This window comes from Rhineura floridana, chromosome 5 (assembly GCF_030035675.1).
Source record: "Rhineura floridana isolate rRhiFlo1 chromosome 5, rRhiFlo1.hap2, whole genome shotgun sequence".
Taxonomy (NCBI): domain Eukaryota; kingdom Metazoa; phylum Chordata; class Lepidosauria; order Squamata; family Rhineuridae; genus Rhineura; species Rhineura floridana.
The window spans coordinates 186750248-186881091 of record NC_084484.1 but is presented as its reverse complement, the minus strand read 5'-3'; the positions used below and the strand labels follow the sequence as shown (position 1 = coordinate 186881091).

The 130844-nt window shown below is 46.9% G+C and overlaps 3 protein-coding genes and 1 pseudogene across 5 annotated transcripts; 1 reads left to right on the top strand and 3 right to left on the bottom strand.

Annotated features, from left to right (window-relative positions):
- Window positions 1-31387: 31387 nt before the first annotated feature.
- XNDC1N (XRCC1 N-terminal domain containing 1, N-terminal like) lies at window positions 31388-89629 on the bottom strand. Its single transcript, XM_061629741.1, has 24 exons — window positions 89541-89629; window positions 86999-87122; window positions 86285-86423; window positions 85715-85870; window positions 85380-85543; window positions 84361-84437; window positions 82959-83188; window positions 71184-71262; window positions 70466-70641; window positions 67773-67999; window positions 66797-66849; window positions 62054-62138; window positions 58372-59064; window positions 56183-56395; window positions 54035-54199; window positions 45179-45353; window positions 44539-44742; window positions 43392-43554; window positions 42242-42334; window positions 39282-39474; window positions 38435-38562; window positions 36785-36854; window positions 36166-36298; window positions 31388-32514 (listed from the first exon to the last, which is right to left on the bottom strand). The coding sequence occupies exons 2-24, from the start codon at window positions 87041-87043 to the stop codon at window positions 32015-32017; spliced, it is 4161 nt and encodes a 1386-aa protein (XP_061485725.1). The 5' UTR covers window positions 87044-87122; window positions 89541-89629; the 3' UTR covers window positions 31388-32014.
- Window positions 42524-42642, bottom strand: LOC133386360 (5S ribosomal RNA; annotated as a pseudogene).
- Window positions 89630-90364: 735 nt separating the features above from the next.
- Window positions 90365-121158, top strand: RNF121 (ring finger protein 121). Of its 3 annotated transcripts, none has more exons than XM_061629210.1 (9): window positions 90365-90455; window positions 99819-99856; window positions 101296-101437; window positions 103382-103536; window positions 105164-105271; window positions 106866-106986; window positions 110948-111081; window positions 113913-114014; window positions 117215-121158. In XM_061629210.1, the coding sequence occupies exons 1-9, from the start codon at window positions 90396-90398 to the stop codon at window positions 117333-117335; spliced, it is 981 nt and encodes a 326-aa protein (XP_061485194.1). In that variant the 5' UTR covers window positions 90365-90395; the 3' UTR covers window positions 117336-121158. The 3 variants fall into 3 exon arrangements, with proteins under 3 accessions (XP_061485194.1, XP_061485195.1, XP_061485196.1); XM_061629211.1 differs by lacking the exon at window positions 90365-90455 and adding an exon at window positions 96920-96949; XM_061629212.1 differs by lacking the exons at window positions 90365-90455; window positions 99819-99856 and adding an exon at window positions 100357-100586.
- On the bottom strand, window positions 107847-108722 carry LOC133385747 (serum response factor-like). Its single transcript, XM_061629332.1, has one exon. The coding sequence runs from the start codon at window positions 108720-108722 to the stop codon at window positions 107847-107849; it is 876 nt and encodes a 291-aa protein (XP_061485316.1).
- Window positions 121159-130844: the final 9686 nt, after the last annotated feature.

The following is a 130844-nucleotide window of genomic DNA, read 5'->3' as shown; positions in this document are numbered from 1 at the left end:
CAGAAAAAAAGTTCTCTCTTTTAAGGAGAAAGATCCCCGTTCTCTCAGCCTCACTTTGTAAAAGCCCAGGCTTCCTGAATATTCCGCAGCCACCAATTCACTCACACCGCCTCCAACACTCTCCTAGTAGCTGGTGCGTGCGATGGAGACCAGCACTAGAGGCAGGGTGGGCTTTTAACTAAGGGAGCTGCTTTATTAAGAGGGATATCTCACGCCAAAGGGAATACGGACACTTGTTCTGGGGTCTTGGCAGCTTCTGGACACTCAGGAGACAGCACCGCTGCTGACACCAGCCTCAAGCAGCTTTTACCTGAGGCCAAATTACCAGCCTCAACCCTGCCAAAGACGCCCACAGCCCAGTCCATGACTGGGGACAAGCGGTTTCTGGACCCCAAAGCTCCCCTGGCTGCCCAGATGCTTAGCTAGCTTTTAGCACCCGCTTGGTGCCCCCTTCCTCCAGAAAGACCCTTACACAGGGCAGCCTCTCGGGGCCACTGGCTCCCTTCCCCAGACAAGTATGAAGAATCCGCCGGGCATTCATATCTGGGCCTCAGCTTTCCCCTCATGCTCTGGCCTTATTCCTCAGGGTGCCCTCACCAAGCGGCACCCTCTCTCCTCTGCCCTCCCAACTGACAGGAAACTCCGCACCAATTGGAACCTCCAGCCAATCCAAGCCTGTGGTCAGTCCCCCAGACCAATCAGAATTAACTCAGTTGATCCAGGCCCTGCTTAATAAATCCTCCAAGCCAGCCCCTCTCCTCGCAGAACTTGTCACCACCACCAAGCAGCTACTGCCAAACAGGCCTGCAACATCCAAACACTACAAGGCCTCGAACTTTGACAATCACAGAAATCACCGAATGTGTTTTCCTTCAAAACACAGACAGACATAGACAGGTTTACAGCATTTCTTCACACCCTCCCAATACAGAACACTATTCCTGGGTCTGCTGCATCACATCTAGTTTTGCCCACAATTTAAGCTACCATACAGGGTTGTTGCAAGGATGAAAACAGAGGGCTTATCTACACAGTGTTTTACTGTGTGTTTCCTGCTAATTGCATCTCCTCTTAATTTGCATTGTTGACATAATGTTACAGGCAAACAGAAGCTATCACAGTTTTCCCCTGTAAATGCATATTGACCCAATCTGCTTACAAAAAGTGGTGAACAACGTGGCTCCATTCCACCCAACTAGTGGTTGCAGACACTTTGCTTTGATGTTTTTGGGTGGGTGTGTCAACTGTAACTTTTTCATACACCCACTATATCCTCCTTTTTTTCATTTTGTATCCTGTGGGTTGACAAGCAACTTCCGGTTGCTCTCCTCAGTTCTACTGACCTTTTTTATGCTGCTGCAGACAGCCACAGGGGCAGACTACTGACAGTGTTCTACAGCTATTTACTACAACAAGCAGCCCCTCTTCTTTTTTCTTTCCCCCCGAACTTGTACAGTATAATACTGTTCAAAGGTTTGTACTTTCAGCTGTATCCTAGCAACTATAGGCAGTGAAAATACAGATAATAGCCAGAAGACACAGAGAAGGAAATGGCAATTCCTTTTTTTTTTTTTTTTTTTTCAATAATTTTTATTCAAATTTTCATAAAACATACAAGACGAAATCATAAAACATTCAAAGACAAAAAACAAAATCAAAAATAGTTAAACAAAAAAAAAAGAAAAGAAAAAAAAAACAAAAATAAAAAATAAAGAGTAAAATATTGACTTCCCATTTGTCAAAGATCAAATCAGTTATAAGTCTATAATATATAACAATCCTGTCTCTTAAGTCATATTATAAAATCACTTTCCTCCAGTAGTTATCTTACTTAATCATCAAATCTCATAAACATTACTTTATTCTTTCCACAAAAAGTCAAAGAGAGGTTTCAATTCTTTAAGAAATATATCTATCAATTTTTTTTCCAGATAAGCATATCGATTAATCCATCTCATTACTAATTATGATAATCTTATTGTCATAACCATAGTCAAAATAAACATTTCAATTAATCCATCACATCAGAATCTGTTAGGTTCAGTAATTTCAGTAGCCATTGTTCTATTATCCCTATTAGTTCCATTTTCCATCTTCCATCTTCAGTAGTCTTGTTAAGTCCAGTAATTTCAGTATCCAATCTTCCATTATCAGTATTCCATAATAATCTTGCTGTCAAAACCATAGTCATATAGTAAGAGTCTGATGGGAATTACCTCTATCCCAAATATTTTCTTGCCATCCATTCTGAATAGGTTGCTGAAATACTGCTGTAAAATCATATCTCTGTTCTTTTTTTCAAAATACACTGGGTCATCTCTTGAAAGTTTTTCCATTGTCACATGGCTGCAGTTAATTCCATAGATTTTCTCTATATTGGGCTCCATCACATCAATCCAGTCCAGAAGATTATCCATGCCGTTGATAACTTTATCTCTAGAATCTTCATTAATTTCTTCAGAGATAACATTGAGTTCCAAACAATAGATTTTATTTCTAAAGTCCATAGACTCCAAATCTTGTTCCTGTTCCACGTTTGTTCCAATCTCCGGGATCTCCTCTCTCACAGGGACCCCTGTTCCAGTCTCCAGGGTCTCCTCTCTCACAGGGACCCCTGTTCCAGTCTCCAGGGTCTCCTCTCTCACAAGGACCCCTATGTCTTTAATCTCCTGTGTCTCCAAACAATAGATTTTGTTTCTAAAGTCCATAGACTCCAAATCTTTTTCCTGTTCCACGTTTGTTCCAATCTCCGGGGTCTCCTCTCTCACAGGGACCCCTTCCAGGGTCACCTCTCTCACAGGGACCCCTATATCTTTAATCTCCTGCTTCATTTTACTCAATTCAATTTTCAGCTCCTTACAACCCTGTCGCAGGTTTTGTTTCGTTATCTCAATCTCATCCATTATTTTCTGAAACATAGTTATTTCCAGATTCTCAGCCACTTTCTTAATTGCCATTTTAAAAGAAAAATATAGGAAAACCACTTCTTATTTCAGCAACAATTGGGTTAATACTCCAAACTTGGTGACATCACAGTATAAACAGAGCAGACAGCCTTATCTCTCCATGCTTAAGTAAACAAAATGCAGTTCCCAGGATCGAAACAATTAATGGCGGTCGTCAGGAAACAGATTCGTCAAAATAAAATAGACCAAAAAGAGAGTAGTCTCAGACAATATAATATTCTTCAAAATAAAAATCTGGAATAGAAATCCCTCTTCTGTGTATATCTTTAGAATGCAAATCCAGGACAGCTTTTTGCAACAAAAACAGAGATAAGCTATTAATTAGTGAGTAGCAGAGAGAAGTTATGGCTCCCCAGTGAGATGTCAAAAACCGATCAATCTGGCAAATCTCTTTTAAACAGCAACAATTTAAGTCAAGTAAAAGAAAAATATAGAAAGAAGGGTGCTTGCCTGTTAGTGCGTTCTCTCTTAGAAGATAAGATGAACGTTCGCTTTATCAGATAGAGCTTGTTGTTGAAAATCCGTCCCACCTTCGTCGGCTGGACCTCGTCCCATAAATTAATGAGATCTGGTCGTCCCAACAAAAATAGGCTTTGAGGTTAATCTCTTCGTTTCTCCCTACCCGGGAGAAGTTTAATCAGTCAAAAAAAAAAAAAAATCTGACTGATATATCTGAATAAGCTTCTTTTGAGGCAGGAGCCCGTCTCAAAAGCAGGCACAGGCTAAGTCACCCTTCCCGGAAGTCCGGAAATGGCAATTCCCAGTGCTGCAAGAAGTGAAATAAAAATAGTCCCGATGTTGAATAATCACCCCAGCAGAGAAAAGCAATCAATCAACCATCTGACAGATCTATTATATACACAACACATCTTGTTATAAGTACATCTTCTAATATATTGCAGGGTGATAAAACCATGATACATAAAAGACAGAGCTGGGGGCAGGATAGTTATATAGCGCACATAGAATTGATCTGTCACAATGGTTATTTTAATTTTTTTTTTTTCCCCATTTGGGAGATTTCTGAAAATCAGAACCAGGGCCTGTTTTCCAAGACACAGGAGGCAAGCCAGAAAAAGAACAAGGGAATAAACATAAATGGGCCAGAAAACACCAAGCTAAAGCTATATGGAAGTTGGGCACAGCAATTTAAGGAACCCTTGCACCCAGCAGAGGACGTTGGGGAGATATCTGGTATGGTGCAGTAATTAGACCCAGGGGCAAATTGCCCGGCAATGTAGCTGTCCCCATCTCTTGCTCTAACCTACCTCACAGGGTTGTTGTGAAGGTAAGATGGGAGGGGGGAGACTCATATATGTGATATATCTTAAGGACCACTTGATTCCTTATGTCACTGCTAGGTTGCCAGGTCCATGGCCTGAGACTGATCCTGTATCTTTAGGAGAAGAGAAAGTCAGCCAAGTGCAGGTGTTCTTGCAACCCTGTAATGGGAAAAACCACAAGGTGGAATTCTCCCTTCCTTCTGCACAACTTTTAAAGATACAGAAGACCTCTTGGAGGCCGGGCCTGGCAATTCGGAGGACCATGGAACCCCCAAAACTTTTCAAATAGGTGGTATAAGTTGCAGCAGAAGCACACAGTGATTGGGGATCAGACAGAAATTCAGTTTGGTTCAAATGCAAACCTATCTAATTCACACTTTGCAAAGCACTACGCGGGCTGAAAAGTAGGTATCCCTTGAAATTCATGGTTCTTCACATTTTACACGGCAATTCTCTGCAAAGCAAATTATGTGCACAGACATGCACACTAGGGGAAAGTGTGCCTAAAAAGTCACAGACCAGTGACAATAGCAGAAGTAATTGCATTGCATCAGGAAAACAAAATCTTGCAAATTGTGTACATTAGAAGAAATGCTCACTAAAATTATTATTATTATTATTTATTTATTAAATTTATATACCGCCCGACTAGCGATAGCTCTCTGGGCGGTGAACATAAAATAGTATAAAAATACAATGAATAACAAAATAATATTAAAATACAATCAACAATACAATAAACATTATTAAAATTAGATCAATGTAACTTAAAATGCTTCAGAGAATAGGAAGGTTTTGACCTGGCGCCGGAAGGAAAGCAGAGTCGGCGCCAGGCGTACTTCCTCCGGGAGCCTGTTCCATAGTTCGGGGGCCACCACTGAGAAGGCCCTAGATCTTGTCATCACCCTCCGGGCCTCCCTGTGAGTTGGAACCCGGAGGAGGGCCTTCGTAGCAGAACGTAGTGCACGGGCCGGTTCATATCGGAAGAGGCGTTCCGCAAGGTATCGTGGTCCCGCACCATATAAGGCTTTATAGGTTAATACCAACACTTTGAATCTAGCCCGGAAACATATTGGCAACCAGTGCAAGCTGGCCAGAACAGGTGTTATATGCTCGGACCGCTTGGTCCTTGTTAGCAGTCTGGCTGCCGTGTTTTGCACTAGTTGTAGCTTCCGAACTGTCTTCAGAGGTAGCCCTACGTAGAGCGCATTGCAGTAATCCAAACGTGAGGTTACCAGAGCATGTACCACTGATGTAAGGTCCTCTTTACTCAAATAGGGACGTAGCTGGGCTACCAACCGAAGTTGGTAAAACGCATTCCTAACCACCGAGGCTACTTGAGCCTCAAGTGAGAGGGAAGAGTCTAAAAAGACTCCCAGACTACGAACCCAGTCCTTTAGGGGGAGTGTAACCCCATCCAGGACAGGGTATATATCCACCATCCGATCAGAGAACCCGTCCACCAACAGCATCTCAGTCTTGTCTGGATTGAGCTTCAGTTTGTTAACTCTCATCCAGTCCATTGTCGAGGCCAGGCAACGGTTCAGCAAATCGACAGCCTCACCTGAAGAAGATGAAAAGGAGAAGTAGAGCTGCGTGTCATCAGCATACTGATGACAACGCACTCCAAAACTCCTGATGACCTCTCCCAACGGCTTCATGTAGATATTAAAAAGCAGGGGGGACAAAACTGACCCCTGCGGGACCCCATATTGGAGAGCCCGCGGTGTCGAGCAATGTTCCCCAAGCACTACCTTCTGGAGACGACCCGCCAAGTAGGAGCGGAACCACTGCCAAGCAGTACCTCCAACTCCCAACTCCGCGAGCCTCTCCAGAAGGATACCATGGTCGATGGTATCAAAAGCCGCTGAGAGATCAAGGAGAATCAACAGAGTTACACTCCCTCTGTCTCTTTCCCGACATAGGTCATCGTACAGGGCGACCAAGGCTGTCTCAGTGCCAAAACCGGGCCTAAAACCCGATTGAAATGGATCTAGATAATCAGTTTCATCCAATAGCGCCTGGAGCTGGCCAGCAACCACCCGTTCCAAGACCTTGCCCAGGAATGGAACATTCGCCACTGGCCTGTAGCTGTTAAAATTGTCTGGGTCCAAGGAAGGCTTTTTCAGGAGTGGTCTCACCACTGCCTCTTGCAGACAGCCCGGGACCACTCCCTCTCGTAAAGAGGCATTTATCACTTCCTTGGCCCAGCTACCTGTTCCATTCCTGCTAGTTTTTATCAGCCAGGAGGGGCAAGGATCCAGTACCGAAGTGGTTGCACGTACCTGTCCAAGCACCTTGTCCACGTCCTCGAGTTGAACCAACTGAAGCTCATCCAACAAAACAGGACAAGACTGTGCTCCGGACACCTCACTAGGATCTACTGCTATAACTTGAGAGTCTAGGTCCCGGCGGATACATGAGATCTTATTCTGGAAGTGATCGGCAAACTGATTACAGCGGGCCTCCGATGATTCCACCCTGTCCGGAGGATTTGAATGGAGAAGCCCCCGGACAACTCGAAAGAGCTCCGCTGGGCGGCAAAGAGATGATTTAATAGTGGCAGCAAAATGATGTTTTTTAGCTGCCTTCACTGCTCCTACATAGAGCTTAGTCGAAGCACTAACCAGCGCATAATTGTATCCGTCGGGAGTTTGTCTCCATTTCCGCTCAAGCCTCCTCCTATCTTGCTTCATCGCTCTCAGCTCCGGAGTATACCATGGAGCTGTATGAGCTCTACACAGGAGAGGGCGTGCAGGAGCGATCGTGTTTACAGTTTAAAATAACATGGGAAGTCACTTTCACAGAGTCCTAAGGGATTTTCCTGCCTCCCTTTCCTCTGTCCTCTTCACCAGTCTGATGCCCTGGGTAATTACCAGTCTGATGCCCTCGGACTCCCCGCCCTGGAAGGAACCGGTGGCAGCGAAGCGACACCGGCGGTGGGGGTGCTGAAGCAGGGACAGGCCCAGCAGCCGCCTGCCTCGGTGGTGGCAGCCTCCGCCTCCACCTGCATTCAGACAGCCTTGACTCTTCAGCTCCTGAGTCCGATCTCCTGTTGGGCATTCTGGACAGTCTGGATCCAGACATGTGCCTGCACTATGGTGGCCCAGGACCAGCCTGCCTGGAGAAGTTGCACCAGAAAGGGTGTGGAGGAGAAGCAGATTCCGTACCAGCCTCCTCCTTTTCCACTCTGGGGCCCACATCACCCAAGCTGGAGATCATTAATGAACTGATCTGGTTTGACTATGAGTATACCAACGAATGTTTATGTGAATTTGTATACATTTGTATAATTTTCTTAATAATGTTATTTGCTATTTAGTTTAATTTTTGTAAAGTGTATTGCTTTCATTGATGTATTTTTATATTTGTGTGTGTGTGTGTGTATATATATATATAAGAACATAAGAACATAAGAAGAGCCTGCTGGATCAGGCCAGTGGCCCATCTAGTCCAGCATCCTGTTCTCACAGTGGCCAACCAGGTGCCTGGGGGAAGCCCGCAAGCAGGACCCGAGTGCAAGAACACTCTCCTCTCCTGAGGCTTCCGGCAACTGGTTTTCAGAAGCATGCTGCCTCTGACTAGGGTGGCAGAGCACAGCCATCATGGCTAGTAGCCATTGATAGCCCTGTCCTCCATGAATTTGTCTAATCTTCTTTTAAAGCCGTCCAAGCTGGTGGCCATTACTGCGTCTTGTGGGAGCAAATGCCATAGTTTAACTATGCGCTGAGTAAAGAAGTACTTCCTTTTGTCTGTCCTGAATCTTCCAACATTCAGCTTCTTTGAATGTCCCCGAGTTCTAGTATTATGAGAGAGGGAGAAGAACTTTTCTCTATCCACTTTCTCAATGCCATGCATAATTTTATACACTTCTATCATGTCTCCTCTGACCCGCCTTTTCTCTAAACTAAAAAGCCCCAAATGCTGCAACCTTTCCTCGTAAGGGAGTCGCTCCATCCCCTTGATCATTCTGGTTGCCCTCTTCTGAACCTTTTCCAACTCTATAATATCCTTTTTGAGATGAGGCGACCAGAACTGTACACAGTATTCCAAATGCGGCCGCACCATAGATTTATACAACGGCATTATGATATCGGCTGTTTTATTTTCAATACCTTTCCTAATTATTGCTAGCATGGAATTTGCCTTTTTCACAGCTGCCGCACACTGGGTCGACATTTTCATCGTGCTGTCCACTACAACCCCGAGGTCTCTCTCCTGGTCGGTCACCGCCAGTTCAGACCCCATGAGCGTATATGTGAAATTAAGATTTTTTGCTCCAATATGCATACTTTTACACTTGTTTATATTGAATTGCATTTGCCATTTTTCCGCCCATTCACTCAGTTTGGAGAGGTCTTTTTGGAGCTCTTCGGAATCCCTTTTTGTTTTAACAACCCTGAACAATTTAGTGTCATCAGCAAACTTGGCCACTTCACTGCTCACTCCTAATTCTAGGTCATTAATGAACAAGTTGAAAAGTACAGGTCCCAATACCGATCCTTGAGGGACTCCACTTTCTACAGCCCTCCATTGGGAGAACTGTCCGTTTATTCCTACTCTCTGCTTTCTGCTTCTTAACCAATTCCTTATCCACAAGAGGACCTCTCCTCTTATTCCATGACTGCTAAGCTTCCTCAGAAGCCTTTGGTGAGGTACCTTGTCAAACGCTTTTTGAAAGTCTAAGTACACTATGTCCACTGGATCACCTCTATCTATATGCTTGTTGACACTCTCAAAGAATTCTAATAGGTTACTGAGACAGGACTTTCCCTTGCAGAAGCCATGCTGGCTCTGCTTCAGCAAGGCTTGTTCTTCTATGTGCTTAGTTAATCTAGCTTTAATTATACTTTCTACCAGTTTTCCAGGGACAGAAGTTAAGCTAACTGGCCTGTAATTTCCGGGATCCCCTCTGGATCCCTTTTTGAAGATTGGCGTTACATTTGCCGCTTTCCAGTCCTCAGGCACGGAGGAGGACCCAAGGGACAAGTTACATATTTTAGTTAGCAGATCAGCAATTTCACCTTTGAGTTCTTTGAGAACACTCGGGTGGATGCCATCCGGGCCCGGTGATTTGTCAGTTTTTATATTGTCCATTAAGCTTAGAACTTCCTCTCTCGTTACCACTATTTGTCTCAGTTCCTCAGAATCCCTTCCTGCAAATGTTAGTTCAGGTTCAGGGATCTGCCCTATATCTTCCACTGTGAAGACAGATGCAAAGAATTCATTTAGCTTCTCTGCAATCTCCTTATCGTTCTTTAGTACACCTTTGACTCCCTTATCATCCAAGGGTCCAATTGTCTCCCTAGATGGTCTCCTGCTTTGAATGTATTTATAGAATTTTTTGTTGTTGGTTTTTATGTTCTTAGCAATGTGCTCCTCAAATTCTTTTTTAGCATCCCTTATTGTCTTCTTGCATTTCTTTTGCCAACGTAATTGTGATTAACCAAACAGAGGTGTTTATTGTATTAACAAAACGTCTCAGCTTCCGCCTTCATCAGCTGCCAACATCCAAATGCTGTTGCGAAGGTGGCAGTTATAGAGCTTTGAGGATGGAATGCTCAGAGGGGCTTCCTTGGCAGAAGCTAAGTAGTGGTGGTACTGTCCTCCAGGTTCAGGCCATGTGGGGCCAATGTGTCCAGAGAGTAAATCCAAAAGTTCTCCCTTTGGGTCAATGCTGCTGGATCTGCTGGCATCTCTATCGCTGTTATGGAAAAATCCAACAGGCTGTGACCCTCGATGTTAAAATGCTTTGCAACTGGTTGCTCCACTTTTTTTGTCAAGATTGCCGACTTGTGGTTCCTGAAGCGCGTGCGTAGGTCAGTTGTGGTCTTTCCTACGTATTGGATATGACATCTTATATATATTTGTAAGCCGCCTTGAGGGCCTTTGGCCAAAAGGCGGGGTATAAATAAATTTAATTAATAAATAAAATAAAATAAATTAGCATTCAGGGTGCAAAGGTCCATGGGAGATGCATTTAGTCTCCCTTCCCCTCCTAGTGCTGCTGCTCCAATTAAATCGGAACTCCATTCTCTGTGGTTGCTTTTAAGTGGGGGGAAATCTAGAAGATCCAATCACGGGCTTTCCTATCTCCAGGGCTGGCCCTGCCCTTAGCCAAAGTGAGGCAACCATCTCAAGTGGCAGATGTTGGGGTAGTGTTGGCAGCCACCTTCTAGCCCAGGGGTAGCCAGTGTGGTGCCCTGTAGGTGTTGTTGGACTCCAGCTCTCATCAGCCTCAGCCAGCTTGGCCAGTTTTCAGGGGTAATGAGAGCTGTAATTCAACATCATCTGGGGGAACCATCATGTTGACTTCCCAGGCTCTGGTCATTCCTCCTGAGATCAGCAACCATTCCTCTCTCTTGTGAGGACATTTATTTTTGTCACATGGTCTGTCCTGTACCCCCTAAGCAGGGGTGTAGTCATTCAGGGTCTTTGAGGGGTGTCTTAGACCCTTTACTTTTTTGGGAGCAGGTCCCAGCAGGGTTCCTACATCTCCAGCACCCTACGAGCCAATCAGCATGAAAGGGGAGTCAATTAGACACCGAGAATAGTCTTCTAACAAGCTTCCTTGTCCTTTTTTGCTGATTGGAGCCAATCAGAGTAAAAGAAGATGAGATATCCACTGAGAAGACTCTTTGTAGTAGGTAACATTCTCCCCTTTCATGCTGATTGGCTCTTAGGGATCTCTGCTGTTGTGGGAGAAGGCTAATCTGCTGCCCTCAAGTGAACTGGAGGATACTGCCCATTGTCAGTGTGGAAGTAAATCTCAGCTACCAGTACATTCAGTAATTCAAGAAATATCTTTGACAGTGAGAAAGGACAGTCAAATGGTGACAGTGGTAGAGAAGCAGAAATCAACAGTCAAGCCTAGCCAGATTATTCTATAAATTTAGGATGGATAATCTGAAAAGGGGGTGTGGCTATGCCTATCATGAAGGGACCCTGCACTTCTGAATTTGCCACTACACTACTGGGGACACAGGCTTCCCATCCCTGCTGTAGATAGTGTGGTCACTTGCGCATAAAGAGGCCAAAAGGAGAGACAGGTCTGCATAGAATTTGCATAGGCTAATAAGAGCATAAGAATCAGGCCAATAGCCCAACTAGTCCAGCATCCTGTTCTCAGAGTGGCCAACCAGAAGCCAATAGGAAGCCCACAAGCAGGATCTGAGTGAAACAACACTCTCCTTGCTTGTGATTCCCAGCAACTGGTATTCAGAGACAAAGTGCCTCTCACAATGGAGGCAGAACACAGCCATTGTGGCTCATAGTAGTTGTATCCCCCAGGAATTTGTCTAATACTCTTTTGAAGCCAAGTTGGTGGCCATCACTGTCTCCTGTAGGAGTGACTTCCATAGTTCGACTGGGCTGTGCATGAAAAAGAACTTCCTTTTCTCTGTCCTGAATCTTCTGACATTCAGCTTCATTGGATGTCCATGAGTTTTAGTCTTGTAAGAAAGAGAGAAGTTCTCCCTACCTGCTTTTCCATGCATAATCTTATACATTTTTATCATGTCCCCTCTCAGTTGCCTTTTTTCTAAACTGAAAAGCCTCAAATGCTATAGCCTTTTCTGAGAAGCAAATTGCTCCAACTGCTTGACCAACATGGTTATCCTTTTCCAATCCCTTTCCAACAATGCAATATTTTTTTTGAGGTGAGGCAGCCAGGACTGTGTACAGTATTCCAAGGGAGGGCTAGGGATGGGTGAGAAATTCAATTCAGATTGCATTTCTAACAAATTCACACTTTCTGAAACAATATGAGGACTGAAATACAGCCATCCTTCCAAGTTCATAAGAACATAAGAACATAAGAAGAGCCTGCTGGATCAGGCCAGTGGCCCATCTAGTCCAGCATCCTGTTCTCACAGTGGCCAACCAGGTGCCTGGGGAAAGCCCGCAAGCAGGACCCGAGTGCAAGAACACTCTCCCCTCCTGAGGCTTCCGGCAAATGGTTTTCAGAAGCATGCTGCCTCTGACTAGGGTGGCAGAGCACAGCCATCATGGCTAGTAGCCATTGATAGCCCTGTCCTCCATGAATTTGTCTAATCTTCTTTTAAAGCCGTCCAAGCTGGTGGCCATTACTGCATCTTGTGGGAGCAAATTCCATAGTTTAACTATGCGCTGAGTAAAGAAGTACTTCCTTTTGTCTGTCCTGAATCTTCCAACATTCAGCTTCTTTGAATGTCCACGAGTTCTAGTATTATGAGAGAGGGAGAAGAACTTTTCTCTATCCACTTTCTCAATGCCATGCATAATTTTATACACTTCTATCATGTCTCCTCTGACCCGCCTTTTCTCTAAACTAAAAAGCCCCAAATGCTGCAACCTTTCCTCGTAAGGGAGTCGCTCCATCCCCTTGATCATTCTGGTTGCCCTCTTCTGAACCTTTTCCAACTCTATAATATCCTTTTTGAGATGAGGCGACCAGAACTGTACACAGTATTCCAAATGCGGCCACACCATAGATTTATACAACGGCATTATGATATCGGCTGTTTTATTTTCAATACCTTTCCTAATTATTGCTAGCATGGAATTTGCCTTTTTCACAGCTGCCGCACACTGGGTCGACATTTTCATCGTGCTGTCCACTACAACCCCGAGGTCTCTCTCCTGGTCGGTCACCGCCAGTTCAGACCCCATGAGCGTATATGTGAAATTAAGATTTTTTGCTCCAATATGCATACTTTTACACTTGTTTATATTGAATTGCATTTGCCATTTTTCTGCCCATTCACTCAGTTTGGAGAGGTCTTTTTGGAGCTCTTCGGAATTCCTTTTTGTTTTAACAACCCTGAACAATTTAGTGTCATCAGCAAACTTGGCCACTTCACTGCTCACTCCTAATTCTAGGTCATTAATGAACAAGTTGAAAAGTACAGGTCCCAATACCGATCCTTGAGGGACTCCACTTTCTACAGCCCTCCATTGGGAGAACTGTCCGTTTATTCCTACTCTCTGCTTTCTGCTTCTTAACCAATTCCTTATCCACAAGAGGACCTCTCCTCTTATTCCATGACTGCTAAGCTTCCTCAGAAGCCTTTGGTGAGGTACCTTGTCAAACGCTTTTTGAAAGTCTAAGTACACTATGTCCACTGGATCACCTCTATCTATATGCTTGTTGACACTCTCAAAGAATTCTAATAGGTTATTGAGACAGGACTTTCCCTTGCAGAAGCCATGCTGGCTCTGCTTCAGCAAGGCTTGTTCTTCTATGTGCTTAGTTAATCTAGCTTTAATCATACTTTCTACCAGTTTTCCAGGGACAGAAGTTAAGCTAACTGGCCTGTAATTTCCGACAAGTTACATATTTTAGTTAGCAGATCAGCAATTTCACCTTTGAGTTCTTTGAGAACTCTCGGGTGGATGCCATCCGGGTCCAGTGATTTGTCAGTTTTTATATTGTCCATTAAGCTTAGAACTTCCTCTCTCGTTACCACTATTTGTCTCAGTTCCTCAGAATCCCTTCCTGCAAATGTTAGTTCAGGTTCAGGGATCTGCCCTATATCTTCCACTGTGAAGACAGATGCAAAGAATTCATTTAGCTTCTCTGCAATCTCCTTATCGTTCTTTAGTACACCTTTGACTCCCTTATCATCCAAGGGTCCAATTGTCTCCCTAGATGGTCTTCTGCTTTGAATGTATTTATAGAATTTTTTGTTGTTGGTTTTTATGTTCTTAGCAATGTGCTCCTCAAATTCTTTTTTAGCATCCCTTATTGTCTTCTTGCATTTCTTTTGCCAGAGTTTGTGTTCTTTTTTATTTTCTTCATTCGGACAAGACTTCCATTTTTTGAAGGAAGACTTTTTGCCTCTAAGAGCTTCCTTGACTTTGCTCGTTAACCATGCTGGCATCTTCTTGGCCCTGGCGGTTCCTTTTCTGATCTGCGGTATGCACTCCAGTTGAGCTTCTAATATAGTGTTTTTAAACAACTTCCAAGCATTTTCGAGTGATGTGACCCTCTGGACTTTGTTTTTCAGCTTTCTTTTTACCAATCCCCTCATTTTTGTGAAGTTTCCTCTTTTGAAGTCAAATGTGACCGTGTTGGATTTTCTTGGCAATTGGCCAGTTACATGTATGTTTAATTTAATAGCACTGTGGTCACTGCTCCCAATCGGTTCGACAACACTTACATCTCGCACCAGGTCCCGGTCCTCACTGAGGATTAAGTCCAGGGTTGCCATCCCTCTGGTCGGTTGCATGACCAACTGGTCTAGGGCATAGTCATTTAGAATATCTAGAAACTTTGCTTCTTTGTCATGACTGGAACACATATGCAGCCAGTCTGTGTCCGGGTAGTTGAAGTCACCCATTACTACCACATTTCCTAGTTTGGATGCTTCCTCAATTTCATATCTCATCTCAAGGTCTCCCTGAGCATGTTGATCAGGGGGACGATAGATCGTTCCCAGTATTAAGTCCCTCCTGGGGCATGGTATCACCACCCACAACGATTCTGTGGAGGAGTCTGCCTCTTTTGGGGTTTCGAGCTTGCTGGATTCAATGCCTTCTTTCACGTATAGAGCGACTCCGCCACCAATATGTCCTTCCCTGTCCTTCCGATATAGTTTATATCCAGGGATAACTATATCCCACTGGTTTTCTCCATTCCACCAGGTCTCCGTTATGCTCACTATATCAATGCTCTCCTCTAAGACCAAGCACTCCAGTTCTCCCATCTTGGTTCGGAGGCTCCTAGCATTAGCGTACAGGCACTTGTAAGCAGTGTCTCTCTTCAAGTGTCTTTGGCACTTGTGGTTAGGCCTGTGGTAATTTTGCTCTTCTGAATTTATATCCTGTGCCCCTGCTCTCACAATGCCTACTTCTAGGCCTACCCCTTTTAAAATTTCATCATTTCTTTGGTTTTTATCCCAGGGGGGAGGTTTATTCCGAACCGGACCTTTCTCAGCTCCTGTCGGGTTTCCCCCCTCAGTCAGTTTAAAAGCTGCTCTCCTACCTTTTTAATTTTAAGTGCCAGCAGTCTGGTTCCATTCTGGTTCAAGTGGAGCCCGTCCCTTTTGTACAGGCCCGGCTTGTCCCAAAATGTTCCCCAGTGCCTAACAAATCCGAACCCTTCCACCCGACACCATCGTCTCATCCACACATTGAGACTGCGAAGCTGGGCCTGTCTGGCTGGTCTTGCGCGTGGAACCGGTAGCATTTCAGAGAAAGCCACCTTGGAGGTCCTGGCTTTCAGCATCCTACCTAGCAACCTAAATTTTGCTTCCAGGACCTCACGGCTGCATTTCCCCATGTCGTTGGTGCCAACGTGCACCACGACCACTGACTCCTTCCCAGCACTGTCTACCAAACTATCTAAACGACGGGCAATATCCGCAACCTTCGCACCAGGCAGGCAAAACACCTTGCGGTCTACACGCCCATCACACACCCCACTGTCTATGTTCCTAATGATCGAATCACCCACTACAAGGATCCCTCCACCCCCTGGAGATATATCCTCGGCACGAGAGGATAGCTGCTCATCCCCCAAGGAATGGGTCCCTTCTAAGGGATCGTTTCCCTCTTCCTCAGCTGGATGCTCTCCTTCCCCGAGACCATCGTTCTCCATGATAGCAGGAGAGCTATCATCGTTGGAGTGGGACACAGCTATAACGTCCCTGAAGGCCTCCTCCACACACCTCTCTGCCTCTCTCAGCTTTTCCAGGTCAGCCACCTTGACCTCAAGGAAATGAAGTCATTCCCGGAGAGCCAGGCGCTCATTGCACCGAGAGCACACCCATGACTTCTGTCCAACAAGCAGATAGTCGTACATGCTGCAGGCAGTGCAAAACACTGGAAAGCCCCCACACCCCTGCTGGCTTCTTACTTGCATAGTTTTGTTTAAGGTTTATTACATCAATGGGTTGGAAACTGCGGTTTAGTTGAGGTCAGGGAACAGACGGGCAGAGTGGGGGGCCCTGGCCTCCTCGCCCTGCTGCCGAACTTACTCTGCTGCTTAACTCGCCTTGACGCTTTGTCAGCTGGGGCTCCCTCTAGCTCGCGGAGCAATACTTATTCAAATTTTGCATCACAGTTCACTAACCAAACAATGTTTACCAAAGGGCATATGTTAGGTGAAAGTGTGCATACAAATGAACACAGGAGTGAAAATAACATGCAAATATGCATTATATGACAAGAAACTGGTTGCAGAAATGTGTACATTGGTGAAAAATGCCTACAAAAATATATTTAGTAGGAGAAATTCTCACTAAACTGCTGGAGAATTTTCCTGAAGTTTTTAAAAAAAACAACCCTGCAAATTGCTGCAGAAATGTGGAGAACTGAATTTAAGATTGGGAAAATGAGAAATGGAGAGAACCGAAAATGACCGATCTTTCCATCCTTTGCGAGGGCTCACCATAGATTCGAATAATGGTATTATGATCCTGGCAGTTTTCTTTTCAGTCCTATTGCTAATGTTCCCTCATGTGGCATTTGTCCTTTTCACACCTGTCACACACTGGGTGGGCATTTTCATCAAGTTATCCACTATAATCCCAAAGTCTAGTTGCTAGTCAGTTGCCTCCAGTTCAGTTGCCATAAGCTCATACTGGAAATTGGGGGGTTTGCCCCGATATACATCATTTTACACTTGCTTACATTGAATGGCCTTTTCTATTTTACTTCCCATTCACCCAGTTTGGTGAAGAATCCTTTTGTGACTTTTCGCATTCCAATTTTGTTTTAAACACCTTGACCAATTTGCTGTCACCAGCAAAGAAAGAAACTTCACTGCTTGCCTCCAAACTTCAGGTGGTTTATGAACAAGTTTAAAAGTGCAGGTGCAGATTCTAATTCTTGGGGGAGGTGCTTTCTACATTCCTTCATTGGTGAGAATGGTGCCTTCTACCAACTCCGGTTGGTGGCCCAGCTATGCCCCTATCTGGACAGGGATAACCTGGCTTCAGTTGTCCATGCTCTGGTAACCTGCAAGTTAGATTACTGCAATGTGCTTTACGTGGGGCTGCCTTTGAAGACAGTTTGGAAACTGCAGCTTGTGCAAAATGCACTGGCCAGATTGATAACAGGGACCAGACAGTTGGAACATATAAAACCGATTCTGGCCCACTTGCATTGGCTGCCTGTATGTTTCCGAGCCCAATTCAAGGTGCTGGTTTTAACCAATAAAGCCTTACACGGCTTGGGACCACAATACCTGATGGAACGCCTCTCCTGACACGAACCCACCCGTACACTACGCTCCACATGAAATGTCCTCCTCCGGGTGCCTACTCTGAGGGAAGCTGGGAGTCTGGCAACAAGGGAGAGGGCCTTCTCAATGGTGGCCCCCAAATTATGGAATGATCTTTTTGATGAGGTGTTCCAGGCGCAGAAAAGATAACAGTGTTGGCGCCAGGTTAAGACTGTTCTCTTCTCCCAGGCATTTTTAACAGCATTTAAATAGCACGTTTTTAACTTGCCAATCGGTTTTTATGGGTTTTAATTTGGTATGGTATTAAATTTGTATACTTATTTTTAATGTTTTTAACTGTAAATCGCCCAGAGAGCTTCGGCTATGAGGCGGTATATAAATGCAATAAATAAATAAACCCAGACTTTGTACAGATCATATAATGAAAAAGGCAAAGGAGTCAAAAAGTATTTATCAATACATTTATTTCCTTTTCAGGTTAATTTAATCCTGGTTATTTTTATTAACATTTTTTGAGGAGATATTTGAGGAGACAGTGTGTGTGGCTTCTACCTCTTCTGGTTCTCTCTCTATCCTCCTTCTCCCTTCTCAAGAAACAGTAGACACTTAAGTAGTGCAATAGTTCAATTGCTTAGCATTTCTTTTCAAGGTTCCTTAAAGAGTCTTGCCTTGGTTCAGAAGGGGTCCCTGCTGCCACAGCTGCTTCTCTGCTGGGAGAAACTGTGTGTGGCCTCCACCTCCCCTTACAGCCACCCCTTTCCTCCAAGTTTTCCACTATTTGGAGCATTGGTGCAGAAGGTTTCCATGCTGTCGCACTTGGCTGTTTATTGATTGGTTTGTGGCCTCCACCACCCCTTACAGCCACCCCTATCCTCCAATTCTTCAGAAGATTTCTCATGATGTCATATATACAAAGTTTGCTCAGTCATTTCTCAACTGACAGCATTACCAAGGCTGTCATCTGAAACAGCGTTCCTCGAGAATGTCTTCATCCTGTTCAGAGCTTCATCCTCTTCAGAGCTTCATCCTCTTCATCCTCTTCAGAGCTTCATCGTCTTCATCCTCTTCAGAGCTTCATCCTCTTCTGCTTCTGCTGTTGTCATAGATATAGTCATGAGGATTCTGAGTAACGTTTGCTCCAATGCTGGCTCCAGATTGTTCTCCAAAAGAAGGTATAGGAGCATGGAAACATCCCTACATTTGTACATTTCTGTTGTCTGGTGTAGGAGGAAGAGCTTTGTCTTCAACCAATCTTTCTCCAGCAATAAATGCCTCCTGTGGAAATCTTTGGCTGTGTGTTGGAATCAAAGTCCCCTGTATCCCCTGAACTTGAAAGATGACTGGTGAATACAAATTGTTCATTGGCATGTGCGATGATGATATCACAGGTTTCCGATGCCACGCAATTGCAGGATCACCTTTGATTTGTTTCAGGGAAGGTGAGATTCCAAAGGTAATTCAGCAAACAAGCTTCAAATGGACTCTCTCACAATCTCAGTGGAATCCCCAGACTCTGACAGAGATGTCTTCACTGCTGCAGAATCCATGGCTGTTCTTTGGAATCTATGGTAGAGGACATTGGTGTGAGACCTTATTCTATGGAACAGAGATAGCAAGTACAGGAAGAGACCACAGGGCAGAATGAAGGAGACCGGAGTGCCTGGAAGCAAGATAAGCAACCCCAGGACAGGGGAGGAGGAGACCAGAAGAAGAGAAGAGAGCCCACAGTAGGGGTAAAGGAAGCCATTGGGCCTCAAGGTAAGGGAAGAGACACAAAGGTATGGGTGAAAGGAGGCAAGTGGGCCTGGAAGCAAGAGAAGAGACTTACCCGAAGGTGGGGATGAAGTAGGCTAGTAGGCCAGGAAGGAGATATGTGGGATGAATATATTGTCATTCCTACAGTGCTTTCTTTGAAATGCTACTTACCGGTGCAGAGTCCCGTCACCTCTTTTGTTGCTGCCCAAGGACACCATTTTATGGTGGCTCCCATGGCACATTTCTCAAGAGATGACTCCTGGCACCTCATTTCTTTCTCCGCTTTGACCCCACACTCGCGGAGGTCATTTGCTTCCGTGCCATTCCTTTAACCGCACACTGGGATGGGGATCTCTTCTTTTATTTCCTGGCCCACTGCCTTCTTTCACCTAAACTCTGTTGTATGTGTGTGTGTGGTTTGATGTGCTGGCCCAGCGCCTCGTTCACTGCAACTCTGGGCATGGTATCTCTCCTCTTCCTTCGAGGCCTGCTGGCCCAACTGTAAGAGTCATGCCATCCCCTAAGAGAAGAGACCTCAGGGAGTCAGGAAAGGAGGCCAGTGGAGTTGAAATTAAGAGACCAGGGGAAGAGGAGAGCAGCCAGCATGCATTAAAAGAATAGACCTCTAAGGAGGATTGGGGTAAAGGAGGCCAGAGGGCCAGGAAGTAAGGGAAGAGACCTCCCCAAGGTTAGGGTAAAGAAGGCCACTGGGTCAGCAGGTAAGAGAAGAGAGAGCCCCGAGGTTGGGGTAAAGAAGGCCAGTGGGTCAGAAGGTAAGAGAAGAGACAGCCCCGAGGTTGGGGTAAAGGAGGCCAGCGGGCCAGGAAGCAAGAGAAGAGAACCGGCAGGGGATCAGATAGAAGGAGCCCAAGAATTAAGAGAAGAGACCTCCTCGAGGGTGAGGGTAAAGGAAGCCCGTTGGCCAGGAAGTAAGAGAAGGGATGACTCTTAGGGTTGGGCTGAACATGGCCAGCAGGCCCCGAAGGAAGAGGAGATACCAAATATAACACCACCCCCAGAGTTGCAATGAAGGAGGCACCAGGCCAGGGCTTAAAAAAGAAACCACACACACACACAAGAGAGTGAAGGTGAAGGAAGGCAGTGGGCCAGCAAATAAGAGATCCCCATCCCAGTGTGCGGTTTGAGGGAGCCAGCAGGCATGGAAGCAAATGACCTCCCCCTGGCCAGAGCTTGGAAAAGTTACTTTGTTGAACTACAGCTCCCATCAGCCCAATCTAGTGGCCATGCTGGCTGGGGCTGATGGGAGTTGTAGTTCAAAAAAGTAACTTTTCCAAGCTCTGCCTGGTCGATGGTCAGAAGGCTACTGGGTCAGGAGAAGAAAATCCATCCATTCCCTGAAAAGAGAGATCCATCCTCTTTCTGCAACAATCTCTTCTTCCTCAGCAGGTGATCCTTTCAAGCCTGCCTGCTCCTTCCTCCTCCTTGCCCGATGGTCCTGGCTAATGGGCCAGGGAAGGATAGCACCTCACAGAAGAGACATCACTGGTGATTTAATAATTGCCATATTGCAGTTGGCAGTCGATGAGGTCGTTTGCCCCAGTTGGGAATGTTGAAATTAATGCACAATGCATGACCTGTGTGTAAAGGCAAAGTTGAGAGAGAAGGCACTGCAGGGACTCTGACACGAAATGACCGCTCCGAAGCCCAGCCCTTCTATGTGCAGCTGAGACTCCTGTGGCTGTTCAAAGTTTCTGTGGCAACCGCACAGGAGAACACAAAGTTCTGCTCTTTGAAGGTTCTGTGTGTTATTGTGGTAACTGCACATTTCTCCCCTGGAAGTGTGCTACCTAGCAAGCCAGCCCAGATAGCACCAGATGTTTAGGTCCCCAGGTGACTGGGCATTGCCTCATCTGGTCAGATGGATAGTCTGTAGCTACATCTATTGCCCCCTCTCATGTTTACCATTCATTCATTCATTCATTCATTCATACCCTGCCCTTCCTCCCAGTGGGAGCCCAGTCCCGATTGCACAGAATATCGTATTTCCAAAGACAATAAAGATGAATAAATTACAGAAAATCATCATGATGGGGGTGGTAGTGGTGATGATGGAATTACAGATCTATAGGGATCTGTAGATCTATAGGGACCTCTTAAAGTCTTCCAAAAATGAAAACTGGATCAATACAAATTCCAGAAAGCCTTCATTTGGAGTATAATTTGTGGGAGCTATTTTGCATCTCCACATTTATCTGAATTCCCCCTCCCTCCCGTGTGAGAAGTCCCCTCCTCAAATGTGTCAGAAAAAGATAATGTTTTGAGAAGTTTGTCCAAAGAGGTCAGTGGGCTACAAAAGAGAACCTAATGAGAGGTTTGAGGCCATCAGTAAGCCAGGAGAAGTGTGCCCTTTGAGAAGTTTGGGTCATTCTCAGCAAGATCCATACTTCTCCTCTGAGCAACATGTGGCTGTAAGGATACTGGCCATTCTCTCCCTTATAGCCCACCCCCTTAGCCTCACACCATCCACTTCCAACAGCAATGAAGGGCTACAAGAACACTGGGCTACACTGCAGGGTTGTTGTAACCCCCCTCTTTCTCAGCAGTTGAAGAGGGGGGCAGAAACCTGCCCACCAAGGACAGGAGGAGTGTGGAGGTCTCAGGGATCTTTTGCTGGAAACCCCAAAGAGCACAGAAAATGAGTGAAGTTCCACCTTCCACTGCCATGGGTTTAGCTATTTTTAATCAGACTTAGTGGCTGCAATTTCCCGGCTGCTTTTTGGTGCTTGACTGAAGATGGAAGGAGCCCTGAACACAACATGTAAAACCAGAAAGGGTTGGTTTGTTTATTAATTGAGTTTCAACCAATGAAGGGTTGAGCCGGAGTCTTGAAGTTGAGCTGAAGGTCTTAAGGAGAGTCATTGTGTACGCCCCACTCTGACCAAACTCAGACCTAAACGCTAAACATAGACGCCCCCCCCCCGATGTGCAATGTGGGGCTAAGATCACTAGACTACACGGCAGGATTTATTTTATCTAACAAGACTTATATACCAGTTAATAAAAGAATCAGTGGTTTACTTAAAACTGTTTAATATATCTGAAAAGATACCTCAAAGATTGTCTCACTCTTTAGATCTCCAAATGATCATGTTTTCCAATGGTTTAATTGCTTTATCGCTTCTGCCCTGGCTCCTGTGGGAGGAAGGGCTGCCCCGCTTGGGAGCTTCTGGCTGGGTCATCTGCTTGGCCACTGTGAAAACAGGGTGGGTCCCCTTTGGCCTGACCCAGCAACAGCCTGGCTCTTCTGAGGTGGGGTATATATTTAAGAAAGAAAGAAAGAAAGAAAGAAAGAAAGAAAGAAAGAAAGAAAGAAAGAAAGAAAGAAAGAAAGAAATATAATCAAAAGATTGATTTAAAAACAGAGACTAAAAGAGATATTAAAGGTAACAGACATAACTAATTTGTTTTGTTATTTTCAAATTGATTTTTAAAGTGGTGTAACCTTTTATTATGAATATCAATAATAATATTAATAACAATAATAACACCATTTTATCAGGAGGTCCGTTCTGCACAACATAGGAAGCAGACCTTTAGTGTGGTGGCACCGACCCTGTGGAATTCCCTCCCCTTAAATATTAGACAGGCGCTGTGATGACTGACGTGGGTCCTCCCCCCGCCCTTCACCGTCCCAGGAGCCAACTCCCCACCCTGGACAATTGATCCTGGCAAATATCCTTCCCTGCCAAGGCTGTGCACACTCACAACGGCCCTGCGGTGTATGTAGCTGCCACCACCCCTTATCTGATTAATCACCCTGAGCCAAGGGGAAGCTCAGAGCCCCGTAACTTGCCTGGGATCCCTAGAGTCAAGAGACAAGCAGACACTCCTTGCTCTGGGGCCCTAAACAAACATCCCCATTTACACAGTAGTCCTGGTCAATGGTCAAGGTACTGGGTTAGAACCAACCCTCTCCCCCAATTCCCTGCTACACAACCATCTTGGATGCAGGTTTTCATGACATGTTCCCCTTTTTTTAAAGACGACATTAGAGGTTCAACACCTCTTATTTCATCATTAGCTCTCAGCAGAGATGGCAGAAGAACCAGGCAAACAAACTTGACAACAAAGAAAAATCATTTACTTAATCCCTAAGCGTAACATGCTATTTCTGGCCCACTAAAAAAGGTAACTTCAACAAAAATTGAAAATCCTTACAAGAAAAAAAGGAAAAATCTCTTTACAGGACAAGTTGAATAAAAAGGTTCCTAAACCAGTGAGGTAAATGGGCATAAAAATGAATAAAAAGGAAAAGAATGGTGAAAAAGGACACTTCGAAAAACCCAGGATCATTTTCCTGCATAGGTCATAAAATCATCAAAATCCACATCACAAGGATCCTAAAACCAAGTTAAAATCACAAAGGCCTGTTGACAACTATCAGACCATCGCACCTGTTTAGGCTTGCATTTTTTACATAAATCAGTCAAGGGAGTGGCAATGGTACTGAAGTGGGGGGGCAAACCTCCTATAGTATCCTGCAAGCTCCCAAAAAGACTGGACTTGCTTCTTTGTGCAAGGCACAGGCCACTTTTGATTGGCCTCAATCTTGGCTTCAAGGGGTTTCATGTTCCCCCTCCCCAAGCGGTGTCCCAAATAAATGACTTCCCCCAGTCGAAATTAACATTTTTGAGCTTTGACAGTCAAACCAGAATTCTGCAGTCTTTGGAACACAGCTTGCAAGTGTTTAACATGAGATTCCCAATCCCTTTTTGTCTGGAGGTTTAACTTTCCCCCTTCCTCCCGTGAGATTAACTTTAGGAATGACAGGAACATTAAACAAAACAGGTTTGCTATCAGAATTACTAGTAACTTCAGCATTAAATAACACATCAGCAATAGCATTAGAGTAGAATGCAGTTTTTGAGGAACACAAGGTCTGTTACATGCATCAGACTGGAAAAAATACAGTCCCAAAGTCACACCAGGAACAGGCTGCAAAGATTCCTGCAAAAGCCCCTCAGCAGAAGTCTTTGTTAGTAAAACAGGGACACAACCAGCTGACACGAGGGGCAAATTCTCATTCCCAGCACAATCCAGGAGTTGAACTACAGACAACCCCTGCCTTGTGCTATGATAAACAATCCTGCATTAGAAGCTAAAATGATGAAACTTTGGACACATAATGAGAAGACACGATTCATTAGAAAAGATAATAATGCGGGGGGAAACAGAAGGGAGTTGAAAAAGAGGAAGGCCAAACAAGAGATGGATTGATTCCATAAAGGAAGCCACAGACCTGAACTTACAAGATCTGAACAGGGTGGTTCATGACAGATGCTGCTGGAGGTCGCTGATTCGTAGGGTCGCCAAATGTCTGAACGACTTGAAGGCACATAACAACAACAAACCTCTCCGCCACACTACCATTCAGGTAAACAAGTTGGCCCAAGCTGAGTGTCACAATCTTCGTTCCCTTGCTCATCCCCCCAGCGCCCAGCTTCTTGACCAAACGTGGGCAGGCATCCTTACGATGACCCAGGGCATGGCACAGAAAACATAAACCCTCCATAGCTGCTTTATTTGATGTTATAGCTGCTGCTGGAACCGAAGAGGATCCTTCTCCCTCTCTCTCGGCTTTCACGGGGGGGGGGGGCTGCCAGGTCTTCCTTCTCCAATCTGCTCCTTCCCCCACAGGTTGGCTACCTTTGAAGTTTCCGACTTCTGGACAAAAGCAAGCCTGGGGCTCTCTCTCGGTGGGAGGCCAATTCATCTGCAATTAACCCTGCTTCCCGCACCGACTTAGGCTTTTGATCTCTCACCAGCACTGCCAATTCTTTGGGCAGCATTGTGTCAAATTTCTCATGAGCACAGCTTGGAAGTAACTAGTTACAAGTAACGAATTACTTGTAATTCATTACTTTTTTGAGTAACGAGTGGGTAATTCCTTTCCATTTTGATTGTAATGGAACTAGGAGTAATTTTACTACTTTTGTGGAGTAATTGTAATGTTTCCAGAATTACTTTTGGGCATTACTTGTGGGGGGGGGAGCAGGGGAAGTCTTCTGCTCCTCTGATTTGTGGATGAAAATCATGTGCCTCAAACTGGGCTTCTGTGCAGTGTCGCTCTTTCCTCATGCTCTGTGGATGGGGAGGAGGCGACGAGGGAGGAGGCGGAGAGTGAGACGAGGTGGAGTGGAGAAAACAATTATTTTAAAATACAGATAGTGGTGGTGAAGAACGGAGTGGAGGGAAAAAGGATCCGGAGGTGAAGAACATGGCTAAAGGAGGAGAAGGAGGCATTAGCAGAATGGAGATAAAGAACTGTGGAGGTGAAAGATGGCAACATGTGTGTGTGTGTGTGTGTGTGTGTGTGTGTGTGTGTGTGTGTGTGTGTGTGTGAATACTGTGTTTGCACTTGGCACACAAAGTGGCCTCCATCACCCTCTCTGGCTACTGTGCTGCATTTGCAGTATTTTAACGTTTTTGCATCTCAGGGGAATATGTTTGCTTGAGTGAGTGTCCCTTAGTTGGTGGCAGGGCAGGGTCTGGGAGGTGGTTAAGTGAGAGAGATTATGTTTGCTGGCTGAGGGTGGGTTGCACTTGGTTTGATGTGCAACGATCTGAGTAGTGGCTCAGCCTCCCTCCCCACCACCCTTACCAGCAGAGAGACCACCATTGCTATCTTATGAATAAAAGTAATTATTCTACTACCTCTGTATGTGTGTGTTTATTTTTAATGTTGTTTTAGGCTACTTAGATGTACGGCAGCCAAGGCCAGCACCTTGTAGGCGTTTTTTAAAGTAACTGAAATGTAACTGTAGTGATTACTTTGGAGGAAAAGTAAAGTAATCAGTTACTTTCAGAGCAATTGCAATTGTAATGGTAATTACTACTTTTTGGGGCCATGTAACTGTAACTGTAATTTATTACTTTTTAAAAGTAATCTTCCAAGCTCAAGAGTATAAACGCTCTGGATCTGCTGAAGCGTCGTTGCTTCCGCAGCTGCAAGCCACATCTCCACAGTTCTTACAGTGCGTGCGCCTAACGCTGAAAAAGTCTCTTTGGGTTTTCTGTGTAAAGCTTCAGACCTCTGGCAGCATGCTTTAGCTGACAACGCAAAATGTTCCTTTACCAATTTCAGGAAATCCGGGTAGTCTGCGTGTTCCTGGGGTAAAATGCTCAGAAGTTCCTGTAGCTCTGCATTCCCTTGAGCGCGGAGAACATGCATCCAGTAGCGCTGTTCCAAATCCTGGTCTCGGCAAACCTGCTCAAACACCTGGAAATACGCGTGCATGTCTTCTCCCGCCTGAAAAAGTGGGAACGCTATTAGTCTCTGAACTGTTACCATCAGGCATTACAAACGTACAAGTTTCCAAGGTAAAGAGACACATGATAACTAGGACCTCCTGCCAGACCTGGTTTCAAATCCCTGCGCAGCCTTGAAACTCACTGGGTGACCTTGGGTCAGTAACTGTCATTAGACTAACCTACCTCACAGGGGTGTTGAGAGGATAAAATGGGGAGGGGAAGAACCAGAGAGCTATTGCTAGTCGGGTGGTTTATAAGCTTAATTAATAAATATATAATAAATAAATAAGAACCATCTTTGTGCTCCTTACATAAAAAGCAGAATATAAATGAAACTAATAACAGGAGCTTCCCAGCTACAACTGGGGTTGTGGGAAGGCGAGGGTGGACAGAGGGAATTCATGTACAAAAGCCCCAGGACAAGCCTGAACAACGGAAGCTTGCCTGTAAAAGGAGAGGAAAGGTCTTAACATGTATTCACACACACACCCTCACACACAGTCGCTATCAGATCAGTGGAGTGAACAGAGCAAAGGGGTGGGGAGGCAATAATTACTGTGTAATTAAAGCTGCAATCCAACGCAGTTACCTGGGAGTAAGCCTCATTGAATCCAATGGAGCTTACTTCTGAGTAGACATTATTGGATTGCAGCCTAAGAAAACCAGGAAAGCCTTCTCACCTCCCTTCCAAGCTCCACATCTCATTCTTAGGCTGCAGTCCAATACACAATTACCTGGGAGTAAACCCCTTTGAATCCAGTGGCGCTTACTTCTGAGTAGACACGTATTGGATTGCAACCTTAGGCTACATTTTCCTGGGAAGAAGTCCTTTTGAATTCAGCAGGGATGACATTAGAAGAGAGATGGTTTCTCAGCGGCTTCCTCCTTTCAGCATTGCCTCTCTTCTGCTGCTACAGGCCACTAAGCCCCGCCCCTCCTCCCATGCCTGAAACTCAGGACAGACCGGGGCAGCTCCTTAGCAACTCCTTATCTTTGCCCAGTAGCTGCGCAGCTGAGCAGGATAGACTTTGTTGCTGTGAAGCTTCCCCCTGCTGGCCTGCGCTTATCCCAGGAGGGCCTCCTGGGGCCCTGCGTGAGATCCTGGCCCTCAGGCCAGTGCCCAACCTAGCTGTGTGCTAGCGCCAGGCCTGACTAACAGTTTAATAGTACGGGCACTTCATAGGAATGCACTGCCTCCAGGGGAGGGCTTGTAGGTCAATGGTACGACACATTCTTTGCATTCTGGAAACACTGGTGCCCATTGGGATGGGTAGGGTGGAGAGCAGAGCTGATGATAGGAAGAGTTAGCTGGTTCTGTGACTCCATCCTTCCCCCTGCTGAGTTGTACAAGGGCAGCACTGAAACTAAGGAGGAGAAAGCTGACAGCTGTGGCCACCCCCTGCACTGGTCATAAGTAAGGCAAGCCGGTGGAGGCCGGCTGAGGCCAGACAAAAGTTGGTGGGACCACACCCCATTCTCCTTGATGGACCAGCTCCACTGCCTAGAGGCCTACGTTCAGGGCTGGCCCTGCCATTAGACAGAACAAGGTGGCTACCTAGGCGGAAGATGTTGGGGATGAGGAATGGCAGCAAAATGTTGGAGGTCAGATCTGGGCCTTCTAAGCCAACCTGATGCTCCCGGGTGTGGTGGAAGAAGGCGCTGTCCACTCACCAGTGCTGAAATAAGATTCAACCACTAATCTGGTCAGCATCCGTATATGATAGGGTAGTGGGCACTAACTTATCCTTGGGGTCAGGCAGCAGAATGTCTTGGGTGAGTCCTGCTCAGGTTTGATCCCTATCAAGCATTTCCAAAAGCATCTGCGAATGGCCTCTGTCTGAAGCCCTAGAGAACTGCTGCCAATCCAAGGAAACAATACCGAGGTAAATGGACAAATAGCATGATCTAGTATAAGGCAGCTGGTTATGTAGGTAGGGTGGAATAAGAGCACATCTGAATCCTAGATTGTTTTTTTAACATACCTGGTTTGTTAGGGAAGAACCACTAGTCAGTGGCAGAGACCAGCTTTGCATAGTGAAGGCTTAAGGTTCAATCCTTGGCATTTCCTGCTAAAAAGGAGGATCAGGCATAAGGTGGTGGGAAAGACCTCTGCCAGAGGCCCTGGAGAACTGCCAGTCAAAGGAGATAGTGCAGGGTTAAATGGACCAGTGGCCTTATTTACTGGAAAGGATCTGAATATGTGTTTCACTGATCGAGTGTAAAAACTTCTTATTAATTTTGGTCAGAGATGAGGGGAATGGTTAGTCTAACAACTTCAAGAGCAGGGGTTCCCAAAGTGTGGCCACAGACCACTAGTGGTCCATGAGACTCATGCAGGTGGTCTGCAATGGCAACTCTGCACAGCAGCATAGCTACATGTGTGTAAAGAACGGTGTGGATTTGTGTGTGGATGAAGATCAGTGGGCACAGTGGTTGTTCCATCATTCTTGGAACCTGGTGGTCCATCCAGAAAGTGAGTAGGATGAAGTGATGGGGTGGAAGGATTGCCTTCCTCAAAGGAATAAAGCTGTGGTTGGCAGCACAACGAGGGAAGGTCCCACGCGGGGAAAAGAGGCTGACAAGGCACTTGAGAATCAATACATACTTTAGTATCTAGCACAGTGCATTACAGTTGCTAAACAACAGTCAGGAAAATCATTACGTGGTCTGCCAAGACCCTCCGCAATTTTCAAGTGGTTGGGATCTTGGGAAGCACTGATCTAGAGGGTCACAGGTTCCCAATCCCTGGATTATTTGATTGGAGGGTTGTTCAGAAGCAAACTTGGCCTTCAGGCTGAAAAAGATTCATGTGTTTCCCATAGGAATCTGGTCGGTCACTGCGGGAAACAGGATGGTGGACTAGATAACCCTTTGGTCTCATTAGGCAGTGCTCTTCTTGGGTTGTCTCCAATGCTAGTCCTACACAGACGAGACCCACCAAAGTGAGTGACACTAAGCTCATCATGTTCATTAACTTCAACAGGTCTACTCTGAGTAGAGCTAGCATTGGGTACAACCCCTTTTGTTTACAGTGAATGTTTTCTGATGCTTCTTTTTATTTTAATTGATGATATTTTGTAGGTTTATTCTGTTTCAAAATAATTTGTTTTCAGGATTATTACTTATGTGTGTGTGATCCTTCCCATCTCTCTCTCGATTGTTTGCCACCAGTAGTGTAGCAGCAAATTCAGAAGTGCAGGGTCCCTTCAGGATAATCACAGCCACACCACACACACCCATTTTTGCTGCTGAGTTCAGAATGAGATCCTTGCTCATGCCTTCTCCCACAACAACAAATGTCCCTAGGAGCCGATAAGCATGAAAGGGAAGCGTGTTAGCTACTGGAAAGAGTCTTCTCAGTAGCTGACTCATCTCCTTCCACTCTGATTGGTTCTAATTAGCAGGAAAGGACAAGGAAGCATGTCAGGAGGCACTTTTCAGTGGCTAACACACTCCCCTTTCATGCAATTGGCTCATAGGATGCTGGAGATATAGGGACCCTGCTCCCAAAAGAATAAAGGGTCTTTGACCTCCTGAGACCCTGGATGACTACACCCCCGTTTGCCATCTTCAACCATTTGAAAAGGTGGTGGTTTAAATCAGCAAAATATAAATATTTTGGTGGAGGTTGTGGTTTGTTCAGTGCTGATTTCCATGAAATGACAACTAGACAAATGGAATATCCTGGACCAAAAAGCACTTGAAATCCCTATGCATTGTTCACCTTTGTAATTGTAATTAAAACCTTCTTCTCCAGCTGTTTGGCATCCGTGGGAGAAAGATCTTCAGGAGTGTAACTCCTTAAGATCTCAACGGGGGAGCGGGTCCCTGGCTGTCTCCTCGCCTTGCCCCCCCCACCACTGTGGAATAGGTAAAGGGAAGATATAGAAAACTGAAGTTTCTAAAGAGTCCAAAATCCTGACAACTAAAAATAGTTTTCCAAGGAAAGGGCTTGTGAAGGAATTCCACCTGTGACCCTCTGCAGGTCTGTCCAGGAGATTAATGAATAGCTCAGGATTACTGCCTCCGCCCACCCCACTCCCCGTCTCACCTCTGGCTACCTCTGTTCCAGCACTGCTTAAATGCTCATGAATTGTTGGGAAACACCCAAGGCCCTTTTAGAGATGGGCTCACCCTAACAAAATGCATGATTTCATTGCACAGGTGACAGCTCTCTCGCTCCTGAGCATCACAGATCAATCTTTTGCCATTTTTCGCTGGACTGGAATTCAGTGCACTTTGGAACTTGCAGTGGTGTTCAGTGCTAGACCCACGTATAGTAGGCCCACTGAAATTAATGAAATTGTCCATTAACTGTTCTGAGTAGGACTAGTGTTGAATGCCACCCTCGGTGTCAGCAAATCCTGGGACTAGCTAGTTCACCACCCAGAGTTATTCTTCCTTTGTGGTGCTCATTTACACCATTGTCCTTGTTCTGTCTCTTCATCATCCCTGGTTAGCAAAGACTGTTCCAGGACAATTTGTACATTCCTTCAAGTTGCCATGCTCCAACGACCAACAAGAGTTTCAAAGGCAGACAAGTTACTGGACTGGAATTCAGTGGCCCATTTGGTACTCTGGACCAAATCCTGGCACTCGCTAGCCCACTATCCAAAGACATTCTCCCTTTTGTGGTGCCCATTTACACCATCGTCCTTGTCCCATCTATTCATCACTTCTGGTGGCTAATCAGGAAGGGGAGAATGGATCTTTCAGGCCTTTCTGCCTCCTCTAAAGTAGCACCACTCCCGCCTGTGTTCATGTGACCCTGAAAAGCTCACAGGAGGGGTGGGATAAGAGTTCAGGATAAAGGACCCCCCAGCCCATTTTGTCTCAGGCCTATAAACAATATTTGTGCTTTGTCTGTTGTGCATGGCCAACATTTCTACACAAAAAAATACCAAACCACAGGAATTACCATATTGCCAATAAAATGTTTATTAAGTTGACTGTAGTTAATAGCATCCATTTACGTGATTAATAAACTTAATGTAAGGAAGCCAGATGCACACATTACATAATCTGTTCACAAAAGTTCAGTTCCTGTAGTGCAATTTTTGCATGGGTGGGTAGGTGGGTGTCTCCCCTTGACGACTATTTGGGAGAGTCCCAGCCTCAGTGGGGACTAGAAGCACTTTTGTTAAATGGAGTTGTGGCTGCCCTTGGCATACTCCTCCTCTCCCATCCTCCGGCTGCTGGTTTGCGGAGGACGCTGCCTCTGCAGGGGAGAACTTCACGGCCTTCCCATTCCGGCCAGGAAAGAGCCCTGTACCAGTTGAACGCTTCCATATTCCATTGCCAAAGGATGTTGGCTTAAGAAAGGACATTGCATTGCTCTGCGCATGCATCCTGTGTGCATCCTATTTATTAGCATGACTTTGGCCTATGCTGCTAAGGAATCATAGACTAGTACAGCCAGAAGGGGCCTATAAGGCTATCGAGTCCAGCCCCCAATCCAAATGAAAGCATACCGACAGGTGGCTGTCCAGCCACCCTGGAAATGCCACCCTGAACACTGCAGCAGATCCCAGCTGAGAACAGGACAGATTGGCCCTCTTCTGGGGAAAGGCAAATCAAGTATCGGGCTCTTCTGCAGGCTCCTCTTCCATTGCCAGCTCTATTTGCACATGGGGTGGCCTCTCCTCTGGTTCCACCTGAGGTGACCTCTCTTCATCTTCCACCTGAGGTGGCCTCTCCTCTGGTTCCACCTGAGGTGGCCTCTCCTCTGGTTCCACCTGGGGCAGCTTCTCCTCTGGTTCCACCTGAGGCCTCTCTTCAGCTTCCACCTCACCTCCAACATGTTCCTGAGGCAATGGAGTTTCACCCTCCTCAACTATGACCCCATCCTGGTGCACAACGACCTCCACAGGAGACCCCTGTCCCGAGCTGCCTGTGTCATGGTCGTAGCTCTGGAAGCTGTTGCGCACCTTCATGATGTACTTGTGCAGCACGCTGGCCCCGTCCAGGGGGTTGGCCGCTTTGCCATTGTCGGCCACGGTGCGGCGCAGATGCTTCATCTCAGAGTGGAGGCGCAGCACGGACTTGTTCAGCTCAGTCAGGCGGTTCCCCAGATCTGTGGGCAAAAGAAGACACAAAAAGGCGAGCCCTTGTATGGGTCGAATTCTGCCTCCTTGAAAATTCTAGTTCCGGCACCGCTTCCCATCACTTGGCAAGCCCAGTGGTTCCCCTGCTCAGGGCTTGGGGCCAACCTCTCACGGGGATGGGGACGGATCATGTGCCCTACTCTACAGAGGAGGGCAGACCTGCATTTGAAGGATTCGTCTATTTGAAAGACTCCCCAGTCCAAGGATGGTTTGAAAACATAGGGAGGGCCCCCCATAGCTCAGTGACAGAGCATCTGCTTTGCATAGAGAAGGTCCCAATTCAATCCCATTTCCAGGCAGGGCTGGGAGAGATGGCCATGCATGAAACCCCAGAGAGCGGCTGCCAGTCATTGTAGACAATACTGGGCTAGATGGACCAATTGGTCTGACATGGTATTAGGCAGCTTCCCAACCCTAAAAAGAGAGCGTGGGGTGGGTGAGCATGAAGTTGCCCATCAACAGTGAGTGCCTGGACCACAGACTGAGCAGCCGCAGCAGTCACCTTGACACAATCCTCCTCATTATAGTGAGATGTGTTGTGTTTCTATTCAAATGATAGTCATTATTTCTAAATTTGCATCTCCATGTTTAATTAGCATATGCAAATCTGTGCGTGTGCGTATTTAGACAATGTATAACTGGCCACCGTACCTTCACAACCTTTGCCTGCAAATATGGCTTTGGCAGCTATCTAAAACTGAGTGTGATCTAGTGAGAGCCAAAATGTTCCAGGGAAGACAGAGCGATCAAGGCAGTCAACCAATCTCTGCCCTGCTGCAACACTTCAGAATGCAGGTGGAGCGTCACATGACTGAATTTCCTACCCACACAGGAAACAAGCATATTAGGGAGGATATTTCTTTCTAGGCTAGACTAAAATTAAAACCCTTGTCCCTGACCTGATATTCCAATTTTCTATGTGCAGGTACTTCTCCTCCCCACCACACGGAGGCGTATTCCATCCATCATGTGAGATCCTGCCTACAGTCTGAAGTGGTACAGGCCAATCACCAGTTGGTTTTACCACATCAGTGAGAAGTCAACCCAGATAGAAGGCCAGTGTTATCTTAAATCTTATTTTCATATTTATTTTATAGGATGCCTTTCAATCTTATAATTCCCAGGACAGTTATTGATTCACACACAAAAGTGTAACATGTTAAAAACTTCCAGGCTTTAAGCAAAGCAACCACAACCACACACACACAGGGAGAGAGAGAGAGAGAGAGAGAGGAGTTGTGCTGCTACAGACGATTCCTGAACATTCACGCTTTCTCAGAACGAATGCATTCAGCTTTGATAGAAGACACGGATGGTCTGTTTGGCTGGCAAAAGCCTCATGCAGAACATCTGTGAGCAGCAGAGATGCTGAAGCAAAGAGGACCCAAGTGACAGGGAAGCTAGAGGAATGGATGGAGGACACAAAGACAGTCTGGTATGTATCCGTTCCCCCAGCCCAGCCCAGCCCACACGACTCATACAGCACCTCTGGGTGTGGAGAGGGGAACGTGAGAAAGCAGCCTGGGGAGAAAGAGCTAAAAACCCTCCCCACAACAGCACTGTGGCCACCATCCAAAACACATACACTCTGCAGCTGCATTTCTCAAAACTGCAAGATATTGTCATGGGCCCTATTCTACTCCATGTACGTGCCAATAGATTTATGTAATCCCACCCCCCCTCCCCCAGAGTTCTTGTGTTATATGTTATTCCCACTACATGTTATAGGAATGAGACTTTCCCTTCCCTCAAGTAAAGACAAGCCGTTCGTAAAAAACCTTTGCTCTCCCCCTCCAGAAAGTCTGGGCATTCAGCCAACTTTCTGCTTCTAACATAAATCATTAGAGATAACTCCATCTGGGAGGGGGTCAGTTTGCATGGCCTTATAGCGAAACCCCGAAAGGTTTAGTAGGTCCCATTTGCCATCCCTAGCAGATGGTGCGACGAGGCATTTGCAGCCTTGGCAGGAGGCAAAGAGAGAGGGCAGCTGATAAGGGGAGAAGATTCTTATAAAAGGGAGAGATGTTTTGGCAGCCAGCATCAGTCTTTTTGACTGATCCAATGGGTTGCTGCCTTGTTTGCTGCTGGAACTCTGAGGCTTGATTTAGCTACCATGGGAGAGCTTTTAGAATATTCATTCTTTTCTATTTTCTGTGCATTGACATCTAGATATCTAGATTGCATTACTGAATCATATGGAATAATATGTTGAATTCCTGCATAGTTTAGATGACATCAGATACTGTGTAACAGCCTTTAATATTGTATTATTGAATAATTCTGATTCACTGGCTATGGCCAAAGTCTTATGTGTGACTTATATATCTATACAGCGTACTGTAAATTCAATAAAAAGTATAAAATTATTCCGCTGTGGAACTCCCATTATTTTTCCTGACACACCCTCAGTCCTAAGGAAGTCTTGGGTGGGGTTTCCACTTTGGCCTGCCTGTTCAGACAAACTGCTGTGGGAGACTGCACTCGCTTTGCCCCCAAGAGAGAGAGAGATGAGCCAAGGCAGAGACTGGAATTTAAAGCCTTACACAAGGGGGCCTAGCAGGGTGGTGGAGAGAAGCAAAGACTATTGGTCACAGAGAGAGAAGTGATGGGCAAGAGAGCGGCAAGGTGAAAGAAGCTGTGAGGTGGGGAAGGGGGGCAAGAAGATGCAGGAAGTAGGACAGATGGGTTGCAAAGCAGGGACCGGGGGGACGATGATGGCTGGAGGAGGCAAAGGCCTCAGAGAAAGAGGTGAGGGGGCTGTACGGAGCCAAGCAGAAGTTCTGTGAAAGTGTGAAGGAACCCCTCACACAGGGCTTAAACTGGTGCCTTCCAGCTGTTTTGGACTATGGGCTTCTCCACATCTGAACATTATTCAGCTACTAATCCACACCGGCACATATTTGAATTTATATACAGTATGAGGGACAACTTTAGTCTTTCCCATTCATACCACCAGGTGCCAACCTTCTAATTCTATTATGCCAATTATGTACCGACAGGGCATATGCACACATGCACACCTTGTTTATTTTTTAAAAAAATCCCACCTAGGAAGAGGGCGAATGCACACTATCAAGCAATTGCAGAGTCTCAGAAAAGACTTTTGCCGTTTTCTGGTTTTGTGCAAATCTGAGGGGTCAAAATAAAGAAATACATGAGCAGACTGGAAATACATCTGAGCACGGCCGGAAAAAAAGAGAAAGCACTGAGGATGTAGAGGGTGAGCAAAGAGGAGGAGCAGGAAGTGACCACTGAGCCACCCCACCCAAAACACTGAGACAAATTGCTGTGACTCTGAGTGGAGCGGTTTGGAGCCCAACTTCCCCAAACTTATCTGATTATCCTGTATCAGGTAAACCTGAATTTACAGAGGAAAAATATCAGGATTGGAGTTGTTTGAGGGTAATGTCATGTGGACTACGTGAATTAAATGGGAACACATGCAGAAACCCTACAACTCCCAGCATCATATGGCTTGCTGGCTGGGGCTCATGGGAATTGTAGTCTAAAACATCTGGAGGGTACCAGGTTGGGAAAGGCTGGCCTAGGCTGATACTGTTGGCAGAGAGAGAGATGGGCAGCCAATACGGGATCTCCTCTTGCGGGGCGTCATGACTCACCTTTCCTCCGGCTCTCCTCAAACTCCCGCCTGGCCGTGTCGATGTAGCGCTGCACTAGCGCCTTGAGCACCTGGCGCCGGTAGGCAGCGCGGCTCTCCGCACGCAGGCCGCCTTCCTCCATGGATGGGTTACACTGAGGGGCAAAAGGACAGAGTCAGGTGATGACATCACAGACACTATCCAATAGGCAGTGGCGGATGACAGGGTGGGGCTGTGGCACTTACCTGACCTCCCAGTGGTGGAGTCGTCGCTGCTTACTGAGAGGGAGGGGGGCAAGACAGTTGGGAGTCTGGTGCTGTTACAAATGCACAGGTATGACTGCTGGAGCATTTGGAACACCAACTTCCCCACTGCCTTGTCCCTCCCACACTCCCCCCCCCGTGAGCCATGGCAACTCTGCTGCTGGGAGGACAAGTACGCACCGCTGTCCCATCCCATTGTCTGTTACTGCCAGCAGGTGCTTGTGACACTTGTGTAACTCCCACTTTCATAATAGCAAAGGGTGTACAATTTTAGGGGGGAGCAGAATTGCATGTTCCCTTCCAGGTCTGTACAAGGTGGACTTCTGCCCTCTGTTTCTAAACCCATTCTTGCCCTTCCCCCCACAAAGGGAACTTACAATGGTTGGGAGCGGGGGATATTTCTGTTGCCGCTTCGGTTTGTAACAGCAGAGGAAGCGGAAAAGGCCCCTGAGAGACGAAAAAGAATAAAGAGATTAGCAGAGAAATCTCTGAACAAGACCGAGTGATTGCACATTTTTAATATTATTATTAATTTAACAAAACTGATATACTGCTTGAGAGCCAGTGTGGTGTAGTGGTTAAGGTGTTGGACTAGGACCTGGGAGACCAGGGTTCGAATCCCCACCCAGCCATGAAGCTCCCTGGGTGACCTTGGGCCAGTCACTGCCTCTCAGCCTCAGAGGGAGGCGATGGGAAACCACCTCTGAATACCGCTTACCATGAAAACCCTCTTCACAGGGTCGCCATAAATCGGGATCGACTTGAAGGCAATCCATTTCCATTTTTCCATATACTGCTTAGTTGCAAATTTTTTTAACCAGTTTACAAAGGACAATCTAAATTATAATACCAATAAAAACAAACTTTAATAACAAATTAACATTTTTAAAAAGTATTTTAAAAGCAGCAACCTTAAAACCATTATGGGCTGCCTTCAAGTCAATCCCGACTTATGGCGATCCTACGAATAGGGATTTCATGGTGAGTGGTATTCAGAGGGGGTTTCCCATTGCCTCCCTCTGAGGCTAGTCCTCCCCAGCTGGCCAGGGCCTGCTCAGCTTGCCACAGATGCACAAGCCAGCCCCTCCCTTGTCCGCAACTGCCAGCCAGGGGGCAACTGGGCTCCTTGCGACTCTGCAGCTTGCCCACGGCTGCACAGGTGGCAGGGCACGTCACCCCTGAGCCACTCCCTGTGGGGGTGATCTTTAGCTGGCCCTTGACACCCAGGACACACGAGCGGGGATTGGAACTCACAGCCTCTGGACTCCGAGCCAGGCTCTCCTCTCCACTGTGCTATACCATTATACATAATAAAAGTGCATGTTAAAACTGCATGTTAGAAGTACAATGTCATCCAAGAATGTCTGAAGCAGCTCTGCCAATTTTCATAGAAATCTGGTATTTGCAACTGGTGGTCAGTAGTTTGTCCAAACCAAAAGGTCCAGGGCCAGCATCTTTAGGAATGCCTGCACCACTTTCTCTTTCAAGGTGACAGGGAGTGACTACCCCCTCATGCAATGAAGCATTAACCATGCACTGGACACAACCAGTCGAACTCCCTCTGATAGATGTAATAAGCCAAGAGGGAGAGGGGTCAAGAGGACAGATGGCCTAGCAAGCACCCTTCTCCCTCATCAGGCTGCATAAAGTGAAACTGATCCCACAACACATCACAGACTGCATCATTGGACACTTTGATTAGAACCGCGACAACAGCAGAGTCAAGTTGAGCAACTTTATCCTCTAAATTGTGCAGCCAGTTCATCCCAGCGAGTCCTCCAAGGCTCCAGGGGTCCTTCCCCCACCATGGGAGTCAGCAGCCTGCAGACAGAGCTCCGCCATCCGGCTACTAGAGGACGCAATGCAAGGTGCAAAATGCGCACCCTTTGCCGCTCCTCCTGTCCCATGGTGGGCACAACCTGTGCTTGGTCAGAGTGTGACTTGGAACTATCCCAGACATGTCCCCGCCTCCCATTTTTGATGCTGTCAAGTGCAGCTTGATGCTGCTCCTGTGGTGGCCAAATTACCTGATGACGTAGAAGATGGCCTTTGGTGTTGGGATGATGTTGAAGGGAACTGGCAGGGTCAAGCCTTCCCTGAAGAAAGACAAGTAGAGCTTGGAGCGTGCAAATTTCCATTCCACATCGGCATCGTTCTGCAGAGCGCATGAGGAAAGAGGCGGTAAAGAAAGTTCTGGAAACTACTGAGGATGCTCTTTATTTAAAGCACCTTCGCCCTGCTCTTCAGAAAAAAGCAGAGCAACTCACAGAAGATCAATAAAAACAGCAACAAACATTATCTGCCTGCAGGCAGAAAGCTCTTGACACCGATGTTGACACTGTCGAAGGGGTAAAATGAACTTTCAGGTACCCTAGTCCCAAGCTGAACTGCAGTGGGAGAGAAACAGCACTGACTGCAATGAGCCCAGGATGGGATGGAAATGGCTGCAAGTCTCTGGCTGGCCTGTGTAGACTATGGATTTGGAGATCCACCTCTCCCTTCCACACTTCCCAAACACCAGTCCGATTCCAGTATACAGTACGGCCCTGCTTTCCGGCATTTCGCTTTTCGGCGTTCCACTTTCCGGCTTTCTGCTTTCCAGCATTCCGCTGATGCGGCAGCTTTCAATTAGGGGAAATTCCCCATTTTAAAGCCGATTTTGCGGTTTTTCAGCATTTTGCAGCATTTTCGCGTCATTTTCACGCGACGCGACCCATTATAGTCAATGGGTTCCACTTTACGGCAATTTTGGCTTTATGGCAGGGGCCTGGTCCCTAACCCACCATATAAGCAGGGCCCTACTGTACCTCAGATGCCAAGCAAAGTGGGTGCCTCTTACTCATCTCCTAACCTGGGTCCCTCAGGAACACTCACCTCAATTTTCTGGAAGGAGCTGGTGATCATGGCAATGAGCATGTTGAGGAGGACGACCACCATGACGATGGTGAAGACCCCATAGAGCACCCTCCCCACCAGCTCAGCCACATAGAACTGGGGCATGTCGACCACATTGTGTTCCTCCATCCCAAGCATGGTCCAGAAGAGGAACTGGAAAGTCTCATTGAAGCTGCACAAGAGAAGGGTCAGCAAGCTGAAACAGCTGAATCAGGGGTACCCTCTTCCTGTTAATCATGTGGGTTACAGGGCTCCTCCTCGCAACCTCTTTATTCATCCTGATTTGCTTGCACAAAGCTTATGTAGCGATTATATTATATCCAATCTTTATAGAACATTCATTCTGACTTGCTTGCAGGGATTGCTATGAGCCTATAAACCTGAGAGACACTCCACCCCAACGTGGCCCATATGATTTGTAAAATGGCCTCACTTTGCAGAGAGGCTGCTTGAGACCTGATGGAAAATATAGCTGAAAGAGTTAAGTTTGTCATCTCATCTGAGAGGATGTTGCCAGTCATATGCAGATATCATGGCTTTTGGCAATCCAATCAATGCAATCCCAAAAGCAATTGTAAAAATTTGGCCCTGGAGAGAGCAGCCTATTGTTCAAATCTTATCAAGTCAGCTAAAAAGTAAATGCCCCCAATTGTCTTCACAAAAGAAAAGTCCACTGCCCTGACCATACAACTCATAATAGGTATGGAAATTAAGGAAGGACACCTGCCTGCTCCAATCAATTCTGCATTCTCCTTTGTGGCTTTTGTCCAGAAAGGTATAAAAACTGGACTCCTAGAGCGGTCCTGGGTTCTGGTTGCCCAGTTCCACTATGAAACTACCTGCTGAATGACTATTCTGGGCTCTGGGTCCTGGTCACTCGCTTCCACTCTGCTGAACATCACTCCACCTGAAATCACCTGCTGAATCATTTAGCCAGCCAGAACCCAGGGGTCTCACTCCCCTGCTTTTCCTTCCTTGCCTCTTGATCCCCGCCTGCTGAAACAGAGATCCCCGCTTGCTGAAGCTGCTTTGAAAGCTCTTTTCAGGGAGGGCTCCACTACTTTTCCTGCTTTGCTCTGGACCTTTGCTAGCCAAAGCAGAGATCCAAGGAGCCCTTTCGGGGTTTGCCTGCTCTACTGCTGTTTTCCTGCCTGACCCAGGACTTTCAGTGTGTTCCAGTTCTACTTTCAGATTGCCCACCAAGGCTGGGAAAGGTCTATCTTGCTCTCCATCCTGTCTTCTGGAGGTCCTTTCCCTACAAACTGTAGCCGCCACATCTGCTCCCCCTGCCTGTCTTTGACTCTGTGTGTGGCTGTGTCTTAGAAGCCATATCCTGGTCCTCCTTGCCCAGCTGTGCATGTCTAAGGCCTAGTTTGCAAAGTGAACCCAAAGAGAGGGTGAGAGAGAGTGTGCAGGCTAATGTGCCTTCCTCAGTTGTGCTGAACTCCCCCCATCTCCTCTTATGCCTTCTGTGCTTGCTCCTTCAGGTGTGTCTGTGTATTTTGAGTGTATACGTGAGTTTAGTTATGATTAGGTTTATTTCGCTAATTACCTCACGCATATTCTCTCACACTGATGCTAATAGATATGTATTGGTACTGAGCTATTCCCCACTGAAGTATTAGATCTGTATGTTTTGATTCTGTGTGTGCATGCTCAATACAGGCATACCCCGCTTAACGTCGCCTCGCTTAACATCCATGCTCCATACTCCACCATACCCCGCTTAACGTACGCGTGCTTCGCAATAACGGACACTTAGGCTGCTTTCACACATGGGGCTAAGAGCACTAGTTTAACGGATTAAAAGGTAGCGCTTCGTTCCATATTTAAAAAATCCCTTTCACACTGCAGTACCTGTTATATCGGCATTTTGTGCAACAGTCGTTCACACACAGAGCACAGTTTTTCTCCCCCCCCCCCCCAAGTCGGCCTCACGCGACACCGGATGAGCTGGTTTGAGGCCTTTCAGTGTGTGGGCGGGTTGAAAGAGGCACGATCGCAAACGCAATCAGCTGAGAGGCGCAGCAGCAGAGGCTCCTCTTTCAGGAGCAGCTGGGATCGGCTGGGAGGCACAACGAGGGCCGTTGGTAAGGGCAGGAACGCACTGCATGCTGGGAAGGCTGTCATGTGAGCAGCGGCAGCTAGCGCAAAACTCCCACGATCTTCCGTGTCCCCGGCCTTGCTATCGGAATTTTTGAGGTATCATTTATTGCAGGATTTAGCGCTAAACTTCCACTACATTCCACCAGAATTCCGGAGCTACCCGTTATGTCATGTGAAAGCTCAAATTTTATGCGCAAATTAATAGGAAATAAATCGTCAGAATAACGGAATAAAGTGCAGTGTGAAAGCACCCTTAATGGCATGACGCTGCTGCCATCTAGTGGCGATTGCCGTGCAGTACATGCATAGATAATCGCTTCACTTTAAGTACATTTTCACTTTACATAGACGCTCTGGTCCCATTGCGTATGTTAAAGCGGGGTATGCCTGTACATATCCCCATGTTTAAGGTCTGTGTGAGTGTAAGTTACTGAGTAGATCTGCCAAGACGCACTATTGCCAATGTCTAAAGATCCTAATTCACAAGACTTCTAGAACATGTGACTGTGAAACCCGTGTCTACAGAGGAATCTTGCTAACAATATGACAATGAGCACTCATCCTGATTTGCTTGTGGGGTGTTAACACGTCTTCCCATTTATCATCCATTCATCCCACACTTTTCAATGCATTTTTCCTAACTTCAAAAAGTCCATTCTTTTCTTAAAGTGCATTTATTTATTATTTATTTCTTGAATTTGTATCCCGCCCTTCCTCCCAGCAGGAGCCGAGGGCTCCAGAGCCCCGAATGTCCAATCTCGCTCAGGCACCCTCTTTTTCAGCCCTGCCCCACCATCTCCCTTGCCCCCCTCTCCGCAAGCAAGCTGCTATACCTCCCCAGCCGCTCAGACACTTGGTAGTGGACGTAGATGTTGTTCATCCCGCACAAGAAGGCAGTCAAGATGATCATCATGATGAACATGAACCTGGAGGGCAGGAGATGCACAAGGAAAGAAATCCATCATCGTCATCATCAATGATAATAATTTTTGTTGTTGTTATATGCCTTCAAGTCGATTACGACTTATGGCGACCCTGTGAATCTTTTTTGGATATATTCATATGGTTTTCACGGTAAGGGGTATTCAGAGGTGGTTTACCATTGCCTTCCTCTAAGCCTACAGCACCTGGTATTCCCAGGCGGTCTCCCATCCAAGTACTAACCAGGCCTGACCCTGCTTAGCTCCAGAGATCAGACAAGATCGGGTATGTTCAGGGTAAATACAATATTAAAATATGTTAAAACAAATTATAGTCAAGAGGATAGGGTAAGCCCTAAAACAGCCTTTCCCAACTAGTGGGCCACCAGATGTTGTTGGACCACAATTCCCATCAATCCTGACCAATGGCAATGCTGGTTGAGGCTGATGGGAGTTGTGGTCCAGCAACACCTGGTGGCCCACTAGTTGGGAAAAGTTGCCCTAAAATATATAGGCCAAGTGTCAAAGGCCAAGTTAGAGAGGTGCATCTTCAGCATACCGGGAAAGCTGTACAACAAAGATTGCAGGTGCACTTCTGTGGGGAGGGAGTTCCACGACAGAGGGGCTGCCATAGAGAAGGCCCTGTCCCAGGCTGAGCATCTGAGGGTGGTGCAACTATCAAGAATGCCCCCTCTGCCAGTCTTAACAGCCGAGAGTTCTGTAGGGAAGGAGGCAGTCTTTCAGATATTTGGGGCTTAGGTTGTTCGGGTCTCCCTCTCTACGACATGGACAGAGGCTGGTGCCTCATTCCTGCCAGTGGGGTTCCATTTGGCATGCTGGCCTCCTTGCCAAAGCAGCCTCCCTCTTTAGGGCAATGGCAGGCTCCGCTCGGACTGGAACACGATGAACCGGTCATGTCCTGCAGGGGCTCCATTCTGAGGCTAAGAAGTGAGTGGAAAGGGATGTTCAAGATATTTTCTGGATCTCTGAGGGGAAGGGAAGGGTTGCTGCACTGCAGAGCCAAGGAGGGTGGTTGTGATGAGGAGAGATCCTGGTGCCCCACCTAATCATGTCATCAATCATCTTGCCGATGGAGATCTGCAGCGTCCCCAAGGTTTCGTGGGCGGGCAAGATGTAAGCCAGGCGGGTGAAACTCAGCATGCTGGTCACTGCAAAGAGCACCTCGGCCATGAACTGGGGGTCTTCGGTGTGCCACTCCCCACGATCTATGTCATAAAGGGGTGAAAGGATCAGAGAGAAGTGGGTGACATCTGTGCCAGTTCTGATTTAGAGGGGACATCATGACAGTACAATACTGGCAGGGCCATGCACATCATATGCAAGTTCAGGTCTGCCAAGGTTCTAGTCTTCATTTTGCTTCTGCTGGTCATACTCAGAGCTCTTCCCTGTTGGAAACCTTGTCTTTTAAATGGTAAGGCAGCCTTGGCCAACCTGGGGCCCTACAGATGTTTTGAACTACAACTCCCTTCAGCCCCAGCCAGCATGACTGTATGTTACTGGGGCTGATGGGAGTGCAATGAGCTGCACTGGCTGGGGCTGATGGGAACTGAATCCAAAGTATCTGGAGGACAGCAGGTTGGGGAAGGCTGGGCTAAGGTTCTGAGGATGTGGATCGTATTGAATTGGGTGACAGGAACATAGATTTGTGTATTTCTTTATTTAATTAATTTGTATACCACTTCATACTTGAAAAGAAGCCATTAAAAGGTTTAGTGTTTTATTATCATTATTATTATCATTATTATTTGATTTATATCCCGCCCTTCCTCCCAGCAGGAGCCCAGGGTGGCAGGGTGTTGTACAAAAACAAAACAAAACTATACATTTAAAACAATGCAAAACATTTAAAAGGAACCATCATAATAACATTGTGATGTTGGCAATTTTTTATTCAATACCTTTCTTAATTATCTCTAGCATGGAATTTGCACTGTCCCCCTTTGTGATTCCCAGCAACTGATATGCAGAGACATTCTGCCTCTGAGAGTGGATGTAGACCACAGCTATCATGGCTAGTAGCCACTTTGGAAGTCACATGATCACATGCAAGCCTATCGCCAAACAAAAACTTCAGTTTTACCTCCTTTGCGTGGAGCTCACTGACAGATGCACCTCGGGAGGCAGGAGCCGGCAGAAGGAGGAAAGTGGAGTGTGAAGAAAAGGGACCCCAGCTTGTGGGAGGCACTCACCAGCTTCAGTATAATAACGGCATTCTGGAGAGGGCGCTTGGGCATCCAGGCAGAAAACACGGCCCTTGAGGAATATCAGGAGTCTGAGGACGAAGGAGGCCAGGTACATACTGAGGATGACAATGTCCAAGAAGTTCCACCAGTCCAAGAGGTAGCTACGCAGACCCTCAATCCAGACCTCCTTGCACTCAAACCAGAAGAAACCTGGAAGAGACACGCACATGCCATAGGAAACACCCCGAGGACCACGGGCCCCCATTGGACCCATGGCACCCGTGGCTATTCATTGTCATGACCCAGGGCTCGGTCTCCCATCCTCAGGGGAAGAGGCCGTGGATTCAGAGGACACCTTGGACCAGGAGGAGTATATGCCCTCTGAACCAGCCTTTAACATCCCTGGGAACTGGAGCTCTGTAAGAGGAACAGAGGTCTCCTCTCAGCACCCTCAAACTGCAGTTCCCAGGATTCTTCATGGGAAGCCATGGTTGTTAAATTGGTACCATAGTGCTTTAAATGCAGAGTGTGGATGTGGCCAGACAGTGATTGAGGCATCCAGAAAATCCACAAAGGGGTGTATGTGCAGGATTATCCCTTGCCGACATCCTTGCCCTCCGCTGCCAGTCTGACCTGCGCCACAGACCTGCCACCCATATCATGTGGAGCGAAGTCTCCCACATGCTCTGGTTCCGCCCCGAGAAGGACTCATGGTGGTACTCCAGGACCAGCGACTCCACCAGCAGGAAAACCAGGAACCAGACATACGAGGCTGAATGCAACAGGAACTTGATCACTGGGATCTTCAGTATTTTGCCAGCCTGATGAGAGATGAGAAAACCCGAGTGAGGGGCATATGGCGTTTTAGGAGGGAACACACCATAGATGCCCATCAGCTTTCCCCAATCTGCTGCCCTCCAGGTGTTTTGGATTACAATTCTAATCAGCCCCAGCCAATCATGTAGTCCAAAACATCTGGAGGGCACAGAAATCAGGACTGGCTTAAGTTATTGGCCAGCTGTGTGTCACTTTACATTTTACGTCATTTATTTTTTCTGGTATTTTGAAATTGTATACCACCTTGTGTGCCTTGGCAGAAAGGCAGTCAGTCCATCCATCCATAGCTGCCTTGGTTACACATGTGCAAATTTCTTATTACTCCTCCTACCTGTCCTTCACAGCGAAGTCTCAGGGCAGGTTTAAATATGAGTTTAAAATACTGTACATCATTCAAAGCAATTAAAAACAACTTAAAATCACAACTTCACAAAAAATATAGGGTAGGTACTAAAAAGATACATCCCAGGTGTTGAAAGCCAGGGTAAAGAGGCATGTCTTCAGCATTCACTGAAAACTGCACAGTGAAGTTGCCAGACGCACCTCGGTGGGGAAGGAGTTAGGGGCCACCACAGATAATGCCCTCTCCTGGGCCACTTCCCCCCCTCAAAATTCCAAGGGTGGCAGAACTACGAAAAGGACCCTCTCTGCTGATCTCAACACCCGAAAGGGTCTGTAGGAGAGGATGTGGTCTTTCAGGTATTGGGGACCTGTCATTTAGGGCTTTAGACACTAGCATGAGCACCTTGAATTGAAACTTACCGGCAACCAACGCTGCTGTTTTAAAATGGGTTATACGAGTTCTAGAGGGAACCACAGCCAATAATTTGGCTGCTGCATGTTGGACCAGTTGAAGTTTCTGAGTTGTCTTCAAGGGCAGCCCCACATACAGCGCATTGCAATCACTACTACTACTACTACTACTACTACTACTACTACTACTACTACTACTACTACTACTACTACTACTACTACTACTACTATTAATTACATTTCTATCCCACCCTTCCTCCCAGATGGAGCCCAGGGTGGCAAACAAAAACACTCTAAAACATCTTAAAAACAGATTTTAAAATATAGTATATTAAAACAAAACATTTAAAAAAAACACATTACAACATCTTTTTAAAAAAAGATCTTTTAAAAATCATAAAAAGCAATTCCAACACAGACGCAGATTGGGATAAAGGTCTCTACTTAAAAGGCTGGTTGAAAGAGGAAGGTCTTCAATAGGCGCCAAAAAGATAACAGAGATGGCACCTGTCTAATATTTAAGGGGAGGGAATTCCACAGGGTCGATGCCACTACACTAAAGGTCCATTTCCTATGTTGTGCAGAGCAGACCTCTTGATACGATAGTATCTGCAGGAGGCCCTTGTGATGTTCCTATATTAATGTATATATGGTAAGTGTTGTTGTTTTAGAAGATACATGGTAAGTGGAGTGAAAGAGGAGGGGGAGTGAATGGGCAGTAGAATGCGAGATGATTGGCTGAGTGTTTAAAATGGCTGAATGTATAAAAGGAAGAGTGAGAGTGGAATCTGGGGGGGAGAAGAGAAAGAGTGGGTTGTTTGGTGGGTTTGAGAGAGTGGTTTGCCAGGAGAGCGTGAAGAAGGAGGGAGGTGGAGTTCGGATTAGTATTGAGTAAAACCATATGCTTATGTGCCTTAAGAAGAAATCTTGTTAATCTTGTTAGCTTTGTTATCTGTAATAAATACCTAATTTGGTTACCCAAAGGCCTGATCCTTGGCTGGGGTTTCACAGACCAGAAGGGAGGGTAAGGTAATGACCAAGGCTGAAGGGGAACTGTAACAAATGGTGGCAGCGGTGAAGAGAATATCAATACCAGTATTCAGAGTCTCTGGGAATACTAGTATTAGGACGTGACTGGTGGTTGCCTAGCAGGGGGATCTATTGAGATCTGTGCTAGAGCGGATAGGTAAACCATAAGAGAGTGCAGTCCGGACTGGTGGAGTCCCTGGTGGTGCCTAGTGACAGGCAGTAGCCACGCGCAGGTAGGAACCTGACAGGGAGAGCCAGGGAAGGACGCATCACACATGGTGGCAGTAGCGGTGGGATACGAACAACAGAGAATCCAGATACGAACCAAAGAGAGTCCCAAAGACACATGGTGACAAAGGAGACTACGTCACAGGTGTTGGCTGTAGCAGTGAGATACGAATACTAGACAATCCCTAATAGTTGTGTGGCAAACAGAAATAACAAAACAAGATTTCTTGTGAGAGTGACTGGCAAAGAGTGTGTGGCAAAGAGTGAGTGAACTCAAACACCATGGCTGAATACATAAAAATGAAAAGAGAGGAGCTGGTGGAGAAGTGCATAACATTCAATTTACCTCACGAGGGTAAAGGGGTAGATGAATTGAGGGTAGCACTTATAGGATTTGCTACTGCCCAGCAAAAACAACCTGTCAGAGAAGAGACCCCAGAAGGATACTTAAGCAATCCTGCTTATATAGAGTACTTGAGAGAGAAGTTAAGATGGGAGGCTGATGAAAAAGACAAGCAGAGGGAGTTGGAAGCTGAGAGATTGAGGAGGGAGGCTGATGAGAAAGAAAAGCAGCGGGTCTTTGAGGCTGAGGAAAAAGATAAACAGAGGGAGTTGGAAGCTGAGAGATTGAGGATGGAAGCTGAGAGATTGAGGATGGAAGGTGCAGAGAAGGAAAAACAGAGGGAGTTGGAAATTGAGAGAATGAGATTGGGGTTTGAGGAGAGGGAGAAGCAACGAGCAGTGGATGCCGAATTACAAGTAGAAAAGTTAAAATTTGAAAGAGAGAAGTTTCATTCTGATGAAACAAGAAAGGACAGAGATGGAGCAAAAATAAAAATTACTCCAAAGGACTTTGCTGTCTATGAGCCTGGTCAAGATCCTCAAATTTACCTCAGCACCTTTGAAAAAGCAGCTCAGTTGTGGGGGCTACCTGAAGATAAATACATGCAGTATTTATCAAATCTGATTAAAGGGGAATTGGCTGAGGTATACCAATATTTCCCCTCAGACAGGCCCGTCACCTATGCTGAATTCAAAGAAGCAGTGTTTAAAAGATTCAGACTGGGGCCTGATTATTTTAGAAAGCTTTTCAGAAACTGCCAGATACAGACAGGGAGGTCTTTTGTGGAACTGGGAGCAAAGTTGATGGATATATTTGGAAAGTGGATGAGTAGTGCCAAAGCTCAGTCTGTGGAGGAGGTGAAAAACCTCATGATATTGGATCAATTATACCATCAGTTACCACCAGAAATAAGGTTCCTGGTCAAAGACCGTTCCCCTACATCTGTGCAGGAGGCCGCAGAGATGGTAGATCACTTCGCCTCTAATAGAACTGGCTGGGTGGGGAAAACATCAAGAGAGTTTAAACCCAGACCATATAGTGCTGGCAGAAGGGATGTGGTACCACAGCGAGTGAGTCCTCCATTGAAATCTGAAGGGCACAGGACACCCCAGAGTGGATCTGTGTACCCTAAAAGTGAGGAGAAATTATGCTACAAATGTGGTAGACCGGGGCACCTACGTTTTCAATGTGAGGTTGCCAACCCCATTAGTAATCCTGCTCAGACAAGGACAGTGAAAACAGAGCCCAAGGCTTTAGAAACAGCGAAAAAGGTTCAGTTCTGCCAGATAAACTGGACAGAAGTAACAGACCTTGATTCAAGTCTGAGAGAGGAAGTGAGTGTACAAGGGGCAAATTATTGGGCATTGCTTGATACTGGTGCCGCTCAGACATTACTGAGGCCAGATTTAATAAAATCTGAGGTAATATTACCTCAGGAAACTGTGACTATCCAAGGAGTGAGAGGTCAACCAGAAAGTTTGCCTGTGGCCCTGGTGGATATGACTTGGAGAGGCTGAGAGGGCCGATATAAAGTAGGCATTAATGCCCAGCAACAAGAACCAGTAATACTGGGAAGGGATGTAATGGGCGCCCAAGGAAAGATCTATGTAGTGACCAGACAGCAACTTGGCAGAGAAAAAGAAGCCATATTAAGGGGGGCTGAAACAAACAGGGTGGATTCTGTTAACCAGCCTCAGGTCACCATAGCAACCACTAGCAGGCCTGCTGAAGAAGACAAACTGTATCAAGTGGTCTCTGGGGAAGAGGCAGATCAATTCAGGGAAGAGCTGCAAAAAGATATAAGTTTGAAGCAGATAAAGGAACAAGCTCTGACCCAACAGATTCCTTTCACTGACAAACTGAAGAATCAAGTTGTGTGTGAGAATGGGATTTTATATAGACTGTGGATGCCTGCTGAGAGAAAGGATGAATGTGAACCAGTGAAACAAATGATGGAAGTGGTGAAAGAGAATTTGAGTCAAGCACAGGAGAAGCAACGTTACTGGTATGACAGAACAGCCAGGGAACGTGTGTATGATGTGGGAGATATGGTTATGGCGTTCATACCCAGGAAACATGACAAATTACAGGCTAACTGGGAAGGACCATATACCATCAGAGAAAGGCTTGACACAGTGACGTATGTAATTACCACAGACCAATTAAACAAAAACAAAGTGGTTCATGTAAATATGTTAAAGCCTTACCATACCAGGGATGCACAGGTGTTGCAAGTTACCTTATTCCCTGAGGGAAGTGGGCCTGAACTTCCAGATTTGGTACAGGAAAGCAAAGACAAAGGAGGGGTAGATCAAGTGGAATGGTCAGAGGAGGTAGAGGAGGAAGTAAAAGAAGAGATTCTGAGAGTTTTGAAAACCTATAGGAATCTCTTTAGCAACAAACCTGGCCGAACCAGTATAGTTATACATTCCATTGATACTGGAGATCATGCCCCAATCAGATCTGTTCCGTACCGTGTGAATGGGAAAGTTTTGAATGAGATCAAAAAGGAGGTGGAAGATATGCTGGAATTAGGAGTGATCAGGGAATCCATCAGTCCCTGGGCCTCAAGTATTGTCCTGGTTCCGAAAAAAGATGGAATGACAAGGTTTTGCATTGATTATCGGCTAATCAATAAAATTACTGTCCCAGATGCGTATCCTATGCCTAGGGTAGACACAATGTTAGAGTTATTGGGGGCAGCAACCATTATCTCTACACTAGATCTCTGTAAAGGATTTTGGCAAATGGAACTAGACGAGCAATCCAGAGCCAAAACTGCCTTCAGTACACCAGATGGGTTATATGAGTTTGTGACCTTACCCATGGGACTAAGGAACTCACCAAGTTCATTTCAGAGGCTAATCAATACTGTGCTGCGAGGCATGTCAGATTTTGCAGTGGCCTATATCGATGACGTGGCCATTTTTAGCAAGTCGGTGCCTGAGCATGTCCAACACCTGACAACAGTATTGGAGGCCTTAAGAAAAGCAGGCCTCACAATAAAAGCTAAGAAATGCCAGTTTGGACTAAAGGAAGTAATCTATTTAGGACATAAGGTGGGGAGTGGGAAAATCACCCCCTTATGGAGCAAGGTGGAGGCAATACAAGCGTGGCCGATCCCCTTAACCAAAAAACAAGTAAGGGCATTTCTGGGTGTGGCTGGATTTTATAGGAAGTTTGTGAGAAATTTTGGGGAAATAGCAACCCCCTTTGCATGAATTAACAAAGAAGAAGTGTTCTGAGCGTGTGGTATGGACGGATGAATGTCAGAAGGCTTTTGATCTACTGAAGCAAGCCTTGTGCCAAGGACCCATATTAATAGCACCAGACTATGAGAAACCATTCATTGTGGCTACAGATGCGTCGGACCTGGCGCTGGGAGTCGTCTTGCTACAGGAGAGAGAAGGCACCAGACATCCAGTGGCGTACCTGAGTCGCAAGCTGACGCTGAGGGAGAAAAACTATTCGTCGGTCCAGAAGGAGTGCCTAGCGGTCGTGTGGGGACTGAACAAGTTGCACCCATACGTGTGGGGACGAAGATTCACAGTGACTACGGATCATCGGGCCTTGTTATGGTTGCAGACTATGAAAAACCATAACACTATGCTGCAGAGGTGGTCCTGGGCCCTACAGGACTATCAAGTGGACTTCCAGTTCATAAAAGGCAAGGACAATGGACTTTCCAGGCAAGTGGCTGGGACTGCAGTGACGTGACCAGACAGAGGAACAAAGAAAGACATTTTCCCCATAGAGACTTTTATTTGTTAACGCGACGTATAAATCCTGGAACAGGAATAATACTCTGCTGTTGTTTAAGGGGGGGGAAATGTGATGTTCCTATATTAATGTATATATGGTAAGTGTTGTTGTTTTAGAAGATACATGGTAAGTGGAGTGAAAGAGGGGGAGTGAATGGGCAGTAGAATGCGAGATGATTGGCTGTTTAAAATGGCTGAATGTATAAAAGGAAGAGTGAGAGTGGAATCTGGGGGGGAGAAGAGAAAGAGTGGATTGCTTGGTGGGGTTTAGAGAGTTGTTTGCCAGGAGGGAGGTGGAGTTCGGATTAGTATTGAGTAAAACCATATGCTTATGTGCCTTAAGAAGAAATCTTGTTAATCTTGTTAGCTTTGTTATCTGTAATAAATACTTAATTTGGTTTACCAAAGGCCTGATCCTTGGCTGGGGTTTCACAGACCAGAAGGGAGGGTAAGGTAATGACCAAGGCTGAAGGGGAACTGTAACAAATGGTGGCAGCGGTGAAGAGAATAACAATACCAGTATTCAGAGTCTCTGGGAATACTAGTATTAGGACGTGACTGGTGGTTGCCTAGCAGGGGGATCTGTTGAGATCTGTGCTACAGCGGATAGGTAAACCATAAGAGAGTGCGGTCCGGACTGGTGGAGTCCCTGGTGGTGCCTAGTGACAGGCAGTAGCCACGCGCAGGTAGGAACCTGACAGGGAGAGCCAGGGCAGGACGCCTCACAGCCCTCACCTGCACAGCACAGTGGTCGGCTGGGTATACAGTAGGGCCCTGCTTTTCGGTGTTCCGCTAATACAGCGGTTTTTAATTGAGTAAGGCACCACTCATACGACGCTTGTTCCGCTTTTACGGTGTTTTTCGGGCATCGGGCACCATTCTATTGACGGAGTTCCGCTTTTAGGCGGGGGTCTGGAACGTAACCCGCCATATGTGTGGGGCCCTACTGTATAAGGGATAAGGAGATCTTTCAGGTATCCTGGTCCCAAGCTGTATAGGGCTTTGTACGCCAAAACCAGAACCTTGAACTTAGCCTGGTAGCAAATGGGCAGCCACTACTACTACTACTACATTTATATCCCACCATTCCTCCAAGGAGCTCAAGGTGGCATATAAACATGTTCCTCTCAATTGTATCATCACAACAACCCTGTGAGGTAGGTTAGGCTGAGAGTCACTGACTGGCTCAAGGTCACCCAGCAAGCTTCATGGCTGAGTGGGGATGTGAACCCTAGTTCTCCACAGGACCCAGTCCACCACTCTAACCACTACACCACACTGGATCTCTCTAGTCTGTAATCCAGAATGGAAGTTACCAAATCATGGAGTAGAGTGGCAAAGTCATTTCTGTCCAAAGGGGGCTGTAGATGGCACACCAGCAGTAGCTGGAAACAGACAGTCCTGGCCACCGAGGCTACCTGGGTCTCCTTCCAGGGGATTGCAACCCCATTCAGAACAGGCCATCTTCCCATCTCCTAGACTCAAGAATCTGGAACGCATAACACCTCTGTCTTTTCCGGATTCAGCCTCAGTTTGTTGGCCCACATCCAGCCCATCAACGCCTCCAAGCACCTGTCTAGTACTTCAACTGCCTCTCCTGATGCACATGGAACAAAGAGGTAGAGCTGGGTGTCATCTGCATATTGATGACGCCTGACTCCAGATCTCCTGACGACAGCGCCCAGCGGCTTCATATAGACGTTAAATGGCATGGGGGAGAAGATGGAACCCTGCAGGACAGTTCCCATGGTGTTGAATAATAGCCTCCCATAACCACATTTTGGATGCAGCTCCAGAGGTAGTAGTGGAACCAACGAAGCACGGCATCCCTAAGACGTTTCCGAAGGATATGGTGGTCACCAGTATCAAAAGCCATCGAGAAATCGAGGAGAACAAGGAGGGTCGAACTCCTCTTCTCTCTCTCCCGAGAAATGTCATCAACCAGGGTGACTAGGGCAGCATGAGCAGCTAAGAAGGTATTGTGGCCTGGGGAGGAATCCAAAGGGCCGGACAGAGGCCTGAAGCTTCTCACCCTGCCCTACAGTAAAGAAGATCCACAGCCACAAGATTTGGTGCTGGTGTGTGCACAGGGGAAGTTAGTTACAGAGTCATAGCTCTCAGAGAGCCAGGTAAGCATAGAGGAGAACGCAGTTTTCTCGGTCCATTGAGCCCCAGCTGTTTAATGGCCATAGTAGCCAACCAGTTGCACATGGGAAGTCCGCAAGCAGGACCTGAGTGCAAGAGCACTCTCCCCTCCTGCGGTTTCCAGCAACTACTCTTTGGAAGCACATCGCCTCCAACAGCAAAGGCAGAGCACAGCCTTCAATTACGACCTGGGAGACCAGAGTTTGAATCCTCACATAGCCATGAAGAGCACTGGGTGACCTTGGGCCAGTCACTGCCTCTCAGCCTCATGAAAACCCCATTCACAGGGTCGCCATAAGTCGGAATCGACTTGAAGGCAGTACTAGCATTAGTCTCCATGAGGGCGGAAGAGACCATAGCTTTGAGGCCATGAAGATAACTGCATGTTTTGCCCGTGTTAACTCACCTTGGATTTGGGGGCAAGATAGTAGATCAGGCAGAGGAACGGCATCGCCACGAAGATGGAGCAGGAGATGAAGAGCTTCCAGAGGCTGTTGCTGCCCCGCCAGCTCTGGAGGCTTCCACACCAGATGGATGACAGCACTTGCTGGCAGATGGGGTGAGCCACAAACTGAGCGGGGGGGGGAATAAGGTGAGAAGGAGATCTCTCCTGGATCAGACCAAATGCCTGTCTAGGGCGGCGTCCAGTGGCCAAGCACAGGCCTCTGGGAAGCAGGTGACATGAGGGCCACGGCTCTCCCACCCCTGGTCCCCAACAACTGGCATTCTGACAGACGTCGCCTGAAATACTGGAGGCAATGTGGCTGTCGTGGGTGGCTGACGCTCATGGAAAAACTTCCTCCTCCCTGAATCTGTCCAGTTCCCTCTGACAGGCATCTGAGCAAGTGGCCATCAACACACCTTTCTTCAGCCTGAACTGAACCTACAGCCAATCACCTTTCGTTGTGTTTCTTGTATTTTGAGGCAGGAAGAACAGCATGTTTAGCATTTACAAGCTGAAATGCAGGAGACTTCGGAGACACTTGGAGGGTCCTTCACCGGGCAGGTCAAAAGGGCAAGTGGCCAAGGGCTACTTCAAGCATGAGAAGATGCCCATGTGGGGAAAGCACTTCCATTGCGTGCAGATGTGATCCTCGCACACACCGCTCTTTTTGTTGTTTTTAGAATCTGTTTTATCTTTCACTCCCTTACTACCTTTTCCTGTTGTTCTGAATCTTGGAGCATTAATGTTGCGTCTTATAGATTTGTTATAACCCACCTTGGGAGGAGCTGGCTGGGGCCGATGGGAGTGGTAGTCCAAAACACATGGAGGGCACCAGATTGGGGAAGGTCTAATCCAATGCAGAATTGTTACATATACTAGACCACTTGCATTGACTCGGGGTGAAGGGAAGGACCCTTGCCATACTCGAAGACCCTCTTTTCAGCATCACTCACAAAAAGCTCTCAACCCAAGACCATGAGGCAACCACCTCAGGCAGCAGGGGCTGGGGGGAGTAGGGAGCAGTGGCAGAGTCCTGCCTGGTTCCTCCTGAACTCCCTGACTTCGCCCTGCTGTTGGAGGACAGAGCTGTGTGTGCCTTGTGGCCTGTCCTGCGCCCACATAACTATAGCCTGCTGCTCTCCAGCATGTGGGGGCAGCAAAATTCTAGGGCTGATCCTGCACTCACCTAAGAACACAAGTAAAGCCTGGATGGTGAATCAGGACAAAGGCCCACCGAGTCCAACATCTTGTTCTCACAGAGGCCAACCAGACAGAATCAGAGAATCGTAGAGTTGGAAGGAGCCTACAAGGCCATCAAGTCCAACCCACTGCGCAATGCAGGAATCCAAATCAAAGCATTCCTGACAGGTGGATGTCCAGCTGCCTCTTGAAGGCCTCCAGTGTCAGAGAGCCCACTACCTCTCTAGGTAATTGGCTCCATTGTCGTACCACTCTAACAGTCAGGAAGTTTTTCCTGGTGTTCATTTGAAATCTGGCTTCCTGAAACTTGAGCCCATTATCATAGAATCATATAACAGTTGAGTTGGAAGGGGCCTACAAGGCCATAAAGTCCAACCCACTGCTCAATGCAAGAATCCAAATCAAAGCATTCCCGACAGGTGGCTGTCCAGCTGCCTCATGAGGGCCTCCAGTGTCGAACAGCCCACTACCTCTCTAGGTCATTGGCTCCATTGTCATATGGCTCTAACAGTTAGGAAGTTTTTCCTTATGTCCAGTCGAAATCTGGCTTCCTGCAACTTGAGTCCATTATTCCGTGTCCTGCACTCTGGGACAATCGAGAAGAGAACCCAGCCCTCCTCTATGTGACAAACTTTCAAGTACTTGAAGAGTGCTATTCCATCTCCCCTCAGTTTTCTCTTCTCAAGGCTAAACATGCCCAGTTCTTTCAGTCTGTCCTCATAGGGCTTTCTCCCCAGAAGCCCATGTGAAGCCCACAAGTACAGCATGAGAGCAACAGTGCTTTCCCCACTTGTGATTCCCAGCAGCTGGTATTCTGAGACATGCTGTCACTGACAGTGGAGGTAGGACAGAGCCTTATCCACCGTAATGCCTCCCCCCCTTTAGGCCATGTTCCTCTGATAGACTCACACGCTTCTGGTTGTAGTTGACGGCCAGGCGGAGCCTCGCCAAGTTGGGGATCCCCTCCTCAAAGGCCTGGTCATCAACGTCCGCTTCATCGTCGTCAACAGAGTCATCCGCCAGGTCATTCAACACGGCCGTCACCTCGCTCTGGTTGCGGCACATCCCCAGCAGCTCAAAGGCAAACTCCTGGCACAGCTGCTCCAGGGCCAGGTACTCTGGCTGGACAGGAAGAGATGAAGCAGCCGGGAGAGGTTAGGGAAGGACACCCCTGGCTGTGCAGGGCACCGGAAACCCCCACCCCAATGCTGAAGAGAACAGACACACCCTTCCACCCTGCATCACCCATGACCTCCGTATGTCTGTGGCTTCTGCTGATGCTGGAGTCTCCCTGGCTTAATGCAGATTACTTTGCTGTGGAACTGGTGTAGAGCACTCAGCAGGAAAATATGTAGGAAGTTGTGTTATACCACTGGTCCATCTAGCTCAATATTGACTGCACTGACTGGCAGCAGTTCTCTAGGGTTTTAGACAGACGACATTCCCAGCCCTACCTGGGGATGCAGTGGATCGAACCTGGGACCTTCTATATGCAAAGCAAATGCACCACCACTGAGCCAAGGCCCTTACGGACACAGACACACTTCTGAGGTAATATTTCAACCACACCTCTCTTTTCCAAAGCAGTGAGTTATGGAAGGAGAGGGCCCACAAGCAGAGCTAATGGACATAAAAGGGGATCAGACCACAGAAGGCAGCCACAAAATCAGCAGAGCTTCCACCTTGGTTGCTTTGAGCAAGGCACACTTTCCATTTGCTGCTAAGATTTGATGCGTAAGCTTTGCCTGGTCTTTTCGCCACCTTCCATTAAATTTTCTAAACATTGTTACTGGGCAATGGAAGCAGTCCAAGGAGAATATCTTGCAGCACATTAAAGACTAACAAATGTGTTAGGTTTTGTGGGCTTCAGTCCACTTCATTAAGAAAATCAGAAGTGTGTGGGTATTGGATCAGGACAATAGCCCATTGTGTCCAGCATCCTATTCTCACAGTGGCCAACCAGATGGCAGCGGGAAGTCAGGACCTGGGTGTAACATCTGGTCCACCTCCACACATTCTCAGGTATGAATGCGATTCCTTTTTGTCTGAGACCCTGGAGAGCCAACGACAGATGGATATGGCTGCACTGGGTGAAATGGACCAGTTGCCAACACTAGACAGCAGCCTCACTTTCTAACATACACCAAATTAAAATATATGGTACTTATATAAACTAAGACAGCCAGTCTGGCGTAGTGGTTAAGGTGTTGGACTACCAACTGGGAGACCAGGGTCGGAATCCCCACCCAGCCCTGAGGCTCCCTGGGTGACCTTGGGCCTGTCACTGCCTCTCAGCCTCAGAGGGAGGCAATGGTAACCCACCTCTGAATGCCGCTTAGCATGAAAACCCTATTCATAGGGTCGCCATAAGTCGGAATCGACTTGAAGGCAGTCCATTATATACACTATTATATAAACTAAGGACAGGAATAAACCAAAATACAACTAAATTGATGAAACTATATAAATTCTGCACATCTTCACACAAGTTTTCTCCCCCCTCCCTTTTTTTCATAACTTTCATTTTTCTACAATTTTTTGCATAACTCATTCTTTTTGCTAGACGGCAACAGAATGAGTCCAGCCCTCTAACAAAAAGCAGGTTATGCAAAAAATAGTAAAGAAATTTGCAGACTTTATATAGTTTTAATTTGGTGTTTCTTAGAAAGCATATGGCTTTGGCGTTTTCATTTGCCTTTATCGGGTCTGTGACCATATCATAAAATGTCTGTTGTATGTAGGTTGGAGAATCCCACTGTTCTCTGTGCAGAATTTGAACTGCCCAGCTGCACAGCCTCGGTCTATGTGAACTCCTCCCTCCCTAGCTTCTGCCTGCACAAACAAGGGCCATCACGTCTGTGAGGTGGGTGTCATGTTGGTGGTGAGCTCAGTGTCTTCTGAGAGTGTTGCTGTGAGCTGAGTGGGATCAAAAGGGAACATCTACCTCAGGTCAGGGCTGGGGAGCCTCCAGATGTTGCCAGGCACCCAGCCAACGTGGCCAGCGGTCAGGGATGATGGGAGTTGCATCCAGCAACATCAGGAGGGCCACAGATGTTCCCCTCCCTGATCCACGCCATCGCTAGGGCAAAGAGACAGACCTTAAATTCGGGTTCCTTCTTTGAGAGGCGTTTGAGCTCGCGGCTGAGCTTGAAGGCAGTCAACATGGCGTCCTCGCTGGCGATGGAGAGGTGGGCCCGGCTGGCTATGCCCTTGTACGTGTTGATGCGCGACAGAGAGAACTTGAGCAGGTCGAACTTGCGGCCGTTCGAGCACTCCAGGCAGGCGCACGAGACCTTGTGCGGCCGGGGGATGGTGTGCCCTTTCTTCATCAGCATCTCCACGATTTCGTACAGGTCCTTCTCGCAAGCCAAAGTGAGGGGCGTCACGCCGGGGGCGAAGCGCGAGTTGTCGATGGAGTTGTCAAAGAAGGCCGACGAGAAGGACTTGATGTCCATCTTGAGGCCCTTCTCCTGGTCAAGCCGATCCAGCAGCATCTTGACTACGTTGGGTTGGTTGGTATCCACGGCAACCAGCAAGGCCTCGTGGACCTGCCGGAAGTCAAACTTGACAATGCGCAGTAACGTCTTGGTGATCTCCTCCCCGCCTGTGCGGATGGCCAGGTTGAGAGCCTCTCGCCATGTCCGGTCCTCTGTCTCATCCAGCTGCCTCAGGATCCCGTCGCTCACCTGCAGAAGCTGCTGGACCTTCGCCAGGTGCCCATCTTGAATGGCGCTGAGGAGGCCTTCCGGGAACTTTAACTTCTTGTTTACGATTTCCTTCCAGTTGGGTTGCTAAGGGGTCAGGTGGAAAGAGGGTGACTATTATTCTCATGGCTAAGGTTTCTTGTTTAAATGCCCTTGTACTTTGCAAAGCAAAATGCTTCTGTCTTTGGGTGTCAGGATAGGGAACCTAAACTTGCAAAGAGACAGAATAATCTGCACTGCAGTCTGGCTAAAGGGATTTGGGGGCTGGGGGTGGAAATGACACAGCAATGAGGTCTCTGGCAGTGATTGGCTAAGCTGCTCTAAGGGCAGAAGGGCAAGGCAGGATCTTTGGCTGCCATAGGCCAAGTTGCTCTGATCCTATAAAGGGGTAAGCCTAGCAGCAAAAGGGCCATGGGATAAAGAGAGTAGATGGGATGGGACCGAGGGAAGGAGGAGGGGGCTGGGCTCCACAGAAACCAAAAGCAGAGGAGAACGTCAGAGGGAGAAGGCCAGGAGCTCCATGTACCTGCAAGGAAGGCTGGAGAGACCTACAGCACTTGCTTTGCTATTTCCGCCACCCCTGGTGGGAGCTGTTGCTTTCAAAAAACCCCTGGGCAAAGCCACTCTTCCTTTATGAGTTCACACCCACAGCATACATTTAAAGTACATGGCTTCCCCAAAGGAATCTGGGAAATGTAGTTTGTTAATGGCACTGGAAATTGTTCCCCTGTGAGCAAAAGACTACAGTTCCCAGGATTCTTTGGAAGCCACGTGCTTTAAATATACGCTGTGGGTGTGAACTTATTTACTGGCTAGATCATGTCTCACTGTCATTATCCATTGGGTCCAGAACTGCCCCCCCCGCACTGTCCCCAGGAGCTCACAGTCACACACAAGGACAAATTTATTTATTTATTTATTTATTGTATTTGTATACCGACCCATAGCTGAAGCTCTCTGGGTGGTTTACAGTAACTAAATGTTTTTTGTTGTTTTTTAAATGGCATTTTGTATGCAGAACATCCCCTACCCCAACCTTCCTTACAATGTATAACTCAGTTCTGAGTAGAGAAGGGAACGGTGGAGAGGTGAGGAAGATGGAAGCTCACATCGACGGAAGCTCACATCGACGTTGAATTGGATCTTTGCCTTTGGGGGCTGTAGTTCTACTGATATACCAGCAGATGGTGGTCAAGATAGGTTTTTTGGACCAGCCTTCCCCAACCAGGTGCCCTCCAGATGTCTTGGGCTATAGTTCCCATCAGAAAGATCCCCGTTCTCTCAGCCTCACTTTGTAAAAGCCCAGGCTTCCTGAATATTCCGCAGCCACCAATTCACTCACACCGCCTCCAACACTCTCCTAGTAGCTGGTGCGTGCGATGGAGACCAGCACTAGAGGCAGGGTGGGCTTTTAACTAAGGGAGCTGCTTTATTAAGAGGGATATCTCACGCCAAAGGGAAGATGGACACTTGTACTGGGGTCTTGGCAGCTTCTGGACACTCAGGAGACAGCACCGCTGCTGACACCAGCCTCAAGCAGCTTTTACCTGAGGCCAAATTACCAGCCTCAACCCTGCCAAAGACGCCCACAGCCCAGTCCATGACTGGGGACAAGCGGTTTCTGGAGCCCAAAGCTCCCCTGGCTGCCCAGATGCTTAGCTAGCTTTTAGCACCCGCTTGGTGCCCCCTTCCTCCAGAAAGACCCTTACACAGGGCAGCCTCTCGGGGCCACTGGCTCCCTTCCCCAGACAAGTATGAAGAACCCGCCGGGCATTCATATCTGGGCCTCAGCTTTCCCCTCATGCTCTGGCCTTATTCCTCAGGCTGCCTGTGATGTTCCTGTATGTGAATATAATGTAAATATGGTAAGTGCAGGGTTATTATAGGAAATATGGTAAGTGGAGTGAGTGAGTACATGGGCTGTAGAATGCTGGATGATGATTGGCTGTGTGTTTGAATGGCTGAAGGTATAAATGAGAGGATGACAGTTGAGTCTGGGGAGTTGTTGAGTGGTGGGTGTTGAAGGTTGTTGTAGAGAGAAGGTGGCTGTTGAGAGATTGGATTAGGAGTTCTGAGGCATATATTAAGAATTAAGGACATAAGAGAATCATATATGAAACCATACGCTTGTCAACAAAATCTATAAGTAATCTTGTTATTCCTAGTGTTATCAATAAATATTTTCTTGGTTTACTTAAAGCCTGATTCCTTAGCTGGAGTGCACAGACGGGGGGAAGGCAGGGTAACCAAGGCTGAAGAAGAAATTGTATCTAATGGTGGCAGCGGTAAAGGAGGAGATATTGTATCAGTATCCAGTACCACAGAGCAACCCAGAGCTGTGAGCTTCATAGGCAAGAGGCTTCAGGGGGGTTGGGAATTACCTAAACACACAGACACAAAGTATCAAAATAGCCAGGAAGAGACTAAGGCACAGTCTAGAGGCTATACCGGATACACAGAGCGTTGGGTAGTGTGGCCTAGCAGGGTGACCTTTTGAGATCTGTGCTAGAACGGAAAGAGGTAAAAATAAACACAATGATCCTGACTGCTGGTAGCCCCGAGTGAGAGTGTCACAGGTGGTGCCAGGGGAAGGACGTCACACTGCCCTCACCAAGCGGCGCCCTCTCTCCTCCGCCCTCTCAACTGACCCACCGATTGGAACATCTAGCCAATCTGAGCCTGTGGTCAGTCCCCCACACCAATCAGAATTAACTCAGCTGATCCAGGCCCTGCTTAATAAATCCTCCAAGCCAGCCCCTCTCCTCGCAGAACTTGTCACCACCACCAAGCAGCCACTGTCAAACAGGCCTGCAACATCCAAATGCTACAAGGCCTCGAACTTTCTCAGTCACCGAATGTGTTTTCCTTCAAAACACAGACATAGACTTGTTTACAGCATCTCTCCACATATCCTATCAGCCCCAGCCAGCACCTGGATGGTTTAGGGAAGGCTCCTTCATGGCTATGTTGTTTTGTTACACCTCCTCACGAAACCTCTCGAAGCCTTCTGGTGCTGGAAAGAACCCGTCCAGCCCAGGGACTTTCCTTCCCTCCCCAAGCACTAATTCATTACTACCTGCTCAGTAATTACGTTCCTGGCTTTCCCGAGTGCCTTTTCTGCTGTGCCTGATTGAATCCGCAGCTTGGGAGGGAGGAGCCGCCTTGGCACAGGAGGGCCAAATGGCTCGCAAATTAGCCATCGAGGGAAGCTGCTTGTTGATGGGGAAGGCAAAGGGAAGGAGGCCCTTCCTACCAGCCCCTCCGAAATGGAGCCTCTCCTTCCCTATCCTGGTAGGACTCGACAGCGTCTGAAAAGAGCATCGGGATGGGGAGGGCAAAGGAGGAAGGTGTTGCATTGCTGGAAGACCTTTAACATCCAGAGAGTAGTCTGCAGGACCCACTGGCCTGCGAGGAACCTCTGCCATGAAATCCACATCTTGGAGTCAATACTCGTATTCTGAGGTTCCAACATTGCACTGATGCAGGGAAGTACTTGGCCAGAGCCCCCTCAGGTGCACAAGCCATCCCCCCAAGTGGTCACTTTGGGGCTGCAATGTCCTTTCCACCCTGCCATTCTGCTTTTAAATACTCAAGACTGAATTGCTGAGGAGTGGGAAAGGGCCATCTGAGAGGGGGGTCCTCAGCAGGGGTGTAGAAAGGACCAGATATGAGCAGAAAGCAGAGGGTGCAGGAAGCCGTTATGGGTGACGGCTGAAACTGAGGCTGGAGGACCCTGCGACCCTCACTCAGCACCCAGGGCCAGAAGGGGCCTTGTGCTGCAGATGCAGAGGGAGGTGGGATGCAAGATGGCAAGGTCCCTTTCTAAATACACACAGCAATTCTCTGGCCGAATTATCACCATATCAAGTCTGCAGTGGTGGCAGCCCACCTTCCCAGATCCCAATTCATTTCCCGTGGCCCATTGTGGGCCAAGAAACAGCCTGAAGAGGGCTGCGCCCTTCCCCTGCCAGCACAGCAGGTAAACTCGGCCGTCGGCAGTCAAAACCACCAGGTAGAGAAGCAGTCAACAGTAGGAAGCTCACTCAAGGGAAAGGGATATAGGTATATATGAGCCAGGAAGGTCTCCCCCCTGCGATGCACTCACTGTGATGCCCTCGAACGCCATCGTGCCCAACGCAGCTCCTTGCTGTGGAATTGCAGCCAGCAGGTGTGACTGGCAATGCAGCCCCCCCCCCCGAATCCCTCCCCGGGATCCGTCCTTCCACAAGACCCAAATCCGAGGCCTTTCCTGCTTCCTTGCAAGGCTTTCCTCTCCTGCCCTCTGCCTGTGCTGATGTCTTGTTGTTCCCCCGGCAGGGGCGGCAGCAGGCAGGAGAGCAGTGGGGCCCACCTGCCAATCCCCCATGGGGCTGGGTTGCCACATGAGCGCCGTGGGCAGTCTCCAGGATGGCTTTACCCAACTCCCTCAGGAGCCTCGGCTGTTTTGTCAACAGCAGTCTCGCTTTCTCGCCTTCTTTCCCTTCATGCTTTCCTTAACACCCCTTCCCTCCTAGCCCCCATCACCCTTCCTCTCCCCTTCCTGCATCAGTTCAACTTGTTGTTTATTAAATTTATATCCCTCCCTTCCTCCCAGAAGCCCCATGTAGAAAACAACAGTGGAGGGGGGGAGTGAAAGGTGAAAATGGCACCATCGGAGAATAGGATGCCAGGAGGGTGGGTGGTTCAATCATTTATCCTTTTATGATTTTTCTTTCCAGGTAATCCACGGGGTGGGTTGTGGTCAATTCAGCATCTCTGACCAGTCGCCCAGAGGAAGGACTTTCCCACCTTCCCCTGCTGGTCACTTGGGCTCCCTTGACTGAGCCATCGGAAACCATGTGTTCAGATGCTTTCCTTGCTCACAGGACATCCCTTAGCTTGATCTTTGGAGAGATGCTCCTCCCATATCAATTAATCTGTTTCTAAGGTCAGCCTGGACTAGTACCAGGCACATACAGGAAGGACACATACAGGAAGTGGAAAGAAGGCCAGGCCACAAAGGAAGAGTACAGGCAGGTATCACAGAATTGCAGGGATGGCGTCAGGAAGGCTAAAGCTGAGATTAGTGAGAGACGCTAAAAGCAACAAAAAAGCTTTCTTCAGGTACGTCAATCGTAAAAGATAGAGAAAAGAAATGGTGGCACAGCTACTCAATGAGGATGGCAAAATGATAACAGATGACAAAGAAAAGGCAGAAGTGCTCAATTCTGACTTTGGCTCAGTCTTCTCCCAAAAGAGGGTCTATGACCTTCCTGACAAATGTGACATTGAAGGGGTAGGATTGCAGCTTGAGATTGATAGACAAATGGTCAAGGAATACCTAATCACTTTGAATGAGTTCAAATCTCCAGGGCCTGATGAACTGCACCCTAGAGGCTTGAAGGAACTGACTGAAGAACTCTCAGAACCGCTGTCTATTGTCTTTGCGAAATCATGGAGGACCGGTGAAGTGCCGGATGATTGCAAGAGAGCTAATGTTGTCCCTATCTTCAAAAAAGGGGAAAAGGAAGAACTGGGGAACTACAGACCAATCAGCCTAACATCATTCCCTGGAAAAACTCTGGAGCAGATTATAAAGTAGTCAATCTGTAAGCACCTTGAAAACAATGAAGTGATTACTAGGAGCCAACATGGATTTATGATGAACAAATCATGCCAAACTAATCTTATCTCATTTTTTGACCGGGTAACCTCCCTTGTAGACTGTGGGAATGCTGTGGACATAATATACCTTGACTTCAGCAAAGCTTTTGACAAAGTGCCCCATGATATTCTGATTAGCAAGATAGCTAAATGTGGGCTAGATGGAACAACTATCAGGTGGATCCACAGTTGGCTCCAGAATTGTACTCAAAGAGTGCTTATCAATGGTTCCTTCTCAAACTGGGCAGAAGGAACGAGTGGGGTACCACAGGGCTCAGTTCTGGGCCCTGTGCTCTTCAACATTTTTATTAACGACTTGGATGAGGAGGTACAGAGCATGCTTATCAAATTTGCAGATGATACAGCTAATACCGTGGAAGACAGAAACAAAATTCAAAGGGACCTTGATAGGCTGGAGCATTGGGCTGAGAACAACAGAATGAAATTCAACAGGGATAAATGCAAAGTTCTACACTTAGGAAAAAGAAACCAAATGCACAGTTATGAGATGGGGGATACGTGGCTCAGCAATACAACATGCGAGAAGGATCTTGGAATTGTCGTTGATCACAAGCTGAATATGAGCCAACAGTGCAATGTGGCTGCAAAAAAGGCAACTGCTATATTAGGCTGCATTAACAGAAGTATAGTTTCCAAATCGCATAAAGTATTAGTTCCCCTCTATTCAGCCCTGGTTAGGCATCATCTTGAATACTACATCCAGTTCTGGTCTCTGCACTTCAAGTAGGATGCAGACAAACTGGAACAGGTTCAGAGGAGAGCAACAAGGATGATCAGGGGACTGGAAACCAAGCCCTATGAGGAGAGACTGAAAGAACGGGGCATGTTTAGCCTGGAGAAAAGAAGACTGAGGGGAGATAGGATAGCACTCTTCAAGTACATGAAAGGTTGTCACACAGAGGGTCGGGATCTCTTCTCGATCGTCCCAGAGTGCAGGACATGGAATAATGGGCTCAAGTTGCAGGAAGCCAGATTTCGACTGAACATCAGGAGAAACATCCTATTAGAGCCATACGACAATGGAACCAATTACCTAGAGAGGTAGTGGGCTCTCTGACACTGGAGGCCTTCAAGAGGCAGCTGGACAGCCACTTGTCAGGCATGCTTTAATTTGGATTCCTGCATTGAGCAGGGGGTTGGACTTGATGGCCTTGTAGGCCCCTTCCAACTCTACTATTCTGATTCTATGATTCAGCCAACAATAAACTTCAAGGTCAGCTGCAGGTCTCAGAATCAGGGGGCAGGCTTGGCATGCGAAATGGCCCAGGTTCAGCCCACCGCCATAGCTGAACGAGCGACTCCTCTATAAGGAAAGGCTGCAACATTTGAGGCTTTTTAGTTTAGAGAAAAGGCAAGTAAGAAGGGAAATGATGGAGATGTATAAGATTACCAAACCACCATTCAACGTTTTGGTATTCAACCTCAATTGTTTAGGGTGATTAAAACAGAGCTGGGGGACCTTCTACAGGTCAAGAACCACATTCCCTTCTGAGCAACTTTCCAGAGGGCCACATGCCAGTGGTGGTGGGTGGGTCCAGGCGTAGGAGTGCGCAGGGGTCGGCAGAGTAACTGATGTAAATGCTACCTTTGTACAGGAGGCTAGTTTCTATACACCCTCACACAAAGGCAGGGGTGACACTGTGCTGGGACCATCAAGGGGCACGCTTTTCCACCTGCTTTGCCCCCTCACCCCTGCTCTTAGTGACATTTTTCTGGGGACTGTCCTTTACCAGGAAGATGAATACTTTTGGTTTTTAGCTGTTGTTCTTTTTAGAAATGCTAGGATTTTGTTGGCTTGAATTTTTGTAAATTGTATTGTATTTATTTGTCTTGTGTATTTGTGTTTTTCTACTTGTGTGTAAGCCACCTGGGGGCCTTTTTGCCCAAAAGGCAGCCTAGAAATAAACGCTAACATAATGAAGCTCTCTCTGTCCTCCACTGAGGCAAAGAAGAGCCATTATCAGTGTTCAAGGACACATTCTAGCCAGGCAAAAACACTCAAAGCAGGAGCAGTGAGCGGGGAGGCGTGGGCAGAGTCCCAAAGGCCAGAGAGAGGAGGCCTGAAGCTTCTCGCCACTGAGTTAAAAAAAGAAAAAGATAGCAGGGGATTGTTAAGATTCCACTACGGTGGAGCATTTCTGCAATAAAAACGTACCAGACAAGACATGGAGTGTGACGCAGCCTCATCACAATGCTGCACATGCCCTGCTGGGAAAAAGGGAAAGTGCATGAAGCTCACCACTAAGCTGTGGTGCAGGACAGGGTGACCCCTTCAAATATCTGTGTATTTGTGCATGGGGAGGGGAATTCAAAAACAACATCCGATTCGTCAAATGATACACAACACAAAATGTCAGAAAATCCCTTGATTATTAATAACAAAGTCTGCCATTAGTGTATACCGAAAACTGGCCAGTTAATCAGAACCATCTCTAGTACAGGGACAGCTAACCTGTGGCCCTCGGATGTTGCTCAACTTGCAGCTCTTATCAGCCCCGGCAGCCAGCACGATTCCTGGCCAAGGATGATGGGACTTGTGGTTTGGCAACATCTGGAGGGCCACCCCCCGCTATGGCACTTTGAATGCCCCAGCCAAGCCTTTCACATGCTTAATTCAGTCTTGGCCTCCATGTGGAAAAGAGGGACCGGTGTGGGCTGTAGTCCATATCTTGGCTTTCTTGCTCTCCAGGAGGGAGAAGGGGAGCAGGGAAGAAGTGAAGATTCTTGCCTTTCCAAGGAATGTTTTCTATGCTCTTAGCTGCGCACCACAGCACCAAATCAGAAGCAAGGGGAGCCTTTGTCTGGATGAGCCCCGAGAATCTGATGCATATGCACGGTGGCGGTGAGAAGGATCAGACCAGAGAGAGATTAAGGGGTGCCAGCACTGCAGCCCCCCCATCCCAACCGCTGCAACTCTTATTCTCTCAACATTAGGTTCACCTCCAGCAAGGACTGGGAAGTCCATGGAATGTTTGTGACAGCAATGTGCGCCCTTTGTGGACTCCTTGTTATGGACAAGTCGCCATCCCAGCTGAACACCAAATGTGTCGATAAATGGTTAAAGTCTTAGCCAATGGAAGCAGCCTGCCCTGTGCGTGGCACTCGCACTGGGTCTCCTTGCCCTATTCTGCCCACAGCCAGGAGGGGCTGTTGACCAGGGGCTCCCCCAGCTCCCCGCAGGTGCTAGCGTGACTCTCCACCTCAGCAGCAGGAAAACGGTACTGGCAGATGGGACAGGGAATCCAGGCCTCTGCAGGTTCTTCCCAAGATGGCGGAGATGAGGAGGAAATGCTTGCTTCAAAGTCCTCTTCTCCGCAACTGGAGGCATGGACTAGTAAGAGACTGTAGGGGAAGTGACCTGCGGAAGGAGATAGACTCTGACAAGGGCCATCAGTTGCCAGCACCTCCCTTCTTCCCCCCCCCCCCACAATCCACTCCTAGAGCACCTGAGATATTAGCTACTGGGTCAAGTTCAAGGTTATGGTTTCGGTGTACAAAGCCCTATGCAGGTTGGGACCAGGATACCTGAAATATCATCTTATTCCTTATATACCCAGTCGATCACTGCACTCTGCAGGTGATTTGCAGATACCATCTTATCAGGAAGGAGGTCCCTTCTGCACAACATAGGAAGCGGATCTTTAGTGTAGTGACACCTACTCTTTGGAATTTCCTCCCTTTAAATATTAGACAGGCGCCATCTGTTACCTTTCCTGTACCTACTGATGACTTCTTTCAGCAAGCTTTTTAAGTAGAGACCTTATCCCAGTCTGAATCTGTGTTTGAATTGCTTTTCAACTTAAGTTTTTTTAAAAAAGATGTTATCTTTCAATATATTTTGAAGTCTGTTTTTAAGTTGTTTTAGAGAGTTTTAGTGTTTTGTTTGCTACCCTGGGCTTCTATTGGAAAGGCAGGATATGATATCAATAAATGAATATGCTGCGGCTTGTACATCTGACCTACAGAAGCAACACCAGCACATGTGCACCCCTCTTAGGATCTGTTTATTTCAAACATTTATACCTGCCTTTTCATAAAATGAACAAGATGGCTAAGAACATCAAAAAATAATAAAACAATGCAACAATAATATAAAAGAGACGGCAGATAAAATCCAGAGCCAAACAGCTAACCAAAGGTAAAACATTCTATAACATTCATTCAAACAGGCCAGCAGAAGTTAAAAAGTAATTTCACACTGAACAGATCACAAGTTTCTGCTCAATAGCTCCCCCCCTCCCTCTCCACACGGGCAGGAGGGAGCCTTTGTCAACAAAAGCAAACAAACACATGAATACAAAGAAAGCATCCTTTGAAAACAAATCACTGCTCAGTGACTGACTGCAGACAGCTTATCTGAATCTGCCATTTGCTACAAGCAACTTGCTTTTTCAAGTCCTGACTCATCATCGTCATCATATTTGCCCTTTTAGCCACTCTTTCCATTCTGTTGTTTTTATTTTATTTATTTATTTATTAAATTTATATCTCACCCCTCCTCCCAGCAGGAGCCCGGCAAACAAAAACACTAAACACATTCTAAAACATCTTAAAAACAGACTTCAAAATATAACAAAACATATTTAAAAACATATTAAAACATTTTTAAAAAACTTTTAAACATATTGTAATGGGCCATTCCAGATAATGGCTTAAATATGCATAAATTATGCTGAAATCATTTACATCTACTTATATTTGCTTAGAATATGCCTATATTTGCTTAGAACATGCTTATATTTGTTGAAATAGCCTATAAAGTCTGCTTCGTGCATAAGAGCCAAATAGTAAGAAAGGAGTAGTTTAAAACTGCCCCCTTTTTTCCTCCCTCTCCTGACTAACACTGTAATTTCCTATGAAAGCAACTGGAATGCATAGAGATAAGACGTCTAGGCAGTCAGCCAGCATTCAAACTGACACTTTTTGGAGGCAGCTCCTTATATGGTATGGTTAACACTATCACATTCTACTAGTAGTTCTTATTGAGCATTCTCATCGTCTCTAGGAGAAGGCAGACAGGTCACTAGTGCCGCCTCTTGTAGACAGCATAATTGATAAGGCCATGGGAACAAGTCTTCTCTTTGATAAGAAAGAATATAAAAGGCCAGGTCTTAGAACACTCATTACCCCTCAAGCTCTGCTGCTCTCTCTCTCTCTCTCTCTGTGTGTGTGTGTGTGTGTGTGTGAGAGAGAGAGAGAGAGAGAGAGAGAGAGAGAGAGAGAGGAGAACCATCCATCTGTTCTATCCATGACATCTGATGCGTGATGTATCATGACATGTATTTCCATGCACTTTGTCACTTTGGCTCTGTAATATGACTTAAGAGTTTAACTTAGTCCTTTATTGTAACTTGTTTTTAACTAAGATGTGCCTTCTGAGTCTTATAGTTTGATGTTAAATAGATATCCAGCAACTTCTTTCATACTGATATATATTTCTTTGTTTCTGTTTCTACAATGACGGCTAAAGCCACCTAGAATGCTTTTTATTAGTTATAGTGTGCAAGATATGAATAAACAGCATATTTTATAAAGACTGTTCTGCTGTAGGAAGTCTGATTCCCAAATAGAAAATTTCTGGTACCTCCCAAGACTCAAGAATTCTTGAAAGGAGTCTCCTCTATTCTCCACCTACACTAACCAACTGCTGTTGATAACCTGTGAGCTTAGGTGAACTAATGTTTGACATACAAGGACTCTATATAGACACAGAGGAAGGGAGAAAGCAAGAAAGAACCCTTGACCCTGTGCATTCACTGGCAAGGGGGCTGGCCTTGCAGATATCAATCTTAAAATGCAATTCCAACACAATTCTGTTACTCACCAGCACAGATGGGACATGTATCCGACACCACATCTCTCTCTCCTGGCCAGTTCTCTCTCCCTTCCTCCTCCTCTTCTTCATCTTCCATATTCCACAGCCTTCCCTGCTGTCCTGGGGCTCCCCTGTCCCTTTCAGAATTGTTCCTAGGCTTGGCGGAAGAAACTGCCACAGACCTGCTGAGAATGTTTTCCATTCAGAACGTTTTAAAGTCTCTCTTTTCTAACACACACCAAAGGGAGCTCAACACATGAAGTTATTGATGTAAAACTTATCTGACTTTCACGAGAGCAGGAGTCTCAAGGGAGGGGATGTTAACTAATTCCCCGCACCATTTTCTTGCTTAGCATGGGGTTGGGAGGGAAAACCTTAGATTGGGTAAGCAGGTCAGGGGAGAAGAGTTAAGCACCCCAGCGCTATTGCCCATTCAAATGCAGAGCCGCCACCCCCATGGTTAGGATTAAAGTAAAAACAAAAGATGTCAGGAGATCCAGTTATAAATTTCCTGCATAGTGTGTAGCTTGGCCTTAAGTGCTTTTGGGACCTAGGAGCTTCCGTCTTTTGTACAAACCCATATGAAAGTTGCAGGATGCAGAGATGGCCAGGAATTTGCTCTGCATTGCAAACCAAACACCACCACCACTTTTTGAACCATGAGCTGCATCCTAAGATGGTTGTAGAGAACTGAACTGGAAGAAAATTCCATGAGCAACCAAATTACCTCCTCAAATGGCTGTGCAATCCCCTCCTCCGATTTGTTTTCATACCACCTCTTCTTACTGACAATTCCTGCTTGGATCCTGCAGAACGAACCAAATCAGCAACATTAGTCATGCAGGAACGGCGACTGTCGGTTAAGACTGGCCTGTGTGGATGAAGTGTAGTCTTGACCGCCCCACAACAAATGAGATCCCCCAGAGAGAGATGGAAACAAACCATCACCAAAGAGCCAAAAATGGCATCTTGCCCAAACCCATCACAAGGAATGGTTGTCTACCCACAAATCCCATCGACAGAGACCCTTAATCAAGACTGCCACGCTGTACCTCAAGCAGAGATCCAGTATCGTGTATAGTGGACACAGAGTGGAGACCTGGGTTCAAATCCCCACTTAAAACTCACTGGCTGACCCTTGGGCCCATGACTACAGTCTCTGAGGAACTGATATGATGTGATGCAGGATCCCAGGCGAGTAATTTGGTTGAGCTAAAAGTAGTCATGGGGTGAGCGGTGGGAGGAATTCAGATAAGGCCTATGGCAGGAGGGGAGTTAAAAAAACAAACACACACCCCTCCTGTGCTGTTTTTGTAATTTAACCCAGTTCCACCCCTGGCTGCGAGTTGCCCTGTGGGGGATAGCAACTTCAAATGTCTCAGGGGAAAAAAGTTAATCCTTTCCATCAAATGGCTGTATTCAGGATGCTGTTCCTGGGTCTCTTGCACCACATCTAGGTTTGCCCACAGCTTAAGCTACTGTACAGGGTTGTTGTGAGGATGAAAACAGAACAACGTCATGCACACCACCCTGTTTGTAGGATGCTATTGTACCCTCCCCTTTTTTCTCTTTCTAAGCAAAACCACCCTTTTCATCCTTGCATTCCTGTAACTGATCTACTTCCCAGCTAGAAGGCAGGAAGGGAGAGTTGATCAGCCAGAGATGCTAAGGTGCCTCCATTTCCCCCTCTAGTGGCTGTTAGGAGGCTATGTGGGAGTTCCAGATTTCTCTCCAGCCTTCTTCCTAAAAAAAGCAGGGGAGACTGCCAGGTGGTTTAAGCATGTTTAAGCAGCGGCGTCACTAGCTGGGTGCGGGGAGTGCGGACCGCAGCAGGGTGACACCCCCATCTCAGAGTAGGGTTGCCATATTGCCCGGTTAGCCGGGTTTTACCCGGATTCTTTGAATGCCACCCGGTGCCCATTTAGCCCCTTAGCTGGCCCGATTCTCAGCTTTAATTTTTTTAAAAAATTAAGTTTCTAAGTGGTCCGATTCTCGAGAAATACATAAAAACGTCAGCCCCCCCATTAAATCTTTTTTTAAACTACTGTATAGCACTTCGTAGCTTTAACCCCGCCCATTCAGGATTGCAGCCAATCAGTGAAGTGTTTGGTTGACCTGTGGCAGTGTCTAGTAAACCTCATTGCAAGGCCAGAAAATGGTGGTTTCCCCCATTTATCTGAAAATCTCATAAAATTGGGTAAGTATATAGAATCATAGAATCATAGAGTTGGAAGGGGCCTTGTAGGCCATCGAGTCCAACCCCCTGCTCACAGCAGGAAATCCAGAGCTTGGAAAAGTTACTTTTTTGAACTACAACTCCCATCAGCCCCAGCCAGCATGGCCACTGGAGTGGGCTGATGGGGGTTGTAGTTCAAAAAAGTAACTTTTCCAAGCTCTGAGGAAATCCACAGCTAGAGCATCTCCCGCAGATAGCTATCCAGCCTCTGCTTGAAGACATCCAGCAAAGGGGATCCCACCACCTCCCTAGGCAGTCGGTTCCATTGCCGAACCGCCCTTACTGTCAAGAAGTTCCTTCTAATGTCCAATCTGAATTTACGCTCCTGCAACTTAAAACCATTAGACCTAGTCCTATCCTCTGGGGCAGCAGAGAACAAATCTGTACCCTCCTCTATGTGACAGCCCTTCAGGTACTTAAAGAGTGCAATCATGTCACCCCTCAGCCTTCTCTTCACCAGACTGAACATGCCAAGTTCCTTCAACCTTTCCTCATAAGACTTGTTCTCCATACCGGCTATCATCCTCGTCGCCCTCTTCTGAACCCGCTCCAACTTGTCTATATCTTTCTTAAAATGAGGCGCCCAGAACTGAACGCAGTATTCCAGATGAGGCCTGACTAATGCAGAATATAGTGGGACTATTACTTCCCTCGACCTGGAAACTATAGCTCTGTTTATGCAGCCCAAAACCGCATTTGCCTTTTTTGCCACAGCATCACACTGCTGGGTCATGTTCAACTTGCAATCCACTACAATTCCAAGGTCCTTCTCACACGCACTACTGCTAAGCCCGGTATTTCCCATCCTGTACCCGTGCATTTTGTTTTTGTGGCCTAAAGGCAGAATCCTGCATTTGTCTTTATTGAATGTCATTTTATTAATTTCAGCCCAATTTTCTAGTCTATCCAGGTCCCTTTGGATTTTATTCCTGTCTTCCATTGTGTTAGCTATCCCTCCCAGTTTCGTATCATCCGCAAACTTCATAAGGCTTCCCTCCACCCCGTCATCCAAGTCATTGATAAAAATGTTGAAGAGTATCAGCCCCAGGACAGAACCCTGTGGCACTCCACTCGAAACCTCCTTCCAGTCCGACGCAGAGCCACCGACAACCACTCTTTGAGTACGGTTTTCCAACCAGTTGTGAATCCACCTGACAGTATTTCCATGTAGTCCGCATTTGACCAGTTTGCTAATCAAAGGGTCATGGGGGACTTTGTCAAATGCTTTGCTGAAATCTAGATAGATGACATCTACAGCATTTCCACCATCTACTAAGCTAGTGACCCGATCAAAAAAAGAGATGAGATTAGTTTGACAGGATTTTTTCTTGACAAACCCATGCTGGCTCCTACTAATCACAGCATTGTCATCTAGATAGTTGCCAATGGACTCTTTTATTATCTGTTCTAATATCTTTCCCGGTATTGAAGTCAGACTGACCAGCCTGTAATTCCCCGGATCTTCTTTTTTACCCTTTTAAAAGAGCGGGACGACATTTGCCTGTCTCCAATCCTCCGGCACCTCTCCCGTTCTCCAGGATTTCTCAAAGATGATGGCAAGAGGTTCCGAGAGTACATCAGCAAGTTCCTTCAATACTCTGGGATGCAGTTCATCAGGCCCTGGAGATTTGAACTCATTTAGGTTAACTAGGTATTTCCTGACTATCTCCTTATCAATCTTGAACTGCACTCCCGACCCCTTACTGAGATTGCTACCGATGCAAGGTTGCACACTGTTCCCTTTTTGGGAGAAAACGGAGGCAAAATAGGTGTTGAGCAGTTCTGCCTTTTCCTCGTTATCTGTCAACATTTTGCCATCTTCATTGAGCAGCAGTCCCACCGTTTCCTTGGTCTTTCTCTTGCTTCGAACATATCTGAAAAACCCCTTTTTGTTGTTCCTCGCTTCCCTCGCCAGCCTCAGCTCATTCTGGGTTTTAGCTTTCCTTACGCTATTCCTGCAAGCCTGAGCCGCTCGTCGGTACTCTTCCTTGGTGATGCGTCCTACCTTCCATTCTTTATACATGCTCTTTTTTACTTTTACCTCCTCCACCAGTCTTCCATGTAGCCACATTGGCTTTTTCCGATGTCTTCCGTTTTTCTTCCTCTTTGGAATTGTTTGCGATTGCGCTTTTTGTAATACATTCTTCATGAACTCCCACGCTTCTTGGGCTCCTTTTTTCTGTAGTCTATCTAGCCACGGGATCCTACCCATCATTTGCCTGAGCTTGCTAAAATCGGCTTTCCTGAAATCCAAGGTCCATGTTTGACTATATTCTTCTTTGGCTTTCTCCAGAATCCCGAATTCCAGCATTACGTGGTCACTTTCCCCCAAGGTACCGACCGCTTTAATTCCCGTGACCAATTCGTCCGTGTTAGTTAAGATCAGGTCCAAGATTGCCGATCCCCTTGTTCCTTCTTCTACTTTTTGAAAGAGGAAATTATCAGCAAGGCCCATCAGGAATTTGTTGGAGGCTTTGTGCTTCGCAGAGTTTGTCTCCCAGCAGATATCCGGGTAGTTGAAGTCCCCCATCACTACTACTTCTTGCCTCCTTGAGATTTCAGAGATTTGTTTGAGAAAGGCCTCGTCTACCACCTCTTCCTGGCCAGGGGGTCTGTAGTAGACACCTACTACCATGTCGGTTTTATTTGTTTCTCCATTTATTTTTACCCAAATGGTCTCTATCGGACCCCTTTGTTCGCTCTCTTGGATTTCCATAGTGTCAGGCCCAGGGTGTGACTCAGGAACCAGACCAGTGGTTGTAGTTAATTCGTGTTTTATTAGGGTAATGTCCAAACAAAGACTGCATTTTCTCATGAAGCAATACAGGGATACAGGTCCTGCGGCATTGGGAGAAAGTTGACAGAGCAAGGGACTTCTTCCCGCCTGTTCTTTAAGAAGGGGCCAAACGGGCGCGCAATCTTTCGCTCCTCCTTAACTGCCCCTCAGGTACTGCCCGCCTTCCCCCCCTTCTCTCCTGTCTTTTCAGCTGTCTGCGTGTGCCCGGTGAGGGGGGAAGCATCACCCCCTCCTCTTCTGAAGTTTCCGATTCCAGGATGGGGGATAGGGAAGGGGCTGATGGTAAACTGCCTCCCCGCTTTCTGCTGTGAGCAGCCCTCCCTCTTCCCCCTCTTGCTCTGAGCCTGAAAGAGGGGGAGGCGTGAGAATGTCCAGGGAGGGCTCAGGCTCCCCGTTGCTAAGCGACCTTATCACTGGCAGTTCCTCTGTTTCGTCTTCGCTCCAAAGGGGGGAAGTTCCTCCCCCTTCCCTCTGCCATCCATCCGAATACTCTTCTCCCAACTCTCCAGGATCCAGCTCCCCGGAATTGGGACCCCAGCTCTGCCTTCCGACACATAGAGGTGTATTTGTCTTTGACGTATAACGCTACTCCCCCTCGTTCAGTTTTTTCCCCTCTTGTGTGTAGGATTCAGATCCTGGGCAGTGTTTTGAAAACCTTCCCAATACTTGCTTTTGTGCGGGTAAAAGCATTGCTAATCCCATATGTCCAGAGTAAATCCCATTGAATTCAATAGGATTTACTTTTGAGTAGACATGGTTATGAATGTGGTGAAAATCAATGGGACTTTGGAGTGAATGTAAAAAAGAATTGTTTGTGTTCTCTTTCTGTTCCCCCCCCCCCGTCCTATTTTAAAGCAAGTAGGCAGGGCTTACTTTGGTATTACAGTTTTTATTCTGCAGGAAACTAATACTGATTTTTTAAAAAAACTAATACTGATTTTTCTGCAATGACCACCTGGTTTGACAATAAACTATTATATGGGCTGTATGTATTTATACATCTGCAGAGAGAGAGAGAGAGAGAGAGAGAGAGAGAGAGAGAGAGAGAGAGAGAGAGAGAGAGAGAGAGAGAAGTCTTTCCAACACCCCTGTGAGGTAGGGTTGGAAACCAAGGCAGCTCACAACAAGAAATAAAGCCATTTAAAATCCAATAACCATAAAAACAACTATAAACAGTTGCAAAACAGCATAAAGTGGCATGATTCAGTATTTTGGGTTGTGTGAATGAAGTTGCTTATCACTTGAGGTTGCAGTTCTGCCCCTGTTTGAGTAAGTTCCACTGAATACACTGGGACTTGCTTCTGAATAAATAAACCTAGGATTGCACTATAAGTATCTTTACAGTTTGTGTAAATAATAAATATATTTGATAGTCATGCTTATATAAATATTTCTTCATTTATCATATTTTTGGTTTTTGGTTAGGAATCCTGACTGGTTGTGAGATGCTTAGTTTTCTGCCTTACTCATAGGAATCTTGTTGTGGTTGGTATGGTATTACATTTAGGAAAGTGTTACTGCCTTTTTTTTTTTTTCCTATTTGCATTTCACTTATCTTTAACCTCACTCCGTTACAGCCATAGAAGCAACAGCAGCATATGCAAGATAATTAACTCCCATTACTGATAAGAGCAAGAACTTATAATTATTATTTTAATTAAAACAAGAGGCTTATCAGTACTTTGAAGAGGACCAGATATTTATTTTCTTTCTGAGCCCAGGACTGGGTCTTTCATGATGCCCGGAGGGGGGGGGGAGAATAGTCGATAAGACAGACATCCTGGCATTGGTAATCTAATTAGCAAGGTATGTGTGGGGTTGTTGCACACTTCCAGGCCCAGTTTCATTTTGAGTATGGAGGTGGAACCTGTGTAGATGTGGTTGATCAAAGGGAGAAGAAATTTTAAGTTAAGCAAAGCTCTGCTTTTATAAAACCTAAGAAACATACAGATACTTTGAATGTCTGAGTGCCTGCACCAGTGGAATAGTGGAGGAACTTGTAAAACTTGCTGCAACAGTATTTAGAACTGAGCATGTGGTGTGAAAGACTCCTTTTCCTAAAGTTTTGGCTTCTTGTTTTTCTCCACCCACCACATCTCTGAAATATATCGTATATGGTTAACCGTACTGCTGCCCTGACTTACTTTATGTTTGTTGCTATTTTGTGTTTTTTTATGTTTTTATATTGATTGTGTATTTTTATTGTTTTTATTATATTTGTAAGCTGTGCTGAGCTCTGTTTTTAACAGCAAAAGGGCAGGATATAAATCCTCTTAATCAATCAATAAATACTCCATAGTGTTGGAAACTAGAGTCTAGGCATTTAAGGCTGAAAATGTTGCTTTAAAAAAAAAAAGATTTCTCACATCTTTCCCCAGTTTTTGGTGGTAATTCCTAGGCACAAAAACAAAACAACTGGACAATCCAAATATTAATATGCAAATATTTGCATAATATGCAAATTAGCCTGCCCGGATTTGTGGAACCGGAATATGGCAACCCTAACCCAGAGCTGCCCCGCCACTAGGCACCCTTCATCTGGTAGAGGAGGAGGTCCATGGGGGGTGACACCATGAGTTACCGTACCGGGTGACACCAACCCTAGTGACGCCACTGTGTTTAAGTCAAGTATTCTGAAAGGTTGCACAGCCAGAATTAACTAAACATATTGGGGGAAGGGGTTGTCTTGGGATGAACTTACATTAAAGCATAAAATCCAAATTCTGTTCCTAGATAGCCCAAATTAGTGCAACCCAACCATATCCACCCCCTCTAGGATGCACACCTTAACGTGGTGAGGGGGTTTGAGTGTGTTGAAGAAGCTGAGAGCAATGCTGTCAGGAGTCTAGACCAAGAGGCCAGACTCCTAGCAGGGGCACCCAAGGCGGAATGGTCAAAGCTGAGACACCAGACTAAGTTGCATCCAAAGTCAGAGGAAGGCAATGGTAAACCACCTCTGAATATCTCTTACCACGAAAACCCTATGAACAGAGTATCCAAAATGCAACACGAGATAGTGCTGGAAGATGAGACCCCCAGGTCAGATGGCACTCACCAAGCTACTGGGGAAGAACAAAGGACAAGTACGAGTAGCGCTGTGACTAATGACGCAGCTGGGTCAAAGCCGAAAGGAAGCCCAGAGGCTGATGCGCACAGATCCGAAAGGAGAGTCCGGAGTTGTACGACACACACAATGGGGTTGCTTTAATAGTGAGAAGTGATGTAGCAAAAGCAATTAGGAGCTACAACGCAAGGTCTGACCGAGTTATATCAATGAGATTAATGAGAAACCTATTAACATAACCATCATCCAAGTCTATGCTCCGACGTCAAATGCAAAAAAGAGGAATTGGAGAGATTTTATGCAGAAGTACAAGAAGAAATTGATCACACACCAAAACAAGATGTGCTGATAATCATGGGGGATTGGAATGAAAAAGTAGGGAACAGAGAAGAACTAGGAATTGTGGAGAAATGGGGCCTAGGAGACAGAAATGAAGCGGGAGAAAGACTTATTGAATGAATTCTGTGAAGCCAATAATTTGTTTCTTGCAAACACATTTTTTGAACAACCGAAAAGATGACTGTACACGTGGACATCACCAAATGATCAATATAGGAATCAAATGGATTATATAATTGGTAGCAGAAGATGGAGAAGTTCCATACTTTCTGCAAAAACAAGACCAGGAGCAGACTGCGGTACAGATCATGAACTGGTCGTATCGAAAATCAGAGTAAAACTAAAGAAGACCAACAAAGCAATCATAATGCCAAAATACAATTTAAATAACATCCCAGAAGCATATAAATATCAAATAAGGAACCAGTTTGAGGCTTTAAACTTAGTTGACAGAGAAGCAGAAGAACTATGGAATGAAGTCAGAGATATTATCAGAGAAGAATGCAAAAAGACAATACCTCTAGTTAAAAAGAGAGAAAGACCTCAATGGATGACTGAAGAAACTCTTAAAATGGTTAAAGAGAGAAGGAAAGCAAAAGCAAAAGGAGATAGAAACACAGTCAGAACCCTAAATGCAACAATAAGGCGACTAGTACGTAGGGACAAAGAGAACTATTACAATAGTTACTGTATAGAAATAGAAGAGGACAACAAAAAGGGTAGAACAAGAGCCCTGTTCCAAAAGATTAGAGAAATGAAAGGGAAATTTAAATCAAGAGTCGGGATGTTGAATAATCAACAGGAGAACACACTGACTGACCGAGATGAAATAAAAGGAAGATGGAAGCAATACACTGAAGAAGTCTACAAAAGAGATGCCCGGATGACAAGATTCATTCACAGAGGAACCGTATGATGAAGAACCAGAAATTTTAGAATGTGAGGTGAAAGCTGCTCTTAAAATACTTGGAAGAAACAAATCACCAGGAATAGATGGCAAACCAATAGAGTTGCTACAAGCTACTGAGAATGAATCTGTCCAAATTTTGACAAAAATTTGTTAAGAAATATGGAAAACTAAACAATGGCCCATAGACTGGAAGCGTTCCATATAATAATAATAAATAAATAAATTTTATTTTTTTCAGCCGCCGATCTGTCCGGGTTAGGGACACTCTAGGCGACGAACAACAAGAATAAAACAATACATATACATATCGACATAATCAATTTTAAGCTAAAAAACCATCCGTTAATTCAGTTATAACATAAAATTAATCTGTCCCAATCTTGTAGGCCTGCCTGAACAGCCGGGTCTTCAGGGCTCGGCGATAGCTGGACAGGGAGGGAGCATGTCTGAGATCGAAAGGGAGGGAGTTCCAGAGGGTGGGGGCCACAACAGAGAAGGCCCTCTCTCTGGTCCGCACCAGCCTAGCTGTTCTCACCGGTGGGACCGAGAGAAGGTCTTGCGAGGCTGATCTCGTCAGGCGGCACAATCGGTGATTCTGGAGGCGTTCCTTCAGATATACTGGGCCGAAACCGTATAGGGTTTTAAAGGTCAACACCAACACCTTGAATTGGGCCCGGTAGACAACTGGTAGCCAGTGAAGATCTAATAACACTGGGGTGATATGATCCCAGCGACGGCTATGTGTAATCAAGCGTGCCGCCGCATTCTGTACCAGCTGTAATTTCCGGACCGTTTTCAAGGGTAACCCCACGTAGAGCACATTGCAGTAGTCTAAGCGAGAGGAGACCAGGGCATGTATCACCTGAGGGAGCAGGTGAACAGGAAGATAGGGACGCAGTCTCCATATCAGATGTAATTGATACCAAGCTGCCCGGCTCACTGCTGTAATCTGAGCCTCCATGGACAGCTGGGAGTCAAGTATGACCCCAAGACTGCGGACCTGGTCCTTCAGGGGTAAACGTACCCCATCAAGCATCAGGTCAGTAATTCCTAACTTCCTTTTATCTCCCACTAGTAATACCTCAGTCTTGTCGGGGTTCAGCTTCAGCCTATTCTCTCCCATCCATCCACTTACGGATTCTAGGCACTTGGACATGGTATTCACAGCCAACTCCGGTGAGGACTTAAAGGAGAGATAGAGCTGAGTGTCATCTGCGTACTGATGGCACTGCAACCCAAAACTCCTGATGATTGCTCCCAGTGGTTTCACATAGATGTTGAATAGCATGGGAGAGAGGATAGAACCCTGTGGCACTCCACAATGAAGAGGCCAAGGGTCTGAAACCTCATCTCCCAATGCCACCCGTTGCTGCCTATCCGAGAGATAGGAACGGAACCACTGCAAGACTTTGCAATATACATCCCAATTCCAAAGAAAGGGGATCCCAGAGAATGCAGTAATTACCGAACTATTGCCTTAATATCCCATGCAAGTAAAGTAATGCTCAAGATTCTACAACAAAGGCTCTTGCCATATATGGAGTGAGCAATGCCAGATGTCCAAGCTGGATTTAGAAAGGGAAGAGGCACCAGAGATCATATCGCAAACATACGTTGGATAATGGAACGGACGAAGGAATTTCAGAAGAAAATCACCCTGTGCTTTATAGATTACAGCAAAGCCTTTGACTGTGTAGATCATGAAAAACTATGGCATGCTTTCAAAGAAATGGGGGTGCCACAGCATCTGATTGTCCAGATGCACAACCTATACTCTGCACAAGAGACTACTGTAAGGACAAACTATGGAGAAACCGGTTGGTTCCCCATCGGAAAGGATGTGAGACAGGGGTGTATTTTATCACCCTATTTGTTTAATCTGTACGCAGAACATATCATACGGAAAGCGGGATTGGACCAAGATGAAGGAGGTGTGGAAATTGGAGGGAGAAATATCAATAATTTAAGATATGCAGACGATACCATACTACTAGCAGAAACCAGTAATGATTTGAAACGAATGCTGATAAAAGTTAAAGAGGAAAGCACAAAAGCAGGACTACAGCTGAATGTCGAGAAGACTAAAGTAATGACAACAGAAGATTTGTGTAACTTTACAGTTGACAGTGAGGATATTGAACTTGTCAAGGATCATCAATACCTTGGCACAATCATTAACCAAAATGGAGACAATAGTCAAGAAATCAGGCTAGGACTGGGGAGGGCAGCTGTGAGAGAAGCAGAAAAGGTCCTCAAATGTAAAGATGTATCACTGAACACCAAAGTCAGGATCATTCAGACCACGGTATTCCCAATCTCTATGTATGGGTGTGAAAGTTGGACAGTGAAAAAAGCAGGTAAGAGAAAAATCAACTCATTTGAAATGTGGTGTTGGAGGAGAGCTTGATGGATACCAAGGACTGCAAAAAAGACCAATGATTGGGTGTTAGAACAAATTAAACCAGAACTTTCACTAGAAGCTAAAATGATGAAACTGAGGTTATCCTACTTTGGACACATCATGGGAAGACATGATTCATTAGAAAAGACAATAATGCTGGGGAAAACAGAAGGGAGTAGAAAAAGAGGAAGGCCAAACAAGGGATGGATTGATTCCATCAAGGAAGCCACAGACCTGAACTTACAAGATCTGAACAGGGTGGTTCATGACAGATGCTCTTGGAGCTCGCTGATTCACAGGGTCGCCATAAGTCGCAGTCGACTTGGAGGCACATAACAACAACAACAAACTACATCCATGTTTCCTTACAACCAGTCTTGCTTCTTCTACTTGAGAGGGGGACGGGACCGAATAATAGTATGCAGAGTAATGAGTACATACAGATAGACAGAAGAGCACAGACCTATTAGAAATCTGGCTTAGCCTGGCTCAGATTTTGAGATTTCGCCAGGCACCATCCCAAGGTCTTCAAGGGAGTCCCTGTGATACAGGTCAGGATATTCACAAGACCAGCTCAACACATCAAACTGCACACAGGAAAACCAAACATAGCTTGACTTTCCCCCTTCTGAGGAAGTGATTTTGTGGATCAGCCCCCAGGGAGGCCCTTGCAGGGGTAGCTTCTTGGCTGGCAGCTGGGCAAGTCCGAGTCCGCCTCCTCTCTGTGCCCCAAGAGGCCCTTCCCCAATACTCACGCGATGCCACTGGCCCCTGAGCCGCACACTGGGCCTGCCCAGCCTCTTTGTTCTCTGCAGCAGGAGGGGTGGAGCCAGCCACCAGGGGGAAGGCTCTTTTGCGGGCACAGGCTGCCTTCATCACCATTCTGGCTGGGCGGCTCATACAGGCTGGACCCTGAGATCCAGGGCTGGAGGATGGATCCAGCTGCTGCAGCCGGCTTTTCAGCCCCATTTCCTCCTTGGTGCTCCTGAAAAGAGAAACCCAATGACTGCTCCCTCAAAAGCACCGCTTTCCAAGATACGAAGTTGTTGGAAGGGTTCTGCCACCAGGGGGCAGGAGTGAGCAAAAGAATTATGACCACAAATTTATTTTATTATTATTTATTTATTTATTAAATTTAGTTGGAAATTAGAAAGAGACCATCTGTTCTCTATGGACATAACTTGTCACATCCCAAAATGGAATATCTTGTGCCTAAAGCATCCCTGACTGATGACTGTCCAGCCTTTCACTGAAGATCTCCAGATGTTTTAGACTACCCCAAGAGGTTATCCTCCAGATGTTTTAGACCAGAGGTAAGGAACATTTTTCAGACCAAGGGCCACATTCCCTTCTGGGCAGCCTTCCTGGGGCCACATGCAAAAGTAGGGAAAGCAATGAATATAAATTTTACCTTTGTACGGTAGGCTTCTACCTACACAGTGCCACGAACTCACCTATATCCTCCCTCCAGGCAGGCAAGAGGAATTATCAGAGTTATTATTTATTTATTATTTTATTTATACCCCGCCCTTCCTTCCAGCAGGAACCCAGGGTGGCAAACAGAAACACTAAAAACAGTTTAAAACGTCATAAAAAGATCATAAAATACATTAAAACAAAACAACATTTTTGAGTTGAAGGGCACATTCCAGCCACGCAAAAACACAAAGCAGGGCCTATAGGGGGTGTGGCTGAGGAGAGTCCCAAGGGCCAGATGGAGAGTTTTGGAGGAACACAGCCAGTTCCCCCAGCTCTGTTTTCAACAATAACTCCCATCAGCCCCAGCCAACACCGAATCTAAAACGCGGGGAAGGCACCAGTCTGAAGGAGGCTATTCTGGGAGATTGAAATGCTTCCCTGGCAGCTTCTGGGGCTTACCCTGTGACATATCTTGTGATGGTCCATCACATCATCCTATTTGACAAAGGCTGTTTATCATCCTCCCTCCTAAACTACAGTGCCCAGAACTCAAGATTCCAATTACGGCCTACAATGGGAAGCAATTTCATAGCTGCTACATGCAGCAACATACTGGGTCTCCCATCAGGATTTAAGTCACAGTGAATACTTCAGATGAGCGACTTTAGAAAGTCACATGTACTTAAACAAGCCCCAGCACTCCTTCACTGGCAGACCTCCTACATGTAAGATACTTACGACGGGACCTCTGGGAAGAATGTTCTGCAAAAGGCTGCACTGGAGAGCCACGGACTACTGGTGGGCTCAGGTGGAGCCTGTGGGCGACAAAGAGGGTGCAAGGATAGGGATAACTTTTCAGAAAGAGGTCTTTTTTAAAAGAATAGGGCTATCAAACCAGGAAAATCCTGTTAGGTTAGATTACTACAATGTGTTATATGTGGGGCTGCCTTTGAAGACGGTTCAGAAACTGCAGCTGGTGCAGAATTTCAGCAGCCAAATTGCTCACCGGGCAGGACGGTTTGAGCCCATAACACCAATTCTGGCACAACTGCACTGGCTTTTATTGACTGTAAGTTACTGTCAGTCCACCTTGTGAAAAAAAGCAACCAACAAATTTAATAAGTAATAATAGTAAGATACTAGACCAAAATCAGTTGTTTTGCTTCTATAGCTCAGCTCAGATACATAAAAACACTGACTCCAATTTTTGTGTGTTATTGAAAGCACCTTGGACAGCTCCTTGAAGTGTGGACTAAAACCCAAAGCAGATTCACTGCCCCACTGACATCAGAGCCACCAGCCTCCGCTGCATGCTGGGCTAAAACGATGGTCCCTCTAGCTCAGCCAAATGCTTCAAGGATGTTTACAAGCAGGACATTGGGAAGATATTCATCCTTGCCAGTATCTGGCAGTCAAAGGCAGAGCAAGGAGTCTGAGCTTCTGAATAATGGCAGTAGCTAGCAGCAGTAGCTATATCCTCCGCGTATTTTACCTTTAACCCCCCTTGAGTGCTTTCCCCTTCCAGGGAGGGAAAGCAGCTTGCAGAAGAGGGTGGTTTTGAGCAGACAAACAGCAGAACTGGCGGCCTCCAAAAACTATTTTTCAAGTGTTTTTAAAAAAGGGAAATTGTACTCACACTTTCTGCTTAATGTCTAGTTTGGCCGTAAGAATATTTTGTTGCTGAACCTTGCCTCTATGCTTGCATAAAATTGCAGGATAGCAACTGATGAGCCAAAAGATCTCCCACAGGCCTGTACCTGACTAGGAAAAGAGGCTGGGCCTGCTTTGCTGTCGTCAATGTCCAGCAGAGTGCGGATTCGTAAGAAGGAGAGGCCAAACTGGGTGCGTTTGTTGAAGGGCTGGCTACACGTGAGCCTGATGCGATCCCACTTCTCACCCAGAGCAGAAGCCAGGAAGTCTCCTGTAAGATACAGGAAGGGGGACACTGAGCAAGTAGAGCCATGGCCATTTACAGCCCTTGGGTGTCCATATGAGTGAACGGCACTCACTTATAGAATCAGAGTTGGAAGGAGCCTGTAAAGGCCAATGAGTCCAACCCCCTGCTCAAGGCAGCAATCCACTTCTTCTTTACCTTCTTTAAACATCCGGACCCCTGAACGATTCTTATCCAGCTTAGAGTCTGCTGGCATCATCAAGGTGGTGGTGGGCAACAGAGTAAGGTAACTCTGGTCTAGAGGCCAGGAGGATCTTCCCACATCTATCTGAAGGAAGGCAGAGCCACAGTTTCCTGGAGACCACAAACAGAAAACCAAGTTCTGCACCAAAAAAGCCATAATTTGACTGTCAGTCAACGGAAAGCTGTCTCCCCCTAGCATCACCTCCCCTTCCCCCTCAATTGTGGCATAATCATGGAGTGCTCACAAACATTCTAGCTACTTAGAGCCCCATAGTCTACCCTAGCCTGCTGCTGCATTTTGATGAGCAACAGGCTCAACTATGTAGTCACCAGCTGTGTACAAACCTACAGTGTGTTTTTTTTGCTCAGAATGCTGACACCTTATTGAAGAACATGTAGCCTAATATATTTTAAATAACACTTTGGGCTCAATTAAAAGCAGCGTGTCACTTGCTCTATACTTCTAATCCAGTCTCACAGTTAGACTGGCAGTGATTGCCTCACTATTCCCTCCCACATGCTTACCCACATCAATGAAGCCAACGCGACTTGCTTGTTCCAACTGAAGCTCTGCTTTTAGCTGCCGGCTCCGATCCTGGGGAGAGCTGAGCCAAGGCCGAAGGTCTTCTTCCTGCAGCAGATTCTCCACCGGGAACTTAGGATCCTGCCGCAGAAGAAGGAGGGGAGAAACAAGAACTGAGGAGCACAGTTCAAGGCTCTGCAAGCCTCCCTTGCGAGTTATTTTCATTCTGGGTATTATCAGGGCAGTATATTATTTGTCTGCACCCAGTAGATTGTTGCAGAGCTGACAATGAACATGAACTTGTGTGTGCAATGCTTGGTAAGTTCCTAGCAGCCAGAGGAGACTAATACTGCTGAGAGTCTGTGTCTGAGTTCTGCATTGCATTGCTAATTAATGTATTTGTAAGAACATTAATTTATTTATGAGAATATTAATATGCTGCTTTTTGGCACTAAGAGCAACTTACAATAAAACAACTGAAATACAATAAAATCAACTAGTTACAATTTGGAACTCGAAAAGAACTAGTTACACTGAGCTAGTGACTCCACAGTAACTGGCATTTTTATTTTAAATCCGTATCCAACAACTTTTATTATTATTAAATAGTAATTAATGTACTAATATACTGGATGTTTCAACCTCAACTTGTTTCATATCAGAAAACTCCATATTTTTCCATAACATATAAAGCTAAAAAGAGCAATAAATGTTACCTGAGATGTGAAAGATACACAATATTTAATTTTAACTGGAGCCATTTCCAGGTTTTCTGTGAAACCCCGTCATTTGCTCTAATTTTCATTTGTGTCCTGTAGACTTCCCCATCACAGGTTCCATCTGGTATTGAGAAAAGAGATGGAGTTAATTTTTTATTTAGGTTTCTGTATCCCCAGCTAAAAAATACTCCCTTGGTACTCCACTGAACAGAAATCCAACAGCATAACCCCATAAGTATTTACTCCAAAGTAAGCTCCACAATGGGACTTACACCTCATGTGATTAGGTTTGCAGACTAAGGCTGCAATCCTAAACATACTTACCTAGGAGCAATTCCCACTGAACACATTGCATCTTACCTCTGAGTAAACATGTACAGGATGGTGCAGTGTGTGTGATTCCACTTGCTTACACTCAGACCCCTGGACTTTTCCCCCTGTTTTTCTGCTGTTTGCCACGCCAACATTTAGATGCCTTGTTTATCTGTGGTGCTGCTCTATCAAGTACTTATGAAAACATACCTGTCATAGTTACAGCCTTGCAATTAAGCCCACACAAGTTACTAGCCTGCAAAGCTTTTAACCAAGAAGTTAGTAGCCTCTGCTTCTATGTGGTCCTAGAGAAGGGGAAACACTTTCCTCTGCAGAGAGCACGGAAACCAAGCTGGCTGGCAGTGAAGGCTGCTCATTCACCTGCATGGAATTTCTGATCACCTAGGGCTACCAGGCAAGTTGTTAAATGCAAAGCAGATGCTCTACCACTAAGCTATGACCCTTCCCCAAATAGGAATCATATGGAAAACCTAGGAAGCTGCCTTATACCAAGTCAGACTGACGGGAATTTTGTAGTTCATTGGACTGGGGGTCCTTGAGGGAATTGAAGACACAGGCCTGCAGCAAAAGGTAGGCCTTTATTGGATGGCAAGCATATGCTTGGTCAGACTCCCTCTGAGAGAGTGGAAAACTGCAGCATGGTACTGCTTGCCTGGAGTTTTATACGCTTCAGGACAAAGAAATCAGCATTAACAAATCAGGAGTTTACACATCAGTATTACATAGTCATTACAGTATTACATAGGCATTGCAATAGGCATTGCATAGTCTACATTGTTCTAGTCAGTTTGGCAATGTTTAAAACTTCACATCCCAATACATTTTCGCCACAAGCTGAGTACTCCAGCTAATGAGCATTTTAGTTAATGCAATCCTTCCTACATTTTGGAGAGTACAGAGATGCTCAGTGTCTGTTCAGTGTTATCTTATCTAAGAGTTCAAGCTGTTCCATACAAACCAACACAGTCAGGGAAGACAGCTTCAAGAAGAAAAGGGTTCTAGCTGGCTACTAAACTTATTAAAATATTATAAACCTTTATAGCTTTGTAAAACAATATATTTTGCTTATTGTTTGAAAATAAATATTCCCCATCAAGACCGCTGATCCATCTAGCTCAGTGCGGTCAGCTCTGACCAGCAGTGACTCTCCAGCGGCGGAGTCTTTTTCCACCCACACCTGGGAGACGCTGAGGGCTGAGCCAGGTCCCTTCTGCATGCAAAGCAGACACTCTGTCACTGCTAGCTCTTTCCTGTTTGGCCCTTCTGGTAACAAAAACAGGTAGCAGCAGTAACTTAATTTATTGTAACACAAGAAAAGCCAGCTGGGAAGTTGGTGATGATATCTGAGGATTTGTTGTTGTTATGTGCCTTCTGACTCTGGGGGGCCAATTTTGTACTTATTGTTCTGGGATCCTAGGACAGCACCCCCTGCGCTTCCCAGCCAGAGCCCTCTTTAACTTACTGTAAGGCCTAAAACCAACACTCTCCCTCTGTTGCTGCCACCAATCTGAAGAGGCAACTTTTGTTGTTGTTATGTGCCTCCAAATAGACTACGACTTATGGTGACCCTATGAATAAGTGACCTCCAAGAGCATAAACCACCCTGTTCAGATCTTGTAAGTTCAGGTCTGTGGCTTCCTTTAGGGAATCAACCCATCTCTTGTTTGGCCTTCCTCTTTTTCTATTCCCTTCTGTTTTTCCCAGCATAATTGTCTTTTCTAGTGAATCATGTCTTCTCATGATGTGTATGATAACCTCAGTTTCGTCATTTTCGCTTCTAGTGATTTGTTGTTGTTATGTGCCTTCCAAGTCGACTATGACTTATGGCGACCCTTTGAATCAGTGACCTCCAAGAGCATCTGTCATGAACCACCCTGTTCAGATCTTGTAAGTTCAGGTCTGTGGCTTCCTTTATGGAATCGGTCCATCTCTTGTTTGGCCTTCCTCACCCAATTATTTGTCTTTTTTGCAGTCCATGGTATGCACAAAGCTCTCCTCCAACACCGCATTTCAAATACCTCTGCTTAAAAATACGCACCAAGAGGCAGCATCTGTGGACCCCCCCCCGTTTTTAATTCAGGGGAGGGGAGGGGGGTTGAACTTCCCACCTGCCCCCTCCCCATCACAGTTCACCCCCAAGTCAGGTTGAGAGATGGCAACTCCCGCCCCCGAAAAAAATTAACTTCAGAGGCCCAGCTGCAGTTACCTTAGACCCAAGGCAGGCAACTCTCAGCGGGCACTGCGCCCACGTGACCACGAATTAACATATGCAAATGAGCAGGGCGAGCAGCCACTTCGGACCCCCCCTCCACATTCATTCATTCATTCTTTCTTTCTCTCCTTCCTTCCTTCGGTCTCTCTTCTTCTTCTCAATCTCCCGCCAAAACCACCCCTTGACCTTTGACCTTCCCTGCTGAGAAGCTGCCCGCCCCTCAGTCTGACGTAAAAGAGGCCATTCATTAAACTTCTTTATTTTTTATTTTTATTTTTATTTTAGAAAAATGCTTTCCCCTACAGAGAGAAGCGGACTCGCTTCAAATTGCAAAGGTGCCTTTTCGTTCCGTAACAAAATTAAGGCCGTCTGACAGGAGGCGCTGCTGTGCATGCTGGGAGCTGTAGTCCTTTCCTCGCCTCAGAGGCCCGCCCTTTGCGCTCAAAGGGAGGGGGAAGCGGGCGGGGGGAACAGCAGGGAGCACCTGTCAATTTCTCGCCCACATGAAAAGCGTAAAAAGGACCCGGCTACCCTCTGAAATCTGTTCCAGCGAGTGCGCGCGACAACGACTTCCTAAAGACAGATTGTGAAGGCTTCCCGCCAGAGCGCTTGGGAGGCTTGGGAGGATTTTGCGCCCAGTGCTGAAGCCGACACTTTTCAGACTCTCCCTCACCGGCTCTGCCGGGTCCTCTTAGTTTCCCCCAATAGGCCCTTTGGCCACGAATCCTCCGCCAGATAATTGGTCGACCGGGAACCGGCTCTGGATGGTGATTGGTGGGCTTCGGCGGAAGCGCGTTGGCCACCTGGCTGCCGTGCTGAAGGGAGGGGGGCTGGCGGAGAGGGGGCAAGATGGCGGCGGCGGTGGTGGAAGTGGAGGTTGGGGGCCCCCTGAACCGCGACGTGGAGGAGGTGAGGGCGGGGCCTGTGCCCCCCAGGGGGAGGGGCTTAGGGGGAGGGGTGGGGGGCCTCCAGAGGTGGCAGGCACATTATTATTATTGTTGCTGTTGTTATTATCCTGTTGTCAGTTTTGTTAATGTGCAGTCTCCACAGGGCAGTCCTCCCTTTGCCAGCTGCCTCTTGCGTCGTCTGCGTGTCCTGATTCAATGAAATCAAGTACAAGTAGTGCAGAGCTCGGAGGGGTGCCCTTGGTCCTCTGTTCCCTCTTGCCTTCACAACAACCCTGTGAGGCCGGCTGACCGGCCTGTGAGGAGTAAGGGCTGGTCCAAGGTCACCCACTGAGCGCCATGGCTGACACCCAAATCTGAACCTGACTCCACGCTGACCAGAGCCTGACCTTCTTGCCGCTTTTTCATGCTTTCTTCCTACTGCTACAACTACTGTTGCTGCTGCTGGCCATGTAGCACAAGTCTGTATGGATGGGGCTTCAACATGCAACATAAGCAAGAACAGGTCCCTGCCCTGAGGAGCATACAGCGTTGCTGTTCTTGGCGTTTCTGAGAACTTTAGAAAGGCCCAACTGCTGGATCAGACACAAGGGGACTCATCTGGCTTTAACATCTGCTTTCTCTTGTGACTAGCCTGATGCCCCAATGGGAAGCCCACAAGCAGGGCATGAAGGCCTCTCCCCACCCCACCGCACCCATCTCGCGCTCCTCAGCGACTGGTATTCAGAAAAGCATAGCCGCTCCAGTGGGCTATGGGGCACTGCCCCAATCTGCTCTCACCCAGCCCCCACCTGCTAGCCTTCTTACAACTGGTTCAGGGAGCAGCCCAGCCTGTCAGCTTCCTCCATCTCAGTGGCGCCCTTGTGGAACTAGGCAGGGAGGAGGGTGGGGAGAAAACTAGGATCAGTTGGCTCTGTCTCCTCCTGCTGTTGGCCTCCCTGCCTTCCACTCCACCGGTCTTAGTGGTCGCCAGCCACCACTGACCACCTCTGATATTGGCTAGTTGCTGCTGTTTGTTCAGTTATGCCTGCTTAGGCATGTCTCCATAAAATGGAGAGAGAGCCAGTAATTACACATATTCATTTAAAAACCTTTGGGGTGGGGATTAGGGTTGCCAGGTCCATGGCCTGAGACTGATCCTGTATCTTTCGGAGAAGAGAAAGTCAGCCAAGTGCAGGTGTTCTTGCAACATTGTAATGGGAAAAACCACAAGGTGGAATTCTCCCTTCCCCCTGCACAACTTTTAAAGATCCTCTTGGAGGCCGGGCCTGGCAACCAAGAGGTCTTCTGTATCTTTAAAAGTTGTGCAGGGGGGAGGGAGAATTCCACCTTGTGGTTTTTCCCATTACGGTGTTGCAAGAACACATGCACTTGGCTGACTTTCTCTTCTCCTAAAGATACAGGATCAGTCTCAGGCCCTGAGCCTGGCAACCCTAGTGGGGATGCAGTTTCTGTGCAAGGAATGAGAGAACAGGCCCAGACAGGCTGCTCTTGGTAGAACCATCCTAGCCCCGCTTTCTCACTTGCTCTGCTGGTCAGCTGGCCCTTCTCTCTGCTGCATCCCACTTCTCAAGGAAGTGCTTGGATCTCTTCCCTGTAGCCTTCCACCCCACCCTCAGATTCTGATCTTGACTGTCTATCTTTGAAAGCTCTCCAAACGGCAATTGCATCAGTATGAAATTAGTTATAACAAAAGAGGCTCATGGTTTCTTGAGCAGTGTAGGAGATGGTATCTGAGGAAAAGCTTGAACTGTATCTCTTCAGTTGACTGTACCTTGTCACAGCAGAAACGATGAGACATTTGTTACATAATTTGTGCAAACTGCAAGCATTCAGAAGTCAAGTATTTCAGAATAAGATGTGTTAAGTTCTGGGCATTAAGATCTAGCAATTGGGGCGAACAGTAGGAAGAGAGGCAGCCAGTCAAGTAGGGCACAAGGAGCTGTGTTTAGATGGGAGACGAACTATAGTTGTGCAGTGCCCTTCTCATTTCAGCCAGCAGACAGAGTTGCCAATAGATAATAATTCTGCACCGCTCTCCTACACAACCCACAAGGCATAATAGCATATGGGAATGGTGTTTTGTGGTGCCGTAATCTGTGCTGAATGGCAGCGCTCGCATGGCAAACCATGGCTACATGGGAAGAACATCCATGGGGCTGCCTAGACTTGAGTGTTTCTGATGTTGGTGCTATTCGGCACCTAGCCCAGTGTCCATGTCAATATGTCCCTGGGAGCAGGGCACCGTCTTGGCTTGTGTAGGTTGTTGTCAGCAATTTTCAATGCCTTCGGAGATAACTGCAGACACATTAGACCTTCTCATTTGGCATTAGGAGATTTGGTGAGCAGGCAGACTGCTGAGTTTCATTTCCCTCTTGCACGGGAAGGGTTGTGCCGCCTTTGTTGGCTGCACACACACACAACCCTCCTGCGAGCTCAGCCTTGTTCATTAGATGAGTTGGTGAGAGAGTTGGCCTGCTTTCCCCTTGTGTAGCAGTAAACAGGAGACCTGAACCACAGCAAGAAATGCTCTGCCTGCCCTCTCATGTTGCAAAAGGAGGCACAGCTGCTAAGTCCTGATTTCTCAGCTGGGGCTCCTTTATTGCCGTTGCTGTCTCTGCCGTCTCCTTCTTGCTTGTCCTTTTGCCCTCTGTAAGGTAAGCTCCTGTACAGCTACCTGTTGCCACGTACTGCCAGGGTGGTGCTAACTTGTGCAATCTATTTTGTGTTACTCAGATCTCCATGATCCACTGGCTGTATCTTAAATTGACAGAGCGAGAGGGCACATTAAGGGTCTCCTGATATTTAAGGCACATTACTCAGTCCATGTCTGGTGATCATGAGTATGCCCTGTTGCTAGCTGGAGTAGTCCTCCGAGTCCAGCACTTGTTGCAAGAATCCTGAAATTGGCCCCTGGTCCCCCTGGGGATTGTAATGCTGCCTCTTGTCTTAGCATGGCAGCTCAGTGGCAGAGCATCTGCCTTGTGTGCAGAAGGTTCCAGGTCCAATCTCTGGTGTTCCCTTTTGATAAGGCACCTCACCAAAGACGCTTGAGTAAGCATAGCAGTCCTGCATAAGAGGAGAGGGCCTCTTGTGGAACTGGCTAAGAAACAGAGACAGAACAGGTGGATAGTTCCCCCATGGAGGGATGTAGAAAGTGGAGTCACCCAAGGTTTGGTATCAGGACTTGTGATTTTGAACTTGTTCATAAATGATGTAGGCTGAGCAGTGAAGCGGCCAAGTTTGCTGATGATACTAAATTGTTCAGGGTTGTTAAAACAAAAAGGAATTGCAAAGAGCTCCAAAAGGACTTCACCAAACTGAGTGAAAAGTGTAAAGTTATGTATACTGGAGCAAACATTCTTAATTTTCGGGGTCCCACTTTTCGGCACCCCACTTTTCAGCATTCTGCTAATACCTCAAACAGGACATTGTAGAGTTGGAAAAAGTTCAGCAAAGGGCAACCAGAATGATCAAGGGGATGGAGCGACTCCCTTACGAGGAAAGGTTGCAGCATTTGGGGCTTTTTAGTTTAGAGAAAAGGCGAGTGAGAGGCGACATGATAGAAGTGTGTACAATTCTGCATGGCATGGAGAAAATATATAGATAAAAGCTCTTATCCCTCTCTCATAACACCAGAACTCATGGACATCCAATGAAGCTGAATGCTGGAAGATTCAGGACAAAGGAAAGTGCTTCTTCATGCAGCGCAGAGTTAAACTAAGGAATTCACTCCACCAGAGGCAGGGATGGCCAGCAACTTGGATAACTTTAAAAGAGGATTACAGTAGGGCCCCACTCATACGGCAGGTTAGGTTCCAGACCCCTGCCGAAAAGCGAATCAGCTGTAGCACGGGGGTCTGGAACCTAACCCACTGATCGCACCGGAGGAGGAGGAGATCAGCTGTAGGGCACTACAGCTGATCTTCCCCTCCTCCGGCACGATCAGCTGGAGTGCGGGAGTCTGATTGCCCCCAAGGAGGAGACATCAGCTGGAGCGCTCTACAGCTGATCTCCCCCCTCCTCTGGCAAGATCAGCTGGAGTGCGGGAGTCTGATTGCCCCCAAGGAGGAGACATCAGCTGGAGCGCTCTACAGCTGATCTCCCCCCTCCTCTGGCAAGATCAGATGGTGCGTGGGGAGCTCCAGCTTCCCTCCAGCTGATTGCCCCACTGGCACCGTATTAGCGGAATGCTGGAAAGTGGGGTGCTGAAAAGTGGGACCACGAAAAGTGGGACCCTACTGTATAGGCAAATGCATGGAGGATAAGTCCATCAGAGGCTACTAGCCATGATGGCTGTGCTCTGCCACCATAGTCAGACGCAGTATGCTTCCGAATGCCGGTTGCTGGAAGCCTCAGGAGGGGAGAGGGCTCTTTGCACTCAGGTCCTGCTTGTGGGCTTCCCATGAGTGTCTGGTTGGCCACTGTGAGAACAGGATGCTGGATGAGATGGGCCTGATCCAGCAAACACTTCTTATGTCCCAGGTAGGGCTGGGAGAGACTCGCTGCCTGAAACCTTGGAGAGCCTCTGCCAGTCAGTGTAGAGACAATACTGAACTAGATGGACCAATATTCTGACTCAGTATTAAGCAACTTCCTCTGTTCCTCAGATATTTCACTGTGGCCAGGTGGACTAAGACAGGTCCCCTAAAACTTTACAGAATCAATTTCTCATGCAGAGATTCAGCAGACATTCTCACTTCTGACTTTCAGGCATCTCTTGAAGACGTTTTTATGCTGACTGTGCAGCTGTTTAAAATGTCTCTTAGGTAGCCAGTCATTTTAATGATGGTTTGTATTGTTTTTCAGTGTTTTTGAGTTGCTGTGCATTGCCCTGATGCTTTGTGAGAGGGCAGCATAGAAACACTTTTACAAATAAATGAATGTTTGGGTACACTTTAGGGGCCATAACCTAGAGGTAGAGCACATGATTTGCATGCAGGAAGGTCCCAGGTTCAGTCTCTGGGGTCTCCCATTAAAGGATCTTGTGGAGGATAGCAGAGGAAGGATCCCTCTCAGTCTGAGACTCGCTACTGGTCAGAGTAGAAAACAGAAATAGGGCTGAGACCCTATAGCCCTGCAGATGTTGTTGGACTCAAATCCCATCATTGGCCATGCTGGCTGGGGCTGATGGGAGCTGGAGTCCAACATCTGGAGGGATCCTGAGCTAGATGGGCTGACTCACAGGAACATAGGAAGTTGCCTTGTGCTGAGTCAGAGTTTGTTGTTATGTGCCTCCAAGTCAGCTATGACTTATGGCGACCCTATGAATCAGCGACCTCCAAGAGCATCTGTCGTGTTGTGAACCACCCTGTTCAGATCTTGTAAGTTCAGGTCTGTGGCTTCCTTTAGGGCAGCCTTTCCCAACCAGTGTGCCTCCAGATGTTGTTGGACCACAACTCCCATCAGCCTCAGCCAGCATTGCCAATGGCTGAGGCTGATGGGAGTTGTGGTCCAACAACATCTGGAGGCACACTGGTTGGGAAAGGCTGCTTTATGGACTCAATCCATCTCTTGTTTGGCCTTCCTCTTTTTCTACTCCCTTCTGTTTTTCCCAGCATTATTGTCTTTTCTAGTGAATCAGGTCTTCTCATGATGTGTAACAGAAGACAAAGTCACAGCAACCCCAATGAAAATGTAAAATAATTATTCTCCACTCAAATTCTGAGGAAGTATGAAACGAGATACAACCCTGGAGATCTTGTCAGTTCATCATTTGACAAACACTATACTTGTTTGTAGGTAGTGGCTATGTAGGGCTTTGAATTTATGTTTTCATTTTGCAGTTTTGTATTCTGTATACACATATTTACACACGTGCATGTGTACAGTGGTTCATGTTCTTATAGTAATTATTTCATTTTCGTTGAGTTCCTGTGTCTTTGGGGACCCTCTCTTTTGCTTTTGATTCTTGTTATACTGAGTCAGACCATGAGCTCTGTATTGTCACCACTGAGTAGCATGAGCATTCCAGGGCTTCAGATGGGAGACTTTCCGAACCCTATCTGGAGATGGAAAGAGACTGATCCTACATACAAATATATATATATATATATATATATATATATATATATATATACACACATACATACATACACACACACACCGTATATATAATTTCCCCTTGGTCTCCTCAGTCAAAATTAGATTGTAATCTCTTTGGGTGCAGGGACCTGTCTTTTTGCTTATGTTACTTGGTAAAAGTGCAGTGGAATATAGATGGTGCTGTGTTAATAACATTCCTTGTGATCCTTGGAAAGGCCACGGGGGGCACTTCTTAAAGGGATGCAGAATGTTCTCTGCCCTCTCCTAGAAGGTGATCTAACAATAGAGGTGGAATGTGCTGGAGCTGCAAAGGTTCTGCATGTTTCTCAGCAATATGAGGGGCTCAGAAGACCGGGTGGCATTTCATAGAGGTTAAGCTTGGGGCGGAGGAGTTGGAGGTTGAACTTTGGCCATGTTTGTCTGCCTTGAAGAGTTGAGATGGCTCCCCTAAAGGTGGGTTTGCTCGTTTACAACAAAATCCACGTCTTTCTACAGCTGTCCTTTGTGATGAACCTGTGCCGCTAGCCTGGCACACAGTTCAGTCCCAGGACTCAATTTCCTAACCCAGGGCAATTGATCCTGGGAAAGAGTCCCCTTGTCAGGGCTGAGTAAACCAACAACAACCCTGCAAAGTAGGTAGACTGCCAACACCCGTTAAACTGGCAACCACTCTGAGTCAAGGGGAAACCCAGAGCACCAGGAATAAAGCTGCCAGGCATTCTAAGATACAAGAGCCAGAAGGGCGCTCTTTGTCCAGGAGCCTCAGGCAAACCGAAATAACGGTAGCCTGTGGTCAGTAGCCAAGGTACCAGCTTCAGAGCCTATTTCCCCCTGCAGTGACCACACACTGGTAAATAGAAGGAGCTTTATTAATATATTACAAGTGCACAGTTCATAGCAGCAAAATGGTTCCTTACAACCCACACCCAAAAGGGGCACGGTAAAATACAAAGAGTTCTGTCACAAAACAAAACAGTAAATCTAGTTAACTTGCTCTATACTTACAAAGAGGTATTTGTTGTATAGTAATAATAATAATAATAAATTTAATTTCTTCGTCGCCTATCTGGCCAATGGCCACTCTAGGCGACTTACAAAATTAATAAAATACAGTAATACAATAAAAACAATAGATCTACAACAACAATATTAAAACTGGGTAGGAGGCATTACAATTATATCAATTAACCCTCCCCGGATACCCCGAAGGCCTGCTGAAAAAGCCAGGTCTTTAAGGCTTTACGGAATACATTTAGGGAAGAGGCGTGCCGGAGATCTTGTGGGAGGGAGTTCCAAAGAGTGGGGGCCGCCACTGAGAATGCCCTCTCTCTTGTACCCGCCAATCTGGCTGTTTTTGTTGGCGGGATTGAGAGAAGGCCCTGTGTGGCCAATCTTGTCGGGCGGCATAATTGGTGGCCTTGTCCCACATCTCCTTAGAGATGCACAGTCTGGGTAGTAGGTGGAAACAGAACCCACACAGGTACCCACCTATAGGCAAGATGGATCCCAGGGGAACAAAGGCTAAAGATTTCACTCCAATACCTATGGAAAAGTGCCTAGGAACAGTCCGGAAGTAATTAGCCAGTCAGGGGGGGCTTTCTCATGATGCAATGCTTCTTCAGGTCTTTGTGCCTCACTGGCACGTCCTCCCCACCAGTCCCAGGCCCAGCTGACCTTGGGTGCCAGGCCCTTAACAGATAAGCAGGTGTGCTCACTCAGGCCTCCTCATTACCTTCAGCTGGAAACGAAACTGCAGAATCATTCCTCTCACACAGAGGCCTCATTCCAGACAAGCTGGAATGTTACATTCAAGAGACATGTTACATTCAAGCTTCCTTGACATTCGTAACTTACCCTAAATCAACAAGGGCATGTTAAAGGTTAATAGATTATTTAGGACGCCACAGGTGCTTTGTGCTGCTTTAACAGACCTACACAGCTACTCCTGTGTAATTTAAACTAGACCTCTAAATGTGGAGTTGAATGATTTCTGTGAAAACGCAACGGATTCTAAGCATGTTCTATGATTTGTGTGCCTGTTCTCTTTGCCAACTTGTGACAAGCAAGTCTTGAGCTCTGCAGCAGTTTGTGCTAGAAAAAGCGAACAAGTGAATTGAATATTTATTTATTTATTTTTATTCATTCATTCTGTTTCTATGCCGCCTTTTGGCCAAAAGGCCCTCAAGGTAGCTCACAAAAAAATTAACACAAATATAAAATACACATCAGGAAAAAAAATATTATTAGTGTAGCACCAAAACTTGGTATCTCTTCTTGGATGATCACTTAAGGTTTCAGTCTTGGAACCAAATTTTAATTTTAGTTAGATTCTGTGGTTATTTATTTATTTATTTATTTATTTATTTATTTATTAGATTTATATCCTGCCCTTCCTCTCAATTGGAGCCCAGGGCGGCAAACAAAAAGCACTAAAAACACTCTAAAGCATCATAAAAACAGACTTGAAGATATATCACAACAAAACATCTTTAAAAACATATTAAAACAAAACATATTTAAAAATATCTTTTTGAAAAAGCTTTAAAAATATCTTAAAAGCAATTCCAACACAGATGCAGACTGGGATAAGGTCTCTATTTAAAAGGCTTTTTGAATGTCGGGGTATCCAACCTGGTGCCCTCCAGATGTGTTGGACTACAGCTCCCATCAGCCCCAACATCTTATGGCTAGGGCTGATGGGAGTTGAAGTTCAACACATCTGGAGGGCACCCGGTTGGGGGAGGCTGGGTATGGAATTCTTATCTTTGCATGACTAGATGCAAGGTGGAGGGAACTTGCATGGAAAGTAGATGACATTGTCTTTTTCTTTAAGGCTGTTTTAATTCAGAAAAATACTTCAAAGAAAACCATTTGGCCCTCCGGAACTGTAATGAGCATGAATTAAACTTAAGGTTGTCTTCCAGAGAGGCCAAGAGTCAAACTCGATGTGCCCCTCTGGCTATAAAGTGGGGGTGGGAAGGGTCAGCTTCTTTCCCCAAAACAGCGAAAGTGAGCCAGTGTGTATCTGTTAAATATGCTTTAATTTGGATCCCTGCATTGGGCAAGGGGTTTGACTCAATGGCCTTATGGGCCCCCTCCAACTGTACGATTCTCTGAAATGCACACACACGCTCATCTGGTGTGACTTTAAGAAGAAGGTGGGTGGGAAGATACCTTGGGCCACCCCTTGAATCCATGGCACGTGGCGGAATCCAGGAGCAGTCTTTTGCTGCGTAAGAGAGTTTGGTTCTTGCCCAGGTTAGAGGGTTGCCAAGCTCTCTTCCAGGGTTATGCTGTCACTGGTTGTTCTTGTTTCCCATAGGCTGATCTATCGCACTTGGCTCCTGAGGAGAGATGGAGGTGAGTGAAGGGCCGGTCTGCCTGTCAGGTGCAGGGACCTGTCAGTTAATACCTGTTTTCCAAACTGCTCAACTTGCATCTGCCTATCATCTCCCTTCCCTATTTTACAAAGACAGTCTTTGCAGGAGATTTGAGCTGCCCACCAACCCCATTTTAGATGCTCTTAAAGCAGTGCAGTCCGGTCAGAGGGCTCTCTGCTATAGCGGAACGGTGCCAGCTGCAAGTGCTGATGCATGTGAGTGGTGGGAAGTGGGGCTCTTTGGAAAAGCACTTTCCCTCTCCCCCTTGCTTTGCTTTGACTAACGAAGGTTGACCAAGCCACCTCAGTCACCCCCAGGTCTGTTCTGCCCCCGCCCCCGGCACTCCAACGCGCTTGTTGGCTGTGCAATTCACCTCCTGGGCCAAGCACCCCCTGGTTTAAATACGTTATGCATCTGCTACTTATTCTGTTTAGTTTTTCTTCATTACGTTTCTCCTTTCTATCATGGTTTGTATCCCAGGTGCCAAACATAGGAGTCCTTTTCGATCAGGTCCAGAAAGGGGGGGGGGAGAGATCCACATGCTCCAGCATTCTGCTTCCTGCAGTAGCCAGTCAGATGCCTTCAGGAACCTCACGAACGACACCCCACCCCCCATTTTGAGAATAATGTTGAAAACAATAATTAAAAAAACCTCAGTCTGACAGCGTAATTCTAAGCATGTTTACTTCAAAGGAAGCCACATTCGCTGAGTTAAGTGAGACTTACGCCCAGTTAAGTGGACTTACTAGGGAGTAAATCCCATTAAAAACACAGAGGCTTTGCATTGCATCAGGAAGAAACAGCACTGTTTGTATTGCTAGACTTTGCCTCTGCCCACCCACTTCCAGCCCCCTTTGGCTTCTGATGTTTCCCTGCATGGGCCTGGTGTAATCAGCCAGGGCAGCTGTACCCCATCCCTGCCTATTTCTATACCCTCTGGGCAAAAAGAGAGTGCGTTGAGAGGGGGGGTGCAGAGAGACATGTGGTGGTGAAGAGAGCGTTCTCTGGGCTACAGAGCAAAGGGTGGGGGTTAGCAAAGAATGAGTTAAATAGCAATCACTGAGATAGGAATGTGGCAGAAATGCTTTTCCGTGGGCAACCTCTCACTGTGGCCCTCTTGAGTCAATAAGGATATCAGTGAGTGGCCCTGAGAACCAGGTGGGTTGGGTACCTTACTCTAGTCATTGGTTGCATGGCATCAGCCACATCCTTATGGCCATAAGATCTAGAAACTTAAAAAGATTCTCAGGATGCTAAATCCCGTCCCCAGTACTGAATTCCACACTTGCTGTGGCAAAGGAAGCGCTCGCTGCCTCCTTGTGTTCTTGCGGAGTTCAGTGTGCCACACGAGCATGAAACGGCTCTGTGCTCACAAAGGCCACGAGTGTGTGAGGCTCACCTGCCATGTTCTCATTTCAGGGTCGAGCACGCACGGATGCATCTCAAGCACCGTGGCCACGAGGCCATGCATGCCGAAATGGTCCTCATCCTGATTGCCACGCTGGTGGTGGCCCAGCTCCTCCTGGTGCAGTGGAAGCAAAGGCACCCCCGCTCCTACAACGTAAGCTGGCTCTTAGGTATATCTTATTGGAGGCTCCTCCAAGTTCCTCGCAGGGTGCCGCATGCCAAGCACAGCTGTGCCGCATTCCGCAACCGTTGGGGGCTTGTGTGGCATATATATAGATACACACAGTTTTGAAAGCAACAAACGGAACTTCACCCAAGCTTGCTCTGGATTGACTAAAAGGGAGAACTTTTGGATTAACTCTCTGGACACATTGGCCCCACATGGCCTCAACCTGGAGGACCACCACTACTTAGCTTCTGCAAGTGAAGCCCCTCTGAGCGTTCCATCCTCAAAGCTCTATAACTGCCACCTTGGGAACAGCATTTGTATGTTGGCAGCTGATGAAGGCGGAAGCTGAGACGTTTTGTTAATATAATAAACACCTCTGGTTAATCACAATTACATTCATATATATATTTTAGGTGATTAACGGAATCCTTATAGGGATCCAGAGCAAGCTTGAGTGAAGTTCTGTTTGTTGCTTTCAAAACTCTGTGTTTGTGTGTGTGTGTGTATATATATATATAATCACACACTATAGATGAAGCCTGCTCAGTGGCAGAGCAGCTGACTTGCATGCAGAAGGCCCAGACTCAGTGCCCAGCGGCATCTCCAGGTAGGGCTGGGAGAGACTCCTGCCTGAAACCCTGGGAAGCTGCTGCCAGTCAGTGTAGGCAGTACTGAGGCCTGACTGAACTTATGGCACCTTTCTGTCTTCCTAAGAGGAATGTGGGTACAGCTTTGTGACTATAACACCACCGTCTTTGGGCAGAAGCCTCACACACTGCATCACACTGGGGAAGTTGCAGCTCTTCACCATGATGTTACAACACGGGGAAGGGGAATTAATAACAGGGGAAATGGGCTACCTTCAAGTTGATCTCACCTTATGGCTGAATAGGGTTGTCATGGTAAGAGGTATTCAGAGGGGGTTTCCCATTGCCTCCCTCTGAGGCTAGTCCTCCCCAGCTGGCCAGGGCCTGCTCAGCTTGCCACAGCTGCACAAGCCAGCCCCTTCCTTGTCTGCAACTGCCAGCTGGGGGGCAACTGGGCTCCTTGGGACTCTGCAGCTTGCCCACGGCTGCACAGGTGGCAGGGCACGTCACCCCTGAGCCACTCCCTGTGGGGGTAATCTTTAGCTGGCCCTTGATGCCCAGGAGACACGAGCGGGGATTTGAACTCACAGACTCTGGACTCCCAACCAGGCTTTCCTATCCACTGTGTAGGGTATACCAAAAAACCAGAGTCTACAGCAAATGCAGATGTCACTAGAAAATATGTATAAACCCAGTTTGCGTTCCATGTTGGACACCAGTACAATTTTGGTGGCATTTTGCAGCCTCCAGAGCCAAACTTGCTCCTGTTAGAACCTCCTCTCATAAGTGAATATTTCACTAGACCAGAGCAATGAGACTTTCCCCTCGGATTCCTGTTGCTTTCCTCTGCCCATGAGTGACCTGGACAGAGTTTGGGGGGAGGAGGAATTGTTCTTGGAAAAATATGCCAGTTAGATTGCGTGAGTTCCTCAGGGGTGGGGTCCATTTTAACACCATCTTGTTGTAGCTAAGAAGTATGCTGTGAATGTTTTTGTTTAGCTGACAAAACTGTAGTTGTCATCTGGTTTTTACTTAGTAAAAAGTAGTTGGGTCCAGCTGGAAATCTTAAAAATCGTGTTTGGGATGGAGATTAGTATGAGAGGCGAAAATATAGACATTTCTGGACATATCTGTGGGCACAGGCTTTGTGATTGCTTAACACAGACTATTGGCTTCTGAGCACACACATCATACTTTCAGGAGGTGGGGGGTGGGGTAATATTTAAGCAACTGGGGGTGAATATGTAGTTGTGGCTGCGACTACAGAAGCAGGGAGGGAGGCCAAGTTGCCCTGCTGTGCAGCCTTCCCCTTGTCTGAAGCGCTTCTCTTTGGCTGCTGTAGATGGTGACTCTCTTCCAGATGTGGGTTGTCCCCCTCTACTTCACAGTCAAGCTGCACTGGTGGCGCTTCCTGGTGATCTGGCTCTTCTTTTCAGCTGTCACGGCGTTTGTCACGTTCAGAGCAACTCGTAAACCTCTTGTCCAGACGACTCCCAGGTGAGTGAAAACCTCTTGGAAAGCAGGAGAGAGACCACTCCCCTTCCCTGTCGGGGCTCATCTACACTAACATTTGCCAACCTAGCCCCCCCTCCAGATGTGTTAGACTAGAGCTCCCATCAGCCCCAGACAGCACAGCTATATGATGCCAGGACTGATGGAAACATGGCGACGCCGGCCGAGGCTGATGGGAGCTGTAAGTACCAAACATCTGGAGAGCACCAGATTGGAGAAGGCTGAGCTAACCAGCACATTTAAGCTATGGTGGTGCTCTGGCTTTTAGATGTAAAGCATGGTCTCACATCTTAAAGCTGATATATCCTGTTTGGGGTTTGCTTTAATCAGTTCAGAGAGCCAGTGTGGTGTAGTGGTTAGAGTGTTGGACTACAACCTGGGAGACCTGGGTTCGAATCCCCACACAGCCATGAAGCTCACTGTGTGACCTTGGGCCAGTCACTACCTCTCAGCCTCAGAGGAAGGTAAACCACCTCTGAATACCACTTACCATGAAAACCCTATTCAGAGGGTCACCATAAGTCGGAATCGACTTGGAGGCAGTCCATTTTAATCAGTTCACTGCCTGGTTCTTAGCGATCCAATAAACAGATTAAAATCAAATAAACATCGAGAAGCAAGCCTTAACTGAGGTTTTGCAATATGTAAATTTGTAAAATAAAAATGTTGTTAAAAATAAAAGCTAATCTTTTTTTTTTTAAATTAAACTTGCATATAGCAGGAGTGTGCAAGAAAGCACATATTTTTCTCTCAAGTGTACATTTATGGTGTTATTTGGGTAGAAGCCCTTCCTCCTCCTCAGAAGAGGCCAGATCGTACTCATCTGTTTGATTAATGTGGCTTACTCCCAATCGCACTAGTCCACAAAATTAACAAGCGAATCCCTTCAGCGTTTTACAGGCTACAGGTGTAAAAAACACATTGATAATCAACATCGGCTTCCATTTCCTCTGTCAGAAGGAAAGGCACAGTCTTGTCACCCTTTCACTAACTTTGGCTACTAACTGGGAAGGGTGGTCTCCTTTTACGTCAGACTTGGCTTGGAAGGAGAGGGAGCTGGCAAGCCTGCGTGGTTGGCTAGATTCCAGAAGTATTGCGTTGTGCGGGTCCTGCAGTTCTTGTTGGTTATCTGTACCATTCATTGATTTTGGGGAGAGGGGCAGCCCTTCGACCAGGAACCATGCAGTTAATTTTGCATGCTTACGCAAGAGCTATGGGCTTGTATTTCTTGAAAAGTAATTCCTCGCTTCCCCCCATCTCCCTGCAGTGCCACATGACAAACTGCTTTCGAAATGGAGACGTGTTTCCAAAGCAGGTTGTGAAACTGTCGAGGGGAGTCTGCTCTGCAAAGGAAACAAGTGGGGGTTCCACTGGGTGCCCATTAATGCTTGTCCAAGCCTGAAAGGAATGATCTGGATCCCTACCCTTAAGTGGCGACTCAGACTTCAGTCCATTCTGGTTTGCAGCTCTAGATCTCAGAAATACCCCAAGGCAGATGGGCAGTGTTTGTATAACGACAAGTGCCTTTGTGGACCCTCCGGTGCTTAATTCTAAGAGTCCTGTGTTTGTGCTCTCTCCCTCTCTCTCCCCCCGCTTCCCCGGCAACACTTAGGTTGGTTTACAAGTGGTTTCTTCTAATATACAAGATCAGCTACGCCACAGGAATTGTTGGATACATGGCTGTTATGTTCACTCTCTTTGGGCTTAACTTATTATTCAGGTGAGAAAAATCTGTCTGTTGGTGGCAGTGCAAGAGGCCAGACTTCCCATGAACTCCCCCTGGCCATAAAATGTGTTCACAAACTAGATGTGTCTTCTCATATTACATGCTGTGCTGTGGCAGATGTGTGGGCTGAGAAGATAAAATGGGGGGGGGTTGGAGAAGGGGATAGACAGTGTGGCAGAAATATGGCAGGGAGAGCAAGGCACAGGCGTGTATGAGATTATTGCATCCACTACAGAGTGTCTGTTGTTAAAACAAAGCAGGTCCCAAGTGGCTGCATCATGTGACTTGAGAGGTGTGCCCCAAGATCCCCCCACCACAATATCAAAGGATCCTGGGGAGTTGCACACGATCTGGGGGTTGCGCTGTAGCACTCTCAAACATTGCTCCTGGGGTGCACTTTTTACATCATGGCTGCCTGCTTCATTGCTGCCTCTCAACGCATGATCATCCGAAGAAGCTGCTAAGTCAACTCTAAGCAAGTGTCGTAGAGGGGATGCACATCTCCCACTTACCCTTTCCTTCTCTCCTGGTTCAATGTGAAGTTTTGGGAGTCTCAATGCTGAGAGAGACGCGATCCAAGCCAAACGCACACCCCCTGCTTCCCGATGCCCCTTCAAGATGATGATCAGATCCGAGTATAATCTATGCCAAAAAGAGATCCAAATTCAGTAGCCAGAAAACATTGGGGGATGAATGGCAATGAGGAGTGGGAAGGAAACAGTCACCATGAGGGGGCGATGTGGAGCCAGGCTGAGATCTAGAGCGCCTGCCCTTTTTTACACACAGGAAGACTTTTCAGCTTTTTCAGAATTTCACATCGGTGACAGATGGAAACCTGCTTTGTTTTAAAAATAGGGAATAGTTAGCTGAAATTTTTAGGGTGTCAGGTCTGTGCCAGTTTTCTTGATTCCACATTTGTATTGTGAAACTGGGTGTCCAGAATACATCCAAGCCTCATTAGCGAACGTTGCGCATCAGGCAAGCAAGGCATACAAAGTGTGGAAGGAAGCAGGCGGAGGAACTGGTCCAGTTAAGCACGCAATGACTTGAGCACACAGCTGGGAAATCCCCAGGGGGTCTGGGTTCGTGAGCATGCAGCCTTCCCTAGCCTTGGGTCTCCAGATGTTGTTGGACTACAACTCCCATCATACCTAACTGTTGGCCATGCCGGCTGGAGATGATGGTGACTGTAGTCAAACAACATCTGAGGACCGATCTTTGTAGGCGGCTGGTCCATATTTAGATTGTGTGTTTGTTCAGTTTGAAGTCTGAACATCAATGTTGGTACCTAAACATTTTGTCCTGAGGGGAATCATTTTCCTGGGGCGGACCCCTCTTCCCCCCCCCCCCCGTGGGTGGTCATATTCAGTTGGCATGAAACAAATTGCCGAGTTACTTTTGAGTGGCATGTTTGGTAAAATAATAACAGTGTTTGATTTTAAAGTGTTTTTAGTGCTTTTGTTTGCCACCCTAGAGTCCTGCTGGGATTGAGGGTGGAATATAAATCAATTTTTTTAAAAATGTCTGTAATGGTTGCCTTGAGCGGTCTGTACGTGTGGAGCTCACGAAAAGCTGTTCCCCTTGATAGAGTCAAGCCGGAAGATGGAATGGACTTTGGGATTTCCCTCCTGTTCTATGGCCTCTATTATGGAGTTCTGGAGCGGGACTTTGCCGAAATGTGTGCTGACTACATGGCGTCCACTATAGGGGTAAGATGCATGTCAGGGAAGCTCCTTCTCATCTGATATTGTAGGTCCCTAAGCAAGGACTGGGGGGCCCTCTGGCTTTTTTTATACCCCTCCAAGAGGACAAAAGAGGGAGCTATGAGGGATGAAGCCTTGAGATAGTTTGTGCATTTATTCTTCTCTCTGGACGTTCCCAGGATTTGCAAGTCAGGCCAGAGCAGTAGCTCCAAGCAAGGTTACATTAACATTGGTAGATTCCGCCCAGTGAATCCATCATAGCTCTTCCAGTGTCTCCTATGTTACTCTATGTTGTATGCCACCAGGGTGGCATCCTGCTTCTGTTCTTCCTGGGCTAAAGGATTGGGCTAGAACAGCCTTTCCCAACTAGTGGGCCACCAGATGTTGCTGGACCACAACTCCCATCAGCCTCAGCCAGCATTGCCAATGGTCAGGAAAGATGGGAATTGTGGTCCAACAACATCTGGAGGCCCACTGGTTGGGAAAGGCTGGGCTAGAACCAGACAGAACCGAACTGAAGGATTGGTTTGTTCACTGGGATAGTACTGGCCACGATGGCTGTGTTCCACCTCCACAGTGTGGCTCTGAATATTTATTTATTTTTATTTTATTTATTTTGTTTCATTTTTAAACCGCCCATAGCGAGTAGCTCTCTGGGCGGTGAACAAAACAGGATTAAAATACAATATACAATAAAATCAGTGACAAACAACAGCAAATTAAACAACAACATTAAATAGAACATATTGACATTAACATTGTAGTTGTAGTCCAAGACATCTGGAGGGCACCAGCTTGATGAAGGTTGGGGGGACAGGTGTTTCTCTACAGCGGCATTGAAAAGCCAGTTCAAGTGATGCTGGTTTTCATGAGAAGAAGACTTTGCTTCGTATAGTTAGTTGCCCTTGTCCTCTCCACACTAGAGTCTTTGTTTCTCCGCTGCTATCTGACTCCGACACCTGATAAGTGAGGTCCGTCTCCTCAAAGCCTGTAGCGCTCATGCGCTGATCAGTGGTTGGGTCTGACCGAGGAGGAGAGTCAGGAGAGTTCAAGCACGTCTGGATCAGCCCTTTTCCTGTCTCACTGGTGATCATGGGTTGCAGCTTCCGAGGGGCAAACGTGTAGACGTGGCCCGTCTCGCTGGCAACAAGCAGCAATACTTGAGTGCCCGTTAGGGTGGAAAGTTCATAGGCCTTCTTCATGATGCCCGTCTTCCTCTTGCTGAACGTGGTGTAGCGCCGCAGCTTGTTGTCGATAAATTCCATCTTGATCTTGACGCGGCCGCGGGTCTTCTTGCCTGGTTTGGCGCCGCTCACAGGCCCGCTCACCCCGCCGTAGCTCCCCGCCGCTGCAGCAGCAGCAGCCGCCTCCGGCCCCACCACCACCCCCAGCTCCATGTCACCCAAAGTCCGCTTCATGCCGCGCCGATAGCCCACCAGCTCCTCGTCTTCGGCCAAGTCGGAATTGCCTTCGCTACTGTTGGACGCTGCCGCCGCTGCCCCTAAGTCCCAATCCCGCTCAAAGCTACCCCTGACCGTCCCCTGCATACTAGGCGGGCCCGTCCCATTGTCGGGGCCCCGGACTCCTCCAGCAACAGCGTCACCTCCCCCGCCACTTCCTCCGTTCACTCCGCGGGGCAGCCCAGCACCTGGCCGGCCGGAGGACGTCCGCGCCATGCCCATGACCGAGCTCCGGGGCAGGGCGGCAGCGCCGTTCCCGGCCCCGGCCTGGCTGGGTAACATGGTGCCGGTGCCGTTGTCACCGCCTCCCTCTAAATGCGAGTAGGACTAACGCGTCGGGTCAGGCCGGCGCTGCCATGGGCCCCGGCGCCGGCTGATTCGGCCCGGCCCCTTTCTCCTTCTCGCTCGCTCGCCCTCTGCCCGGCCGCCGCCACCCGCCTTCCTATCCGCTTGCTCACACGTTTCCTGGGAATTGCAGGAGGGGTGAGTGCTGCTGTTTCCCTTGGGCCCTGCTCTGATGGGCTTCCCATTGGTGTGTCTGGTCAGCCAATGTAAGAACAGGATGCTAGACTTGATGGGCCTCCGTTGGCCTGATCCAGCTGCAGCTGGGCTCTTCTGATGTTCTTACATAACCGCCGTGGGCTCCTTCTGGGAGGAAGAGCGGAATATGAATGAATGAATGAATGAATGAATGCATTCCCAGGCAGCATCCCTCTGATTCCCAGGCAGCAGGGCAATCAACAAGGGGGAGCCTTTGCCACTGAGTTGCCTTGGGGAGCCCGTCTGGTTCCCTGCCACGGCCAGAGTTACTGAGTCATTTGGACCTTTGCTGTGGCCCAGTGTGGCAAAGCAAGCGCCTTTTCCCCTGCTTCCGATCTGCGTACGTTTGTTTTCCACGCATCATTCCAGGCTACGTGCTTTTTCATAACACCTCAAGCCGAGACCACTGCGCAAGCGATGCTGCTGAATGGCTAAAAGTTTTATGTGCATAATTACCCTTTACAGCTGCCTTCCCCAACCTGGTGCCCTCCAGCTGTGCTGGCTGGGACTGATGGGAGCAGTAGTCCAAAATAGCTGGGGGGCACCAGGTTGGGGCGGGCTGTTTGGTAACTTGAACGTGTGAAGCTGAAACGGACCTGTTTGAATCTCTGGGAGGCAAAGATCTGTGGCTGGAGGCCATACAGTAATTCCAGAACAGCAGGGGATGAACAGCCTGCCGTGTGGCCACTGCCTTGCGAGTGGGGGGCCTGTCCCGCTCTGGCGGGCTCCTTTGCTGGCAAGGGCTGTCTCCGTGTTTATATTTCTGACCGCAATCACTTGATTTGCTCTGGCCGTGTGCTTTGTCTCCTCTGTGAAAAAGTGCAGTGCATTTCTGCCCCACGTGCCTGGCAGCTGCTGCTGCTGCTGGTAGCTGAGCTCTTCCCAAGAGGTGTTCTGCTTTTGTGAGCGGCTGCCCCGCTGCGAGGGTTGGCTAGCGGTTCAGTTCTGTGTTTAAGCTTTGTGTTGTGCTAACCAAGTATTTATTTATTTATTGTATTTATATACCGCCCCATAGCCGAAGCTCTCTGGGCAGTTTACAGTAACTAAAAACATTAAAAACAAATATATAAGTTTAAAACACATCTTTTTAAAAACAATTTAAAACACAATTTAAAAATTTTAAACAATTCAAAAACACATGCTAAAATGCCTGGGAGAAGTGGAAAGTCTTGACCGAAAGTATCCGGCTTTTGACAAGCTCTACAGGGGGTGACTTTTCCAGCTGGGGCAAGGAGGCTTTTAAGGCCACAGTTGAGATCTGTAGCAAAGAGGGTGGCCTGGCAAGTCTTGTGGTGCCTGTTTATAATGCATGTACAGAGGCTCTGGCCACTAGCTGGCACTGGAGATCTTCCCTGAATAGTCTTCTTCGTAATAGTCCCAGTCCCGCAAGGGAAGCAGCGTGGGGCAAAGCCTGCATTGGATTTCCAGAGGCGTGAATTTAAAGCCATGCTCGACACATTCACTCTGGGAAATGCCAGGCTAACATCTCGCTTATGCCAGGAATAGGGGTGGGGACATTGATGTGCAGGGCAAACCAGTCTTCCTCAGTGGTGCCCTCCATATGTTGTTGGACTCCAGTTCCCATCAGCCCCGCTCAGCATGGCCAGAGGTCAAGGATGATGGGACGTAGTCCAGCAACATCTGAAGGGACCCAGCTTGGGGCAGCCTAGTGTGATCCCCTGCATCTTTGAGAGGGTGCAAAGTGCCAACCCTTCCCCCTTTCCAGCCCGTCTTGACTACCTGGCTGGAGTTTGCATTCCTACTGGTCTCACCCTGGGCTGGTATTAAGTGTAGCTGCATCAACCTGTGCTTCCTTTCCCCTCTTTTCGTGTAAAAGGTGTGTCTGGTTGAGGAGTCTGGTGGGCCCCACAAGAGAGTCTGGATTTGGGATGCTCTAACTCACCTGGGTTCCTTGTCCCTTTTGGTCCACCCCTTCCCTTCCACCCCCCTCCCCACCTCTTGAACAGTTCTACAGTGCATCAGGTATGCCGACGAAGCACCTCTCGGACAGCGTCTGCGCAGTGTGCGGCCAGCAGATCTTTGTTGACGTCAACGAGGAAGGCATCATAGAGAACACTTACAGATTGTCCTGCAATCACGTGTATCCTTTGTGTGTGGGGGGGGAGGGTTTGGAGTCCTCTAAAAGCCCCCAAGTGCTTCCTTAGCTCATGGGCCTTTCTTTGCTGCTGGGAGAAGAGGACAGTCCGTGTCTGCATGAATCCGCCCACCCGCTGCTTTCAGTATATAGGGATATAAGTCTGGCAGTGTTGCCTACCAGGGCTGAGGAGCCTTTTCCTCCCCTGAGCCAGACCCTTCACTCCTTCAGCCCCAGCGGGCCACTTTGACAGATGGGCAGTGGTGCTCACCTGGCATTGCCATGATCGCAAGCCGGGCTGCCAAGGAAGATCTCGGCTGACTCCAGCTCCGTGTTGGGCGAGGATCAGCTCCACTTGGGAGTGCTGATTAGGAGCCCCTGAGTGGGACCAGCTTCTGTGGGGCTTGCATTTGGAGCCAGTTTTAAAAAGGCGGTGGCTGCAAACCCAGCTGGCCATGGGACAACCAGAGGTGCATTTTAGGCTCCTGATAGTTCCTTCGCAGCTGCATCTTCACTTGCCCTGCACCTGATGTCACATGTGACGCCAGGCTTGGGGGAAAGTGTGGGGCAAATGAGGACCCCTGCTGGGCTGTACTGGTTGATGGATCAATAAGCATTTTTGGGGAGGGGGAATCCTAGCTGGGGCAAATTAGAACTGCCCTGCTGCTGCTGCTGCCGCTTTCTAAGTCAAGCCATTAACCCATCTCCCCTCACGTTCCCATCTCTAGCAATGCCCGTCTCGGGTCTCTGACAGAGCAGGGGCTTCCCTGTCTCAAGGCATAAGGTGAAAGAACACCCTCCTTTGCAGTACTTTTCAAAATTGATTTGTACAATCATTTATGCCCTGTCTTTAGACTCCCCCTGGCTTCCATCTCTTGGAGTCTTTCTGGGCTGTTGTTCACTGCAGGGAGTCAGTCTGCCAAGGGGGTCAGGCCTGTTGGGCGACAGCAGAAAAAAGTGGTAACTTGGTCATTCTTCAAAGGGTCAAATTTTCTGTTTCTCCCTTCCTATGGAAGTCATGACATGGCAGGGATGGGCGGTGCTGCCTACCCACCCACCCACCGCTAGCATTTTAAGTGGAAACTTCTGAGCGCCTGACTTACTTTGCAAATACTTTTCAGGAAACCTGAGGCTTCCTGGCCCAGTTTATGACGCTATCTAGTGTGAGACATGCATACTCAGTTGCTTAGAGATGGTCTGTGGTTTCCTGCATGGGTGCTGGAAAAAAAGACTAGTCATGCCTTTCGTTATTCCTCAACCAGAAACGGCTGGTTGAAATGCCACAGCTCGTGGTTAGCCCTGCTGGTTTCAGCTGGAGTAATTAATGTGTCTAAATCAGCCTTCCACAACCTGGTGCCCTCCAGATGTTTTGTATCGCAGGGGCTGATGGGTGTTGCAGTCCAAAACATTGGGAGGGTGACAGGTTCAGGAAGGCTGATATAATGGAACCCGACAAGGGGGGGGCAGGGAGAGAGAGAGAGACGTGCATTTGATGGAACCAGTCCAGCTACGTTCCACACCACTGCATTCTTTTTGTATGACAGGTTGAGTGGGACAGGAACAACCTGAGGAGAGACTGAAAGAACTGGGCCTGTTTAGCCTGGAGAAGAGAAGACTGAGGGGAGATATGATAGCACTCTTCAAGTACATGAAAGGTTGCCATACAGAGGAGGGCCGGCATCTCTTCTCGATCGTCCCAGAGTGCAGGACACTGAATGATGGGCTCAAGTTGCAGGAAGCCAGATTTCGACTGGACATCAGGAAAAACTTCCTAACTGTTAGAGTCATGTGACAATGGAATTAATGACCTAGGGAGGTAGTGGGCTGTCTGACACTGGAGGTGTTCAAGAGGCATCTGTCGGGAATACTTTGATTTGGATTCCTGCAGGGGGTTGGACTTGATGGCCTTATAGGCCCCTTCCAACTCTACTATTCTATGATTCTATGAATGGGCATCTGGTTGACCAGTGTGAGAGCAGGATGCTGGACTAGATTGGCCCCTTTTGGCCTTTCTATGATTCTATGAACAGTGGGGGAGGAAAACGTAGCCTTTGGGCTTAGTAACCAAAGGCATGGTAAGTGACACAGCACAGCCACCCCCCAAGCTCCCAAGTGTGTAATTGCGGGCTGAGTTTGGGAAAGAGGAACCAGAAGTGACACACACACAGGCAGCCCTTCACAACTTCAAAAGAAACAGCTTAGCTGTCACGGAGATGACAAGTTCATCGCAACTATTTTGGGCTGGATTAGTTGTCTAACATGTTTGTTTTTCTGCCCTGCCCTGTTACTACGAGGAAATCACACACACACACACACACACACTCTCCCCGTGTGACTTTCACATGCTTGTGTTGCAAAGGGCAGTGAGCCCAACAGGGAACAGTCCCTCTCGCTTGGCACTTTGACTGTTATTTATTACATTTATCTCTCGCCGTCCCTCCCAGAAGGAGGGGCAAAAAAACACTGCAAAGATAAAGCTTCTTAAAACACACCAGCAGGGCCTGAGCAGGTGCCTTGCGGACATGCAGGCAGGGCGAGCTGGAGACAGTGAGCGCTTGCGGTTGGGATTTTAGATGGTATATGCTTCCCCCCATTTTGCAGGGCACAATGTGAATGACACCCCCCCCCCAGTAGCCAGCAGCATAATAAGGCTTCTTATTCCAGGAGAGTAGTTGCCCTGAGTACTTTGCAAGGCCCCTGGCACGATACACTTCCTTCCCGGTAGACATTGGTGCTTTTGTTGTGCTTGGCTTCTTTGCTGCATCTTTGCTGAATCTTCCAGAGCGCCTGCCTGTGTTTCTGCGCCCTTCCCTGGCCTTAACTTGCTGCCCTCCCAGATTCCACGAGTTCTGCATCCGCGGCTGGTGCATCGTCGGGAAGAAGCAGACCTGCCCCTACTGCAAAGAGAAGGTGGACCTGAAGCGGATGTTCAGCAACCCGTATCCTTCGCTGGCTGCCAGTTTAAAGAAGGGGATTTGGGGGGGAGGGAGGAGTGTTCACCAGGGTGGCAGTAGAAATGGGAAATCTTTGGAAGTGTTTATAACCAGAACAAGAATCCTTAAAAGGAAATATGTGGCTGTGCACAGACAGGCCTCTGAAGAAGAGGAGCAGGGTTTTCTATTTCCCTCCCCCACCCCTGGCTGGCCCCCAAAAGGATGACTGCCTCTCCCCACCACCAACCCAGTTTCAGGCAAACTGTGCACATTTTGTTGGTGGGGCAGCCCGCCTCTTTGCATGTTTGTTAACATAAATGTTTGGCCCTTTTTTAAAAAAAAAGAACAGATTTCTTTAGTGCATGGGTTCCCAAACTATGGTCTGTGAGTGTCAGTCAGGTGGTCTGCAGCATGTCCGTGGATTTGTGGTTGAAGGCGGGAAATGGTACATCCGTCGCATTAAGTATTCATAATTGGTTTTTAATTGTATTTTTCCTGCTGCTTTTATTGTTACCAAATTCTTCCAAGCTACACAGGAAGTGGATTGGACTGTGCAAGTCCAACCCAAATGGTGTTTGCGTTCTGACAACTTTGTAGGGCAGTACAGTATCTCAGAGAGGAGTTCAGGTCTCCTGCTCCCCTGGTGCATTCACTATAGCTGCCCAATTTCCCTGCTTTTTAAAGTTTGATAGAAAGATCTGTGGGCTATAGGTACGTTCTTAAACCGCAAGGTTTTTTTTACCTATTAGTGAATTGCAGTTTATATTCTATACAGCATCTAGCACAGCACATTGCAAGTGGTCCGTGGGAGAGGAAGAAAGTTTGGGAACTCCTGCTTCAGAGTTGAAAAAGTGCCCTGCGAAAGGGAAGGATGTAGTTTCAAATTGGCTGGCCCTTATTTGAAAAATGTATAAATCGCTCCGAGCGATTTCCAAATAAAATTATCGATCGAACACAGCTAAAATCCAGAAGCCAATTAAAAAGCAAATATACATAAAACTGTCATTAAGATACAGATAAAAACAATAAAACTCTTAAAACACCTCTAGGTAACTATAGTTACAACTTTATTTAAAAGCATTTATAAACCGCTTAATATTTTTTTAAACATCTCCAAGTAGTGTACAACATAGAAACAATATCATTAGAACAAACACTGGTCATAAAACCAGTAAACAGTCCTATTAAAATCATCAAAACAGATGTCTGGGTGAGATTGTAAAAGAAAATTTTTTTCAGGTGGCGTCTAAAATAATATATTTATATATAGTGAAGGTACCTGTGTTATGCCAACAGGCAGGGAGTTCTGCAAGATCAACTCCTCCCAAATGCGGCACGGACATTATGTGGCACTTGTGTAAGTGTGCCAAGTGTCCATAGCCTCTCTAGCAGCAGACAGGATGCGAGAGATTTCCTCTGACCTCAGTCTGTGTGTGTGTGTGACGGTGGCACTTGCGTGCCCGAAATGCATGCTCACAGCAGGCTCCCCCTAAAACAAGGTGCATCCGGGTGCACTCTCAGATGCATAGCTAGGATTCATTGGATAATTGCATTTGCCTTTCTTGCTAAGCAAGTCAGAAGCTAACGGCTGAAGATGGTTTGCGCCTGATCTTGATGCCAATCTGACTCGAACCCACCTGGTCAGTAGCTGGCTCTGTCCCTCTCTGCCTGGCATGCTCCATGCCCAGAGCGTCCACTGGCTCTTCTCCCTGAGAGATGAAATGGCGAGAAAGAGGTTCTATTGAGGCAATAGGGCAGTGGACCTGGACTTCCCTTGCCTTGCTTATTTCATTTCCTCCCTTTCTGGCACCCTTGGTGGGACGCGTGTGCTTTCCAGGAGGAGCTGGTGGATCCGGGCCATCAGCAGGGTGGTGGCCTCACATGCCTTCAGACCATGCTTTGGGGCCCTTGTTTCTGTTTCGCGTTCTCTCTAGATGTCAGATTTGAAGCAGTGTTTGCTGACGGGCTCCTAATGTAGTATTTGCAGTCACATTGGCCGGCGTCCAGCTGATTTGTTCTGTCAGCGCAAGGATTCACACGTGTGCAGTGGAACTTCCCTCCTCCTCTTCTACTCGTTATGCACTCTCCCCAAATCTGCTCCAGAGAGTTGTGGGAAGCCCCAGAACAGATTTATGGGATGGCCGCACAAGGCGAGGAAGGGAAAGTTCTGTTGTGCATGTTTCAATCCCTTGTGCTGACAGAACGAATTACTTCAGTTGGACATAGCCCACTGTGCAGCAAGCAGATTTGCATTGCAAATGCCTCTCCATCGTGCAGATGTTAACGCCCCCAGTTGGGTAGGTGGAGGTGGCCACGACAGAGGTGGTGGTTCTTTGTGCAAACCTTGCCTTACGTCTCCTTTGCTTCCATGTTCTGGGGGGAAGAGGTGGTGTTGCCTTCAAGCCCAGCTTATTTATTTAATAATTAAAAATGGTTGTTCATTCATCATCGTTAAAAATTCCAGGGTGGCTTACAATGCGTAAATACCAGTGATATAAAAGCGGTCTATTAAAACCCAACAAATACAGTAAAAGCAGTAAATAAGCACTTGTGACTCTCCCAAAGGCCCCTGCAGGATGCTGGATTGAGGGACCTTTGGTCTGATCCAGCAAGGGTGCTCTGAGGTTCTGAAGCAGTTCTTTTCCTTAGTGGAAGGGGTCTAGCCCTTGCTTTAATCATAGAATCGTAGAATAGTAGAGTTGGAAGGGACCTATAAGGCCATTGAATCCAACCCCCTGGCGCAATGCAGGAATCCAAATCAAAGCATCCCCGGCAGGTGGCTGTCCAGCTGCCTCATGAAGGCCTCCAGTGTCGGAGAGCCCACTACCTCTCTAGGTCATTGGTTCCATTGTCGTATATGGCTCTAACAGGAAGTTTTTCCTGATGTTCATTCAAAATCTGGCTTCCTGCAACTTGAGCCCATTATTCCGTGTCCTGCACTCTGGGACGATCGAGAAGAGATCCCGGCCCTCTATGTGACAACCTTTCATGTACTTGAAGAGTGCTATCTCTTCCCCACAACTGCTGAAGGTCCAAACCCACAGAAGTAGGCAATGCATTGGGGCGATTCTGGTGCTGAGAGAGTGGAGCAAATCCCCCCTTTCCCCCTCCTCCTGCTCCCCCCACGTCTCCCTGGCTGTAAGGTGGTGGTTTGTTTTAAGCAAGGTTTTCCCCTCTCTTGTTTCCTTTAACTCTTCCTGCCCCAGCTGGGAGCGGCCTCACGTCATGTATGGGCAGCTCCTCGACTGGCTGCGCTACCTTGTAGCCTGGCAGCCAGTAATCATCGGACTGGTACAGGGTATCAACTACATCCTGGGACTGGAATAACACACACCCCTCCGCTTCCTCCCGCCTCAGTCAGGATGTGCCTGGGGAACTGCGCCAACCAAGGAGCTGTGCGGCAAAGGATGGCATTGAGACCCAAAGGAGATGCGTTTCTAATCACTTACCTCTCAGGATCGTGGCCTCTTGCCCAGCGCTGCTCCGCCAGCTAAAATGGAAAGGACTTTGCCCAACAAAAACGTCTCCAAGGCCTGCTTGTAGGTTGGGAGGGAAGAAAGAGGCTTTTTAAAAGAATGAAGAAAAAAAGAATTATTTTAACAAGCATATTTAAAACCTTTTTTATTGCTGATGTAAAAGGAAATAGGTTTTCTTTTGTTCTTCACTCCTCACCTCCCTTCCAACACTCTGTTCCTTAGTTATGATTGCCACAGAACAAAGGAACGAACAGAGAAGATTTACACCGCCACAACAACAGCCAGGACAGCACCGCCACTGCCGACCTTTTGCCGTCCTCGCCTAGCCCTTGCGGAGGAGCGGATTTCCACAGGCTCCCCTGCTGGCCAGGTCAGCAGCTCAAAGAAGCAAGAGGACGTCAAATGCAGCTGGGCTGCCAGACTCCAGCAAAGAGAATCTTTGGGCCGCCTCATCATCCGGCTACAGGAGAGGTGCTGGCAAGTGAGAGCAGCAGGCAAGGAACTGCCGGGCGAATGGGTGTGGGGAGCCCTGCTGCATGTTCTGATTGGAGGAAGAGAAGACCCTCTGTGGGGTGTCCAGCGCTGGCTTCGAACAGCCGTTGCCCAACTTCCTTCCCTGTTCTTGCCTTGTGCGGGGCTTAAGCCAGGAGAAATAATGACCTATGGCCTGGCTTAGATTTTTGAACCTGGTCTTGTTCAGAGAGGAATCTCTCTCTCTGTCTCCTCACTCTGCAGTTTTGCACTATTTCATCCCTGTTAGCAATTTTTTTTTTGTACAGCTTAGTGCTTTTGTACAAGAGCCCCTATTGCCGGTCCCTGTGAGATAGGACAAAGCTCCGCTACCCTTGAACAGCCATGGCTGCAAATCTTTTGTGTGTTGTCAGCCCCCCCAAAAAGAGCAAGCTGAACACATGGGATTTCCAGGACGGGTGTGGAGAAAGGGGTTGCTTGTCTCTTTCCACTTACCCTGGGATATATTGAAAAAAGTGAGGGTAGCTGACAGTTCCTACCAAAGCGATACATCAGCCACGTGCCCCCCCCCCTTTCACCTGCAGCCTTGGTGATTGTAGTGTTTGGACATAACTGTGGAAGCCGTGTGTGTTTTTCAATGCTGTTGACAAAGGAAAGAGAGCGCTGCCCACCAAAAGGTAGCCTTTACAGGCAACCCACATCAGACCCAGAAGGCCCATGGAAACGGATGGGGGGCTGTTTGTGCAATAGGGTGCTCCTCAGGAGGGAGGGAGTATGGGTGTCTAGATCCTGAGCCAGTGACGTGGCTCACGCCTCTCTTGCCACTCGAGTGCCTCCCCAACACCCTTGGAGTGGGCAGAAACGGTTTCTACAGCAGACTGGGGAATTTCTGCCCGAGAGCAGGCTGGGCTAGGTCCTCCCAGGGCAAGGCAGTGAATCGCCGTGGCCTCCGGGCCTTTCTTGCTCAGCTGGTAGTCGCCCCTTTGAGGTGCAGGGGAACTCTCAGTTGAGGTGTTGCCTGCCATCCAATTCAAGTAGTGACATTTTCAGACCAAAAGGAGGCACTTGTACACACACACCTGAAAATGGTGCCACCATTGGGACAGTCCTCCCTCCCCCAAACTTGGGTCCTCCCAGTGTTTTGGACTACTAATCCCATCAACCCCAGCCAGCCCAGCTGATGGGATTTGTAGTCTAAAACGTCTGGAGCTCCCAAACTAGAGGGAGGGTGGAGCAGCATCTCAGAAGGGAAGGGCCGTGTACAGATGAGCCATTGTGGACTTTAAGGAGCTAGTTTTCTAGAAGGGAAAGGGGGTACACACAAACTCCCTGGTGCTTTTGGAACAATCCTTCCTTGGGGATATGGGGGGGCAGACATTTAGAACAACAATCCTCATTAAGTTCATGAATCGGTGGAGTCACTCCATATGGCTTGGAGAAGATCTGCTGTTCAAAACGCGCCCTTGAGGAAGGATTGTTCTGAAACTTGCTAGCCCTGAAATCAATGCTCCTTCCAGCTCCTGGAGTCTCCTCCTCTTCACATCCAGCCCCCCCTTTTCTGTCTTTGATGGTTCTGTGCTAAGAATAAATTTTGCTGTTTGAAAGGGAGGTTCTAGGGGCGACCTTTGCCCCCTAAGTGGACGGCCTTGTCGAACACAGCAGCAAGGAGCAGCCTCCCGGCCAGATAGGGTTTGCAAGCCCTTGCAACACTTTTCTCACCCAAATACATGTCAGTGTTGTTGGCCCTTTGGAGCAAGTTGTCGCCTTCTGAAGGTCCTCTTTGCTGGTGGTTCGTCATGCATGTGACAGTTGACAGTGTTGGACAGCCAGAGGATCTAAACGTGCTGCTAGGTCACTTGGGGGGACTTTGATATCCAGAAAAGGTAAGACTGTGCCGTTTGGAGAGAGTCAAGTAACGTAAAAAAGGGGCTGCTTTGAGGTGGCTGAGCCACCATCTCTGCACATGTGGACCACCACTGGTTATCCCCCCCCCCAAAAAAGGCATATTTAGTTGTGTGCACCCAAATGGTTATTTTTTGGCTGTTCCTATCTCCATTGTGTAATCTCCAAAACACACTGGGAAGTAAGAGCTCTTCCATGGACATAGTTTGAAAGTCGTGGCATGGCTCAACCCCTCCCTTTTCTAAAAATATGTAATAAATCCTGCCAGACTGTGTGCTCGTTCTGTTTCCAAAAGTTCCCTGGTGGGCTGGGAGACCCTTGTGTCTGATGACTTTTGAAATGCATTTTATAGGAAAGGAACTATAACAGGTGGGCGGGGGAAGGAATACTTTCTGAACGTTTGTCGAAAGTCAGTGCATGCCTCACTGGAGAAGCTGCAGAGATTCTCATCGCAGCACTTCAGGAGTCGTGCACTTCCATCCAGGCCTGCAAGGACAGTGTGAGCTTTTCAGAGGTCTCATTTTCCGCTCTGTTTGGCATTGTGGCCAGCTCCCCAGCAGCCTGCAACTTAAGGCACCTAGCTGTTTGTCAGGATTGCCAATGTTTCCCATCAGTTGTGCTTCTAGACCAGCTTCAAGCAACCTCGTTGGGGTTCTCTTCCTGTTTAATAATCAAGGAGGCCATCATTTCCTCAGTGCTGTTTGGTAATGAGTGTTGGCCATGACATCCTCCACATTCAAGAGGAAGGTTCGTGCAGGCTCAAGGAAATCTCAAGAGGGTTGTTTTTGTTTTTATCATTTTAAGGAAAAATAATAAAGGGATGCTGATCCAGCCATCCAGTGAGGACTGAGCATGTTCATTGAACATGGGCTCTTGGGAGGGTGGATAGAAAGCCAGTGGGGAGAGGGAATGGAATGGAACGGTGTATCCTACAGAATATCGTGGAAGAGGTGTAGGCTGGCTGGGACAGTGCACAGGAGCACTCTGCTGCTACATTTTATTGTAGGGTGCACTTGTCCTTTTTAAAAAACAAAACTTTCCTCCGTGCCCCCCCCAAACAGTTTTCAAAACTGAAACTGTCCCTCTGGACCCGTACCGTTTATGTTTGTTTAGTTTCCCATCATGGTGGTGCCTGGATTGTCTAGCAAAGGTTTGTCTGAACTGGACAGTTTGTTGAAGCAATTTGGGGTGGGCGTGGGGAGATGAATGATTCTTTTCTCAGATGATACTCTGTTCATGAAAATGTATCAGGGTTCCTTGGAAGAAGAAAAAATAAAGCAAAATCTGATGACTTGCTATGACTCAGTTTTAAAATAACTTTTTTTACAATTTCTCAACTTTGCAAGAAAAATGGTATCTTTTGACTCATTTGAAGAGAAACGTGCTGTAGTTTGTAAAAACACTCTAGTGTGTTAACTTTGGTTTTTGTGGTTTTGTGACTATTACTGCTGCTGTCGGTGAGCATGGTGCTTTACATATCTCAGAGGGAGAAATAAAATGTTAGGTCTCTTCCTTCATAGAACATACAATCTAAATTTTGATAGCAAGGAAGTGGACAGTAAGAAAAAGGGAGAGAGGATCAAGGGTAGCTTTGCCCCTATTTATTTACTGAGCTGTAACTGTGCCCTCCGAAGTGCTGCCATTTAAGTGATTCTGTCTCCTTCAAATATCCTACGGCTGCCCTCTGCTGTGGGGCCAGGTTGCAAGTAACAAAACTGCCCTTCCCGCTGTGTTTTTTCCTCTCCTACATCTCAATCTCACGTGGTTGTTGGCAAAGGCTCCTTTCTCTTTCATCCCCTGATTTGCTTTCCAAATGTCTGCTTTATGAAGTGTTGTAATCCCTTTCCAGGAATTGATGGCAGGCCTCCTGGCCTTCTAAAATTCCTATATGTGACTCCTGCACAAAGAGCCATCGTTTTACAGCTGAGTCATCTGAGAAGACGTCACCAGCTTCCTTCTGCATCTGAGTGCAGGTGCTCCTTCGGCCCTTGATGGTGCTGAGCCCATCGGCATGGCCATTTAGTTTCTTTGTAAAAGTGAGACTTGCTAATGCATTTGAGCAGGATATTGAACTGGTGGCCACACACACCACATGACCGTTCCTGGCCGTTTGTCAGAATAGTTGCCAGCTCCATCTGCCACGAGCTTTGCCACGTAGGGAATGGCTTAAGCCTGCTGGTGGACTGTTCATCGGACGATTAGCTGGGTGGTTTCTCTTCTCGGTTTTACTAATCCAGCCCTGTTTGTGTTATAAGCTGCTTTTTCCTAAAGAGGCACCTTTGCAACCCCTTCTAAATATGGCAAGAAATATAGATGCGTTACCTACACTGCAATGCACAGTCAGCTCTTGGCACTGCCTGCCTTGGTCTGGTGCCTACCTGAAGTTTTGGACTACAACTCCCATCAGCCCCAACCACTGCAGCTGAGACTTCATCTGCTCTCTGCTAACATGGAGAAAGTGTCTCTGTACAGTTGTATCCTCCTGTAGATGTAGAATAGTCCTTGCTCTGGACCTGAGCTGGAGGTGGCCTTGAGAGGAAGGGAACTTCACATGGGTGCATTGGAACCATGGCATTTGCAGCATGTTGCTAGTCCCTGTCCTCCATCTCAACCTTCCTGAGATTACAGGTCACCCCTAGACTGCTGTTCCTATTTTGTAAAGGGGTAGTGGTGGAAACTGAAATGGTGCTCACCCTTGCTTTCCTTTACATTGGATTACAGGGGATTAAAACAGGGTCCTAGCGAAACATTATTTTTGAGGTAACCTGCTTATGCTAAAGGGACTCTTGTGTTCCTTCCCCTGAGACATCTACATGCAAACGGTAGTTGTAACGTCTCCAGATCGTTTCCAAGGGGTTCCGGGGCATGAAAGGGGTCTAGGGTTTTGGGGAAAAGCTCTCTGCCTTTTGCAACATGCAAACACAGCACCGAGGTGACCAAATATCTGCACAATATATGAAGCTGTCTTCTGCAGAGGCAGATTTTCTACATTCTTCAAGCTGTATTGGCGTCTTCAGACTGCCCAGAAATGGTGATTAATCAGAGTGTGGCAGCTCAACTTTGGGACTGGGCAAAGGGACATGCAGGACCACAACAGCTGGTTTGGGTTGGGGTGCCAAGAAAACTGGTGACTATCAATAACAATCATAGCAATGCACAATAACAATGGTGTATCATTGCATTTTTACTCCCTAGGAGAAGTCCTTGTGGGATTTTGTGCCTCAGATGCCAAAGTAACTTGGTCTGCCTGGCACATATATGGGTACTGTGCACATTCGTTCAGGATGGGGAGTTACTCAAACTGTCCTGAGTCAGCCCTGAGGGCATTCCTGTCCTTGGAGAGCTGGACCAGCTACCAGCAGCATTCCGGACTTGAGGTGTCAGTTCTAGGCATTAAAGCTCTAAGTCGGGGGTGGGGAACTTGGGACCCTCCCCCTGCCAGCTGGGAAGTTCAACATCAAGGGCCGCAGCTGAGCTGCCCCTGCTGTAAGTGGCCTCGGCCCAGGAAACCTGAAGGGGTGCCTTCTGCCCCCAGCCAGCATGCTATGAGCCTCCGAGGAACCCTCCCTATGAGTTACCCCCATCACCACCACCATTGGATGTCTGCCGGGTTCCTCCAGGTCTGAGGCTGTCGCTGAAGGTGTCCCTCCTCTCCGGAAATGCTCTGCCGGAGAAGCTCTCCTGGCCAGCCTTCATTGGAAGACTAAGAGAAACAGGTGTGAGCTGGAAGGCATTTGCTCTGTGTGTGTGTTATGTGCCTTCAAGTCGATTGCGACTTATGGCGACCCTATGAATCTGACCTCCAAGAGCATCTGTCATGAACCATCCTGTTCAGATCTAGTAAGTTCAGGTCTGTGGCTTCCTTTATGGACTCAATCCATCTCTTGCTTGGCCTTTTTCTACTCCCTTCTGTTTTCCCCAGCATTATTGTCTTTTCTAGTGAATTCTCATGATGTGTCCAAAGTATGATAACCTCAGTTTCATCATTTTAACTTCTAGCGACAGTTCTGGTTTAATTCGTTCTAACACCCAATTATTTGTCTTTTTCGCAGTCCATGGTATGCGCAAAGCTCTCCTCCAATATCACATGTCAAATGAGTTGATTTTTCTCTTATCCGCTTTTTTCACTGTCCAACTCTCACATCCATACATAGAGATCGGGAATGCCATTGTCTGAATGATCCTGACTTTGGTGTTCAGTCATCCATTGAGGTCTTTCTTTTTAACTAGAGGTATTGTCTTTTTGCATTCTTACCTGATAATGTCTCTGACTTCAATCCATAGTTCTTGTTCTCTATCAACTATCAAATAAATAAAAATAAATATAAATCCAATCATAAATATTAAACTAAATTTAAAGCCTGTTCCTTATTTGATCTTTATATTCTTCTGGGATGTTATTTAGATTGTATTTTGGCATTATGAGTGCTTTGTTCTTCTTCTTTAGCTTTACTCTGATTTTTGATATTACCAGTTCATGATCTGTACTGCAGTCTGCTCCTGGTCTTGTTTTCGCAGAAAATATGGAACTTCTCCATTTTTTGCATCATTAGTCACAGCACTACTCGTACGTGTCCTTTGTTCTTCCCCAGTAGCTCGGTGAGTGCCTTCTGACCTGGGGGTCTCATCTTCCAGCACTATCTCGTGTTGCATTTTGGATACTCTGTTCATAGGGTTTTCATGGTAAGAGGTATTCAGAGGTGGTTTACCATTGCCTTCCTCTGAGTCTGGAAGCATCCTAGTCTGGTGTCTCAGCTTTGACCATTCCGCCTTGGGTGACCCTGCTAGGAGTCTACCTTCTTGGTCTAGACTCCTGACGGCATTGCTCTCAGCTTCTTTGACACTCTCAACCCCCCCTCACCACGTTATGGTGTGCATCCTAGAGGGAGAGCTCAGTAAAGAGAGAAGCCACTCTTTACTAAGCCACAATTGGCCTTGAATGGGAGGTTGTTGGGTTTTTTTTACCATGGATTATATACTGGCTTCATATATTGTCATTTTGAGACATTTTCCTCATATTTTAACAAGGACATTTTTATTCTTCAGAGGCTGGTTATAAACATTAGAAATATAATTTCAAACTATGGTTTGAACCTGTCTTCGGAATGGTTCAGTGCATTTGCAGGTCAGTGTGTGGAAGCCGAGCAAGGTTACTGAATGTGGCTTTTCTTTGTTTATTTATTGAAAGTTTCCACTCTGTCATTTTGCTGCAGGGTAACTCAGAAAATAAAACGGATTTTCCAGGAAAAAGCAAGCTTTTGACAGTGAAAGGTTCTCAGCAAGACTGAGTAAGGCCCTGCCGCTCTTTCTCACCTCTAATGCCTTCCAGTTTTCTTCCAGGCCCAATTCACTGAGACCCTCAGCAATGGTCAAGTGGTCCCTGGGGGAAAAAGTTTGGGAGCTACTATTTTGGACCAAATCCTTGCCTTGAGAAATGACAGACAAATGTAAAAAAAAATGGAAATGGACTGTCTTCAAGTGGATTCCGACTTATAGCTACCCTATTTATTTATTTATTTATTTAATTTAATTTATATACCGCCCTAAGCCCAAGGGCTCTCTGGGCGGTGTACATAAAATAAACGGACTTCATGGTAAGCGGTATTCAGAGGGGGTTTCCCATTGCCTCCCTCGGAGGCTGAGAGGCAGTGACTGGCCCAAGGTCACCCAGGGAGCTTCGTGGCAGTGTGGGGATTCGAACCCTGGACTCCCAGGTCCTAGCCCAACACTCTAACTACTACACCACACTGACTCTCTAAAATGGAAAAGGACTGCCTTCAAGTCGATTCCGACTTATGGCGACCCTCTGAATAGGGTTTTCATGGTAAGCGGTATTCAGTGGGGGTTTCCCATTGCCTCCCTCTGAGGCTGAGAGGCAGTGACTGGCCCAAGGTCACCCAGGGAGCTTCATGGCTGGGTGGGGATTTGAACCCTGGTCTCTAACCACTATGCCACACTGTAAGTAATAAACAAAATGTAAGCTGAAGATCTTTGGTGATAGTCAATGCTAGACCCATTAAATACACACAACTAACAGGTTCATACATTCAAATGGGCCTACTCTGAGTAAGACTGAGTTGCATACAATTCCTTGACTCCATGACAGGGACATTAATATGTGTACTAAGACACAAAATGAGCATGGGTTCAAAGCACCAATAAAATTAATTTACCATAAGAATAGCACATACCACAGAATATCCAAAGTTCTAGCAAAAAAATCCCCAAACAAACCCTGAATGCTTTTAAACTAATTTCTTAAGGGGCCTGGCCAGCCTCTCTTGGAGAAAGGCCCACAGAGAATGTGAGGTCAGCATGATGGTCCTGTGCCTACGAAGGGTTTGCACCAACCACAAGATTTGGTTTGGACCCCAGTGCAACAATTTGGGAAACTGCCTGCCGTAGACTGAGGTGCTTTGTAGGCTGCCTGATTCAGCTTCGCTTTTGGAAGAAGAGGCAGAAATTTCCCTTTATACCAGCCCTTTAAGACTTAATAAGGCTTGCCACGTTGCAGGCAAAAGGTGCAGGGCCTCTTGTGTTAGACACCTTTAAAGCTTGGTTTTTGTTTATTTAAAAGAAATGGCTCTTCACTTTTTAAAAATGGGGGCAGAATTGGATTAATTTGCAGGCAAGGTTGCCCCTGCTGAGGGAGTTGATCCTGCTAGATTGCAGGACAACTGCAGTGTTTCCCCCACAAGCACAATCATTACAGTTTAGATGTATGGCAAGCTTAGAGGCATAATTTTGCATTTAGTAGATCCTTGTCTGCAACATTTTTAAAATACCTGGATCACCAAGGCATTATTCAGTAATTTAGGGGTCTCTGCTTTGACTTGTGCAGCCTCACACAGATCCTGCTTCACCTCAGATAAGGCCAACATCTCTCAAAGGCACCTTGCCTCAGCTCAGGAGTTGCATGATGCATAACCCTAGCTCCTGGAGTAGACAATTTTAATCAGCTCGAGCAAGTTCATGTGGGACATAGGCATCTCTCTCTCTCTCTATTACTGGTTTGATATATTGATGCACACACATTGTGGTTTCCTTTTGGACGTGTAGTGGAAACTTCTTGTGCGCCCTTCAGGATCACACCTCTTGCTCATCAAATCTGCAGCTATTTCCTATTGGAGGCCCAAATATTGACTGCCAAAGACTTTTGCCCTTTTTCATGCTCTAGCATGAGATTAAATGGTTAGGCTTGTCCCACAGTCAGGCTGCGGTCTCAAATTGAAGTGGGTGGCCTCTTTTCCTGTTTTAATTTTAGGCAGTGCCTATATCTGTCCTCTCTGGGATTGTAGGAGGACTCCTTCAGCGTCATAGTACTTTGAAGAAATAGGAAGAAGGAGATTATCATTAGTGGTAGGGTAATTGCTGGGAATTTGGATTAACAATTTCATTAGGATGAATCAGCCTCAGGATTTTGTGGCTGAATTAGGAACAGCTTCATCCTAATTCCTGAAAGCAGTATGTGAAGGGGAATTGGTAAAAAGAAAGCTGAAAAACAAAGTCCAGAGGGTATCATCACTTGAAAATGCTTGGAAGTTGTTTAAAAACACTATATTAGAAGCTCAACTGGAGTGCATACCGCAGATCAGAAAAGGTACCGCCAGGGCCAAGAAGATGCCAGCATGGTATTGAAGGAACTTGCTGATGTACTCTCGGAACCTCTTGCCATCATCTTTGAGAAATCCTGGAGAACAGGAGAGGTGCCGGAGGATTGGAGATGGGCAAACGTTGTCCCGCTCTTTAAAAAGGGTAAAAAAGAAGATCCGGGGAATTACAGGCCGGTCAGTCTGACTTCAATACCGGGAAAGATATTAGAACGGATAATAAAAGAGTCCATTGGCAACTATCTAGATGACAATGCTGTGATTAGTAGGAGCCAGCATGGGTTTGTCAAGAAAAAATCCTGTCAAACTAGTCTCATCTCTTTTTTTGATCGGGTCACTAGCCTAGTAGATGGTGGAAATGCTGTAGATGTCATCTATCTAGATTTCAGCAAAGCGTTTGACAAAGTCCCCCACGACCTTTTGATTAGCAAACTAGTCAAATGCGGACTAGATGGAAATACTGTCAGGTGGATTCACAACTGGTTGGAAAACCGTACTCAAAGAGTGGTCGTCGGTGGCTCTGCTTTGGACTGGAAGGAGGTCTCGAGTGGAGTGCCACAGGGTTCTGTCCTGGGGCCGATACTTTTCAACATTTTTATCAATGACTTAGACGATGGGGTGGAGGGAAGCCTTATGAAGTTTGCGGATGATACGAAACTGGGAGGGATAGCTAACACAATGGAAGACAGGAACAAAATCCAAAGATACCTGGATAGACTAGAAAATTGGGCTGAAATTAATAAAATGACATTCAATAAAGACAAATGCAGTATTCTGCATTTAGGCCACAAAAACAAAATGCACGGGTACAGGATGGGAAATACTCGGCTTAGCAGTAGTGCATGTGAGAAAGACCTTGGAATTGTAGTGGATTGCAAGTTGAACATGACCCAGCAGTGTGATGCTGCGGCAAAAAAGGCAAATGCGGTTTTGGGCTGCATAAACAGAGCTATAGTTTCCAGGTCGAGGGAAGTAATAGTCCCACTATATTCTGCATTGGTCAGGCCTCATCTGGAATACTGTGTTCAGTTCTGGGCGCCTCATTTTAAGAAAGATATAGACAAGTTGGAGCGGGTTCAGAAGAGGGCGACAAGGATGATAGCCGGTATGGAGAACAAGTCTTATGAGGAAAGGTTGAAGGAACTTGGCATGTTCAGTCTGGTGAAGAGAAGGCTGAGGGGTGACATGATTGCACTCTTTAAGTACCTGAAGGGCTGTCACATAGAGGAGGGTACAGATTTGTTCTCTGCTGCCCCAGAGGGTAGGACTAGGTCTAATGGTTTTAAGTTGCAGGAGCGTAGATTCAGATTGGACATTAGAAGGAACTTCTTGACAGTAAGGGCAGTTCGGCAATGGAACCGACTGCCTAGGGAGGTGGTGGGATCCCCTTCGCTGGATGTCTTCAAGCAGAGGCTGGACAGCTATCTGCGTGAGATGCTCTAGCTGTGGATTTCCTGCTGTGAGCAGGGGGTTGGACTCGATGGCCTACAAGGCCCCTTCCAACTCTTATGATTCTATGATTCTATGGTTAATGAGCAAAGTCAAGGAAGCTCTTAGAGGCAAAAAGTCTTCCTTCAGAAAATGGAAGTCTTGTCCAAATGAAGAAAATAAAAAAGAACTCTGGCAAAAGAAATGCAAGAAGACAATAAGGGATGCTAAAAAAGAATTTGAGGAGCACATTGCTAAGAACATAAAAACCAACAACAAAAAATTCTATAAATACATTCAAAGCAGGAGACCATCTAGGGAGACAATTGGACCCTTGGATGATAAGGGAGTCAAAGGCGTACTAAAGAACGATAAGGAGATTGCAGAGAAGCTAAATGAATTCTTTGCATCTGTCTTCACAGTGGAAGATATAGGGCAGATCTCTGAACCTGAACTAACATTTGCAGGAAGGGATTCTGAGGAACTGAGACAAATAGTGGTAACAAGAGAGGAAGTTCTAAGCTTAATGGACAATATAAAAACTGACAAATCACAGGGCCCGGATGGCATCCACCCAAGAGTTCTCAAAGAACTCAAATGTGAAATTGCTGATATGCTAACTAAAATATGTAACTTGTCCCTCGGGTCCTCCTCCGTGCCTGAGGACTGGAAAGTGGCAAATGTAACGCCAATCTTCAAAAAGGGATCCAGAGGGGATCCCGGAAATTACAGGCCAGTTAGCTTAACTTCTGTCCCTGGAAAACTGGTAGAAAGTATGATTAAAGCTAGATTAACTAAGCACATAGAAGAACAAGCCTTGCTGAAGCAGAGCCAGCATGGCTTCTGCAAGGGAAAGTCCTGTCTCAGTAACCTATTAGAATTCTTTGAGAGTGTCAACAAGCATATAGATAGAGGTGATCCAGTGGACATAGTGTACTTAGACTTTCAAAAGGCATTTGACAAGGTACCTCACCAAAGACTTCTGAGGAAGCTTAGCAGTCATGGAATAAGAGGAGAGGTCCTCTTGTGGATAAGGAATTGGTTAAGAAGCAGAAAGCAGAGAGTAGGAATAAACGGACAGTTCTCCCAATGGAGGGCTGTAGAAAGTGGAGTCCCTCAAGGATCAGTATTGGGACCTGTACTTTTCAACTTGTTCATTAATGACCTAGAATTAGGAGTGAGCAGTGAAGTGGCCAAGTTTGCTGACGACACTAAATTGTTCAGGGTTGTTAAAACAAAAAGGGATTGCGAAGAGCTCCAAAAAGATCTCTCCAAACTGAGTGAATGGGCGGAAAAATGGCAAATGCAATTCAATATAAACAAGTGTAAAATTATGCATATTGGAGCGAAAAATCTTAATTTCACATATACGCTCATGGGGTCTGAACTGGCGGTGACCGACCAGGAGAGAGACCTTGGGGTTGTAGTGGACAGCACGAAGAAAATGTCGACCCAGTGTGCGGCAGCTGTGAAAAAGGCAAATTCCATGCTAGCGATAATTAGGAAAGGTATTGAAAATAAAACAGCCGATATCATAATGCCGTTGTATAAATCTATGGTGCGACTGCATTTGGAATACTGTGTACAGTTCTGGTCGCCTCATCTCAAAAAGGATATTCTAGAGTTGGAAAAGGTTCAGAAGAGGGCAACCAGAATGATCAAGGGGATGCAGCATTTGGGGCTTTTTAGTTTAGAGAAAAGGCTGGTCAGAGGAGACGTGATAGAAGTGTATAAAATTATGCATGGCATTGAGAAAGTGGATAGAGAAAAGTTCTTCTCCCTCTCTCATAATACTAGAACTCGTGGACATTCAAAGAAGCTGAATGTTGGAAGATTCAGGACAGACAAAAGGAAGTACTTCTTTACTCAGCGCATAGTTAAACTATGGAATTTGCTCCCACAAGATGCAGTAATGGCCACCAGCTTGGACGGCTTTAAAAGAAGATTAG

Coding starts and splice junctions, on each gene's coding strand:
- LOC133385747 (XM_061629332.1), bottom strand. CDS start 108,722: ATGTTACCCAGCCAGGCCGGGGCCGGGAACGGCGCTGCCGCCCTGCCC.
- RNF121 (XM_061629210.1), top strand. CDS start 90,396: ATGGCGGCGGCGGTGGTGGAAGTGGAGGTTGGGGGCCCCCTGAACCGC. Junction 105,272..106,865: donor GGGCTTAACTTATTATTCAG/GTGAGAAAAATC, acceptor TCCCCTTGATAG/AGTCAAGCCGGAAGATGGAA. Junction 114,015..117,214: donor AAGCGGATGTTCAGCAACCC/GTATCCTTCGCT, acceptor TTCCTGCCCCAG/CTGGGAGCGGCCTCACGTCA.
- XNDC1N (XM_061629741.1), bottom strand. CDS start 87,043: ATGGCTCCAGTTAAAATTAAATATTGTGTATCTTTCACATCTCAG. Junction 39,475..42,241: donor GTGTCTGAGCGGCTGGGGAG/GTATAGCAGCTT, acceptor TCTCTTGTGCAG/CTTCAATGAGACTTTCCAGT. Junction 38,563..39,281: donor GCTCCTTCCAGAAAATTGAG/GTGAGTGTTCCT, acceptor TGCGCTCTGCAG/AACGATGCCGATGTGGAATG.